The following is a 144,179-nucleotide window of genomic DNA, read 5'->3' on the forward strand; positions in this document are numbered from 1 at the left end:
CCCTTCCTGTTCCTGACTTCCACCCATACTGACTCAAAAGAGGATCCTGCTACATTACCCACCCTTTCTGCAGCTATAATAGTATCCCTGACCAGTAATGCCACCTCTCCTCCCCTTTCTCCCCTCTCTATCCCTTTTAAAACACTGAAATCCAGGAATATTGAGAATCCATTCCTGCCCTGGTGCCAGCCAAGTCTCCGTAATGGCCACTACATCATAATTCCATGTATGTATCCAAGCTCTCAGTTCATCACCTTTGTTCCTGATGCTTCTTGCATTGAAGTACACACACACTTTACACACACTTTAGCCCTTCTAGCTTACTACCTTTATTCTGCTGCTCTTCCCTCAAAGCCTCTCTATATGTTAGATCTGGCATTATTCCATGCAGTTCTTTCACTACTGTATTGCTCCGGGTCCCGTCCCCCTTGCAAATTAGTTTGCTAGCAAACCTACCAGCAAGGATATTGCTCCCCCTCAAGTTCAGGTGCAACCCATCCAGTCTGTACAGGTCCCACCTTCCCCAGAAGAGATCCCAATGGTCCAAAAATCTAAAATCCTGCCCCTTGCACCAACTCCTCAGCCACACATTGAAATGCCATCTCCTCCAGTTCTTACCATCACTATCACGTAGTACTGGCAGCAATCTTGAGAACGCCACCCTAAAGGTCCTGTTCTTCAGCCTTCTGCCTAGTTCCCAAAACTCACGCTTCAGGACCTCATCCCTCTTCCTGCCTATGTCGTTGGTCCCAACATGTATCACAACTTCTGGTTGCTGTCCCTCTCATACCAGGATGTCATGCACCCGGTCTGAGACATCCCGGACCCTGGCATCCAGGAGGCAACAAACCATGCAGGTTTCCTTCTCACATCCACAAAATCTCCTGTTTGCCTCACCAACAGCATCCAGGACGGTAAACTTATTATTCAGGGGAATGGCTACAGGAGTGCTCTGGACTACCTGTCTACTCTCCTTCGCTTTCCCCCCTCGGACTGTCACCCAATGACCTGCTTTCAGCAGCCTAGGTGTGACTACCTCCCTGTAGCTCTCATCTATGACTGCCTCATTCTCCCTTATGAGTCGAAGGTCATCCAGTCACTGCTCCAGATTCCTCACACGGTCTTCCAGATCACCCAGCCGTATGCACTTCTGGCAGATCTGACTCTGCTGGAGAGGGGAGTTCACAGGAGAGGCACATCTCACAGGAGAGGCACATCACAGTCTCAGGAGGCATTGTAAAGATTAACTGGGAACAAGCTCATCCTCCGCCTCTTCTCGTCAAAGCCTCAAATCTCCACTCCTTCACTGGCCGCTTTCCACAGGCCACTCTGCTTGAGGTGACCCTCTATTTATTTGTTTGAGCTTTTCAAACTGCTTGGTCACCTGACCTTGATTGCCCAATCAGCTGCTTTCTGCTGAGTCTGAGCTATTCAAATTTTGATTGTCTAATCAACAGCTTTCTGCTGAGTGATTCAAATCTTGATTGACTTGATTGCACAGTCCAACTGCCAAAACTGCCAGAATCTCTCAAAGCCATATGAAATAGATTATTTCTACCTTATATAGGCTTTTATGTGTTATTTGGTAGCTTCATAGCTTAAAGGTTACTGGAAAGAGTGCTTCAGCCGCGAGTGCTAGCGCCATGTGTTTTTGCCGTGAGTGCTGCCAGGAGTGTTTGTGTGAGATTTTTACTGCGTTGGGACAGTGCTGCAATAATTGCAGAAAAGTATTCCTACATTATATAGGCTGTGTATTTATGAGATCATTCCTGCTTTTACTATATGTTACTGTTATTTTAGGTTTTATGTGTTATTTGGCATGATTTGATAGGTTAGTTTTTGGGTCTGTGAACGCTCACAAATTTTTTCCATATAAATGGTAATTGCTTCTTCTCTTTACGACATTCTGGCTTACGAACCGTTTCATAGGAACACTGTACTTTCGAATAGTGGGGGAAACCTGTATTCCAACTGGTTAGCTATTTTCAGTAACTACACGGTTCAGCAACATTAAACTAACTTCAAAATAATTCTAGTTTGAAAATAAAACACAAATCTGTGTTTTATTGTGGTTCTGGAGGGAAGTGAATTGCTTTTCAGCTTGCTCAGTACAGGAATTCCAAGATTTTCAAGTTTTCGTGATTGACTATTTTAGGCACACATTTTAAAATCTGCACATCTGTTGATTAACCACCAACTAATTACAAGGATGATGCATTTGCCCAGCCTTTTGGATTTACAAAATTACACTTATTTTCCAGGGGAGCATTTTTTTGTAAATCAAGTGGTTCTGAGGTATAACATGCTCTTTATATTATGGAGCTTTTTGATAAACCTTTAAAAAAAAAGTTGAAGTATTCTTGGAAAGTGTCAGTATTTAATTTAAATTTAACTGAGAGCCTTAATATTGTATTTTTATAACCAAATCTACACATCAGTTCCATTTATACAGTGCTTGCAGTAGAATATTGAAGATTATATTCTTGATCTTAACTGTAATTACATAGGAAACTTCAAAATAGGCTTTGTCATTAACAATATCCAATGTGGAAAATGCCAGAATAGAAAACAGTTCAGTTCATAACAAAAGGCTTTGACAAGTTTTGAATCAAAGTACCATTTTTAGTCTTTCTTGTTTGTTACATTATTAATGTACTGCTGTTAGGGGGAAAATGATGACATCTCTTGTCACCTGTGGATGAACTTGCCCAACCATACAACAAGTATAAACCTGTAAGTGACTTGCCCAGGCAGAATGAAAAGCAACTTCAGTTGTTGAACAAGAGATTTGTTTACTGTAGGGAGTTGATCTTGTTTTTGTTGTCTATGGAAACCAGACTAGAAAATGTTATTTTGCTGCTGTCTTCTAACAAAATGGTTCTGCTTGTACCTTCTGCTGAAGAACTCCAATGCAAGTGAGTGCGTACATTTTTAATTAATTATCTGTAACATGAAACAAAACCAAATTTTACTGGATTATTATTAAAGTAAGACACCATTCCTGAGATGGTTGTGTAAACGTTCTGATTGTTGTGTTTTTAAAAGATGCGTAATGTAGTCTTAAGGGCACATAGACAGTGTATTAGGTGGCAGCAACACACAAAATGCTGGTGGAACTTAGCAGGCCAGGCAGCATCTATGGAATAGAGTATAGTCGATGTTTCGGGTTGAGAGTCTTTGTGAGGACTGGATAAAATAAGAGGTGAATCAGAGTTGGGTGGGAGGAGAAGAGGAAGAAATGCAAGGTGTTAGAGGGTGGGGGGAGGAGTAAAGCAAAGAAGTTGATTGGTGAAAGAGATACAGGGCTCGAGAAGGGGGTGTCATAGGAGAGGACAGAAGGCCATGGAAGAAAGAAAAGGGGGAAGAGCACCAGAGGGAGGTGATGAGGCAGGTAAGGAGATGAGGTGAATGATAGAAAAGGAAATGGGGAATGGTGAATGGGGGGGGGGGGTGCGTTACCAGAAGTTCCAGAAATTGATGTTCATGCCATCAGTTTGGAGGTTACCCAAATGAAATATAAGGTGTTGCTCCTCCAACCCGAGTGTGGCTTCATTACAACAGTAGAGGAGGTCATGAACTGGCATGTTGGAATGGGATGTGGAGTTAAAGTGGCTGGCCACTTAGAGATCCTGCTTTTTCTGGAGGATGAAGCCCTGTCTACATTGGGTCTCACTGATACACAGGAGGCCACACCAGGAGCACCCCAACAGACTCGCAGGTGAAGTGCCACCTTGCCCGGAGGGTCTGTTTGGGGCCCTGAATGGTAGTGAGTGAGGAGGTTTAGGGGCAAGTTTGGAACTTGTTCTGCCTGCAAGGATAAATGCCAGAAGGGAAATCAGTGGGGGGAGATGAATGGGCATGGGAGTTTTTCCTGATTCTGCTGAGTTCTTCCAGAATTTTGTGTGTGTAACTCCACATCCCATTCCAACATGCCAGTTCATGGATTTCCAGTATCTGCTGATTTTCCCTTGCTTGATATCAAATGGAAGATTTCTTTCCTCACATCAAACTTGATTGAAAAGCAGAGAAAAATAACATATCATCTTATTTCATAATGCTAATTATTTCTTTACAACTGCTACCATATTATTTATATATTTTTATTTCTGCTTACACTTCAATACTTTGCTTGCACCTGAGCTTTCTTCAAAACCTCTTAAAATTTGACTTTCATTTTCCTCGATTTTACTCTTTTCTAATTCTAAATAATTTTGGCCTGAATAATTTTAAGAATTAGAAAATAATAAAATCAGGGGAAATGACAGAAGTAAAGGATATTAAATGGCAAAATTGAAGGTGGTAATGGTGAGGGAAGAAAAGTCTGGAGGAGTAGATGTATATTGAGGCTGCAGAATTAGTAGATGAGAAAACTGCTGGAATGAAAGTGTTTGAAATTCGGAGTACCTGAAATTTGTTAATTATTGAATCACTGAAATCATTGCATTGGATAGCAACAAGCATAATGCTATCTAAAGGACACAGATATTATGGTCTTTAAAACACTGAGTTTAACAGATTTCAAGTACTCTGCATCTCTAGCATTTTCGTTTCACATATGGATGAAGAACAGAATTGACATCTAATAATTTATCCATCTCAAAAGATTTCTGTTATACTTCATTGCAACATTCACCTGCTATTGAGTTTTTTTTTTGTATTTGCTGTATTTGTAAGTCCACTGATCATTCATTGTGAAGTATTTCTTTGCATCTGTAATTTATCTTTTTCAATGTTGCATTACCTTACCCATTCACTTCCTATCCCTTAACAATCTTGTTCCCTTCTAAGTTAATTTTGCGACATATTCATCTCTTATGACTCAGCAGTTAGATTTGGATCAGGCTCTGAATGTGTTCTGTCTGCAGCATTTTTCATTATTTGAATATGTCATGTGACCAGTCATTTGTTCAAGTCTCTCAACTAAATATTGTCTAAATCAGAATCAGGTTTAATATCAATGCAATACATAATGCAGAAGAAAAACGGAATTACATTAAATATATATTAATAATAGTTAAATAATTACTGCAAAAAATAGAAATAAAAATGTAGTAAGGAAGTGTTCTTCGGTTCAATGTCCATTCTGAAATCGGATGACGAAGCTGTTCCTGAATTGTTGAGTGTGTGCCTCTGGGTTCTGGTTCTGGAGCTTCTTGATCAGAAGTGTAGGAATATTGGTGTTTTAATGCTGAGCTATAGTCAGTAAGTAGCAGCCTGACAAAGGTATTTGTATTGCCCAGGTGATCCAAAACCATGTGGAGAGCCAATGAGATTGTGTTTATCATAGATTTATTGTGGCAATAAAGGAAATTGCAGTGGATCCAGGTCCTTGCTGAGGCAGGAGTTGACCCTCGCCATAACCAACCTCTCAAAGCATTTTATCACTGTAGATGTGAGTGCTACTAGATGATAGTCATTAAGGTAGCTCACCCTGCTCGTCTTGGGAACTGGTACAATTGTTGCCCTTTTGAAGCAGGTGGGGGACTTCCATCTGGCAGTGAGATTAAAAACGTCTTTGAACACTCCTGCCAGTTGGTTGGCACAAGTTTTCAGAGCCTTTCCAGGTACTCCAGTGGAACCTGTCGCCTTGCAAGGGTAGAAACTCTTGAAAAAACAACCTGACATCGGCCTCCAAGAAAGATAGAAACATAGAAAATAGGTGCAGGAGTAGGCCCTTCGAAGTGCAGCCCTTCGAGCCTGCACCGCCATTCAGTATGATCATGGCTGATCATCCAACTCAGAACCCTGTACCCGCTTTCTCTCCATACCCCCGATCCCTTTAGCCACAAGGGCCATATCTAATTTCCTCTTAAATAGAGCCAGTGAACCGGCCTCAACTGTTTCCTGTGACAGAGAATTCCACAGATTCACCACTCTCTGTGAGAAGTTGTTTTTCCTCATCTTGGTCCTAAAAGGCTTCCCCTTTATGCTTAAACTGTGACCCCTCGTTCTGGACTTCCCCAACATCAGAAGCAATCTTCCTGCATCTAGCCTGTCCAATCTCTTTAGAATTTTATACGTTTCAATAAGATCCCCCCCTCAATCTTTTAAATTCCAGTGAGTATAAGCCTAGTCGATCCAGTCTTTCTTCATATAAAAGTCCTGCCATCCCAGGAATCAATCTGGTGAAGCTTCTGTGTACTCCCTCTATAGCAAGACTATCTTTCCTCAGATTAGGGGACCAAAACGGCACACAATATTCTAGGTGTGGCCTCACCAAGGCCTTGTACAACTGCAGTAGAACCTCTCTGCTCCTGTACTCAAATCCTTTTCCTATGAATGCTAACATACCATTTGTCTTTTTCACCGCCTGCTGTACCTGCATGCCCACCTTCAATGACTGGTGTACAATGACACCCAGGTCTCATTGCATCTCCCCTTTTCCTAATCGACCACCATTCAGATAATAATCTGTTTTCCTGTTCTTGCAACCAAAGTGGATAACCTCACATTTATCCACACTAAATTGCATCTGCCATGAATTTGCCCACTCGCCTAACCTATCCAAGTCACCCTGCATCCTCTTAGCATCCTCCTCGCAGCTAACACCGCTGCCCAGCTTCGTGTCATCTGCAAACTTGGAGATGCTGCATTTAATTCCCTCGTCTAAATCATTAATATATATTGTAAACAACTGGGGTCCCAGCACTGAGCCTTGCGGTATCCCACTAGTCACTGCTTGCCATTCTGAAAAGGTCCCGTTTACTCCCACTCTTTGCCTCCTGTCTGCCAACCAAGTCTCTATCCACATCAATACCATACCCCCAATACCGTGTGCTTTCAGTTTGCACACTAATCTCCTGTGTGGGACCTTGTCAAAAGCTTTTTGAAAATCTAAATACACCACATCCACAGGCTCTCCCCTATCCACTCTACTAGTTACATCTTCAAAAAATTCTATAAGATTCGTCAGACATGATTTTCTTTTCACAAATCCATGCTGACTTTGTCCGATGATTTCACCTCTTTCCAAATGTACTGTTATCCCATCTTTGATAACCCACTCTAGCATTTTCCCCACTAGCCGACTGGCCGGTCTATAATTCCCTGGTTTCTCTCTCCCTTTTTTAAAAAGTGGGGTTTCATTAACCACCCTCCAATCCTCAGGAACTAAACCAGAGCCTAGGGAGTTTTGAAAAATTATCACTAATGCATCCACTATTGCTTGGGCTACTTCCTTAAGCACTTTGGCCCTGGGGATTTGTCACCAGATGCGGCAGGGATTCTCACCGCTATAGTTCTGTTCTCCCTTTCAAAGCGAGCTTAAAAAGTATTAAGCTTATCTGGGAGTAAAGCATCACTGCCATTCATGATGTGTGCTGTATGCTGTACAATTAATAAAAACCTGTGGTAGTGATATCCTTGTAGTATCCATGGAAGTGAATTACTGAGTAAAGTTGAGCAAGAGTCATGACTTAATATTCATTTGAATTAACAGAAGACTTCCTTTTGAAAAATTCTGCTATTTTTGTCAGTGGCAAATGTTGGCAAACACGAAGGTGAATCGTTAAGAATTGTACTAAAGTCAGAAGCTGGACATAAAATTAGAGACCAGGAAACCTAAATAAAGGAAAATGTGATGGAATATTTTTGGAGAAGGGTGGCTAAATATGCTATTTGTAATTCCCTAATAGTTTTGCATCATGCATCCTCCTGAATGACTTGTGGGCAAGATCCCATTAATCCATTTTGACTCATTAGGGCGATTTCAAAAATATTGTATAACTGTAACCTGTTAAAAAGATCTAAAATGTTTTGGAAATAAAGTGTACCATCCAATATACTGAAAACTCTGTAAGTCTAGACCAGGGGTCAGCAACCTTTACCACTGAAAGAGCCACTTGGACCCGTTTCCCACAGAAAAGAAAACACTGGGAGCCGCAAAACCCGTTTGACATTTAAAATGAAATAACACTGCATACAACGTTTTTTTTGCCTTTATGCTATGTATAAACAAACTATAATGTGTTGCATTTATGAAATTGATGAACTCCTGCAGAGAAAACGAAATTACATTTCTGCATGCAACAAAAACATTTTGAACTCCGAAAAAAAGACGTTGGGTTGAAAGTTACTTTTAAGTAAAATATTCAATGTCTATTTGAGTCCTTCTTGTATTTATGAAAAACGCCGAACTTAAATTTTCCGCCAGCAGCAAACCAAAAATAACGTCAGCCAGCTGTCATCCTGAAAAATGAAAGGACTATTTCACTGAACAATGAAAAAATATGAATATAAGTAAAATAATAGGCAATTAAAATATTTATCATACTTGGTTAATGGGATTTCTGCTCCTGGACCTCAGCGCACAGCGTCTGCACATCAGGGCTGTATGATGTCACCTTCATCCTTACACAGGATCGCAAGCTGTCATCTGTGAGGTTTTCAATATCACTCCATTTGTGTTTCTGAGCAAGAACGGCCTTCTGACGGGCAACATCTTCAAGGTCTGCTGTCAAGCGTCTAAACTTGGACACCCATATGTCTTTGTCGGCTATGTCGGCCAGTTCCATCTCAAGATCAGGTTGACTCACACCTGCCAATGCAGTCGTATTCAGTAGGGAAGGATCGATGCTTAAGGGAGTGACCGGGAAGGATAATGTGTTTTTTTCCTCTCTGAACTCACAGAAGCGTTTTCCAAACGATGTTTGCATTGCGATGATTGCAGAATGTAAATACTCCGAAATTATCATGTCGTGACCTTGTTTGAACTCTCTCAAATTGGGGAAGTGAGACAAAGTGCCTTTCTGTAAATCTCTGGCAAGCACTGTCAACTTGCGCTCGAATGCCAAAACATCCTCCAACATGTGCAGGGCTGTACGTCCTTTCCCCTGAAGAGCTGTGTTCAGCGTGTTCAGGTGCGCTGTCATGTCTACCATGAAGTGTAGCTTTTCCAGCCACTCTGGCTGTTCCAGCTCAGGAAAGGTGAGCCCTTTGCTGCCCAGGAAAGTTTTCACTTCTTCCAGACACGCGACAAAGCGTTTCAGCACCTTCCGTCTGGACAGCCAGCGATAAAAACACGTTGTAGCGGTGTCAGTAAACTGCAGTCAAAGATAGCTTTATTCGAACTAAACAGCCTTGCTTTTCAGCTTCCCTCAACCCAGCCCCCATGGACGCAGATGCTGCAAAAGACGCGTACTCACAAACCCCCGTAGGCTATCTCCCTTAGCCGGAATGCTGGCTAATTGGGAGCCGTTTTATGATGTGGCAGGAAATGTGTCGCTACACTTAGGTTGTACAAGATCACCATAATTACATTTCAAAAGCTAACAAACTAACATAAAATACATCTTAATTAAATACTGACCAATTATTTCCCAAAGCCACAGGGAGCCGCAGCACAGAGGTGAAAGAGCCACAAATGGCTCGGGAGCCGCAGGTTGCCGACCCCCGGTCTAGACTATCATACTCCTGAGTATCACATTGGAGTTTCACTGTAATGGGTGCCCTAGGATATGTCAGTGTTACTAACCCTATGATGACAAGACACTAGAATGTGGTCTGTTCCCACAGTCTCTTTCTGGCTGGAACAAGATTCAATGTGCCCATCATTCACTTTTAGATCATTCCTTGCACTGAAGGGACAACATATTTTGCCTGGGCTAAAAACAGCCTAACAGTCCATAGTCTGTGGTCTAAAGACTGTCCAAATGGAACAGTCCATAGTGCAGAGTTCTTGGAATGAACATCCTGTGGAACCAATGCCTTCAAAGTGGCAAATATGTTGAAATATATTATTCTGTGCAAAGCATTTGTTATTGACTTATGGATGGAGTAGTGTTCTATTTTATGGTTCATTAAATATGGTTAGAATTGATGGTTTTGTGGTAAACGCATCAATGAACAGCTCCCATTATATAAAGTGATAATAATAGTGGGTATTGCCCAAGCAGAACAATGTGTCCACCGCCTAAATATGCGTAGTGCAAGATCTTGGAGACAAGAACAAGGCTGATTGAAGTTCAGGGATAAGTGTTTTACAGACAGACAGACATACTTTATTGATCCCGAGGGAAATTGGGTTTCGTTACAGCCACACCAAACAAGAATAGTGAAGAAATATAGCAATATAAAACCATAAATAATTAAATTAAAATAAGTTAATCATGTCAGGTGGAAATAAGTCCAGGACCAGCCTATTGGCTCAGGGTGTCTGACACTCTGAGGGAGGAGTTGTAAAGTTTGATGGCCACAGGTAGGAATGACTTCCTATGACGCTCAGTGTTAAGTAGTCAATAGTGGGGATGTAAAAGGAATTTAAGCATTTGGATTCTTGGCTCACTAGTGACTATATGAAGCGCTTATCTCTGATGAATCTCAGTTAGTCTTGTATACCTGATCGTTTGCTGTGATTCATAGGAATGAAAGTGGGCCATTCACTTGTGGAGTTACAACTGATATTTGACTTTAAAGCATTGATTAAAACCACACTTAGATTATTGTGAGCCATTTTTGGCCCTTGATCTTTGAAAGGACGTGCTAGCATTGAAGAGGGTCCAGAGGAGATTCAGGTGAATGAACCCAGGAATGAAAGGGTTAACATATGAAGAGCGTTTAATAGCTTGCGCCTGTTCTTTCTGGAATTTAGAAGAATGGGGGTGGGGGAGAGGGGATCCAATTGAAACATCTTCTTCTTCAGCTGTCCATCGATTTTGATGTTGACTGTGCTGAGAGTTTAGTGTCTGCAGGCACGTTTATGGGCCACAAGACCAGCATTGGATCAGCACCGTCTCCCACATCGGTTGCTTTTATGATTTAACTGGTCCAGCACTGAATGTCTGTGTTCATGACCTGCTTCATATTTCTTCTGCCTTTTCTCCTCGATAGCTGGGATTGACTTCTTGACAATGCAGAGCCAACTTCTTCTGTCCAAAGCATCTTTCCCCCAGGTGTTGACATTCATGTCAGTGTTCTTGATATGGCGCTTGAGCACATCTTTGTAGCGCAGCTTATGACCACCATGCTTCCTCTTTCCTTCATGTAGCTGGCCATAGAAAACAGCTTTGTGTAAACGATCATCACTCATTCTTGTGACATAACCAGTCCAATACAGCTGAGAAGCTGTGATGAGCGAATCTGCACTGACAATCTCAGCATATTTTAACACCTCCACATCTGGTACCCTCTTGCCACTTGATGTGTAATATTTGGCATAAATTCTTGAGTTGTGTCTTGGTCAATTTCTGATGTGCTTCCAATACAATGTATTCGTTGCAGTTGAATAAAGCAGAGATGGTAAAACAGCTGTATTATACACTTTGGCCTTGGTTGCCATTTTATTGTTGTGGTGAGACCACAGTCGCTTCTGCAAAGCACCGAAGACTTTTGTAGCTGATTGAATTCTCCTCTCAACTTACAGATCTGATGAGTTGGTGTTGGTCACAGCGCTTCCTAAGTATGAGAAAGAGTCAGAACATTTCAGCGCTACCCCATTGACTGATATGACTGGTGGGTGGGTCTCACTGGGACTACATGGAGGAGGCTGGTACAAAAGTTTGGTTTTGGAGACATTCTTAGGCCAAAAAGAGTGGCAGCAACTAAGAAGCGGTCTACAATTTCTTGAATCACATTTACATCAGTAGCAACCAGGGCTGAGGTGTCTGTATACAGAAGCTCTCTGACACAATCTCTCTTGATTTGGTTGAGGCTTTGAGTTTTGACAGGTTGAACAGTTTTCCATCTGAGCGAGTCCTGATGTACACACTTTTGTCTAAGTTATGGTCCATTGTTTCCAAAATTGCAGCAAGGTATAATGTGAACAATGTTGGAACAAGAACGCATGCATCCCTGTTTTACCCGTGGTTGATGGTGAAGACTTCACTGACATCTCCTCCGATAGATATTTTGCCAGACATGTTCTCTTGAAACCTATTGAATAGTGAAAGGAAATAGTGATAGAGTGAACATAGAGAGGTTGTTTCCTGTAGTGGGGCAGTCTAGGACCAGAGGGCACAGCATCAGAATTGAGAAATGTCCATTTAGAACAGAGATGAGGAATTTCTTTGGCCAGAGGGTGGTGAATCTGTGGACTTCAATGCCACAGGTGGCTATGGAAGCCAAGTTGTTGGATATATTTAAAATGGAGATTATTAGTTCTTGATTAGTAAGGGGGAGAAGGCAGTAGAATAGGGTTCAGAGGGCGAATAAATAAAATGATGGAGTGGTGGAGCAGATTTTATGGGCCAAATGGCATAATTCTGCTCTTATGTCTTATGGAGAGTGAAAGAAGATCAAATTGTGCTTGATCCCAACTATCAGCAGATTTTCTAGATAGATAGATACTTTATTCATCCCCAAGGGGAAATTCAACATTTTTCCAGTGTCCCATACATTTATTGTAGCAAAACTAATTACATACAGTATTTCTGATTCATTTTATAGTTTAATTCCATCTTTGCAAGAGATCAGTCTGATATCTTGAATGGTCAAAGTAGTGTCTTGTGATTCTTCTGAAAATCTGGCTGTATAATGTTAGCTCTAATTTCTGATCCCTCTTGTTCAGGATTCTTGCAGTTGGAGGAAAATGTTTCTTTATTTCCCCAATTAAATTTGGGGTTAAATCTTAACTGTCTTTTGATCTCTTAAGCTGAAAGTATAAATCAAGTTTATGCAATTTGTTATCTCATTAAATGTGTAAGTCTTGGGATCATTCTGGTGAATCTGCACAATACGTTCAGGCCAATGTATCTTTCATGAGCTTCAGTGTTTGAAACCAAATGCAAGCTAATACTTTGTGATTAGCTAAAACATCTCTTCACTTTCCTATCCCAATCCTGTTGAGATAAGTAATTCAAAGTGTGTGTGTGTGTGTTTGTATATATAGAATATTTTTAACAATATGCACTAGCTTATTGGTGATTTTCAGCTAGAATACAGAAAAGTAGAGAGAATAGGTATTTAACCCTCAGTAATTGTAGAGGCTCCATTGTTGCACCTTTATAAAGTGCCGTGGTGTAACACTGGGGACATTTTCATATTGGCTCTAGCGAGTGAAGGAAGAAAGAATTGGAAGAGAGGGTCTGGAAGTATAGTTTATTTTGTTTAACATATTACTGTAGGCCTTTTGGGCAAAAAAGTCTGTTACAATTAATTTACAAACTCCGAAACATTCATTCTGCTCCAGATTCATTGGAATTTAGATGCAATTTATGATTACTATGTTTGGTATGTTGTGCAATCTACTAAGGTGAAGTTGGAGACATGTTGCAAATATTTCGCTGGTTTTCGTCTCATTTATTTTAAGTAATTGTTTTCACTCACTGATCATGTTTATAAATTATTTATTAGCCCTTTTATTGCTTTCTCTATTAAATGATAATGGCTGGCAGTTTTGTTCTCCAGAGACTCCTCTGAAACTTGAACTCTTAGCTTTTTGAATTACTAACACTTATCTCTTAACATTATAGAGGGCTCTTCGTCACAGTTATTGTAATGTGTGCCAGCTTTGTTAGAAAAATTTCTATTTGATCAAAGCATTTGAGGTAAACAGATCACAATGGAATTTAATGAGTGCAATAAATTACTTTGAATTAAGTAAGCAGGGTTTCAGGCACTTCTTATTAATACTGTTTACTTGCTGCATTTTGATATATGTTCATTTGTAATACTGGCATTAGGTAGTGATAGGTACATCCATGCAAATTCTGTTCGGCCAATGATTTTGTGATATTTCAACTTCTTTTTGAGTTTACCAAACAACTTCTATTGTAGCATCCAGTTTTGCATGAGTCTTTACACATGGGAAATAGTTTTACACATTCTCCACATAATCACTTTTCATTAAATGAACTTCAATTGCTTGATAAAATGGGCCTCATTGAGAACAGCATGTTTACATTTTTGGTAGTTCACAGCAACGAGCCATGCAATGATTTTTTAATATAAAAGTTAAAAGCTACTTTTTTTAAAAAAAGAAAATCTTTTCTTTTGTAGGCGTCAGTTTTCTGGCAATGACTCCATTCTAGCCAATATACAATATTCCTGAGTGAAGGTTGCATTCCCCAGATAATTGGGATTTGCAGATTGAAAAGGGCAACCACAGAGTTATTGCCATTAGGTGAGTATGCTGTATCTAAATTTTGGCTTTCAAGTTTAAGATGTGTATATGACAATGTCAGCGTTACCAGAGATTTTTTTAAAAGTCTTCCAACCTTTCGTATAGTCTTTCGATCTTCCTTCTATCTCATGAAGACATTGACATCATACTAATTGATTAATAGTTACAGGGTATGATTTCTCTATTCTTACTAATATCATTGTCATTTGTGTTTGTATTTTATTAAGTGTTCAGACTTTCATTGTGAAAGTGTAGTTAGGATTGGTTAAGCCTCAGCCATTGTCTCTATACTCTAGCAAGTGCCAATGACTGCAGTCAACAGAATTTTATTTTGGATGTACGTCAAATACGGCGTGAAAATAGCTTCATGCATAGGTTCTGATATGGAATTATTGTCCCGATAAAGATGTCCCCCTCTATGGATGCTGCCTGACTTTCCTCCAGCATTTTGTGTGTTGTTTAGAATTGCTTAACATTATCTTTGAAGGCTGTTCCTTTACAATAGCTGGCACAGAAAATCAGCATGTTGTTACTCTTAATATGAATAGAACACATTTAAAACAAAAGTACGTTTATTATCAAAGTATTTGTGCGATATACAACCCTGAGATTCATCTTCCCACAGCCTCAAAACAATGAAACCGTATGGAATCCATTCAAAGAAAACATGAAACACCCAACATGCAAAAAAAGAATAAATTGCGTAAGCGGCAAAAAAGAGCTAAAAAGACACAATATAAATCATCAAATCACAGAGTCATTAAAACAGTCTAGGAATGTTCAGTTTGGTTCAATTTAGCACTGTTGCATGTTGACTGCATAGCCGGTGGACCACAATCAAAATTTCACAAAGTAGGAATTTAAAAAAACACAGATCTACAAATTAAACCTTGTTCAAAACTCTGGCACCATCCACCAGCAGCACTGAGGAACTGGGAGAGAGTGGTCAAAAGTAGGCGCCTTCCTATCACAGCAAGGAACGAGAGATAGAGAGAGAGCAGTCAAACGCAGGCAGATGGCATTGGACAACCGCTTGCCTTCCACTCACGCCTTCGTTGATTTCAATCTTGAACGCCACTGAGATTGGCAAGAAATGGGCTTGTGCCCCACTTCCAGGCCACACACTCCACTCCAAATCTCACCTAACTCCCTCGGAGATGGCAAAATACCAGAACGCTCAATTGGCACGAAAACAGACCATCAAAATGTAAATTGGAAGTTCCATTTGCACACAGCGTAGTAGCTGAATCATATTTGAAAGAAGGTGTTTTAAAAAAAAAAGTTTTGCGAACTGTCTGAAGGATATCGTCATTGCTCATGTTGTTTGCTGGCGCCATTTCAGAGATTTAATATTATTCAATGCATTAAAACATTGTTTTGAGACAGTTATGAGCAAGGATAAGATTGGCTCTTGCAGAAAGGTAAATGCAAGCAATCCTGCAGATGCTGGAAATCTAGAACAACACACACAAAGTGCTGCTGGAAGTTAGCAGATCAAGTAGTATCTATGGAAATAAGATCATATGACATAGCAGAATTAAGCCATTCGGCCCGTCAACTCAGCTCCGCCATTCAATCATGGCTGGTCCTCCCTCTTTAGCCCCATTCCCTGACTTTCTCCCCGTAACCTTTGATGCCAATCTCTGCCTTAAATACACAGAACAATGTAGCCTCCACAGCTGCCTGGGGTAACAAATACCACAAATTCACCATCCTCTGCCTATAGCAATTTTTCCACATCTCTGTTTTAAATGGATGCCCCTCTTCTGCCTAAAGAAATTTCTCCACATCTCTCTGAAGTGGACACCCCTCTATCCTGAGGCTGTGGCCTTTTGTCCTGGAGTCCCCCACTGTGGGAAACATCCTTTCCACATCTGCTTTTTCTAGGCCTTTCAACATTTGAAAGGTTTCAGTGAGATTCCCCCCTCATGCTTCTAAATTCCAGCGACTGCAGGTCCAGAGCCATTAAATGTTCTTCATGTGATGGCCCTTTTATTCTTGGAATCATCCTTGTGAACCTCCTCTGAACCTCTCCAATGCCAGCACATCTTTTCTCAGATAAGGAGCCCAGAACTGTTCACAAATCTCAAGGTGAGGCCTCACCAGTATCTTAAAGCCTCAGCATCACATCCCTGCCTTGTATTCTAGACCTCTTCAAATAAATGCTAACATTGCATATGCCTTTCTCACCATTGGGTCAGTCTGCAAGTTAACCTTTAGGGTGTGTTGCACAATGTCTCCCAAGTCCCTTTGCATCTCAGATTTTTGGATTTTCTCCCTATTTAGAAAATAGTCTGCACATTTATTTCTACTACCAAAGTGCATGTTCCAATATATGCATGTTCCATGTACCATACATGTTCCAATATTGTATTTAATTTGCCACTTGCCCTTTTTCCTAATCTGTCTGCCTTTCTGCAACCTGCCTGTTTCCTCAACACCACCAATCTTCATATCATCTGCAAACTTGAAAACAAAGCCATCTGTTCCATCATCTAAGTTGTTAATACACAGCATAAAAAGAAGCAATCCCAACAACGACCCCTATGGAACATCACCTATCACTGGCAGCCAATCAGAAAAGGATCTTTTATTCCCACTCACTGCCTCCTATGAGCAGCCTATGGTCTAACCATGCTACTAACTTTCCTGTAATACCATGGAGTCTTAACTTGGTAAGCAGACTCATGTGTGGCACCTTGTCAAAGGCCTTCTGAAAATCCAAATATACAACATCCACTGCATCCCCATTATCTGTCTATCCTACTTGTAATCTCCTCAAAGAATTCCGCCAAGTTCGTCAGTCAAGATTTTCCCTTAAGGAAGCCATGCTGACTCTGTCCTATCTTATCCTCTTTCACCAAGCACTCCATAACTTCATCCTTAACAACTGACTCCAACATCTTCCCAACCACTGAGGTTAGGCTAATTGTTCTGTAATTTCCTTTCTGCCACCTCCCTTCTTTCTTAAAGAGTGGAGTGACATTTGCAATTTTCCATTCCTCCGGAGCCATGCCAGAGTCCAGTGTTTCTTGAAAGATCATTACTGATGCCTCCACAATCGCTACCACTATCTCTTTCAAAACCCTAGGGTGCAATTAATCTGATCTGGGTGACTTGTGTATCTTTTAGATCTTTCAACTTTTTGAGCACCTTCTCCCTTGTAATTGTAACTTCTCTTCCCTCACACCCTTCACCATCTGGCACACTACTAGTGTCTTCTAGTGAAGAGTGATGCAAAATACTCACTTAGTTCATCTGTCTTCTTGTACCCTGTTATTATCTCACAGGCCTCATTTACTAGCAGACCTGTTTCCACTCTCATCTCTCTTTTAATTTTTATATATTTGAAAATCCACCTTGGTATCGTTTGCTAGCTTGCTTTCATATGTCATCTATCCCATAATGATTCTTTTAGTTGCCTTCTGTAGGTTTTTAAAAACTTCCCAATCCTCTTTCTTCCTCCTAATTTTTTCTTTGTTATATGCCCTCGTTTGCTTTTACATTAGATTTGACTCCCCTTGTCAGCCAAAGTTGTACTGCTTTACCTCTAGAGTATTTCTTTGTTTTGGAATATATCTACCCTGCACCTTCCCCATTTTTCCCAGAAACTCAAGCCATTTCTGCCAGTATCTCCTTCCAACTTATTTTGGCCAGCTCCTCTCTCATACCACTTTAATTTCCTTTACTCCACTGAAATACAGTTAGTCCCCGAGGTACGAACGTCCAAATTACAGACAATTCATACTTACGAACCGAGGAAGGAGAACGTCGTCCACCATTTTAAGTCGTTGCCATTGACACTGTATTGAGTGTTTAACTTTGTATTTAGCTTAAATTTTTCTTAGTAAGATTCACCCTGACCCCCACCCCTGTTCCGGTCGGCTGGTGGCGCAATGAGATCAGCGCCGGGCTTGAGAATGGAGGTTGCTGAGTTCAATTTAGTGACAGATCGCTCCTGTGCTGGGTTGATAGCGATCCAGTTACTCCCATACCATCCGTGCCAGGTTGATGTCGAGCTCGCAACTTGACCTTGTAAAAAAAAAACACTGCCACCTCCAGTTTAAATTCCCATGCGGAATATTGTGGAGGATCAAATACCCAAACCCAGCACAGCCCCCACTTATCCCGTTTAACCTGTCTCAGTGCGGTGGAGTTTAGGACACGGGGAATTCAGTGCAGTGGTCCTTGGGACCTAGCGGATCTCAAGAGCCGGTGCAGGTTGGGACCTGTTGCCTGCAGTGTTTCTGTTCCATTGACGGGAAGCGATAATGATTGGAAAATAAAGTGCAAATAATAAAGGGTTTGGAAAGAGGTGAAACACCATCGGTCATTGGAAAAGCATTAGGCTACAATTGGTCAACGATCGGAACAGTTTTAAAGAATAACAGATAAAGTGAGAATAATGGAGCATGTGAAGGGCCCTGCCTCGATGGAAGCTACAATTATTACTAAGCAATGCAGTGGTTTAATTATTGGAATACATACGTTTCTTAAGTGTTTTATATGCATAGAAAGGTAAAATATATACTATATACTAAGACAAATGTTTGACTAACTGACACTAAATAATACCGGATGTACTTGTTCCGACTTGCGTAGAAATCCGACTTAAAGACGGATTCAGGAACGGAACTCATACGTAACCCGAGGACTGCCTGTACTACCGTGTCCGACCTTACTTTCTCCCTATCTAATTTCAAGTTGAACTCAATCATATTGTGATCACTATCTCCTAAGGGTTCCTTTACCTTAACCTTGTCTATCAACTCCTGTTCATTTCATAACACACAGTCTGGTGTAGCTGATCCCCTAGTAACTCAACGACAAACTGCTCTAAAATGCCATCTTGTAGGTATTCAAGATTCAACACTAAAAGTGCAACAAGATCATTCACCTTATTTCTTATATTTGCTACCCTTTTTGATTCTGCATCCCTAATGCACTGATACTCACTCTGCTGGCTGCAATTTTGTCCTATCACCCGCCTGCCTTTCCTGACAGTCTGACTGCATGCTGTCTTTGCTTTTTTTCACCATCCATCTGTCCTGAGTCCCTTCACTCTGTTTCCTGACCCCCTGCCAAATTAGTTTAAACCCATCCCCAACAGTTCTAACAAATCTGCCCACAAAAATATTGGACCCCATTGGGGACCAATGAAATGAATAAGCAGTCGATGTTTTGGGCTGAGGTCCTTCATTAGGACTAGAAGGGAAGTGAGAAGAAGCCAGAATAAGAAGAGGACAAGCTATGTGATAGGTGAAGTCAGATGGGTGGAGGAGGGGGATAAGTAAGAACCTGGTAAGTGATCAGTGGAAAAGGAGGAACTTTTTCTCCAGGGTAGAAGTGACAAACACCAGTGGACATGGTTTTATGGTTGGGGAGGAACTTAAAGCTGATGTGTGAGGCGAGTTTATTACATAGATAATGGTAGGTGCCTGGATTAGGTTTCTAGGAATTGTAGTGGAAGCAGGCAGTTTGGAGGCGTTTAAGAGGCTTTTAGGTGGATGCATGACTATGAAGGGAACGGTGTGATTATAAATAGATCACGTGAGGAGGACATCCAGTATAAATTGGCATCACAATCAGTGTATCGTAGTGGGCTTAATGGCGGAATGTGGGTACTTCTTTAAAATCTTGATTTGAATGGAAATGGTGCTTTGATACTCTGATCCATTTGGTGTTAATAACACTGCATGACATTACCCACAAGATTCAGTGTAGGCCTCTGTTTGTCATATATATTAATAATTTAGACAAGAATATAAAATGACTCCGCTGTTGTGGTAGAATCTCAGATGGTGATGAGCAAGAGTAGCTGGTTGAGTTATTTTTTTCTCTCTTTGCAATAGTAAACTCGCACACATCAGCACTACCAAGGAACTAATTATGGACTTTAAGAAGGGGATGTCAGGAAAACACACATCAGTTCTCTTTCAGAGGTCAACAGTGGAAATAGTGAGCAGCTTCATGTTCCTGGGTGTCAGCATCTCATGGATCTCTTCTGGGTTCATCACATTGATGCAATCCCAAAGAAGGCATGCCTGAATTGCAGCTTCATTAGGAGTTTATAAAGATATGGTCTGTCACCAAAGATTATTAGAAATTTCTCTAAATGTGCAGTGGAGAGCATTCTGGTTATATCACAGCTTGGTATGGAGCCTACAATATGAAGGGTTGCAGAAGGTTATAGACTCAGCCAATTCTATTGATTTAGTAGCAGCTTCTACCCGTCTGTCATCAGATTTATGAATGTCCTATGAATACTGCCTTATTATTAACATTATTTGCTCCATTTATTTTCTGTAATTTATAAATTTTTATGCCTTTGCACTGTGTTACTATTGCAAATCAGCACATTTAACATTTTGTATCAGTGATAATTCTGATTCTGGGGTGGCACGATTAGTAAATTGGCAAGGGACATCAATTTGTCGGTATAGTGGACAGTGTCTGTAGTTACAAAATATATACAGTATGTTGTCTAAAGTTACAAAAGGATCTATATTAACTAGGAAGTTGGGTAAAGGAAAGGTAGATGGAAATTGAGTAACAAGTGCAAAGTAAATACATCTGAAAAGGAAAGATAGTGAATGACAGGAAACTAGGGAGTGTTGTAGAACAGCTTCTTGGGGGTAAAGCAGTGAATGACTAAATGCTTCAAGGAATTTCACTATCACTTCAAGAAATGTCAGGAAAAAAAAGCTCCCAAAATGGGAAAAGGGGACAGCAGGCAAACAGAAAGCGTATTTGAAACCAATCAGTATAATGTGAGGAAAATGAGTAACAATTTTATATCTGAAGCTTGATGCTTTAACTTTGAACAGTTTATTGTGTGGTGAAACTGGTTTCTGAAACAGTTAGCTAATAATTTAATGTGATGACAAAACAAACGTGTGTGCTAATTTCTTATGTTTATAGAATTAATTTTAGATTGTCATTGAAGTAACACAAAGTCAATAACTTAAAAGAAGAATTCCCAAGATGAAGGTTTTACCTTGTTTTACTTTATTTATTGCTTGACAAACTCACTTGTGAGCATAGCAAACCCAGGCTCCATTTTTTTACTATATCTCTTGACAGCTTAATCAATAAACCACAGTTTTGGATAATTGTCATTAACTCTTAGATTTCCAATTGCTTTCTGATGAGCATTAAGAAGAATGAAGCTATTATGTTTAGCTATCATCAAAAATATTTTCTTATAATGCCATCAACATTTTCAACCTCTTAAGACTGAATGAAACCAGCTACTAGTAGGGAGTATGTTCTTAACCCACTAGGCAAAGACGTGTTTTGTTTTCTTGTGCCTCAGCACTATCTTCATTCCAATTATGGATGTGTTGTTAAAAACCTTGATTTAATCAGATGCAGTGTGCAACCACCCTGGTACACCCAGAAACTTGTTAACGACAGAGCAGCCAACATCTGATGTACTAAGCGTAATCCGATTATTGCTACCAGTCTCATTGACCTACGATGCCCAGTGCATTCCATTTAGATTTCTTGGTAACGTTAAATCTTTTGATTATCATGCATTTCTCTTCAAGTTCTCTTGCCTTCAGACACAAGATTTTTTTTTCAAGACTTAAATCTGACTCCTTGTGTCCATGTGTTTTCTGTGTGGGGAGCCTATCCTCTGCTTGTTATGGATCTATTTGCCACTGGTCCAAGAACCTGCTTTGTCAAATCTCTTTTGGCCAGATTGTAACAACTACCCATGGTAAAGAAATCAAATGTGGGTGTCTTCTACTCGGCATAATTGGCATGGAAACAAGTCACCGCTGTCTTCAAGAGCAATGTAAGAAGAAACGTCCAGCAACAGATTGTGCAGAATGTGGTGTAATGCCACACCGAAGAATCATGACGAAAACCTATTTTTATGCTTACAGAAATTTGCTCCCCACGCAATAGACTTCTGTTCATGCCTGGAGTTGCATATTAAGATGGCTTTAATCAATCACCTTCTTTCCTTCCTATTGCCAGTGAGGGTGTACTTCGGCAGCATGACCTAGCTGTCCAGATTGTACAATTTGCATAATTATATGCTTATTATGTACTGCACAATTTTATACTTGCCTTAATGCAGCTGACTCTATATTTGTTGGAGTTAGAGGACAAACAAATGAACAGAATAATGCTGCTTGAAGCTTCATATTAATTGTGATTATGCAACTAGCAATAGTTTTTGTCCAAATTTTCGTTGTTGGAATTCCTAAAAATTAGAAATATTTGGTAACGGATGGCAAGTCTTTTTCCACAGAGTGGATGAGACATACACTAAGAGGCATAGATTTAGATAAGATGGATAAGATTTAAAAGTGAGCTGAGGGGCAACTTTTACACACACAGGATGGTGAGTACATGGACTAAGCTGTCGGAAGAAGTGGTTGATGCAGGTACATTAGCATCGTTTAAGAACACATGGATAGGTACATGTAGTGGTGGAGCTTAGAGGCCGAATGCTGAGTGAGCACTGTGGTTGGCATACTCTTTGGGCTGAAAGGCCCATATCTATGACACTGACCATATATCTCACGACAATATCTAATTAAATATAGCTAGTTCAGAAATGAAACAAATGCAGGGTTTGACTAATGTATTCCTGAAACTCAAAGCCTGGATAATGAACAATGAAGTTTGAGAGTAGACTGTAAACAAATAATTACAAGCATTAAGCAACCTGATGATTAAATTTGCAACAGTAATTTTCCCTAACATTTACCTATGCTAATCAATTATTTACTGATATCTTAAACATCTCACTTTGGCAGTCAGGTACTCAACTACTTATATCAGGTTTCAATCATACCGGTAACGCAGAAGAACGTGGAACAATGCCTAAATAACTATTGTCCAGTAGCACATGCTGTACATCCATTGTAATGAGGTGCTTTGAGAGGTTGGTCATGAAATCCATCAACTCCTCCTGAGGAATGACTTGGATCCAATCCAGTTTGCTTACCTTCACAACAGGTCAACAGCAAATGCCACTTCATTGGCTCTCTACTCAAATTAGGAACATCTGGACAGTGAAAATGCATACCTCAGCAAACTCTTCATTGACTACAGCTCTGCATTGAACATGATCATCCCTCAAAACTAATCAGTAAGCTCCAGGACCTAGGCCTCGTGTATCTTGATCCTCTATTTCTTCACTTGCAAACCCCAGAAGGTACAGGTTGATAGCAACATCTCAACAATCACCATCACCACAGGTACACCACAAGGCTGTGTGCTTATCCTCCTATTTGCTGTACACTTATGACTCTGAGGTCAAGTGCAGCCCAAACACCATATTTAAGTTTACTGACAAAACCACTGATTTTGGCTGAATTATAGGTAGTGACAATTTGGCATATTGGAGGGAGATTGGAAATTTGGTTGAGTGGTGCCACCACAACTTCTCACTTGACGTCAACAAAACCAAGGAGCTGATTATTGACTTCAGGAGGAAGAAATTGGGGGTCCATGAGCCAGTGCTCATTAGTGCATCAGAGATGGAGAGGCTTAATAACTTTAAATTCCTTGGCATAATCATGTCAGAGCATCTGTCTTGGGACCAGGAGGTAAATGCCATTTCAAAGAAAGCTGTTAGAAGTTTGTCCAAGTTTGGCACCATCTGGAAGTTTGATAGACTTCTGTGGATGCACAGTGGAGAGTTTCCTGACTGATGTTGCATCACGGAAGGTTATGGAATCACCAGTGCCAAGGAACAGAAAAACCAACAAAAAGTAGTGGCTACAGCCTGGTTCATCACTAAGCACATCTACACAGAGTGCTGCCCCAAGAAAGCAGCATCAATCATCAAGGACTCTCATCATCCAGGACATTTTCCCTTCCTGCTGCTACTGTCAAGGTGGTGGTCTAGGAACCTTGGATTCCATTCCACCCAAGGAACAGATATTACCCTTCAACTGCCGGGCTCCTGATCCAGCATGGATTTCTTCCCTCACCAAAACACTGCACCGAACTTGGAATGCAACCTCTCACTCGCTTTCAAGGACTCTAAATCTCATGTTCTCAGTTATTTATTGTTTTTTTTTGTATTTACAGTTTGTCAGTCAGTGTAGTTTCTCATTGATTTTATTGTACTTTTTTGTTCTACTGTGAATGCTTATTGAAAAATGACAGATGGAATTTAATGCAGGTAAACGCCAAGTGTTGCACTTTAGGAGGAAACTGAGTAGTAGGGCACTGAAGAGTGGGGTAGATCAGAGGGATCTGGAAATACTGATCAATAATTCCTTGAAGGTGGTGTCACAGGTAGAGAGGGTTGTAAAGAAAGCTTTAGGCACACTGGTCTTCATTGGGGAAGGGGGTCAGTTTGGCATCACTTTTCACATTATACCAATGACTCAGATGACGGATTGATGGTTTTGTGGCTAAGTTTGTGGATGATAAGAAGGTAGGTGGAGGGGTAGGCAACATGAAAGAAGCAGGGAGTCTGCAGATGGACTTGGACAGATTAGAAGAATGGACAAAGAATTGGCAGATGGAATATAGTGTAGAGAAATGTAAGGTCATGCACTTGGTAGAAGGAATAAAAGCATTGACTATTTTCTAATTGGGGGAAAATTCAAAAATCAGAGGTGCAAGGTGCCTTGGTCCTCGTGCAGGATTCCCTGAAGGTTAACTTTTGGTTTGAATTGGTGGTAAGGAAGGCAAATGCAATGTTAGCGTTCATTTCGAGATGACTAGAATGTAAGAGCAAGGATGTGATGTTGAGGCTTTAAGGCATTGGTCAGGTCACACTGGGAGGATTGGGAGAGGTTTTGTATTCTTATCTAAGAAGTAATGTGCTGCCTTTGGAGAGAGTCCAGAGGAAGTTCAGGAGAAAGATTCTAGGAATGAAAGAGTTAATGTATGAGGAACGTTTAATGGCTGAGAGTTACACACGCTGGAGTTTAGAAGAATGGGGGGGGGGGGGGGAGAGGAGTCACATTGAAACTTATCAAATGCCAGACAGCCTAGATCAAGTGGATTTGGAGAGAATGTTTCCTATAGTGGGTGAGTTTAGAACTGGGGCCATACCCTCAGAATAGAGAGATGTCTTTAGAACAGAGATGAGGGAGAATTCCTTTAGGCAGAGTGTAGTGAATCTGTGGAATTCATTGCCAAGAATAGCCATGGGGGCTAAGTCATAGAGTATATAAAGTGGAGATTGATAGGTTTTTGGTTCGTCAGTGCATCCAAAAGTCATGGGGAGAAGGCAGGAGAATGGGATCAAGGGGATAATAAATCAGTCGTGCTGCAATGGCAGAGCAGATCCAATGGGCTGGAAGACCTAAGTACAGTCTTTTAAATGAAAGTAATGAGTGCAGGAGTTTGGATGTTATGTTGAATTTGTGTATGATATTAATGAGGCCTAATTTGGTGTAGATTGTGCAATTTTTGTCACCTACTTGCAGGAAAGACGTCAATACGATTGAAAAAGTACAGAAAAAAATTACAAGGATGTTGCCAGTGGGACTTGAGAACTGAGTTATAGAGAATGTTTGAATAGGTTTAGACTTTATTCCGTAGAGTTCTGGTGAATGAGGAGAGATTTGACAGAGGTATACAGAATTGAGATGTACAGATTGGGCAAATGCAAGCAGGCTTTCTCCACTGAGGTTGGATGAAACTAGACCTAGAGGTCATGGGATAGGATGAAAAATGAAATATTTAAGGGGATCATGAGGGGAAACTATTTCACTCAGAGGGTGGTGGCAGTGTGGGATGAGTTGCCAACGCAAGTGGAGGATGCAGGGTCACCTTCACCATTTAAGAGAAATTTTAGATGGGTAAATGGATAGGAAAGGTATGGAAGATCGATGGGACTTGACAAATTAATAGCTTGGTACAGACCAGATAGGCTGAAGGTCTAGTTTCTATGCTGCTGTGTTCTACAAGTTAACCTCAGTAGTATTTGGTGACATATATGTACTTCGATATTTTACTTTGAACTCTTGATAAAGTGCGGTCATAACTATGAAATATAGTGGATTCTGGCTAATAGGTCCAATGGTTAATCAGGGCAAGCACTTATTTTGGACAACTCAGAGCAAGTGCTAATGAGAATATAGTTCGGATTCCCTTTGTTTATTTGGGACACTAAACAACTTAATTGGGACAGGAGACTTTTGAAATAATTTCTAACATGCTGCAAGTGTGTGTACTTGTGTGCCCGTCAGACACTACAGCATGCTTATAGTGAACACATTTTAAATTGCATCAGCTGTGTGTGCTTTGTTCAAAAAGCAGTGATTTTTGCACTGATACGAAGTAAGACAGTCCAAAACTGTTTTACTCATCTCGAAGCATTCAAGCGTAGAGATGCCAAAAACGGCTGGGAGTGAAAATTAAATGATTTCACTACTTCACCAAGTTGGGAACTATGAAGAATTCGAAGATACCAGCATTCATCTGGATAGCATTGTATGAAAGCAATCCATTATCTGTACTAATTTTGTTCATTTATGATCAGTGAAAAGAAACATGGTGGTATATTTGTTGTCCACCCTATCCAAAGATGACAACAAAACCTGTGTGGAAAGATTTTAAAGTGGAAAAGCTGTGCACTGAAACAGTTTGCTCTCTCATTTTCAAGTCTGGGTCTTGTGTACAAGTAGCCTTCACAAACTGGGGTCTTCCTTGGTTGCAGCAGATAGCCATGACTACTGCTGTGCCTTGTCATGCCCTTTGCTCTCCATGAAGTGTTGTAGAATCACCCTCTTGTCCATTTGATCTCATTTTCGAAATCATCTGCTTAGTCCTCCAGAGCTGACTTCACATGCTACGACAGGCATGCCCTACGCTGAGAGCTGAGTGAACGGTGCAGAACAAACGTGAATGTGCTGCCCTAGAATGGACATGGCAAGTCCCTTCACTGGAGATGTTACCCTCCCAGAACACTCAATACATGGCAGCATTCACTGGATAAATTCCTCCCTCAATAACTGTTAGGAACTAATACAGTTCTATAGTACTGTAGTAGCATTGGTAATGTTCTAATTTGTTCAGTATTTCATTTAAATACATAATTTGTTACTCAGTTAAAGGCTGGTTTGTTATTTTTATATCTTTTTAATTATTCCCATGAAACTTCAATTAGTTGGGGACAGGCACTTAGTTGGGCCAAATGTTCTGGTCCCGTGTGTCCCAGTTGACCAGAATCCACTGAATTGTGTCACTGTAGAATAGAAAGCTATGTACATAATCCACTGTGTTGAGAAGCTATAGATCTAGTTAATCAGTTCTGTATTTTCCATATTCCTATCACAACATAGGGTCATTAATAGATTCCTTAACTCAGGATAGATGAAGAGAGGTAAGTCTGCCAGTCCAGTTAGCACTGCAAATCTAGAGAAAGGATACATAAAGATGATTCACCTTTGATTGAATTGAAAATGACAAAGCACTTTTAGATTAACTGACATGAAGGTATTACCATTGAAGTTTTGTCTTGCATCTTTTATTAGGTTTTTAGTTGTATTATCTAGCTTTGATTTATATGGGATCAAACTAATGTGTCAAGCTGAAGTGCGTTGTTTGCGTCAATGACCAACACAGTCTGAGGATATACTGTACTTGGAGCAGCCTGCAATTATCACCATGCTTTTGGTGACAGCATTTCTTTGCCACAGCTTACTAACCTGTTTACTTTTAGAAATCCTAACAGTCATGGGGAGAACATGCAAATTCCTAACAGACAGTGGCAAAAATTAAATCTGTGTGTCTGGCACTGTAAAAGGTTACATTAACTGCTACACTACCACGCCCCCTGCATGTTAAAATGGAATAATACTGCATGTTATTGAGAGCAAAATTAGGAGTGGAGAATTGGTTAACCAAGATGAAAGTTGAAAAACATAACCTAATTAAGTACTTGAGAATTTTTATATTGGCAGTCCAGAAATATCTGGCACATTTTTTAGCATCAAGAGGTTTTTTTTTTAGCAGTAACTGTGGTTTAGTGCACCCTTAAAATCTGTTTTATTGTCAACCATGAAGAAAGGTAGATTCAAATTCTGTTGAATGTAGACTGGAAGTGATTGTATTGATATAGAAAAAGATTCGAAGGGGAAATGATGGGTAGAAATTGAGGTATTTCCTATTGTGCATTCTCTACCTAAGTTTGTAGGAAATTGAGGCCTGGGGCAAATCAGCTATGATCATATTGAATATCAGAGGAGAATTGAGAGGGCTGATAATTTACTATGTCCTTGAGATTTCACCACAATATTTGGGAATGATGAAATTCCTGCCTTTAATTTGCTGAGGCTGAGCTTGATTTGCCAAGATATTCCAGTATTCTTGGTGCCTCTGTGAGAACCCTGATCCTGAATCTGGGTATGTATGGAACTTAGTTGTTGGATGGGAGAGGGAATAAAGTACATCTTCAAAATTTGCAGTAATGTTTGAATAATGACATAAATGTTCAGTAAATATAATCTGTTTCAAATTACAAGATAATTATGTGAGGAATAAGAGCATGGCAATATAACAAGTATACTTTTCTGAAATTGTTATAAACAAAACCTCATGTAATTGCCTGTATTTTTCAGCTATCAAAACAAAAATCTAAAGCAATATGTTGCAATATTTCTACTACAATTTTCCTTTTAATTTGTTTGGTTCTTTTTGTGCTGACTTGTTATTCAGATTACATACAGCCAAGTGAAACAAAATGCTGTGTTCAATATCCTGGTAGTTATAATAGAATATTTATTCAAAACATCTCAGATCATAATTTTTCCTTGGGCATTACCTTAGGGTTGAAGATGACTGACTCCTGCTTTGTTTATTGAGAGTTCTATGTGTTAATCAAATAGTGAACAATAGGATGGGTAGGTGAGTAGTTAGATGCTATGCTTCATTTCCACCTACACAGGGATTCTGAATGAATGGTCTTAGCTACTAAATGCTGTCCTAATTGTTCCTCCTCACATAACAGTGGACCAGAGATTCACTGGAGTTTGGGAATGTTGCATTCTCAGAGGTCCTGAGCACAATCTTATTTTTTTTCTCTGGTCCATCTGGTAATTTCTTCTAGGAACAGATACTCTTTTCTGAGCACATTTTCAGGATCATAGTGCCAGACAAGTGAACAACATGGACTACCCAATGCAGTTAACTAACTACAACTAGGGCCTCAATGCTGAAGATACTAGCCAAGGACAAAATGTTGGCATTGGTTTATTTGCCCGGCTGCTAGTGAATTTTGATTTTGCAGCTATGGCTTTGGGTACCTGTCTGTTATATGTGTGGATCTCGGAACATCTCAGCCATATGAACTACTGCCATCTGGAAGACCATGAAATTTGTGCTAGGGTGATGTCAGTGATCTTCAGGAACCCTTCTCAAGTGAGAGTAGCTCTTGTCTGGAATTGCTGTTGCAGATCAGCTGTCATAGGCATCGATCCAGTGGCAAATGGGCCTAAGCTAATTGGAGACCAATTCTGCTGCATAGCTGTTTGCACGGTCACAGCTGTGAACTTGTGTGTAAAGTGCTAACCAGTAGATGTATGTACACTGTGTGTGTGTGTGTGTGTGTGTGTGTCTCACATAAGATGAGAAAACTTTTGTCCGCTGCTTCCCGTCTAGATTCACGTCAATGTCTTTACTTGACCTGTTCCCAGCTCTTGCTCTGAGCTGCATACTGGATACCATTTCCCATCAAGGATTACAAACCACATAAGTAACAGTGCCTCCAGGCCCCACTGTGTTCTATGTTCCAGCCTCTGGCTTTTGCTGCACATCTAATGTCACACTGATCTCCTGACCAATCTGCACTTTCAACTAAGGTTCATACAAGAAGGGGGTTTTAGTTGCATCAATTTTTTTGAAGTTAGACTCCCTAGGTCACAAAATAGACCACAGTTAACTATGATAAAAGACTGCAGCACAATGGCTCCCATCTCTGCAAATTTATTAGAAGTCACAGCAGCAACTTGGGTGTGATGTCAACGTATAGTCAATACATTGTTGGCCTTTAAGTGAGAAAGAAGCCTAAAGGGCACTTTGTCAACACTAAGTTATGGGTGACTCTAAAACATGCAACACACACATTTTTTAAAATTATATCTAACTTTAAATGAAAGGCTGATTTTTAAAAAATTATTTTAGCTCCAGTCTATCTCCGTGTACTTAAAGTAATATGACAAAGAACCTGAAACATCAAATGAAATGTAGAAAAACTTAGAACACATTACAGGCCCTTAGGCCCACAATGGTCTGCCAAACATGTACTTACTTTAGAAATTACCTTGTGTTACCCATAGCCCTCTATTTTTCTAAACTTCATGTACCTATCCAGGAGTCTCATAAAAGACCCTATTGTATCCACCTCCACCACTGTCACTGTCTGCCCATTCCACATACTCACCACTGTCTGTGTTTTAAAAAAAACTTACCCCTGACATTTCTTCTGTACCAACTTCCAAGCACCTTAAAACTGTGCCCTCTCGTGCTAGTCATTTCAACCCTGGGAAAAAGCCTCTGACTACCCACACAATCAATGCCTCTCATCAGCGTATACACCTCTATCAGGTCACCTCTCATCCTTCATCACTCCAAGGAGAAAAGGTCAAGTTCACTCAACCTATTCTCATAAGGCATTCTCCCCAATCCAGGCAACATCCTTGTAAATCTCCTCTGCACTCTTTCTATAGTTTCCACATCCATGTAGTGAGGTGACCAGAACTGAGCATAGTACTCCAAGTGGGGTCTGACCAGGGTCCTATATAGCTGTAACATTACCTCTCGGCTCTTGAACTCAATCCCACGGTCCATGAAGGCCAATACACCATATGTCTTCCTAACCACACAGTCAACCTACACAGCAGCTTATACTTTTGTGGTATTAGCAAGTAATTCAAGTTCTGCATGTAATAATGTTACCAAATGTCAGTTGTTATTGCGTAATTAAGTCTCTGAATAAACCGCAATAATACATTGATTGGTAATTCAGCTCTTAATTTAAAACAATCAAATTTTCTAAAAATGGAATGAATTTTGTTATTATTATATAAAACATGCATCTGTCTGTATCTGGCTGTAAGTGGTAAAGGACGGAACGTTAAACTCTGCTAATCTTTCTCATATTGCGAGCAAATAAAGAGTAGCATTAAAAATTACAAGGTTTTGTTAATTGAGGTAGAGAATTTCCAAAGGTTTAAATAGAACTGTGGCAAGAAATTGCTCGACAGTTTTAAAAAATCCTTAATGTTAAATATTTTTTTTAATAATTTGGGTAATGTTGGTGATAAATGCCCACAAACTGATCTAGAGTGTTGGTAGTAATGCTTGTACTTACTACAGGCTGGTGCATTGAATTGTTGTGGGTGTTAGTTACCAGCAGACTGAGGTCAAATTGAAAAGCAATTTTGAAAGATGTATTTTTTTAATACTGATTTTTTTTTTAGAAGACCTAAAGACTATGACCTTTGTTATGAACCCCGTAACTGGGTAACTTACCAGCAAAAATAGAGAGGTCCGTTGAAGTCTGATGGTACTATTTTTAACAGTATTTATTGATAAAGGGGCACAAAAATAAGATCAATGCAAACATACAGATAATTTACGTCGTCAATACTAAATCTAAAAGCGCGGGTATAATAATAATCAATAAGAAATAGCTGTATTGTTGTCTAGGGGTTAATGTACTGTCCGATGGAAATATAAGAGTCACTGTTAGTTCGTTCAAGCTGCAGTATTTTGGGGTTGAGAGAGAGAGACGGGTTAAACTTGCCCAGTTCTTTGATGATGCCAAACCTTCGAGTCTTTTGGGAGTTGGTTTCCCCGTTGTTAGCGAAAAGCCAGTCTCCTGTGGTAAAAGCCACCGGTTCCGGGGCAAATGGAACCGAACGCACGTGGCCTTCTCCCTACTGGCTTCCGCTATTACGGGATCGCTAACGTTTCTTCTGATGCGTCTGAGGGGCTGTTTCCACAGACCCTCTTTTATCCTGACTCACAGGGTCTCAGATGTCAATCATGTTGGGGTGAGGCAATCCCTCCCTCAACCAGCCTACTTTGCCTGAGGGCTTCCACGTAGCACAGTATTGCAATACACGTTCGTTTCCAAGAGACAATGGCCGTTTCCCGTAGCTTTATATCGCCGGGGGGGGGGGGGGGGGAAAGCAAGACATTCCGCACGTCTCTCTCTCATTTCCTGGGTCTCCTGACCCAAGTCAATAGTGATCTTGCAATTCTCACAAAGGAGGGGGCTACCCCGCAACCTTCGGCCCCTCAGAGCTGTGGTACATTCATAACACCTTGTACATGAATACACATATATGCTCTGTAGATTGGGTAGTATAGTGGTTCCAGTTAACTGGGCCATTGATTAATCATTACAGCCACTTATTTGGGGCAACTATTTTTATAAAAAAAACACCAAAACAAATTGAGAAAATTGCTGGAAATCCCTGCATTTATTTGGGACACTATATGCTTAATTTTGGCAAGAGAATTGCCAAACAGATACTAACTACCATCAGTGTGTGCACTTCTGTGGCCATTAGACACTACATAATGCTTAAAGTGAACAGTTCTTAAATAACATCAGTTGCACACATTTGTGTTCAAAAAGCAGTGATTTTTGTTACTGATAGTTGGCGAGAAATAAGCTGTAAGACTATTCCAAACTTTTGCTCACTGGTGGTTTCAAGTATTCATTACTTCAAGTAAAGAACTATAAATTTGAAGCTATTGTTACGAACCCCGTAACTGGGTCACTTACCAGCAAAGATAGAGAGGTCCGTTGAAGTCTGATGATACTATTTTTAAAAGTATTTATTAGTAAAAATACACAAAAATAATATCAATGCAAATATACAGATAATATAAGTTGTCAATACTAAATCTAAAAGTGTGGGTATAATAATAATCAAAAAGAAATAAGCTCTATCGTTGTCTAGGGGATAATGTATTGTCTGATGGAAATATAAAGTTCACTCAGTTCATGCAGGCTGCAGCCTTTGGGGACCGCTGGGTTTGCAATGGTTGGAGAGAGAGAGAGTTTTGGGAGAAAAACTTGCCGGCTTTCCTTTTATGATCTCGATCCATCGAAGTCTCGTTGGTGTGGCCATTCACCTGTGGCCTCTTCTTTAGTTAAGCCGTTCTTCCGTGGTGAGCCTGCCAATCCCAGGCAAGGGAAGGACGCAAAAGAGCCCCCCACCAGCTGTCGCTATTAAACGCTGTCACGGGATTTCTAGCGTTTCTCCTGGTGCGTCTGAAGGGGTTGTTCCCCAGACCCTCTTTTATCCTTACTCAGATGTCAATCAGGTTGGGATGATGCAATCCCTCAACCAGCCCACTCTGGTTGTCCCTGAGGGGCTTCAATGAATAGTACAGTACTCAATACACAATTCCGTCTCCAAGAGACAATAGCCGTTATCAATGGTTTTGTTTCGCTGAGGCCAGGACACATTCCAAACCTTGTGGATTCTGCGTGTCTCTCTCTCATTTCCTGGGTCCCAGACCCGAATTAATAGCGATCCTCAAAAAGGAGGGGGCGACTTTGTACCCTTTGGCCCCTCAGAGTTGCGGCACATTCGTAACACTATCAACAGTCATCTTGAATATTACAATGAATGTGAAGATTTGGAGGATGCATTCCTTGGTAGCATTATATGAAGGCAGCCCATTATCTGCACTAGGTGTCAACACTGATTTTGCTCATTGTGTATACTGGATGAATTCCTCTGATAATTATTAGGGACTTGTACAGTTTTATAATACTATAGTACTATTGGTAGTGTTCAAGTTTGTTCTGTATTTCATTTAAATACATAATTTGTTACTCAATTTGTCCTTGTTATACCTATTTTTAGCTATTTCCTTGATATTTCGGCTAATTGGTGCAACCACTTAATTAGGCCAATACGCACTGGTCTCAATGTGTCCCGAATAATCAGAATCCACTGTATTTGTCGATGGAACAGTGCTAACATTTTGACTTCATCACCTTTTTATCTGGTCTCATCTTGAAATATTTTTTCTCTTCCTATAGAAGCTGACTGACTTTGTATATCTCTGGAATTACAGTGAATTTTTTTTGTAATTCTGTCAAGCATCTTCAGTCAAGGGCTTGTTGATTGATGAACATTGCAATTATTTTGTACAGGAAGCTACTGCACATTGGGTCATACTTTATTGCCTCAGGTTACTCCAGCGGTACAATGATGAACACTGTGCTGTTAGTGCACCAGCCGAATGCTGGCCAAAACCTTGCTATGCCAATTCAAGGAGGACATCAGTACAGCTTTCATTATCACTTGTAGAGAAGGTTTTCAAAATTATAATAGTGTTTTCTGGTGTGATTTTTCATGTGAGATTGAACAGTAATTGTTTCATCACCTTAATAAATAAGGCTTCCTTAATTTGCAGAGTTCAGCCTCTTTGCACTTGATTCTGTTACCACTTTGGTGCTGTGTACGCCGTGGTGAGAGAGATTGCAGTTTCTACTGTTAAATCTTATTTTTTTTAAATACATGGTTAATTAGTATTTCTCAAACACATAAACTTAAACATCTTAATGGTTTTAAGAGATGTGTCATTTTGCATTTGAGAAAGCAAACCAATGTGAAAAGCATTAAAGGATATCACTCTGGGAGCATCCTATGTGCAAGCAAAAAAGGCTTTCTTGCTATACAAGGACCTGAACAAAACTGAAGTATAGAAATGCTGTAAAAACTAGCCAGTCAAGCAGCATTTGTGAAAGAAGGAAACAGGCAATGTTTTAGGTGAGTTACCCCTTCCCCAGAATGGCAAAGAGTGGAGCATTTACCATTTTCAAAGCAGGACTGGTGGAAGGAATGAGTTGTCAAATAAAGTACTGAATTTGCTTCATGGAAGTTACTATAAATAGGTAGGTTAAGTTAGGTTATTTGTTTTGGTGTCATATCTGGTTACCAACTCCTTATTGGATTCTGCACCTCACATTCTGTCGTCGTAATAATTTTAGTTCTTTAATCAGTCTATTTTATCATCACTTTTTAATGCGGATGTGCAAATCAAAATGAACCTATGTTTTGGAAAGCCTTATTGTTTAGACTAAAACTACAGAAATGGGCATGTGCCAATGATTTTTTCGTCAGTCATTTGTATATTAAAGATACCATTGTTAACAAAATTGTTAGTTAACAATAAATCACTCTTTTATCAGACTACCCCCACCCCCATTAATCTGCGTGAAACCCACTAAATAACTTTACAATGCACAGGGGATGTGGGCCTGAGAGGATATATCAATGTGAAAATGCTTGACTCATTGTCCTGTATTCTATTTCTGCAGCACTGAACATTATGGATATTATAAGCGGAATTGAAAGAGCAGTATATTTTATGTAGTTGTCTATGTGCGTGAAAACTAATGCACATGATTTTTTTCAGTAAATGCAAATTCTAGCATTTGGAATTATCTAAGAGATTTAGTTGTTCAATTGCTTTTGATTTTATTTTACTTGATTTTGTACCACACAATAAGTGTATTTCGAGGTTAATAATTTAATTCTGTTTCATTGTAGGAGAAGGCCTGAAATTTGCTGTGGCGTAAAGGTTCAAAACGGTGGACAAGCTGGCAATGTCAAGGGTGCCAACACCCCCTCCGCCTGGAGAAATGTCTAGTGGACCTGTGGCAGAGAGTTGGTGTTACACCCAGGTACAGTACACCCCAGAAGTTCTGTGACTGATTATAAAGTCATGACAGTGGAACCGAGATTTTCGGTGGAAAAGAAGAACAGCAAATTTAAGTGTTGTGACATTCACCTGACTTTAAATTGGAACTGTTTTTCCTCATAGTTAGGCATGAACAGTGGACAACTTTGTGAACAAATGTATGCTCTACAGTGCAATCAAGGATTCCCAAATGGACACAAGTAAATATAGTTTGTTTGGTGGTTACATACTACTTGAGGCATACACTCCTGATTCATTGTAAATGTAGTGCATTATCTGTTGGAAAAGCAGGTGATCCCTACAGGCAAAATGCAGGACGAAAGTGAAAGAAATGATTAAGGACTGACTGGAGTTTGCTGAAGGAAGAACTGAGCTGTTTCACTTTTTAGTTTTCTATTCTGTCTTCAGGCAGCCTTTTATTTTGGCATTAATTCTTAACATAGAATAATACAGCACATTACAGGCCCTTCGGCCCACAATGTTGTGCCGTTCCTCAAACCCTGCCTCCCATATAACCCCCCACCTTAAATTCTTCCATATACCTGTCTAGTAGTCTCTTAAACTTCATTAGTGCCTCCACCACTGACTCAGGCAGTGCATTCCACGCACCAACCACTCTGAGTGAGAAACCTTCCTCTCATATCCCCCTTGAACTTCCCTCCCCTGTACTGAGCGGTGGTGCCCTGGCGAAGAGGCGCTGGCTGTCCGCTCTGTCTATTCCTCTTAAAATCTTGTACACCTCTATTACGTCTCCTCTCATCCTCCTTCTCTTCAAAGAGTAAAGCCCTAGCTCCCTTAATCTCTGATCATAATCCATACTCTCTAAACCAGGCAGCATCCTGATAAATCTCCACTGTACCCTTTTTAAAAGGGTATTTTTAAATTTTATTTTATTTTTATTATATTTTATTTTTATTTTTTAAACAATCCAAGATTGTTGTATTGATATTTCACATAATCTTGGTGCTTTTCATTTTTGTTTCTGATTATATCATTTCATATTGAATTTTCTGTTACTCAAGCTTTTCATTTTATTGAATTTTACATGCTTTATTACTGGGAATTTCATAAAGTTTAATCTCTGATTAATCAAACTAGGCAACAGAACTGAAATGAGTAATCTCTATCAGGTTGTTAAATCTTTTTTAAACTATCTATTTGAAGTCTGTAGGCTGGATTAGAAGAGCAGACAACATGGCTGTGCCAGATAGACATCGAAGGAGCAGAGTTATGATTGTAAAATAAGAGCAAATTATTGTTTTTGCAGAAGGGATTAATATAGTTCAGCATTTAATTACTTGTTCAATTAGATCAACATTATGTCTTGTCCAAAGGGCCTGTTATATATTCCAAAACGAACAGATGGTTCTGAACCCTCTTGCAGTCTAGGTACAAACGATCCCAGGACACTAGGTGGGAAAATAGCTGAGAGATTTATTGTCTGATCAATATTACTAAAGTAAATAATTTGGTCATTATTGAATTATCTGTGCCATTTCCTGTTTTATAATAGTGACACAGCTCAAAGCATTTTATTGATTCTAAAGTGCCCTGGGATGTCCTTGCATTTATACACTATGTTTTCTGAAATGTTATATTTTTTAAAAATCATGTTGAAGTTTATATTTAGCCAGGGAGTGTTACAGTGCCCATTTCCCCGTGAAGGATTTTGAATCGTGGCATTGGTTGAGCCCTAAATAAGCATTAGTGCTTGTAATTAATGAATAAGTGATACCAAAGCACCTATCAAGACAAGTGCAGCTAATTGGATGGTTTTGGTTTTACTTGGTTTGTCGAGATATGTTATTCTCAAGCAAATTTCACCCACAGTCAATGTCAGTGCTGGAATTTTACCGGGATAACTTGGTTAGAAGAGTAACTTCAATTCAATACTTTTAATAATGGATGACAGGTGATTTTGAAATAAGGGCCTGGGAAGGACTGAAACAATGAGCAGCAATTAGTGTACCCTCATGTAGGCACCCAAATGTGTTGGATCAGATGTATGACAGGTGGTTTCCTTAATCAGTTTGTTCAGAAACAATGAGGGAACAAGCAATTTTAGATCTAGTATTGTGTACTGAGAAAGCTTTTATGAATACACATATATAAAAAGACAAAGATGAATGTGCTTCCCCTGTAGACTGAGACAGGTGAAAGTATGTAGTGTAATAAAGAAATGGCATAGAAATTAAATAGATATTTTATTTTTGACTTGAAAAGAACACTAAACTCCCCTGTACTGAATTGTGTATCTAGAGTAAATGAGTTCAAATAAATTCACATTTGGGGAAAAGTGGAGAAAATTAATAGGTCTGAAAGAAACCCCTTAACCTACAGGCCGGCATCTTAAGATTTAAAGGAAATGATAATGAATATAGAACATAATACCAGATATTTTCAAAATTCCAGGTTCTGGAACTGATTTTGTAGTTTGGAAGCTAGAACGAAGGATGTTTTGGAGTATTTGGATAATAAATTAGTTGTAGGTGACTGGAAATATGAAAAGGAATGAGCATTTGATAAATCTGTTATTGAGAGCAAGTCATTTGAGTTATTTAGATTTCCGGGAGGCCTGAAAGGAGCAGAATTAGACCATTTCGCCCATCGAGTCTGCTCCACCATTCCATCATGGTTAATTTATTATCTCTCAACCCTAATCTCCCCATAACCTTTGACACCTTGACTAATCAAGAAACTGTCAACCTTTGCTTTACGTATGTTCAATGACTTGGTCTTCTCAGCCATTCGTGGCAAGGAATTCCACAGATTCACCTCCCTTGAGTGAAAGAAATTCCTCCTTATCTCTGTGCTAAATGATTGTTCCTCTATTCTGAGACTATGCCATATAATCTTAAGACTCCCCACCCCCATAGAAAACAACTTCTCCATATCCACTCTTCCATTCTATCTAGGCCTTTCAATATTTGATAGGTTTCAATGAGAACCCCTCCCATTTTTCTAATCTCCAGTGAGTACTACAGGCCCAGAGCCATCAAATTTTCTGCATACGTTAACCCTTTCATTCCTGGGATAATCTTAGACAATTGATAATAGGTGCAGCAGAAGGCCATTCGGCTGAGCCAGCACCACCATTCAATGTGATCATGGCTGATCATCCACAATCAGTAACCCATTCCTGCCTTCTCCCCATAGCCCTTGGCTCCGCTATCTTTAAGAGGTCTATCAAACTTTTTCTTGAAAGCATCTAGAGAATTGGCCTCCACTGCCTTCTGAGGCAGAGCATTCCATAGATCCACAACTCTCTGGGTGGAAAAAGTTTTTCCTCAACTTTGTTCTAAATGGCCTACCCCTTATTCTTAAACTGTGTCCTCTGTTTCTGGACTCCCCCAGCATCGGGAACATGATTCTTGCCTCTAACGTGTCCAATCCCTTAATAATCTTATATGTTTCAATCAGATCTTTTCTCATCCTTCTAAATTCCAGTGTTCAAGCTAAGTCGCTCCAATCTTTCAACATATGACAGTCCCGCCATCCCGGGAATCAACCTCATGAACCTACGCTGCACTCCCTCAATAGTAAGAATGTCCTTTCTCAAATTTAGAGACCAAAACTGAACACAATACTCCAGGGCCCTGTACAACTGCAGAAGGACCTTTTTGCTCCTATACTCAACTCCCCTTGTTATGAAGGCCAACATGCCATTAGCTTTCTTCACTGCCTGCTGTACCTGCATGCTTACTTTAAGTGACTGATGAACAAGGACACCTAGATCTCGTTGTACTTCCCCTTTTCCTAACTTGACACCATTCAGATAGTAATCTGCCTTCCTGTTCTTGCCACCGAAGTGGATAACCTCACATTTATCCACATTAAACTGCATCTGCCCATCCACCCAACCTGTCCAAGTTACCCTGCATTCTCCTAACATCCTCATATTTCGTACTGCCATCCAGCTTTGTGTCATCTGCAAATTTGCTAACGTTACTTTTAATCCCTTAAATTACCTTTAATCCCATTTTCATGAACCTCCTCTGGATTATCACCAATGACAACACATCTTGTATGAAGGGCCAAGAATTGATCAGAATACTCCAAGTGTGGTCTGATGAATGCCTTATAAAGGCTCAGCATTACATCTTCCCTTTAATATTCTAGACTTCTCAAAATGAATGCTAACATTACATTTGCTTTTCTTTCCATCGACTCAACCTGCAGGTTAACCTTCAGGAACTCTCAAATGCCTTCTACCTTTTTGATTTTTGAATTTTCTCCCTGTTTAGAACATAATCTACTGTATATTCCAGAGTATAAGCCAACCTCCGCCCCCCCTCCCTATTTTCAAGGTTAAAAAAGTGACTTTTTCTTTTTACCATTGTATAAGCTGACCCCTTTTCTAGAGGTTTTTGATTTAACCAGAAAAGATCACAAGATCTCACATGCTGGTACTCAGCTTTGCCGGATCCGGAACTGGGAAATTTTGTGAACCAGTACCTGCTAAGAAAACAGGCCTAGCCATTGTAGAGCGTTATAAGCAAATTCTTAATAAATAAATCAGGGAGGGAAATTTTGGATTAGGTCTCCAATGGCAAAGGATCCTCTGAAATGTAACCCCCGTGAAACCATTTAGCACCTATCATAATCTCGTTAAAACATAACATGGGGCGGCAGGATCAATACGTCTATTCAGTATTGAGTTTGTGACTGTCATGTGCAAAAGATTAAAATGAATGCGATATGATGCTGGCTTCAAGCTGAAGGTTGTTGATTTTGCTAAAGGAACAAATAATTCTGCAGCCGCTAAGAAGTTCAGTGTAAATGAGAAGCAAGTGAGAGAGTGGAGAAAGGCAGAGGACACGCTGAGAGAAATGCCAAAGATGAAATGTGCAAACTGTGGGAAAACATGCCAGTGGCCAGAACTAATTTAATATCTATTCCCCTTGAAATAAATGACAACATTGCGTTTGCCTTCTTTACCACAGACTCAACCTGCAAATTAACTTTCTGGGAGTCTTGCAGAAGGACTCTTTAGTCTCTCTGCACCTCTGATGTTTAAACCTTCTCCACATTTAGATAATAGCCTGCACAATAGTTTTCCAAAATGCTTTCTATTACACTTCGCAACACTTCCATCTGCCACTTTATTCACTGCCCTGGCAGTGTTACAGGTGTCCCCCTCTTTCCAAACGTATGATTTACGCAACTTTGCTTTTATGAAGGATTTAAATTAGTAGCTGTTTTCGCTAACCGGAAGAGGATTTTCGCTTTTACGGAAAAAAACGCCTGCTTTAAACTTGTGTTTACCACGAGAAAGAATAAAGGGGAATAGATACTAAATCAAAGGTATAATGCTGAGGTTTTAAAAGACAGTAGTTAAGCCACACTTGAAATATTGTCAACAGTTTTGGGTTCCATATCTCAGAAAGGATGTATTACCATTGGACAGAGTCCAGAAGAGGTTCACAAGGATAAATAGCATGGGAGGAGTGTTTGGCAGCTTTGGGCCACTGGAATTTGGAAGAATGCTGGGGGATCTCATTGAAACATAGCAAATGTTGAAAAGATTGGATAAGGTAGATGTGGAGAGGATGTTTCCTATGGTGAGAGTAACCAAAACTAGAGGGCACAGCTCAAAATTGAGGGGCAACCTTTTAGAACAGACGTAAGGAGGAATTTATTTAGCCAGAGTGTGGTTAATCTGTCAGAGACTGTATTGGAGGCCAAGTCCATGGGTATATTTAAGGCAGAAGTTGATAGTTTCTTGATCGGTCAGGGCATCAAAGGATATAGCGAGAAGGTAGGCATTTGGGGTTGAGTGGGATCTGTGATCAGCCTTGATGGCATGGCGGAGCAGACTCGATGGGCTGAAAGGCCTGATTCTGCACGTATGTCTTATGGTCTTCTACCACAGGTAGAAGAATTTAGAATTGGGGGTAGAAGTATTCTCATGCCTGCTCCACAATTTATCAAGGTGACAGTTGATGTACCCCATCCCATTTTTCCCATATTAACATTTTCCTTGATTTTCTTAATCTATAAAAATCTAACAATCTCTTCCTGAAATATCAGAATCAGTTGAGATTCTGCAGGCCTTTTGAGTAGAAAATTGTGAAGATTCAGAACTCTCTGAATAAAGTCTCTGAAGAAATTTCAGAAGGTGGCTGGTGATGAGAGATAATAGAGGCACTTGCAATTTTTGTATATTTCCATATTCTAGAGTGTTTCCCACTGATTGGAAGGTATCAAAAGTAATCCCAATATTTAGGAAAGGGAAGAGAAAAAATAAGAACTACATCTGTAAGAACTACATCAGCCTAACATCTGTAGCAGGGAAATCCTAGAACACATTTTCTCAACCTTTTTTACTCTGGCAGAACCCCTGAAATAATTTTCAGGTCTCGGGGAACCCCTGTGTAAAAATAATTTATTAAACCTACAGTTCACGATACGTTAACAATTTGCAGATATAATAACACAAAATTAATTGTCAATGCTCTTTTGAGTAGAGAATGAATTTTTAGCCGATCTTTCTAGAAAGAAGCAGGTAGTTAAGCTTAGCTTAACTTTCTTGAAGTTGATCTCTTTCTTTCCCTTTCATAAATTTTAAAAACTCATAAGGAAAATATAATAAATTTCTGTTAAATAACTGGCTTAAGCCAAATGGGACTTAATTTTTCTAAAGGTAAGTTCAGTAGATTTAATTTAAATATGTTACGTATTCAGGCAACAATAAATATGAGTTCGGCAAGGGTTTTTTTTATAACAAACAACACGTTTATTAAACACAGAAAACAAACCCCCCAAAAGTAAACAAACACTAACGCAACCGGAAACAGCTGGTGAGCGGCAGCCCAAACAGTTCTTAAAGTGATATTGCAAAAACAGTTCTTAAAAGTGGCATTGCCAAAAACAGTTCTTTAAAGTGATATTGCCAAAATCAGTTCTGTAAAGTGGTATTGCCAATTGTTCGATATGCTCACGGTCCATTTTAAAAGGAGAGACTTTATAGACGACTTAAATTCTCTTTCACGTCGCTTGCTTTCGATCCCTGACGTCGAACTTCCCACGAAGAATTCATGAAACAGAACGGCTTAAAGGCACAGACCTATCCTTCTCCACTACCTTCAATCCTTTCTAGTTAAACCTAGGGATTAACGCGAAGATAGTCAACGAAATCCTTCCAAATAAGGATCAAGCAAAAGTCGCCCCCGTTTCACCGTAGAAAGCGATTCTCCTGATCTTTAACTTCCGAACTTCCAATCTTCACTCTCCACTAATTTTCTCGAACTAGCAGAATCGTAAAGAACCTGCTGGCAATGACCTTTTAAACTTTAGGCATTAAATAAAAACTTCATCCTTCAACTAAACTGCGTCATCACTTAAAACATACAGTGGCATGAAGTCAACCTGGCAAATCCAGCCACGAACTGCCCCTCCTCACAGAGTGGGGTCTACCTTTTATAACCTATAAAAAAAACCGTCACATGATCTCTACTGGCGGGAAAATGACGTCATTCCACCATCACAAGACCATCACCTCATGTCCAGTACAGCTTCAACCCCAGTCACATGACAAGGGCTCCACTGTCATGTGACACGAGTACGTAACAAATAAAGGTTGCAAAATGATTTTAATGTTATTTACAACATGCAAATTAATTGACATGGTTGAACAGTAGTTATTAAAAACCTTAATCCAAAGCAATATGAATAAAAATATAAGCTAAGACACAATTTTAATCAAGGCTTTGAAAAAACGTTTTCTTACTAAGTGACATAAGGCTCAAATATAGGCCTATCATGTGAAACCTGTGCCTTTTTGCTGCACAAGTATTCAGCTCTGAGTTGAACTTAAGGTCAGCACACATGGGTTTCATCTTCAACTGAAATGAAATGCTCTTGGTGCTTGTTAAACAAGAAAAAGCTTGCTCCCACATGTAAGAAGTTAAAAACTGCAGCATCATGTGCAGGATACTCTTTCACAGAAATCCTGAACTTATCCACTGGCAGGGTTTGTAAATCTCATCTTAAGTGTACAATCTCAAAGTTGCTCTTCTTCTCTCAAAGTGAAGTTCTCAGGCTGAGCAGAAGATTCAGAGAAAGGGTCCCTCCCCAGTTATACATTTGTGTTAAAAGGGAGGAAAAATACTGTTCAATTTTGTTCTGCAGTTTTTTCAGGTGGTTTTGAAAACTTTATGATATCCTTTCTCACTCTCAAGCCCAAGCAGCAGTGCAAAAGTTTCAAGATTTCCTTTCTGCAACAAAATTTTTCCAAAGGTTCAGTTTCCCTTTAAATCTAAAAATCTTATCACTTAATTCAAAACATTTTCTGCAAAAACTTGTTCAACTGGTTCATATGATGAAAAATGTCTGTTAAGTAGGCTAGTTTTTGCAGCCATTCTTCATCTTCAAAGCACCCAGCAAAATCTGGCCTCCTATTTTTTTTGAAAGTACTCCTTCAATTCACCTTTCAGCTCAAACACCCTGTTGAGAACTCTTCCTCAGCTGAGCCCCTGGATTTCTGTATGTAGTAAGAGATTGGTATGCTCTTTGTCCAGGTGTTGACACAGTTTCTTTAAACATTCTCGAGTGAACTGGTCTTTGTTTAATAAAGTTAACCTTTTTTGTAGCATCATCCAAAACTTTTTTATTTCATCTCCAAGCGTTTTTGACATCACACCTCTGTGAAGAAAGCAGGGTGTTGTGACAATGTCAAGATTTTTTTATAACAAGACAAGCAGAATCTCTCATGGAGGCAATCATCGATAGGGCACCATCAGAACAGATGGCAACACAGTTCCTCCAAGACAGACCTTTTGTTTCCAGATACAAAGACAAACCATTAAATATAAGTTGGCCTTTGCTTGCTTTGGGCAGCTCATCGCAACAGAAAAAGTGTTCTTGTATTGTGTGTTTGTTGTTGCACCAGTGCAGTGAAATGACTCCAGCTGTAATTCTTCATCATTTACCTATCAGAATTGTTCGTAGGCCTAGGCCTAGAATCCTCCTCTTCCATCTCACATCTCCTCTTCAAAAATTGCCATATCGTGCTGACTTTAGACTGAAAATTTCCCTTCGATTTTCTACTGCACCTGTAGTTTGTTTGTTCCCATAACAAACAATGTGGTGCATAAGGGGAGGTTGAGGGAAGTTGTTTGGGGAGTAGAGGCTGACGTCAGCACAAGTTGGGCAAGTCCATTCAATGCTTGGAAAAAGCACTTCATGCTTCTCATCAGCTTACCATCCTCCGCTCCGAGCAATACAGTGATCACCTCCCCTATCTTACATCAAAAACTGAGAATGGACTCAACCAAATAAACCCGGTCCTGCTGTGCAGTGCCATGCTGGACTGAGACCTCTAACGAGATTGCTAACGAAGCTGCTCAGTCACTGCCCACTACTGCGAGCACTGGCATCGCACGTCATGCGAAATTCAGAAACTGTAGTTACACGGGAGGTTGGTGTGGTCACACCTATTGTGTAGGATTTCAGTCTCCTTTCATTAAAGCAAACTGATATTCTTGCACAGAGTGTAGGGAAGATTTACTAGACTGCTTTCAGTGATTGTGAGCTTGCCATTGAATAGACAAAGGAGTATTCTCCAGACTTCAGATCTCATTAAAGCGTAAGACCCAATAGACTGCATGTATGGAGGATGTTTCCCCAGGCTGAGTCGTCGCCATTACAGAATGAGTGGTAGGAAATTTAATGACTAGGCTGAGAAGTATCTTAACACAGAAGAGAGTTGAAATTTTGTACCCTGAAGTGCAGAGGGAGCATGGGAACAAAGGCTTTGACAAAAGGGAACACAGGGAACATCATCTCGGTCCCATACCAAACTACTGGGGTTTCTGAGTGGTTGGAGAGTGGATTATCAAAATGTTACTGAGGACAGTACGGAAAATGGTGTTGATGTATAAGGTCATGTTGATCTTGATATTGAGGAGCAGAGAGGATTTTACAGACCAAATGGTTCATGTCTCCTGTTTTTTTATGTTGAATGTAACTTGGAGGATTGCATTACTTAAAGAGTGTGACTATAGGAATAAGTGACTAATGAATGTTTGAAGTGCATTTTTTTCCCTTTCAATGTATATCACTTAATTCTTTAGCTGTTTGGCCTTTGACCTGAGCTACTTCTAGGATCTTCTGTTATCATTTAGGGTTTGCTGTTGCCATATCCCACCATAGTAAGTTGTGGGAATTGCCCAAATTTGTTTGTCCAGAGACCAGTAAATCTTCCACTAATCTGGAGGCAGTTCTAAGGACAGTAAATTTCCTTTCCCAAAGGGTGTTGAAGAGCCAAGTAGCTGCAGCTGATATTGTTATTTCTAACTGCTGTGTATTGATACTGTTATACATAATAGAAATATACAGTCACCAGAGTGCAGTACACAAAAGCATTGCAAAAGCTGTAAGGCTTTGCTCAAACAATTATAACTTCCAAGGGAAGAACAGATGTGCATTATAGTTGCCCAAACAAGAGAAAATCTGCAGATGCTGGAAATCTGAGCCACACACGCAAAATGCTGGAGGAACTCAGCAGGGCAGGCAGCATCTAAGATAGCATTCAGGCCGTAACGTCAGCTGTACTTTTTTTCATAGGCTGCCTGGCCTGCTGAGTTCCTCCAGCATTTTGTGTGTGTTGCTCTGATTCTGTGCCACCTGTGTACTTTGCACTGGCTTGCTGACCAGCCAGATCTACAATTATTATAAGACATAAATTGCAAAGAAATATAATCAATGTTTTTAGATTCTGTCTAGTTTTGTGAAGATTAAGCTATGAAATAAAAGCAGGATATTCCAATGTCTGGGATCCACAAATGCTGATTTCATTGTCTTCAGATGCTGCCCATTTATCTGTAACTAAGCTTCCTTTGATAGTGTGACACCTCAAAGAATTGCAAATTCATTGCCTGCTATGTGTAAAATAGCTACATCGAAAGCTTACTTTAGTAGTCATACATACATGGAACAACTTGTTATCCTGTTATGCACTAGAAAATGCAAAATATTTTCAGCAATATTTTTTAAACAAGAAGCACATTGAAGTGTTTTTGGATGATGCAAAATTTGACATTTTTTAATAAACAGTTCATTGACTGTGAGACACTGGGATACGTGTAAGAGTGAAAAACTTTTTAGGTTCTGACCAAATTCAACATATCGCATGCCTAGCCGCTATGTTGTATAGTGCTGTACAAATTTTTTTTTCAGTATTCATTCTGTGGAATGATGGGTTGTTGCAAAGCCCAGCATATTCTTCTTTTGAAGAAGATGTTGTGAGCTTTGAAGATATTACCACAATGTTGTAAGGTAGAGGAATCGGGCATTTGGACCAGTAATGAAGAGCAATCCTTGCAAGTTTCCCCTTTGTTGTTTTGCTGACTATGATGTCCTTCTATAACTTCTTGACCAAAGCTTAATAACGCCTTTTGTTTAATCCTGTTCCGCATCAGAGGAAGTTTTACTTAACGTAAATTCCGGACTATAAGCCGCTACTTTTCTCCCACGCTTTGAACACTGCAGCAACACTGCGGCCTATACTACGGTGCGGCTAATGCATGTTTTTTTTCATGCCGCCAAAAACATTTTGCCTCGTAACAGTAGACTGTTATGAATCCCGTAACTGGAGAACTTACCAGCAAAGATAGAGAGGTCCGTTGAAGTCTGATGTCACTATTTTCAAACGTTTTATTTATAAAGGGACACAAAAGTAGGGTTAATACATACATTCAGATAGTGCACCTCGTCAACACTCAATCTAAAGCGCGGGTATAGTAATACTCATCATTGAGCTCTGCTGTTGTCTAGGGGTTAATAGATTGTCCGTTGGAAATATAAAAGTCACTCAGAAAGTCTGCCGGCCTCAGCCCGTTGGAAATCGCTGGGTTTCACGTGGGGCGACCGAGAGAGAGAGATTGGGGGAGAAGAGGAAGAACTTGCCGAGTCTTGATGAATCTTCCGTGAAACCGGGGGAGCGTTGGTTTCCTCTCCCCGATGTTAGTTAAAAGAGGTTTCCTGTGATTCCAGCCACAAATTCCAATCCCGGAATCTAACGCACGTGGCTTCCTTCAGAATGGCTTCCCGCTGCTGCGGGACCACCCTCTCGTGTCTTCTTGGTGCATCTTGAGGGCTGTCCCCCTGAGACTCTCCTTTATACTTCCTCACGGGGTCGCAGGAGTCAATCAGGTTGGGATGATGCAGTCTCTCTCTCAACCAGCCCACCTTGCCCGAGGGCTTTTCCCGTGGTCTCCATGAGACAATAGTCTCTGTCGCCTTATTCTGTATCCCGGGTGGAACGTGCAATTTGTATTGTTATGATCCCAGCCCCCTCCTTTGTGAGAATCGCAAGAGCACCCGCCGAAAGGTGTGGGGGGGGGGTCAGTAGACCCAGTCGGGGAGAGAGAGAGAGAGAGAGAGAAATGTGTCAAATTGCAGGTCCCACCAGGGATACAGAATAACAACAGCGACTATTGTCTCTGAATGTTTGTATTAACCCTACTTTTGTGTCCCTTTATAAATAAAACGTTTGAAAATAGTGACATCAGACTTCAACGGACCTCTCTATCTTTGCTGGTAAGTTCTCCAGTTACGGGATTCGTAACAGCACGTTTCTCTCTCTCTCTCTCTCTGACTGGGTCTACTGACCTCCCCCCCCCCCCCTCGACAGGTGCTCTTGCGATTCTCACAAAGGAGGGGGCTGGGATCATAGCAAGACCAATAAAATTGATGAGTAGTTCACAGAGGTCCAATGAAATTGTACGATAAATCAAGCGCACTTTCACAATTAAATTATTGTAAATCAGTCATTTGTACTCGCCCCCATCAACATGGAAAACACTCGAAGAAAAGCATATGATGCAGCTTTTAAGTTAAAGGCGATCAATAACTTTTCCTGGTAGACTGCAGTATATATATTTTTTTACCAGTCGTTAGGAGATATTGGAATGTTGTTCGTGCACTGTTCAGTAAAAAAGTATATGCAACGTAATTTGTGTGTTACCGATACGTAGGTATATTTAAAAGTAGCTGTGTTACAGGCACTGTTCGAAAAAAAAGCATTTGCAATATGTATTTGTTTATGTTACCATACGGATTTAATTAAAAGTAAAAAAATCCTCACGTGTAATATCTTTCTGTGTAAATATCTCATATTACAACGTGGGACACCTGCGGCTTAAAATCCGGTGCGGCTTGTACAAGTACAAAATTGATTTTCTTTCTAAAATTAGAGCGTGCGGCTTTTAATCAGGTGCGCTCTGTAGTCCGGAATCTACGGTACATATTTGTGTGTGTGTGTGAGGAGAGAGAAGTATGCTTGCTGGAAAGCTAACAAATCATGTGAGATGTCTTGATTCCACTTGTGAATGAGATTATCACCGTTCAATGCTTGGCAATCTACTTAACCATTTTATTTTTATTGTTGCTTTCAAATGCTTTCTTTTGATTAATATTTAGGTAAAAGTGGTGAAGTTCTCCTACATGTGGACCATCAATAACTTTAGCTTTTGTCGAGAGGAAATGGGTGAAGTGTTAAAGAGCTCAACTTTCTCATCCGGCCCAAATGATAAAATGAAGTGGTAAGTTTTATTTCTATCTATTGAAACAGTGTAAAACACATGTACTCTGGTCATCTTAATCAAAGAAAATTATATGAATGGAATATAGGTAATAATTCAATAGTGCTGACTAAATTTACATTTGACTGTACTCTGAGCAGATGTAATCTGGACACCTAGTAATGGCTTCAAAGACTCCATTATTTGAAAGCTATATATACTTTTGGCAGCAAGTAAAATTATTTGTAAATCACTGTAAAGTAGCTGATTTTATTTCTCAACACTCTCCAGATAGAATTACAAATATTGTGTTTAACTGTATGCAAATTTAATGTGCTGATTTGGGTAGAAAGGATAGTGTTGAAAAATCCTGATGTGTAGTATTTGTGATTGGTTCTGTTCTCACTTTGGAGAGCAGATTGACCTACTCCTGACTGCCACATCATCTTATTTATTTGGGATCCATAATAATATGCATTTGATATGCAATTCTCTCTTCTCCACCTGTTCTTTTATATGTAATACATGGTCGGCTTGCAACAAAACTTTTTTTTGCTTTCAATGAATTTTGGTGAGTGATGGTTCATTGTGTATTTGGTGATAACAGCTTTTTAGGATAGAAAAATACATAGCATTCAACTGCTTCAAATTTGGGCTATTTTGTAAGCTGCAGCCAAATCAGTTGCTTTTTTTCTGGATATGGCCATATAGCAGGAAGTAATTTTGGGAATGATTATACTGTAGGCAGTGAGAAGAGTTTATTGGCTGTCAATGCTTTTAAGGTTCAAGGTCCATTTATTATCAAAGTATGCATGTAATATACAACTCCAAGATGCATCTTCTCTGGACAGCCAAGAAACAAAGAAAACCATGGAAGCCATTCAGAAGAAAAACATCAAACATCAAACCCCCATGCACAAAAAAGACAAATCCTGCAAACAACAAGAACATCATTTAAAGTAAAATTGAATAGGTGTATGGACAGGAAAGGATTGGAGGGTTATGGGCTGAGTGCAGGTCGGTGGGACTAGGTGAGAGTAAGCATTCGGCATGGACTGAAGGGCTGAGATGGCCTGTTTCCGTGCTGTAATTGTTGTATGGTTATATCAAAGCCCCTCACTGCATGCGCAAAAAAACAACAAATGTTTTTAAGATTATCCAGATGAATTCCTATGATTCTTTAACAAGTTCTAATTCACTGACTTCACCAGGATGAGTGCTTGTGAAATATTTTATACAAAATAATTTTAAAATTTTTTTCAAACTGTAAGAATCCAAGCTTGATGTTCTAATAGTTCTTAGAAAAAGTAAGTAACCAACATACAACTAATAGATGTTTATTTTTATTTTCCCAAACATACTGTTGTTGCATGAACAAAATCACCGGAGAGAGTTACTGGTAGATACAAAGCAGCTTCTTTATTCACCAAAACGAGGTACAGCAGGCATCATGCAGAAATTCTTTTGATGAAAATGTCTGCTAGCCCAACGTGGGGCTCAATATTTATTTGCTAAACGCAAAGGACAATTCCATATTTACAAAGTGTAGCCAATGCTTTTGAAGCTACATACAAACTTTTCCCTTTCTCACTCGCATCTATCCCACAGGCAACCAGCAGTGTCTGGACTGGGATCCACAGCTTTTAGAAAATGCATTGTTCCAAATTAAATCCACAATACATTATCAAGGACAGAAGACCAGTAGCCAAAGCCATTTGCTAAATGTAAATGACCTAAACCCAAAATTCACTCTTAATTTGTGGCTTTGCATGTTGAAAATTATACCTACATAAACTCGCTGTGGATTTTGCATAAATTTATGCCTAGCTTAGTCATTGTTCTAATATATACAGAACATTGTATGAGGTCATTTTTAAAATTCTTTTACAACATACCTAGAAGAAGATGGTGCTGGTGAGACACAGCGATGCCTTGCAGGCATTTAACCAAAGTACTAACAATTCTACTAAATATGCTTTGTCAGGACTGATCATTGCAATCTGCAGCCTGTAATTTCCTGTTGGGAGGTGTGCTTTTGAGCCATCTGTACAACCTGGTGTTTTGTGCAATTTTTGTGAGGGCACAGGGAGGGTTAATGCTTTGGGTCAAAACATTGCATTAAGAAGACTGCCAGTATGTAGAATCAAGTGGGAGGGGTGGGACTCAAGCAGGTAAGTAATTGGTAGAATTGAAACTGGGAGAGGGGAGTAGAAGGGGAGGGAGGAGTGTTGAGACAAAGGTGAGTCGGTGATAGGTGGAAATATAAATGAAAAAGAGTAGTCAGATGGAGCCAAATGGGAGCTGGAAGGGGTAAAGGTAGAGATTGGTTGATAGGTTATAGGTAGAACCAGATAAGAGAAGGGTGATAGATAGATGGGGCCAGGTTGTTAGGGGTGGTGGTGGAGAAAGAACCAAGGGGGAATAAACACAGGTAGGTTGGGGTGTGGATTATAGGCAGATGGTAGGCAAATTACTCAGTTCCTTTAAAGCAAAAAATCAGAATTTAAGCCACGGTGTTAAGATGCCATCATTCTTTAAATTGTTTTGATAAGATGTAATCCAACTTGTGTTTTGATGATCTGATGATGGTGAAGGTAGATGGTTTCAAAATACTCTCTTGAAATTTCAAAATTACTGGTGGTAGTGATTGAATAGGTAACTGGTTCTATTTTGATTTGGGTGAACTTGAAGGAGACTTTATTGCTTATTGCAGTACTCCTTTTGTTATGTTGTATGGAGGATGTACAATCAATGTTTTAAAAAAATACTGTAAACAATTTTGTAAATACATACTCCAGGTCTACTGTACCAGGAATAGAGTGAATGATGGTCATTGGATAAATAATTCTCCAGTGTGACTTTCTTGAAATCAAGTTTAATGTCATCTCACTGTACATATGTAGAACCAAATCAAACAAAGTTCCTCCAGACCACACTGCACCTGCACAATATGCATCATCCACAGCATATAAACCAAAATATTAGACTGCAAATAAGTTAATAAAATGTAATTCAAAATGCATGTAGTAAAACGCAGCTCAGGTGAACTACAGCAAAGAGCTTGCTGCCCTAGTAACGAGACCTCTGTGGTGGCAGGTTATTCATTAGTCTCATAGCTTTAGGGGAAAAAGCTGTTACCCTGTCTGGCAGTCGTAGTCCTGATGCTTCTGTACCTCCTTTCTGACAGTAGTGGGTCAAAGAGGTTGTGAAATACAAAGCTTTGGGCCCTTCCTCTCCAATGCTCCCAGTAAATGTCACAAATAGGGGGGTGGAGAGACCCTGATTACCCTCTCAGTGGTTTTCCCTGTCCTCTTTAGGATCTTGAGGTCTGATGCTTTGCAGCACACAATGATGCAGCCAGACAGGACACTCTCAATGGTATTTCTGTAGATAGTTGTTAGAATGTATGCAGGGAGAAATTGCACATCTCAATCTCTTCAAAGTGTAGAGGCTGCTGTACCTTCCTATTAAAGAGGTAATACTGGCCTAGGTTAGCTTGTCCATTATGTGTACACCAAAGAACTTTGTGGTTTTCACTCTCTCCATGGTAGAGCCATTAACATGCAGTGGAGACTGGTCGACCTGTGCCTTCCTGAAGTCCAGAGTCAACTCTTGTCTTGACCATGTTGAGACTCGGGTTGTCATTCTTGCACTATTTGACAAGCCTCTCTACTTCCTCTCTGTATGCCAACTTATTGCTGATGAGGCCAACCACTGAGGTACCATCAGTGAACCTGGTGATGCAGTTTGAGCTGAATCTGGCAGAATAGTCATGTGCCAGCAGCGGGCTAAGTACGCCGCCCTGGAGGGTACAAACGCTCAGTGTGAAGAGTTTGAGATGTTGCTCCTAACCCAAACTAACTGGAGTCTTTCTGTAAAGAAGTCCAAGACCCAGTTACAGAGAGGGGTGTTGAGTCCCAATGAAGACAGTTTACCATGAGCCTTTGCGAGATGATCATGTTAGGCACCAAGCTGAAGTCAATGAACAACATCCTGATGTACGAGGCATCATTTCTTAGGTGGGACAGGATGGAATAAAGGGCTGAGGCTTTGGCATCATCAGTGAATCTGTTTGTGCAGTAGGCAAACTGAGAAGGGTCCAATGTAGCTGGAAGGTGGTATTTTATACGATTCATTACCAGCCACACAAAACACTTCATGTTTGTTGAAGTCAGTGCCACTGGATAGTAATCATTTAAGCCAGTTACCATTGCTCTTAGGCATTGGAATGATGCTGGCTGCCTTGAAGTCTGCAGGGACGGGGGACTGTTTCAGAGAGGTGTTAATCTGTTAGTGAGCTGCATAGTCCCTCAGCACCTGACCAGGTATGTTGTTTGGCAGCTACCTGCTCCTCAGGAAGAGAAGAGGCTTTCCTCAATCTCACATTTAATTGATTCAAATCATACATAAAAAATATTCAGCCTATCAGGAAGGGAGGCACCGCAGACGCCGATGAAGTAGGGTGTACTTGTAACTGGTGGCAAAGTAGACGGACCATAGCATGTGCTGCCTGTCCCTGTTGGCACAAGGGAGCGCGGCTCCTGTTGATCTGAGAGTTGTCTTCTTTCCTGATCTCTAAGCAGTTCCACTGGTAACCCTGTCACCAGGCTCATATGAAAACTCTGCAAGCAGCCATGTGACTCAGAGGTGAGAAGGCCACCTTTCATAAACAATATGCATCAAAGGTTGATAGGATTTAGGGTTCAACCAAACAGGAGCGTCATGATGTTCTAATTAAAAAAACCTTGAGTTGAGCGATTGCTGTGTAAGTACAGCCCATACACAATTATCAATCAGCAAGAAATAACAGATCGTACACAGCATAAAATTATAAGGAAATTGTATTTACCAAATTCAGCTTTATTTAAAAAAAACGAAAAAGAGCTCATTACAGTTAAAGCAGTCTAAATGTGCACATGACCATTGGAACTGGTCTCCTCCAAAGCTGGGTACAACTGTTACTCGCAGTGCTGAACCCATGGTCTGCGTGAAAGCAGCAGCCACAGTCCGAACTTCCCTTGAAATCTCTCTCGAGCAAACTAGCTCTCTCTTGGAAGTATCGGCCCTCCTCCTTGGAGCTATTCATCTGCACAAAGCACTTCTTGCATCGAGGACTCTGCCTCCCACAGTATTCTGCAGCATCTTCTCTCTGTCCCGCTCTGCAGCTCCCACCAACAAGACACCAAAGCGGACTACTGTCTGCCGCAAATCTCTCTCCACCCCACTCTCTGGAACCATCTCCAGATCGCACCATCCTGATTGACTGACACAACATTCCTAAGTTGAACAAAAGGGCAACAGAATAATATTCTACTTGCAGGACACATTGCTTTTGCAGAAAATTGCTAAAATGAAATCCCTGCTGCATTATAATAGAGATTGGAACCATTGGGGCGAGTGACTTTGAGGTTGCAGATTGCGCCATAAAACTCCTGCAGCGCAGCACTTCCCCTGCAATAGCGTGGGTGGGAGGGACAGTAAACAGCAATAAACACAATTGCAGTCAGCTCCCTCAGTAAGTGGAAAGGCCTGTATTTCATTAAAAATTCTGTGGTGAGCAGTGGGCCATTACTACCTAGGCGTTCACATTTCATTTCTTATTGAGGTAGACACAGACCTCTTCCATGGGCCTTGCTAGAGTTCACCACATTTCTGTATGCCTGAAAAGAGATTAGGCATCCTAACTGAATGGCTGTGTCTGGAATGGTGTATTGAAGTCATGTTTCCAGATTGATTGTTGTATTGCAGCTCTTGTGCAAACAAATTGTGTGTCTGCATGCCTTTGCCCTGCTGTTGAAATTACTGTTATGGCCAAGTTAATTCAGCTTTTGGCTAGAACAATGGAGGGCTTGGACACCATCAAAAACAGCTTAGAGTTGGTTGTTACATATTGGCTTAATTATCTGATATTCTAAAATAATTGTTGTTGAGGTCGTAATGCAGCTGACATGGGATATATTAGCATGAGAATCGTGGGGGGAGAAAAGAGCTGGATTAGTGAGCCAAGTCCTGGGCTTGTGATGGAGGAATGGCCAAAGATAATTCAATTGAGGATAATTCTGAGTTATTCTGAACCACGTCCTGACACCAGAAATAAACAATGATATCCATTTTCCTTTGTCAAGTATATCTTTAGACCTGTACGGGCATCTCTTTTATTTGGGACACGATGTCGCTCTTACATTGAATGCTACTTTGATGCAAGAGGGTACTGTTCTCTACTGTTGTTCTGCTCTTGTTTCAATGTCTGAATCAATGAAAGTAACTGCCATGGAACAGTAACACAGCATGCGGGGGTGGTGGCATCCGTCGGTCTCGAGAGACCATGGATCTACTTCTGGAGTTTCCAGGGTGCAGGCCTGGGCAGGGTTGTATGGGAGACCAGCAGTTGCCCAAGCTACAGGCCTTCCCCTCTCCACGCCACCAATCTTGTCCAAGGGAAGGGCACTAGGATCCATGCAGTTTGGCACCGATGACGTCGCAGAGCAATGTGTTGTTAAGTGCCTTGCTCAAGGACACAAACACGCTGCCTCAGCTGAGGCTTGAACCAGTGACCTTCAGGTTACTAGTCTGATGCCTTGCCCACTAGGCCACGTGCCAACACTAACAGCATGCGGTTGCTCATTGTCAATTAGTTGGTCTTATATTTATTGATAAGAGTCTGATGATGCCGAGACTTGATTTGATCTGTTTCTTGTAAATTAAATATGCCTAGCTGTTTTCCACATTGAAGGATAGCTGCGATTGAAAGCTTAGCTAAAGGAGCAGCCAGTATTTAACACCCACTTGGATTATTGCAGGGTACAAATTTTCCTTTAATGTATTTAATTGTAACCTCAAGCCTCTGAGTTCACCCAGGGAAGATGGACATTGAGATTGAGACATTGGGAGGATGCTACTTACTGCCCGATATAGCAGTAGTAGTTCTGTATTACTATACAGAGACCATATGTGACAAGCTATTGACAGTTTTTAAGGTGCTGAAGATGCTATGCAAATAGCTGTTGTCCTAAAAGATTTGACTTTGGAACTGATTGGTTAACTTCTTTAATGGTAGATTGTCACTTCTGATATCCTTCCTCCTGCCATGGTTCAAGGTAGTCCCTTGATGAACAACACACTGCTGTGGCCAAAATCAAGACCTGATTTATAGCTATGGGAATAATCATGTTCCTAGAAGTTCTGCATAGCAGAAATATTAAATGGACTGTTAACTATTTACTCACAATGACAGGTTTCTGTCTCTTACAGGTTTTAGGTGTTCAGTTCTGGAAAACAAGGTCCTTATGCACAGAGCTCGGAATATTTTAACCAATATATGAGTACTAACAGTTATTCTTAAAGATTTGTGTTACACTTAATAAGGAAAGTACTTAATTGTTTCTGTTAATTGATACTTTTCAATGCATATGTTACAGGTGCCTCAGAGTAAACCCAAAGGGTTTAGATGAAGAAAGCAAAGACTACCTTTCCTTATATTTGCTTTTAGTTAGTTGTCCAAAAAGTGAAGTTCGAGCAAAATTTAAATTTTCTTTATTGAATGCAAAAAGAGAAGAAACAAAAGCTATGGGTAAGTGTTTGCACGAATGTTACACTAATTTTTATTCAAAGATCATTTCCAGTGATTGTTTTTGCCTTATTGGAGGTTGGAATTTAAACATTCATGGGCAAGGACATTCCTCCTCTTGGGTAATCAGAATGTCATGAGCTCAATTCCCATTATGGACACCTGAACAGTAAGAATTTTAGAACTGAAACTTCCCTTCACTGTTGAAACAGCTATATTTCATTACTAATAACTGTCCTCAGTGTGGCCATAGAATGTATCAAAACATTATTTAAATTGGAAAACATTTTCCATTATTGCTTCTGACATATAATCCTCAACATGTCAACAGCTGGTTGGCTTTATTATTATGTACAGTTGCCATCGTTTCCCTCCTTTATTACGATACTTGAATTGTGAAGATTGACATATCAATGCATGTCGATTGTCAATTTATATTTAGTACCAATTTCAACAATTTACCAATGATAAATTTGATAATTTGTGGGAATATATTTTTACTTATATATTCCTAAACTGGCGTGCATTCTGAGTTTAGCCCAGTATTTTTGAAAACTTGAAACTTTAACTCTATTGAGCTAACTGCAATGAATCATAACAATTTGAATTTATACAAGTCTTTTAATGTGGAGTAATGTATCAGCAAACAGAACTGTAAGCAGAGTGAAATATTTCCTCCTTTTTCACGTTCTTCCCTGATTTTATTTTTAAATGGATAAATTTGCATTATAATGTTGCTTTTATAACATCAGGATACCTCAGAGCTTCAATGCAAGGAAATCTGGCTGTCCTTTAGTAATGCAGTTGACAAACTGTGGCAAGGTACATATACGAGGAAATCTGCAGATGCTGGAAATTCAAACAGCGCACACAAAATGCTGGGGGAAGGGTCCTAACAAAGGGTCTCGGCCCAAAACGTCGACAGTGCTTCTTATAGATGCTGCCTGACCTGCTGTATTCCACCAGCTTTTTGTGTGTATTTGCAAGGTACATATAAGGCTTACATGAGGTACATAACAAACATGGAGAATTAAGTGCAGAAGATAACACGATGGTTTGCATCACTTCTTTGAGATCTGTTTTCATCTGAGGGTAGGAATGAATTAAATGTCAGCTTATACAACAATTATAACAGTCATTATAACAGGGTTTTCAAGCATGAATGAGGTCATGGATCCCTGTCTTATCTAAGAACAAAGTTGAAAGACCTCGGTCTGAATGTTATGCAACACAACATAGCTGCTTTTGCACCTTGTCTGATTACTGTGTACAATTCAGCATTATTGTCAGGGCAATGAACTTGCTTTACAGTATTATCAAATGTTTGTATGTGTGCTGAGTTCTGACAGTCAATGGTCCCAGGAAATCTTTTCAATTGAGAAGTGGTTTTACTCTAATTTCTCAACTGCACCTCAAATGCTGGTAACCCTCCTTTGATTTGCTCTACTATCTTTCTATAGCCTTCATAATTATATAGCCTTCCAGTATGAATCTACTTTTTTTTTAGCTCAACTTTGCTTTTTTTTGTTTTAGGATCCTGTATTTTAGTACTAGCTAGTTTTTATGGTTCAGTTCTTTTGACTGGAACTTCCCGCCGGTGCTTCCTAATATTTTAATGACTTATTCCTGATATTATTTCTTCAGATTAAGACACAAGCATCATCGTTGTAGAAATAGTGCTTAATAATCCAGATTCAAGGAATGACTCTATAACTCTATACATTGCTAGAGACCTGCTAAGGTTATTCTCTTTGTGTGCTTTAATTCAAATAATTTAACAGTATAAGAACATTTTATTGCCTTGTTCATCGTTTATTTTCCATCGAATACTGAATGAATCTTCTGTGCATTAGCTGGTCACAATTATTTGTTTTGGTCATTTTCTGTTTTTCAGTAAAAATATGGTAACAATTTTGGAATGACTATAGAATTTAACAGCCATGTGATTCCCAAAAAAGCCGTAACATTAATATTCAGTCCATTGTCTGCACCTCCTAGGTATTGTCACTAGGATTCAAGCGCCTACCTCTTGCTGGTTCATAATCAACACATGCTGGACCTGGCAATCGGGTTCCCCTATGTTGCAGAAATAAGATTTAAGAATCAGGTTTAATTTCATTGGCATATGTGGTGAAATTTATTGTTTTGTGGTAGCAGTACATAGTAATAAAAACAACAAATTACAATAAGAAGGATATGTAAAAAAAAATTAAGTTGTGCAAAAAGTGAGGAAAATATATTGAGGGTTCATGGGTTCATCATGCATTCAGAAATTATATGATGCACCATGAGGCAGGAATTGTCAGTGAGAGTAATCTAAAGGCTCTCTCAGTAATGGTGAAGCAGAATATGGTATAAATCAGAGGATTAGAGGTGTGTGTCACAATGATAATGTTGTATAATGATCATGGGGGACATTAATCTACCTATAGACTGGGCAAACAATGAGCCGTAATATACAGAGGATGAATTTGTGGTGTGTAAACAAGAGTTTCCTACACCTTTATGTAAGGAATCAACTTAAACAGCTTTAGCTAGATTTAGTAAAAGCTAATTAATATAGCCTGCAACCTTATGGCATGAACATCAATTTCTCTAACTTCGAGATAATGCCCTATTCCTCTGCCTACACCTGGTATACAACCTGTGGATGGTGTAAGCATTCATCTTTTTCAATTCCTGCATCGACTAACTATTCACTCCTACCCTTGCTTATTTTGTTTTAATTTCTCATCCTATTATCTAACCTCAAGCCACATCTTTAGCAGCCAAATGGCCTCCTTCCTCTATTTCTTATATGCTCCTAAGTTTGCATATTTTCAAGCACAGTCTTTGTGGAAGTGGTGCCCAATCTCACTTCTATAGGTGAGCCCCACTGGTGCAGTGCTTGGTGGCTGATGCTGCAGGTTACATTGCAAGCAGTAGCCATCTGCTGCTGCTGCTACAGTGGATCCTCTAATTGTTGTCACTCCAGGTCAGCTTTCTTCCATGGTGGTGTCAGAGTGAGCGTATGTTGCAACAATCATTGCTTGTCGTGTCACTCATCAGTCCATCAATTTAAACAATTTAATAAGAATGTGTAACTCCTGTGCTTGAGAATTGACAATAACACTAAAGGGCACTATTCGCTTTAATTTCTCAGGTTGATGGTGTTCAGTATTCTGTCTCTTTGCTGGTATCCTTGTTTTCCCTCTCAGTCAAAGCAGCCTCTGTTCAGAGCTACCAAACTGATGGCTCAAAATTGCTGGAAAACATTTTCCACTGTACCTGCATTTCCCTCTAAGAGTTGGTGGCCTTCTCCAGCTTTAAAATATTTTAAGAATTTTTACATGTTACTCTTTAAAAGTTGAAATTTATTTGAACAGCTTTTAGGTCATCCTTAATGATCAAAAGCATTTCAAATCCAGTTTCAGATGTTTTGTGATGGCAGTTAAGTGTCAAGGTTATCAGGTATTTCAATCGTTGGTCTCCAGGATCCTTACCTAAAGTCTTTCTACAGAAAATACTCCTGGATTAGATCTCATGTATAAAGTCTCAGCTTGACTGGCCATTCATCCAGAATATGTTAGTGCAGGCAGACAGTGTGGATGGTGAATCCAAGGCAATTCTGCACAGTGGGAATGTGCTAGATTCCAGTTCTGTCCAGTACTCCGACCAGAATACATACAAAGAGCTTTTAACTTAAGCCATCCACCATCAGATCAAACGTTACAAAGTAGTGCAGAGTTCATTGTTCTGAGCACTAGTGTCAAGAGCAGTAAATATAGTGGATTCCTGGTAATTTGGCCATCAGTTAATCAGAGTACCCGCTTATTTGAGGTAATTGCTAAAGAACAAAACTAATTGAGAAAATAGCTGGGATTCCCTGCTCACTGCGGTTTCAAACATTCAGGCTTGGAGATTCAGGAAACGGTTGAGAATGAAATTAAAACAATTTCACTACTTTGGCAATTTAGGGACTACAAAGAAGTTGAAGGTATTGACATCTTGAATGTTACAGTGAAATGAAGAATTGGAGGGTGCAATCATTAAAAGCATTGTATGAAGGAAGTCCATTCAGTGCTGTTCTGCTTTTGCTCATTTATGCTCTGTCAATAGAACACAGCAGCATATGTACACTGGATGAATTCCTCTGTTGAAAACCATTAGGAACTAGTACACAGTGTTGCCTTTAAGTTCTGTATTTAATTTAAATATATCATTTGTTACTCATTAAAATGAGTTTGTGTTTTTATACCCTTTTAACTATTTCCATGAAACTTTGGGCTAAAATGAACTGTTTCCAATGTGTCCCAATTAATTGGAATCCACTACATTATAGTGTCATGCAATCTTTTCTTGAGAGTTAATTCAGTGTTAATTCTATCAATTATAAAGAGAGAACATATTATAATTATGATTAAACTAATCTGTCTTAAGAATTAGACCAACAAAGCATGTCATAGGTCTATTTTTCGTAGAATGAATGAAATTGAATTTTCTCTGTACAAAAGGAGATAAGATTTCCTCTTCATTATTTTCATTAAAAATAGCTTTTGTCAGAAATAATGAAATTCTGATACTTGTCTAATATAGTCATTTGATTGCTGCATATATGTACTTGTTTTATTAAATGCCCCTTTCTCAATTTATTTCTAATAGAAAGTCAAAGGGCATATCGATTTGTCCAAGGCAAGGACTGGGGTTTCAAAAAGTTTATCCGTAGAGACTTCCTTCTAGATGAAGCGAATGGTCTTCTTCCAGATGATAAACTTACACTGTTTTGTGAAGTAGGTGAATGTTTTAAATCACAAATGGTTGGGTAAATGTATTTTAATGTAGTGTTTATTTTAATGTATCAGTTTTATTTAAGACATCCACTCCAAGTTTACTTGACCATTGTAAGTCTTGAACTTGTTCAATTTTTGCTTTGTGCATTATCCACTCAGAAGTTATAAGGCCTAAGTGGAAATTTTTGACATCATTCCTGCCAAATGATAGTACATAATACTTTGTTATTCACTCTCCTATTGTTCACAAACGCTGATGGTTCAGTATCTCGCTCACGATGATCTATTTCCTGTACTCTTTTTAAGCTAAGCAGGACGCAGGTTCTCTGTGCTCACCAGACCTTGTTTCTCTTGTTCCTGTTAAAAATACTAAGGCTCTGTACTTGCATTCCTGTTGAACATACAAAATGCTTTACTGTGATTGGTGTATTACTAAAAATAATTTCCAGTCATCCAGGAAATCTACCTGTCCAGTGTACAATGGTCATGAAGTTGCTGGATTATTGGGACTTTACTTTACTTTACTTTAGCAATATCTATCGTCATTCAAAGTTCATTTCTTGCAGGTTTTTCTTGTTCTCCTTTTCTCCTATTTGTTTTGAGACTTCCCATTTTAATATGAAAAATTTATATTCTTTTTAAACCTCATTCAACTTGCAGTGCACTAACTTTAGAATTGTTTTGTGAAATTAGTAGTTGTTATTTATAAAATAAAAGGGAAATCACTTGTGAAGGTAATCCTCAAAATTTCACTTAATCTGTTTAACTGGCTTTGTGGATGGCAATCTGAAATGAAAACTCTTGACACTTGGGTTCCAAATGCGCACACTCTTCTGAATACATTTATCCTCCAACTAGTTCTAGATTTGAATTATAGGCTAGTTTTAGTGTCAAACTAGTATTGTGTTCACTAGTTTCTATATACTTAATGTGAACCTCCAAGCGCCCTTCAGAAAGTATTTATTTAGTCAATAGCTTACTTCTATGAGCTAGCTTAACGCATACTTAAAATGTTACATATTTACATTAGCAGACATGGTGAGATAACATATCTACAGGTAAAGTGAAATTGTTTGAACACAGTTGTCATCAATACGGTGTGTTGAACCTCTATGCTGCGAAGATTAGAATTATAATATAGATAGATTGTCAGGTTATTACTGAAACAGCTGACTGATTAGCAGGTTTCAAGATTGACAGATCATTGCATCATTTCAATTTGATTCCGGTATTTACAGTTTATGTGAGAAACTTCATTGTCAAGTTGCTTAATAATGTCATGTTACTTTGCGAAAAGAATCATTGAAATGTGGTATATGGGAGTATTTACAGTGACTCTAATGTATCTTATTTTCCCTTGGTCAGGTTTAATATATAATACATATTTGCTATAAATATAATTTGGCTGATAAAGATTACAAGAAGTGTCAGGAGATTGGCTAAATGTCATCTGTTGCTATTTTTTTAGATGATTGTAACTTTTTAGAGGAAAGGAATTTTAATTTTACTAATGTACATTTCTGGATGTATTGTGATCCATGAAGTTAAAGTCATCATTACACTGTTAAAAATCATGGTGCGCATAGACATTTCCACCTAGGTTCTAGTTTTTGAATATTTATTTGTTTTATAAATCTCTTAAATCCTACTGCATTCTTTCAACTAACAATCTAGTCATTCGTTCAGATGGCTGTTAAAACAAATGACAGTGGGTGCAAAACCATTCAGCTGGTAAACAAGATCAAGTGAAGCACATTATTGTTAATAATAACAGTTAATGCATTCTTTTCCCAATTAAAATTTAAAAAAAATGTGGAAAAATATGCAACTCAGTTGTCATTGGGAGAGACCAACCTTATTGTGTTACTTTTACAGAATAGTTGAAGGAGGGCTATTCAGCTTATCACGTTCCTACCAGCTCCATCAGAATCACTCAATAATTCCACCAGTCACCAGCCACCCCCAATCCCTTGGCTTCTTCTCTGAATCCTGGTGAATGTTTGATCACTATGTATGTGTTAAAGTTCCCTTTTGAAGGCCACAGTGTGCCTACATCACACCTGCAAACAGGGTATTTCATATCCCAGTTACACATTATGCTTTTTTTTAAAGAAAAAGATTTTTCTTCATGTCAGTCTTAATTCTGTTATTTCACACCTTTGACAACTGATCCTTGACACAATTTACCAAAGAGAAGAGCTTCCTTTTAATTCATTCTCTTCAAAAATTCATTACCTTGTATACTTCTGTCAAATCTCCCCTCAACCTTCTCCTCAAACAAAGTAATCCCAACCCCTCTAATCTATCCATCCATCAACCATCCCTCATCCCTGCAGCCATATGGAGAACACTGAACATAAAACACTTTAACACTGTACAGGCCTTTTGGCCCACAATGTTGTGCTGCCTGTTTAACCTACTCATAAGATTAATCAAACCCTTCCCTCTTACGTAGCCCTCCTGTTTTTCTATCATGGTGTGCCTATTTAAGATTTTCTTAAATGCCCCTAACGTACTTGCCTTCACTACCACCCTTGGTAGGGTGTTTAACACACTTGAACTCTTTTTTAAAAAAGCTTCCCTGACATCCATTCCCCACACCCCAATACTTTCCTCCAATCATTTTAATATTATGTTGCCTATTATTAGTCATCTCCACAACATTATCTCGCGGCTCTTGAATTCAATCCTTGGCTAATGAAGGCCAACATTACCATACACCTTCTTAACAGCTCTATCAATTTGAACAGCAACTTTAAGGAATCTGTTGATGAGGACTCCAAAATTGCTCTGTTCTTCCACACTGCAAAGAATCATATTCAAACTTCAAATTCAGCTTTTCAAAGTGAAACAATTCACACTTCTCTGGGTTGAACATCTGCCACTTAGCCCAGCTCTGTATCCTGTCAATGTTCCATTATAACCTATCACAACCTTCTACAGATTCTGCAGGTCCACCAACCTTCGTGTCATTGAAAACTTACGCAGCTTTCCAATTCTTCATCCTAGTCTTTTATAAAAATCATGAAGAGCAGGGATCCCAGAACAGATCCCTGTGGAACAGCACTGGTCACAGACCTTCAAGCAGAATATGCTTCATTTCCAACTAACCTCTGCCTTCTATGAACAAGCCATGATTCCCTGGATCCTATGCTTCCTGACTCTCTAAGTGAGCCTACCAGCTGGAACCTTATCAAGCAACCTACTGCTCTACCTTCATCATAGTACTTTTATCTCGTCCTCAAAGCATTTGATCAGGCTCGTGAGGCATGCCTTTGTCCCTGAAGAAAGCTATGCTGACTATCCCTAATCAAAAAATGTTTCTCCAAGTTCTCAAATCTTTACCTCTAAATCTTCTCCAATAATTTTTCCACCACTGAAGTAAGACTCACCGGGGTATAATTCTCAGTATTATTCCTACTCCCTTGCTTAAACAAAAGGAATAACACTCCAATTATCTGGCACTTCTATGGCCAGTAAGGATGCACAGATTAGCACCAAGGGCACAGAAATCTTTCCACACCTCCCATTGTAACCTGAGGTATATCCCATCTAGCTCTCGGGACTTAATGACCCTAATGTTTTCTTAAATCTTAAGTGAACTTCTTTCTTCCACTTGACAAGGTGTTCCACATCTCCTGTCAACCATGATTCCTCCATCCTACCATACTTCCCTTGGCTCGATGAAACAGACCTATCTGGAACCCCGTGCAAATGCTCCTTAATCAATGTCCGTCTTTCCATTGTTCATTTCCTTGAGTGTTTTGGTTGCTGTCTCCCAATACCCAAATGTCTTGCCACCTAGATCGTAAGACATTTAAGGCTATTGTTATCCTAAATATAATCTGAAAGGCAAATAAGTAATTCCCTAGCAGCTATTTATTAATATTTATTTCAGCTGAATTAATTACAATTTTTTTTAAACCTAATGTTTATTGGTTTTGAAACTTGTGTTCTTTCTGCTCTGGTTTAGGTGAGTGTAGTTCAAGATTCTGTTAATATATCCGGCCAATCAAATATGAATACATTAAAAGTTCCAGAATGTCGTCTAGCAGATGATTTGGGGAATCTATTGGAAAGTTCTAGATTCACAGATTGCTCCCTTTATGTAGGAGGGCAAGAATTTAAAGCTCACAAATCAATTTTAGCAGGTAGGTAAGCTTGGATGTCAAGTTACGTGTATTTTATTAGCAAAAAGAAATCCTGATTTTTTAATACTCTTTTTCCTTTCCATTTGACAGCTCGTTCTCCTGTTTTTAATGCTATGTTTGAACATGAAATGAAAGAAAGTAAGAGGGTAAGAATCCTATGTACTTGTTATTTTCAAGTTTAAGTCCTGATTATGAAATTGGTTTTACAGTTTGATTCTAGTTTTGACGATAATGTGACTAAGTGTATCTTCATAAAAATAATTATTGTAGGAGAAATGCAATTGCTACATTGATGGAATATTAACGAAGCTATCTAGTTTTAAACTCTGTTCATGTATACTCATTTATTTTTCTTTTCAATTTTTCCCAACAGAATAGAGTAGAAATTAATGATGTAGATCCAGAAGTTTTTAAAGAAATGATGAGATTTATCTACACAGGAAAAGCACCAAATCTTGATAAAATGGCTGACAACCTGTTAGCAGCTGCAGACAAAGTAAGTAATGAGTATTCTGAAGCAGGTGTCCAGAAAATGTAGATATAATGTGCATCTCAAGTCATCTAGATGCCTGGAAGTACTTATGACAATGACATAAATGTCATGCAAGAATATTTTTGAAGGCAAATGACTGTTGTTTTGCATATGACAAATTGCCATAGCAAATGAGATTGGATTATCTAGATTTTAAAGTGTTGGGATAAGAAATTTCACTAAAAATATTGTACAGTTTGAGCTCGTCAGAAACCATAAAATATTCAATGTTCTGTTGAATGCAGAAGCATGCCTTGGTTGAATGATCTAACGCCCATCATGTTCAAGTGTGCATCATTCCCTCAAATTGCTCAGACATGTTGCTAATGATTAGCTCCCCTCCTCGTTTTGTCTCCTTGCAGTACACATACTCTCCAAATTTCTCCATCAGCATTCTCCCATTACCGTACATTCCTCATGATGTTGTATTACCCCTAAAATATCACTTGAAGCACTTTGGATTGTACCAAAGCAAATGAGGTGATCCATTTGGCACTTCCGTGCGCAACTGTTGGGAATTTGAGCCATAAAATAAGTAGCTAAAATAATCTTTGAAATTGGTAAGATATTGGGTTTTTTTTAGTGTGTTTTTTGTGAATTTAAAGTTCTGGTTTGTATATTGATGTTTTATTGCATTTATAGAAGATTTTTTGAAAGGGACTTATTTGAGCTGCTTTGGAAAAATGGAAGCTGCTTTTTTGATCTAGATTAAATCTTCGGTTAGTAAATTGCATTTCTAGTTGTCATTTCCCATCATGGTCGGGTAATGGATTTTTTTCTCTATCTCCTTACAGTATGCACTAGATCGACTAAAGGTCATGTGTGAAGAAACTTTGTGTAGTAACCTCTCAGTTGAAAATGTTGCAGAAATTCTCATTCTTGCAGATTTGCACAGCGCAGAGCAACTGAAAGCACAAGCAATAGACTTCATTAACAGGCAAGTGTCATTGCTTTCTGTCTTGTGTTATCTAGATTGCCAAATATTTATCTTAAATGTCTGATGTTATTTATTCTTTTCCTTACGGTTTTTCCTAATAGGTGCAGTGTTCTCCGACAACTTGGGTGTAAGGATGGGAAAAACTGGAGTAACAAGTCAGTAATGTGATGGAATATTTAATTTTGGGTTTATCACTGTGCATCATTTGTGACTTTTTTTGCACCAAAGTAGTCCATTTTTGATTTTGGACCTTTTTATCCATTTTTGATTTAACATAGAAGAGCACCTACAATGTAGTCAAGAAAACATTCCACAAAAAGCTATCCAAAGAATAAAATGAAACTTGAAAGGTTTGCCATCTCAGACTAGAAAGTTTTAAAACATTTTGTGAAATACTGTGAAGAAATTTTTATGGGCTTTATCTATTTCACCAATGCCTTTTTATGATTTGCTTGGGAATTTGGTAATAGAATCAGGTCTTTCTAATGTAACAATTTGTTCTTATCTGAAAATTGTTAACAATCAAACTTGCTGGTAAGGTAGTGAGAGTCAATTTGTAACTATCTCTTGAATTTAAAGACATTCTTAAAAGCTTGAAGATTTGCATAGCACAGAGCAACTGAAATTCTTTTAAAGTCCTTTTGTAAATTGAGAAAAGTACAGGTCTTACAAAAACAAAATAAAATATCCCTATTGTGAAATGGCCCTTTTTAGCTATATTCCATTTCCTGACAGCATATGAGAGTGCAATGGCCTAAATCGGAGCTTCCCAACGTGGGGTCCACAGACCCTCCAGGTAATGGTTGGGGGCTATGGGAATAAAAAAGGTTGAGTACCCCTGGCCTAAATGTGTGAAGTTGGGTAAAGTACAACTGTCAGTTTGTTCATTTTTTTTTAATTCAGCATTTAAGAGGAAGAGCTGAATTTCAGTTAGAGTAGAGGGAAGTCAAAAGGTGGAATGGAAGAGAGCACAAAGTGGTACAGCAAAGGGGTGAGGAATAAAATGAGTGAGTAAGAAGGGAGAACTAAAAAGGAAAGATTTGCAAAGCAAAAGTATCTTTCCCCATCAGCAGCTAGTTGGATCAGTCCAGTGAAACCTGATTTTATCCTCCAGGGAAGATCAGATTCAGGTTTGTTACTACTGATGTATGTCATGAAATGTATTGTTTTGCGGCAGCAGTACAGTGCAAGTTTTTTTTAAACTAAGTTATAAGATGGTGAAAATAATAATGTGGTAGTGTTTGTGGGTTCATGTACTGTTCAGAGATCTGGTGGTGGAGGAGAAGAAGCTGTTCTTCAAACATTAAGTGTGGGTCTTCAGGCCCATGTACCTTCTTCCCCATGATAGTAACATGAAGAGGGCATGTCCTGCCTGGATGGTGTGGGTCTTTAATGATGGATGTTGACTTCTTGAACCACCATCTCCTGAAGATAACATTGATGCTAAGGAGGGTTGTGCCCATGGAACTGGCTGAGTCTGCAAACCACTTCAACCTATTGAGATCCTGTGCAATGGAAGTTCCATATCAGGCTGATGCAACTAGTCAGAAGGCTCTTCACTGTAGATTCAATAGGAATTTGCAAGAGTTCCTAATATGCAGTAATTTGGTAAAGAAAGCTTCATTGTCTAAAGCAAATCCCTCATTAATAAAACATTATTCTCCAGATCTTTAAACACCAGCTAATAATTGTGTGCTAATTATTTACAAATACTGTGCTGATTTTCTGATAGCTTTTTACCAATTTTTCTCAATTACAGCCATGCCACTGACGTAATGGAGACAGAAGGCTGGAAATCGATGATCCACTCCCACCCTCATTTAGTTGCAGAGGCCTTCCGAGCACTAGCAACGGCACAGTGCCCTACTTTTGGTATTCCACGCAAACGATTAAAACAGTCGTAATTGTGCTAGAGGACTTTAGGTACTGATCTTGCTACTGACTTTGTGTAGAGGTATTTCTACCTTGCACCCACCCATGCAGGATGAAGACTTCGTCAGTTGCATACACAGGACACAACCTGAACTTTAACCGTCTTTTAATTGCTCTGCTGAAGGATGTGTTCAAGTATGGTCTTCAGCTTTAAATTAGTTTACATGCTTTTCTCTCAGCCACTTAAACAGCCTTAAATATTTTTCATCCTTCTAGTTCAGTTTAAATATTTTTTATGTTTCCTTATTTTTTAAATTAATGTGTGCCTTGTCAAAAGACTAGGCTATGCAGAATTGCATCAGAAACCAAAATGCAGAACCATCCATTGAATAGTTGAAAAAGGCAAATGTACCTTCTAACACTTTTCTAAGTGTTTGCTCTTTCACATGAAAGTATAATTAATAATTAACTTCCCTGCAAATCTGTCTATTAACCTTAATTAGCCAACAATTGGAGCAGTTAGCTATAACCACTCACCTTTCAATATTAGTTTTCAATTGTGATTTTCCTCAATACACATTTGCATTATGGATACTGTTAAAATTCTGCATGACAGCCTGAAAGGGATGTACCATTCAATAGCACATGTCCTTATTGGGCCAGTGGTATATGAAGTACGTGGTTGGTTTGTGAACCACCATTTTCTTTTCAGTGTTTGTAAACTTTGTTTACAGTTTGGAATTTCTACTGTACAGATTTTTTTTTGAAGATTAAATTCACAATTTTGGCAGAAATGTTAAAGACCTTTGTTACAATTGTGTGAAAATGGTTTGTAATGTTCAGCAACCTTCTAGAACTTGAGATTGCAACATAACTGAAGTAGAAACACTATAATTTGTGATACTGATGTACCAAAACATTGGAATGATTCAATTAAATATATTTAACTTGAATAACAAAAGAGCATTTCTGAAGACTATCCCTTTAAAATTCCCAAAACAATGTTAAGACACTGAAGATCACCTGATCAAATTAATTTTTCCAGAATATGTTTACGATATTTCTATCCCTTTAACTTCACAAGAATTTTCTGTTCACCTTACTTTCCTTGAGGTGCTGATTCTTTTGGATCTAGATCCATGGGTGCTGGCCGCCCACCACCATCCAGTATCTCACCCAAGTGGCTGTGGCTCAAGTGTGACTTTCATATGGCTATTTTAACCACTGGGGGACAGTCAAGCATATTGCAGTACTCACCCAACATGCAGCTTGGATGGCAATCAGAAGTGAGAACCCTGGATAATTTCCCATTTTACCCAAGTGGGTTTATAGCCCACTAGAGCAGCTCTGCTGCTAGTTCAGCTAAACCATCTAGCTCAGCACAGCTTAGCATTTGAAACAGATTTTCCTGGTACATGTGGCTCAGTGACTCACTGGATAAACTTACTGAGCCACTGAGGAGAATTCCATTTTTAGATTGAACAGGTATTGTAATCAAGTCATTTGTCTGAGACACTGCTAAGGTAACACTGTAAATTTTGTAGAAAACTCCACATTTCAGAACAATGATTTTTGCAATGCCTCAAATTGACGTTACATGGCAATTGATTTGCTTATGTTTTGCTATTTTATTTATTATGCATCAATATATTTCATAAAAAAGACTTGTGTTAGGTTAAAGAAACTTTGTAAAACTTTATAAATGCAATTGAATGCACTAATTTGTATCAGCAGTAGGCTAATTTGTTCATTCTGTAGGCTATTGTTTCGTGAAAATCATTTTTTGTTAGAGTGCTCAAATATTTTTTAAAAATTGGAAGTTCAAGAAGCCAATGGGTTTAATTTGTCAATGTATCTGTTTACTGTCATATCACAAATTCAAAGTATGGTTGCATGAACTACACACCATGAAAATTTGAATAAAACATCTTAAAAATGAGTATTGAAATGCTTGTTCAAAAATAATGCTTAGTACTTCTACTGAGGAGTTTGAATATGAATAGTTTTTAATTTTAATAATTTTATTTATTTGTGAATTGGTTATTTTAGCCAGGGCAGTGCCATCTTGTATAATTTTATTCATTTAATCATTTCCTCTTCCCAAAATTAGGGAAGATAAGAATATGCATTAGCCTTTGGTCGACAGTGAAATATCATAGTCAGAAAGAAGTCATCTCTGTCTTTTTCTTTTGAATTTCTTTTGTCCTTTTTATATTATAATTTCTCTGCTTCTGATTCAGTTTCTTATTCATAGTCCAAATAGGATATGCTCTGTGTGATTGAGAAGAGGGGTGACAAATACCTTTGAGCATATTTCAGTGTAATTTGAAACGGGATCCTTTGTTTTAAAAGTGGGCAGTTTGAAAAGAGTAGACTTGTTGAACTTAAAAACCAGATTTCACTTATCTAATTAGGTTTCGCTTAATAATGAGAAGAACAGGAGTAGGCAGTTTTCCCTTTGAATATTTAGTGAGATGGCTGATACATAGTCTAATTTCATATTTATTTATCCTAATATCCTGTAATGCTTTTGGTTAATAATAACCTATTATTCTAGATATATAAGCCAAGTTGTTGATAATGATGCAGAAGAGTTCCAAATTTCTATCAGCAGCCAGATGTAGAAGTATCTCCCAACCACTACATATACAGTACTGGCCTTTCAGCCCATGATGTTGTGCTGGCTTTATAACCCCTCCTACATAGCCCACTATTTTACTATCATTATTTTGCCTATCTAAGAGTTTATGAAATGTCCCTAAAGTACCACTGTCCCTGGCAGAGTGTGCCATGCATGCACCATTTAGTAAAGAATTTACTCTTGACATCCTTCCCCACCCACCCCAATACTTACCTCCAATCATAAGACATAGGAGCAGAATTAGGTCACATGGCATATCGAATCTTCTTCATTATTTCATCATGGCTGATTTATTATCCTTGTCACCCCATTCTTCTGCCTTTTCCCCATAACTTTCCATGCCCTGACTAACCAAGAAACTATCAACCTCTGCTTTAAATGTACTTAATGACTTAGCCTTCATAGCCGTCTGTGGCAATGATCCACCATCCTCTGGCTGAAGAAATTCCTTCTCAGTTTTGTCCCACTGTTCTGAGGCTATGCCCTCTAGTCCTAGACTCACCCACTATGGGGAAACATCTTCTCCACATCCAGTCTGTCCAGGCATTTCGATAGTCAATAGGTCAATAGTCAACCCCCCCCCCCCCCCCCCACCATTCTTCTAAACTCCAGTGAGTACAGGCTCAAAGCCATTAAACCTCATGAACCTCCTTTGAACTATCTCCAATGTCAGCACATCTTTAGATGAAGAGCCCAGAACTGCTCACAAGTGTCTGACCAATGCCTTATAAAGCCTCAGCATCACTTCCTAACTTTTATATTTTAGTCCCTCAACGAATGTTAACATTACATCTGCCCTCCTTACCACTGACTCAACCTGCAAATTAACCTTAAGAGAATTGTACACAAGTACTCCCAAGTAAAAAGCAATGTGGCGTACAGGATCACCTGCAGAGACTGCAGCAAGAACTACGTAGACCAGACAGGATGTAAATGCTCGACTCATTTACGGGAACATAAATGGGCAGTACGAAGACACGATCCATTGTTGCTGATATCAGTACATGAATATCAAGAAGGACACAATGGAAGTTCTGGCACAGACAAAAGTAAAAAATTTTAGAAGCATGGCTGTCTTCTGAAAACTCTACACAAACATATTGAAATCAATGTCTCTACAAGCCTTTAAGAGCCAATGGAATTCAAAGGACAACTGAAGGGTTAGCCAATCAGGACTGGAGCAAGAGAATGGGGAGGGCACTGTATAAATGTGGGCACTCCCAGAGAGAAGCACTAACAACTACGCACTTGAAGATCTCACCTTGACTAGTGATGAAACATCCACAAGCTTGGCAAACCCTGCAACATACTGTTATGATTTTTAAATTTTCTATGCATTTACAAAAAAGTCTTTGCCTTTATTCCTTCTACTGAAGTGCATGATCATACACTTCCTGAAAAAATACCTGCCCCTCCACCTATCTTTGTGTCATCTGCAAACCTGGCCACAAACCGTTAATTTCATCATCCAAATCATTGTCCTATAATATGAAAAGAAACAGTCCCAATGCTGGCAGAACACCACTTTGTCACCAGCTGCCAACCAGAATAGGCCACCCCCCCTTATTCAGACACTTTACCTCCTGCCCATCTTCTATCCATGCTAGTATTATTCCTATAACACCATGGGTATTTGTTAAGCAGCTTCATGTTCAGCACCTTGTCAAAGGCCTTCTGAAAAATCTAAGTAAATAATAGCCACTGTCTTACATTTTCCCTTAAGGAAACCATGCTAACTTTGGTATACTTTATCATATACCTTCAAGTAGCCCAAAATCTCATCTTCAATATTGGACTCCAACACCTTCCCAACCACTGAAGTGGGGCTAACTATCCTTTCTTCTGCCTCCCACCCTTAGAGTGGAGTGACAGTTGCAATTTTCCAGTTCTCTAGAAGTATTTCTGAATCTCCTTAATAATAGCAACTACCCTCACTTCTGCCCACTGACATTCTTGAGTTCATCTGCCATTTTTTCTCCATTACTACCTTTCCAGTGTCATTTTCCAGGGGTTCACTATCCATTTTTGCTGTCTTTTACTCTTTATATATCTGAAAAAACTTTCGGTATCCTCTGGTATATTTGGCTAGCTTACTTTTTGTCTCCTTATGATTTTTTTAGTTGCCTTCCATTGGGTTTTAAAAACTTCCCAATTCTCTAACTTCCCATTAATTCTTACTATATGCCCTCTCTTGCTTTTATGCTGCCTTTGACTTCCTTGTCACCTGCGGTTGCATCATTCTCCCTTTAGAATACTACTTCATCTTTGGGATGTATCTATCCTGCACCTTCTGAATTGCCCCCAGAAGCTCCAGCAGTTGCTGTTCTGCTATCACCTCCCCCGCTAGTGTCCCCTTCCAATCAACTTCGCCCAGCTCTTCTCTCATGCCTCTAATTCCATCAACTCCACTGTAATATTGATACATCTGACTTATCTTCTCCTAAGATGCAAAGTGAATTCTATCATATTATGATCACTTCATCCCAAGGGTTCCTTTATCTTCATCTGCTTAATCAAATTTGCAACTGGCTTCTGATGCAACTTGTTGCAACTGCTTCTGATGGGCCCTGATAGGTCATTTCCCATCCCCACCATAGTATCAAAGAGGTAGACTTGTTGCGATCACTTTCAAACTATACTCCCTTCTGGCCGGAAGTCTGGCTATATTTCTAACAATGCTTCTTGTATACCTGCATATCAGGTCGCCTCTTATCCTCATTGCTCCAAGCAGAAAAGCCTCATCTCACTCAACCTGTCTTCATAAGATATGCCCTTTAGTTTAGGCATCATTCTGGTAAATCTCTGCACCCTCTCTAAAGCTTCCACATTATTATTATTATAATGAGGCAACCAGAACTACTTGCAATATTCCAAGTTTGGTCGAACAGGATTTTATAAGTCTGGAATGAGCAAAGAGACCAGAACAGATCCCTGTAGAACACAACTGCTCATTGACCTACAGACAAAACACTCCAATTACTTATCACCACCCCCAACATTTTCTGCCTTCTGCAGGGACCACTCTTTCTGTGGTTCCCTGGTTCACTCATCCCTTTCCATCCTCAACACTTTCCCCTGCATCCATTGCACCCCATTCTGCTTTGCCCACTGCATTTAGTGTTTGTGATAATCACCTTCTCTACATCGATGAGACCAGGTGTAAAATCTGTGACTGCTTGGCTGCACACATGCACTCTTATCTACAGTGGCCATCTCAGGCTCCCAGTTGCATGCCATTTTAGTTTCCCACTCCAAAATGACCTGCCTCCCCTGCCAGGATGTGGCACTACAGTTTATATTCCACTCGAGTAGCCTGCGAACCAATGTTAAGAAGTAGCTCATCATTCCTTTCATGTCAGGTTCTGTTTATCACCTTCCTTATTTGATTCCAGAATCTGCAACCCTTCGTCTCCACCTTGCAGATTTTCATTTTCTGTCTTTTACCCTCTCCGCCCCTCTCCCCCTCTCTCTCACCCCCCCCCTCCTCTGTCCCTACCCCCTCCACCTTCATCCCTGTGTAAATGTCATGGTGTATTTTCTTCGTGTTAGGCACAAGATGTACAGGAAGTGTAATTTGTCTAATTTACTTTAGGTCTCTAAGTGTTCATCTATTTCCTAGATCACTAATCTTTAAAATATTACAGCAGCATTTCCCTGCCTTTGAATTATTGAAGCTCCCTCTGTAAGCACATTCATAAAAATGGCCTTGTGCTTAGAACCCCAAACTGGAAAGAATTAAATTTAATTTCCACATACCGTTCTCTCTTGAAGTAGAGAGCTAGGATTTCCTGCACTAGATTTTGACCCTATGCTTTCCTTTGATTAGGTTTCTAGTGCTCTTTTGTTGGTGTTCTGGTCTGCAAATACTTGTATGTGATTAGCTTTTTCTCTTTTTTTTACAATGGGAGCTTGTCCTGTAATTACTAATTGCATTTAAACCTATAAGCTATTCTCCCTGTCTTGTGCATTATCAAAAGATGTGCAAGATGAATAATAACATTTAAATGCAGTGGATTCTGGTTAATGGAGACTTATCAGGACCAGTACATTTTGGTCCAATTAAGCAGCTGTCCCAATTAGCTGAAGTTTCATGGAAATGGAGGTAGATATATATAAATTTGAAAATATAACTACAGTACTAGAAAACTGTAAGAACTCCTAACAGTTATCGACGGAGGAATTCATCCAGTGTACGCAATGAAGAAAATCAGCACAGGCTTCTAGTGTAGATAATAGGCTGTCTTCTTACAGCGCTATCGACATTGCATCCTCCAAATCTTAATTTTTGTTGTAACATTCAAGATGATTGTTGATACCTTCAAACTCCTCCAAGTTGAAGTAGTTAATTACACTCCCAGCTGTTTTTGGCATCACCAAGTCTGAATGCTGAGCAAAACCGTTTATTTCTTGCCAACTATCAGAAAATTTACTGCTTTTTTAAACACAATCATGCACAACTGATGTTATGGGTCTGCTCTAGACATGGTGTAGCGTCTAATGGCCACACAAGTGCGCCTGACTGATTCTAGTTAGAACCTGTTCAAGTCTCCTACTCCAATTATGCAGCATAGTGTCCCAAATAAATGAAAGGAATACCGGCAATTTTCTTGATTAGATTTTGTTCTTTAAGAGTTGTCCCAAATAACCAGCTGCCCTAATTAACTGATTGTCTAATTAAGCAGAACCCACTGTACTTCTGGTCTTGTATTAAAACAACCCTGATTGCCAATCAGCAATTTCTTCCCTCTTTTTATTTTAAGCAGAGAATTTTTACTTTGGGAAGGGATAAAGTGTTTGTAGTTAAAAAGAGTTGTCTATTTGTCTCTTTCTGTGTCTTTGAAGTAAATACAAAAACTCTGGTACAAAATTAGTTTTCGAGAAGAAAGATATGCAATTAAAATGATTTTGAGGATAATGTTGCTGTTAATGGAATTTTATGTCTTCCTTTGATGTAAATGATTTAACTTAATTCATCATGCCTCAAAAGTTTCTAATGTTGCTACTGGCAAAACATCTTCTGGGATATGACTGAAGCCTTTTGATGCAAAAGGGAAAACACCCAATAATAGTTCCTTGCAGCTATGTCTGAGGAGCGTGTCAGATTGAAACCAAGTGGAAGCAATTTGTTTTCATGATTATGAAGAAATAAAAAGTATTTAAAGTTGAAGTAATTTATGCTGACTAAACATTCTACTAAAATATTTCCTTGTGCAAAGAAAGGGATTCAGAAGGAGAAACTGAATCATGCAGTTTCTAGTATCACAGGATCTTTCCTTTTCTTGTGTGTGTGTGTGTACACAGTATGAATGATATAGTGCTTGAACTTTTCAATTCACAGAATCACAAATCTTCAACTCAAAAGAAGACTATTTGGCTCATATCAATACTTGGTTCAATGATGATGAGGGTTTCCATCTCTACCACTCCTCTGCACAATGGGTTCCTGTCCCTATCCTTATTGATTTACATATCTCCCCACTAATCCTTTTACCAAAAACTGTGTCCACTGGTTTTTGATCTCCCTATTATTGGATGGAAGAGTGTAAGAAGTCTTTCCTATTTACTTTATCCAGCCCCTCCATTGATCTTCCCTTCTGCTCCTTAGGTAACATAATCAGTGTTTCCTCAAAGGTATTATTTTGACAAGTTTCCTGTAAATCACTTCTTAAGCCATCCAAATCAGTCACATCTATCCTGTTGTATGGTGATCAGAACAATATGCAATATACAAGCCATAGCCCATTGGTGTTTACTTTTCTAGTAGAATCTCACTACTGTATCTACTCAGTTAAGAAAGAACAGCATTGTCTGTTTTTAAACTTCCTTATTGACCTGCCCTGCTACCCTAAGGATTTGTGTACACACATTTAAAGATTCTTCTGTAACTGCATACCATTTTGTATCCTCCCATTTATTGTATGCTCAGTGACACTTTATTAGCTTGTTAATCCAAATAATTAATTAGTCATGTGGCAGCATAAAAGCATGCAGACATTGTCAAGAGGTTCAGTTGTTCAGACCAAACATCAGAATGGGGAAGAAATGTGAACTAAGGGACTATGTTTTTTGGTGTCAGATGGGGTGGTTGGAGTATCTTAGAAACTGCCAATTAGAAACATGCACAACAGCCTCTAGAGTTTACAGATAATGGTGCAAAAAGCAAAAAAATAACTCAGTGAGTGGCAGTTCTCTGGGTGAAAATGCCTGTGAGAGGTCAGAGGAGAATTGCCTGACTCTTCAAGCTGACAGGAAGGCAGAAGAGAATCTCTGAATGCACATCACATTGAACGTTGAAGTGGATGAGCTACAGCAAAAGACAAGCACTAATATGCATTCAGTAGCCATTTATTAGGTACAGCAGCCATTGAGGGTATATTCCTTTTACGATGCATCTTCCTGATTGTGTAACCTCATGTTTCTATTTGCTGTCTAGCTGATCATGCTATCATCAGTATGTTCCTGCAATCTAATAAAATTATCATTAGCCAAACTATGTGTCATCAACAAACATTAAATCAAGCACCAAAACTTTTGATCTTATAATTTCTTACTTTCTTGATTATTTCTTACAAGACGAAACCTAACATGAGTGTCTTTAAGAGGGAAGCTAACATGAAATCTAATATGAGTGTCTTAAAGGGAAACTGAAAATACACCTGTGCGAATCCCTGCAGACCCTGCAATCTCTGTCTTGGAGGTTGACATCAGAACACCTTTCAAGTTTGTGATTCCCATAAGGCATCATGCTCTAATGGTGTACCTGGTAGGGAACTGTGGATCTCTGGCAATCAACTGACAGGAGTGTTGAAGGTCACCTTCAATCTTGCACCACAGTTGGAGGTGCCCACCAGCTTCAAAAGGACAACAATCATGGCAGTACCCAAGATGAGCTGCCTCAATGACAAATGTGATGAAGTGCTTTGAGAGGTTGGTCATGGCCAGAATCATTTCCTGCCTAAGCAAGGACTGGACCTGCTGTAAAGTGCCTATCACCACAATGGGTCTACAATGGATGAATCTCACTGGCTCTCCATTCGGCCTTGGACCGACTAGGCAATAGCAGTACCTATGCGTGGCTGCTGTTTATTGATTTCAGCTCAGTGTTCAATGCCATCATATCCTCAGTACTAATCACCAAGCTCCAAAACCGGGGCCTCTGTACCTCCCTCCAACCAGATCCTTGATTTCCTTGTTGAGTCCTGAGTCAGTGCAGCTCGGAAATAACATCTCCTCCTGGCTGACAACACAGGTGCACCTCAAACATGCATGCTTAGCCCACTGCTCTACTTTCTCTGTACACATGACTGTGTGGCTAGGCACAGTTCAATTGCCACCCATAAATTTGCAGATGACACAAATATTGTTGGCAGAATTAAAGATGGTGACATGCTCAGGAGTGAATAGATTAGTTTGTTGAGTGGTGTTGCAAAAACAACTTTCCATTCAATGTCATTGATTGTGGATGTCAGGAAGAGAAAGTCAAGGGAACAGATGCCAGTGATTGAGGGACCAGCAGTGGATAGGGTAGTTGTTTCAAGCTCCAAGATGTCTGAACATCAAACCTGGGCCCAACATATTCATCCAATACAATGAAGGCATGACAGCAACTATAATTATTTATGAGTGTGAGGAAATTTGGTATGTCACCAAAGACTTGCAAATTTCTACAGAAGTATGTACAGTGGAGAGCATTCTAACTAGCTACATCACTTTCTGATATGGAGAGGCCCCTGCACAGATTCGAAAAAAGCTGCAGAAAGGCACAAGCAGCCAGCTCCATCAGCTTCCCCAGCATCGGGGACAACTTCAAAATACAATGCCTCAATAAAGTAGGCATCCATCATTCAGGGTATGCTTTCCTTTCATTGCTACCATCAAAGAGGTGGTACAGGAGCCTGAAGATATATACATTTTAGAAATAGCTACTTCTCCTCCATCAGATTTCAGAATGGACAATGAACTCATAGACTGCCTCACTTTTATTTGCTCTCTCTTTACACTAATTTAATTGTATATATTTTATATTGTACTTTGTAGTTTTTTTATTACGTATAGCACAGTACTGCCACAAAACAACTAATTTCATGACATATGCCTGTGCTACTAAACTTGGTTCTTTTTAAAATTCTGTCTTGATTATTAGCATAATAAAACCAAAGGCTGAATCCTGTGAAGCCCCTCTGGCAATAGCCTTTCAGCTACAAAAATATCACTGTTATTTCTTTGCTTTCTGAAATGTAGACAGTTTAATTTCCAATGGCAGACGGCATTTAATCCAGTTTATTGTGCAGTGCTACACTTTGGTAAGGAGACAGTATGCTATTAGGGGGAAGACCCTCAACTGTATTGATGAATAGAGGGATCTTGGGGGTCCAAGTTCAGAGCTTCTTGAAAGTGACTATGCAGGTTGATAGGGTGGTTAAGAAGGCATATGGCATTTAACCATAACCCCCTCCCCGAGAACTACGAACTATTGCTGTTGCCATGCTGCTATTGAGAGAGAGAGATAAATCCCAGGCAAGAACATCTGCTACAGATAAGAGGGGGAGAGAAACTGTTGATTTATGATATTTTGACTCTTCCTGGATTATTTACCTTCCACTACAAGGACTTTACTTTGCTTGTTAACATTCCTCAGGAGATAGCAGGAGTGGCCTGATTTGATGGACACGGTCATTCAGAGTTGATGGATAGCTGAGACCCCATGAGTGGGGATAAAAAGACAGGTCTGGAGAGACACCCTTCAGACACACCAGTGGACAGTGGACTGAGTGTTGGGAACCCACAGAAAGGTCGGGGCTTCGGAGACCAAACCAGGAGACCGGTCAGTAAAGCTCACAGTGTTACAGCAGGGTCGGTGGGGACTTGTGTGTGTGTCCAGTCACGCCAGAGTGACGAGTCCACCGCAGAAGAACGGTCTAGCTGAAGACCAGAGGGGTCATAACTGAATGACCACAACGATACGACGGATTAAAAAAGCCACAAAAGGTTTGCCTGCCGCAGCTGTTGCTGTTACATCTCGCTTGCTCTCTCTCTCTCTCTCTCCAACGATTTCAATACAACAACCATAACCACCTCAGCATTTATGGACTGATCTCTACTTTCCTATGACAATTCATTTACCCCTAGACATCGATAGAGCTTGTTTATTCTTTATTATTATTCCTACACTTTTAGGTTTATTACTGCTAACTTGTTTTATATGTATATTTGCACTTTTAATATTGTATTGTGTAGTTTACTAATAAACACCTTTAGTTTGGTACCACCAGACTCCAACGGATTCTTCTTTCTCTGCTGGTCAGACAGCCAGTTACGGGGTACGTAACACTCTATAATAAATTTTGTCAGCCATCCAGATGAGGAGAATTTGATAAAATCAAATGATAATTAGATTCAAGCCACCACTGCAACCAAGACCATTCTGAAATAAATATTGCAGAAGTAGATAAGATTATTTGATCCTACTAGTGGAATTGTTGATCTATGGGTGATAAAGCAAGACTATTTATGTACTACACTGGTGACAGGATTGATTTTACTCAAAGGCAGATTTGATGTGCAAAAGACATTTTTGTTGATTGAACTGGGATATCAGCTTCTGAAGAGAAGTGGGAACAACAAAATAAAATCTTCTAGTATTGCTGGATAGGCTTTTTCCTCATATAGGCATGAAGATATTCCAGTATCTTATGGCACCTATACAGCAGTAAACCACAATGTTGTAAATTCTGACATAAGAACAGTCAGCACAAATGTGATATTCACAATACCTAAACTTGAAAATAACTGCCATAGATTTATCCTTTAGGTCTTCAATACAAAGCACATGTGTAATGGTGAAATATTCAAACAATTAGACAATAGACAATAGGTGCAGAAGTAGACCATTCGGCCCTTTGAGCCTGCACCGCCATTTTGAGATCATGGCAGATCAACTACTATCAATACCCGGTTCCTGCCTTGTCCCCATATCCCTTGATTCCCCAATCCATAAGATACCTATCTAGCTCCTTCTTGAAAGCATCCAGAGAATTGGCCTCCACTGCCTTCCGAGGCAGTGCATTCCAGACCCTCACAACTCTCTGGGAGAAGAAGTTTTTCCTTAACTCTGTCCTAAATGACCTACCCCTTATTCTCAAACCATGCCCTCTGGTGCTGGACTCTCCCAGCATCTGGAACATATTTCCTGCCTCTATCTTGTCCAATCCCTTAATAATCTTATATGTTGCAATCAGAGCCCCTCTCAATCTCCTTAATTCCAGCGTGTACAATCCCAGTCTCTCTAACCTCTCTGCGTAAGACAGTCCTGACATCCCAGGAATTAACTTCGTGAATCTACGCTGCACCTCCTCTATAGCCAAGATGTCCTTCCTTAACCCTGGAGACCAAAACTGTACACAATACTCCAGGTGTGGTCTCACCAGGGCCCTGTAGAAATGCAAAAGAATTTCCTTGCTCTTGTACTCAATTCCCTTTGTAATAAAGGCCAATATTCCATTAACCTTCTTCACTGCCTGCTGCACTTGCTCATTAACCTTCAGTGACTGATGAACAAGTACTCCTAGATCTCTTTGTATTTCTCCCTCACCTAACTCTACACCGTTCAGATAGTAATCTGCCAATTGTGGCGTTCCAAGTAAAAGAAGAATAGCCCTTAACTCAGCAGTGGAGTTATCGGGGCACAGTCTTTTGACAGTATTTCCATAGCAAGCTATTCTTGTTTTTACGAGGCTGAGTTGCTAGCTCGACACTGAACCCGACTTGGATTCGAACTCGGGAACCTTCGCTCTGGAGTTTGGTGCTGATATTATTGCGCAACCAAGCAGAACAATTCCAATGAAAGATGGACTACATTTTGCATTTCTTTTTGTAGGAGTGTTTGGTAGTTTTAGGCCATTGGAAGCTTAATTACTTGGATATTTATGTAAATATTTTACTGTTGAGTCAATCAATCGAGTCTCTTGTGTATTTAGAGTGTCTTTAACTTTTTCTACTGTTGGTAAACACAGCGCAGATCCCATAATTGCTTTCAGGAAAAGATGTAAAAAGATGGTCTGCACATCTGACTGACGATAAAATTTTAGAATATTGTACCATTTTATAAAAAATGAATTTCTGTAGTAGACACAAATAAAATGGAATCCAGCAAGAAAATATATACAAAATACTGTTTTATCAGCTATAATATTTATAAGGGCAAACAAGAAAAACTTGCAGATGCTAGAAATCCAATCAACAGACACACACAATGCTGGAGGAATTCAGCAGGCCAGTCACCCCCTATGGAAAAGAGTCAACAGTCGACGTTTTGGATCAAGACTCTTCATCAGAACAGTTCATTTGTCAGTGCTAATAAATTCTACCCCTCCATTCAGAATGTTCCCGAGATGACAACTTTGCACCACTGGTATGGAACTTTAGATTTTGAAGTTACAAAAAGTGGAAGAGTAGATGAAGAGAGAAACAGCAAATATTTCAATTACCCTCAGAACAAGCAGAGGAGAAACTGAGTCATTTAATTGCAGAGGTGGAGGGATGGAGTGAACAAAGGGAATGTCTGATGATTAGGAAACCAAGAACATTTGTTAATTGGAGTGGATCAGTCTAGAGCACAGTAAACATAGGAAGATGAATGAGGCTGCAGAGAAGGAAAAATACAATGCAGAGCTGTGCGATCGAAATACATTAGCTGTGGAAATCTATAACTTAAAAAAAGAAACCTGTAAGTTCTTCCCAAATTAGATAGTAACTGGAAAGAGGAAGAATTGATTATTGAATTTAACTAAAATTATATTCTCCAAAAAGGTCACCCGATCTGCATTTGTTTTTTTTTAAACAATGTAGATCATGTTAAAAAGAAATAAAAAAAATATTTACTGCCTTATTTGGAAGTACTGCTCAGGCTTCTGTAGGGTAAAAAGGGAAAAGGTGTAAGGACTGGTATTGTATCTTTTTCGGCTGCATCAGTAAAGTGCTGTGGGTAAAGAGAAGGTGAGTGGAGATGGAACAGGGAAGCAGGAATCCCTGGAGGGGGCTGTGTCTTGAGTGTGAGAAGTGGAGGAGAAGGTGCATTTAATGGTGAAATCTGATCAAAGCTGTTGAAATTACAAAGCAGCCTCCACAGACAATGAAAGATGCTATTCTTGCTCTAAGTGGAGTAGGGAGAGTGAGGGAGAGTACAGGAAATAATGGTAAGTTGGCTTATTATTGTAATGTATCCTAAATGACAGATCTATTCAACAGTGCATTCAGGTAGTATAAGGTAGAACAGTAACAGAATATAGGACAAAGTGTTACAGAGAAAGTGCACTGCATGTAGACAAGGTGCAAGGTCATTGCAAGGTAGACTGACCAAGAGTCTATCTTATTGCACTAGGGAGCCATACAACAATCTTATAACAGTGGGTTAAAAGCTGTCCTTCAGCCTGATGCAGCATGCTCTCAGCATCTTGTACCTTCTGCTCAATGAGATGGTGGGGGTGGGGGGGGACAAAAGTATGAATATCTGGGTGGATGGATTCTTTGATTATGTTGGGGCTGCTTTGCTGAGGCAACAAAAAGTTTCTGGAGAGAAGGCTGGCTTTTGTGATGTGCTGCATTGGGTCCACAGCTTTGCAGTTTCTCGTAGTCATTAGCAGAGTTAGCTGCTATGTGAAGCCGCAGTGCATTCTGATTGGATGCTTTCAATGGTGCATCAATAAAAATTGGTAAGGGTTGACGGTACAAGCCAGAATTTTTTCGCCTCCTGAGGAAGTAGGAGTGTTGATGAGCATTCTTGGCTGAGGCATCAATGTGGCTGGACCAGGATGGGCCATTGGTGATGTTCACACCTAGGAAACTAAAGCTCTCAACCCTTTTGATATCAACACCATAGATACAAATGGGTATGAGTACTGCACCACTTCCTGAAGACAATGATCTGCTTTTTTGTTGACATGGATGTTGTCCTGATATCCTGTCCCTAGGTCTGTCTGCTTCCTGTACTGCAACTCATCATTATTTGAAATAAAGCACCTACAAACTTGGAGTGGAGCAGAATCTGGCCGTGCAGTTATCAATGTACAGAGAGTGGTGCTGAGGGCTGAGGATGCAACTTTGTGGGGCACCAGTGTCAAGAATACTTTGTGGCAAAGGTGTTGCTGCCTAACCTTACTGATTGTGGTCTGTTCAGGAAGCTGAGGGTCCTATTGCAAGTTGAGTCCCAGGTCTAAGAATCTGGTGATGAGTTTGCTTGGAATTATAGGATTAAAGGTGGATCAATAGTCTAATGTGGACTTTTACTGTCTAGATGCTCCAGAGATGAGAATAGGGTCAGGAAGAAGGGTATTTGCCCTAGACCTGTTTGAGCAATAAGTGAATTGTGATGGGTCATGGTTGTCTGGGAAACGGGAGTGAATGTACACCTCTCTCCCCTTTCTTAGCCATTTATCACACCTCTCTTCCTTTTCTCGATCTCCGTCTCCATCACTGGAGACAAACTACCTACCGATATCTTTTATAAACCTACCAGTTCCCATGACTATGTTGACTATACCTTTTCCTACCATCTCCTGTAAAAAATTACATTCCTTTTTCCCTGTTTCTTTGTCTCCACCACATCTGTTCCCAGGATAAGGCTTTCCTTTCCAGGAAAACAGAGATCCCTTCCTCCATCATTGATGCTACACTCACCCTAATCTCCTCCATTTCCTGGACATTCACACTCACCCCATCTTCCTGCCATCTTAACACGGATAGACCTCCTCTTGTACTTATCTACCACCCCATGAGACTCTCCATCCAACACATCGTTCTCCGCAACTTCCACCATCTTCAACAAGACCTTACCGCAAACACGACTGCCTTTCCCACACTCTCCGTCTTCCACATGGATTGCTCCCTGTAAGGTTCCTTTGACCATTCGTCCCACACCACTAATCTCCTACCGGCATTTATCGCTGCAAGTGGCCCGAGTGCTACACCTGTCCGTACACCCCCTCCCTCACCTCCATTCAGGGACCAAAACAGTCCTTCCAGGTGAGGCAACACTTCACATGCAAATATGTTGCAATCATCCACTGTATCCAGATCTCCTGGTGCGGTCCCATCTTCATTGGTGAGACCCAGTGTAGATTGGGGGACCACTTTATTGAGCACCCCAACTCTGTAGCTCAATGGTTCAATCTGCAAAAAGTTGAATTTCCTGCTGGCCAAATATTCCAATTCCTATCACCATTCCCATTCCAAAAATCCATGGCCTTCTCTTCTGCTACATTGAAGCTATTCTCAGGTTGGAGTGGAATACCTCACATTTGTTAAAGTAGTCTCCAACCTGAAGACATGAATATTGATTTCTTCAACTTCTAGTAATTTGTTTCCTTCCCCCTTCCATTTCCTTCATTTCCTAACTCTGACTTCCTATCTCTTCTCCAAGCCTGCCCATTGCCTCTCTCTGGCACCCGTCTTCCCTTTGTCCCATGACCCATTTTCCTATTTCTCCTTCTTCAACCCTTTTTCCATTTAGACCATAAGATATAGGAGCAGAATTTGGCCATTTGGCCCATCAAGTCTGCTCTGTCATTTCATCATAGTTAGTCCATTTTTTCTGTCAGCCCCATTCTCCTGCCTTCTCTCCAACCCCTCGACCCCATATCATATGCCTTCATGTCCTGACCAATCAAGAATGTATCAAACTCTGCCTTAAATATACATAAAGACTTAGCCTCTACAGCTGCCCATGGTAACAAATTCACAGATTCACCACTCTCTGTTCCAAAAGCATGCCCCTCTATTCTGAGGCTGTGTCCTCTGGTTTAGACTTTCCCACCATAGGAAACACCCTCACCATATCTACTCTTCTCCAGGCCTTCCACCATTCAATATGTTTCAATTAGGTTCTCCCTCATTCTTCTGAGTTCATCTATCACCACCCAGCTTCTTACTTCACCTCCCTCCTCCACCACCTCCTTATTCTGGCATCTTCCCCTTTCCTTTCCAGTCTTTATAGACAATAGACAATAGGTGCAGAAGTAGACCATTTGGCCCTTCGAGCCTGCACCACCATTTTGAGATCATAGCTGATCATCTACTATCAATAACTGGTTCCTGCCTTGTCCCCATATCCCCTGATACCCCTATCCATAAGATACCTATCTAGCTCCTTCTTGAAAGCATCCAGAGAATTGGCCTCCACTACCTTCAGAGGCAGTGCATTTCAGACCCCCACAACTCTCTGGGAGAAGTTTTTCCTTAACTCTGTCCTAAATGACCTACCCCTTATTCTTAAACCATGCCTTCTGGTACTGGACTCTCCCAGCATCTGGAACATATTTCCTGCCTCTATCTTGTCCAATCCCTTAATAATCTTATATGTTTCAATCAGATCCCCTCTCAATCTCCTTAATTCCAGCGTGTACAAGCCCAGTCTCTCTAACCCCTCTGCGTAAGACAGTCCAGACATCCCAGGAATTAACCTCATGAATCTACGCTGCACTTCCTCTACAGCCAGGATGTCCTTCCTTAACCCTAGAGACCAAAACTGTACACAATACTCCAAGTGTGGTCTCATCAGGGCTCTGTACAAATGCAAGAGGATTTCCTTGCTCTTGTACTCAATTCCCTTTGTAATAAAGGCCAATATTCCATTAACCTTCTTCACTGCCTGCTGCACTTGCTCACTCACCTTCAGTGACTGATGAACAAGGACACCTAGATCTCTTTGTATTTCTCCCTTACCGTTCAGATAATAATCTGCCTTCCTGTTCTTATTCCCAAAGTGGATAACCTCACACTTATTCACATTAAATGTCATCTGCCAAGTATCTGCCCACTCACCCAGCCTATCCAAGTCACCCTGAATTCTCCTAACATCCTCATCACATGTCACACTGCCACCCAGCTTAGTATCATCAGCAAATTTGCTGATGTTATTCTCAATGCCTTTATGAAGGGCCTCAGCCCAAAACATCAGCTAGTTATTCATTTCCATAGATGCTACCTGACCTGCTGAGTTCTACCAGGATTTTGAGTTAATATGTGCCATGACCAGCCTCTCAAAGCACTTGATGATGATCAATGTCTGAGCCACTGTGTGATGCACTCTAAGGCATGTTACCTTGTTTTTCATTTGTACTGGTATGAAAATGCTTATCTTAAAGCATGTGGGAATTTCAGATTTATGCAGGGAGAGGTTGAAAAATGTTTGTGAACACGCCTGACAGATGATCTGCACAGGATCTGCTGACATGGTGAGGGACAGCATCCAGGCCTGATGCTTTGCTGTTTCATTTTCCAAAAGACTGATCTTGCATTTGTGTGGGTAATAGAAGAAATGGTTGACCAGAAATTGGGGAGCTACATTATAAAATAACTGAACTGATTGAAAAGCTGAAATTTATGAAAGAACTGAAGCTATTGAGTTCAAAAGTCAAGAAGTTATTATGCAGCTTTATAAAATCTAGTTAGGCCACATCTAGAGTATTGCATACAGTTCTGGTTGCCCCATTACAGGAAGGATGTTGAAGCTTTGGAGAGGGTGCAGAAGAGGTTTACCTAGATGCTGCCTGATTTAGAGGGCATGTGCTATCATGAGAGGTTGGATAAACTTAGGCTTTTTTTTTGGAGTGGCAGAGTCTGAGTGGAGATCTGATCGAGGTTTATAAGATTAAGAGAGGCATAGACAGAGTAGACAGGGAGTATCTTTTTCCCCAGGGTAGAAATGCCTAATACCAGAGGGCATGCATGAAGGTGAGACAGGATAGGTTCAAGGGGGTGTGAAAGCTAATTTTTTTACTGAGATGTCTGGAATGCACTACCTGTTATGGTGGTAGAGCCAAATACATTAGAGGATTTTAAAAGATATTTAGATATGCAAGTAAGTACGAGGAAGATGAAGGGATGTGGACATTGTGTAGGTAGGAGGGATTAGTTTTAGGGTGTATTTTATTTACTTTTTAGCTGGTTCGTCACAACATTGGACTGAACAGCCTGCTCCTGAGATGTACTCTTCAATGATCTATGTTCCAAGCACTGGTACTGGGAAAATTACAGGGAAATTTTATGGGAAGCAGGAATTTATGGGGGAATCACTTTTCAACATTACTCTTTCCACTACCAATAGAAGATGTGAGACTTTTTGTTGACTAAATAAGCATCTATCTGAATGCATATCAGAACTCCATCTTCCCGTCGCCTAACAGGGATAGGGTTCCTCTTGTCCTCGCCTACCACCCCATGAGCCTCCGCTTCCATCATCATTCTCCTCAACATCTCCTCAGGATCCTACCACCAAACATACCTTTATCCTCCCCCCCCCCCACAAAGATTGCTCCTTCCATGATTCCCTTGGGTGACTGCTTTGTCAAACACATCCACTCCATCTGCCAAAACTGGAATTTCCCAGTAGCCAGTCATTCTAATTCCTATCCCCATTCCCATTACAACGTATCGATCCATGGCATCCCCTTGTGTCAAGATGAGGCCACCCTCAAGATGGAGCAGCAACACCTTGTATTCCTTCTGGGAACCCGCCAACCTGATGGCATGAATATTGAATTCACCTTCCTGTAAACAACTTCCATTCCACCCCTCTGTCTCATTTCCTTTACTCCCAACTCTGTCCTTTTACTTCTTCTCGCCTGCCTATAACCTTCTCCTGGGTCCTCTCCTCCTTCCCTTTCTCCTGTGGCCCACGGTCCTCTCCTATCAGATTCCTTTGGCAGTCCTTGACCTTTTGCATCCACCTGGCTTCACCTATCACCTTTCCCTGCCTGCACCATTTTTATTCTGGCATCATCCCCCTTCCTTCTCAGTCCTGAAGAAGGGTCTAAGCTTAAAGCGTCAACTATCTATTCACTTCCGTAGGTGTTGCCTGCCCTGAGTTCCTCCGGCGGTTTGTATGTGTTGCTCTGGCAATTATTCTGCCCTTATTGCAACTGCATAGACCTGTAGAATTATGGACACATCTCGGCACATCACGGAAAGCAACCTCTCCCTCTATGGACTCTGGTTATACTTCTCACTGCATCCGTAAAGCAGCTGGTATATTCAAAGGCTCCAACCGTCCCAGACATTCTCACCTCTCCTCTCTTCCAGTGACCAGAAGATATAAAAGCCTGAAGCACATACCACCAGGCTCAAGGACAGCTTTTAATCTGTTGTTATAAGGCTACTATGTGATTCCCTAGTATAATAAGATGAACTCAAAATCTACCTCTTTATGACCTTTGAACCTTAATCTGCTCTGCACTTTCTCTGTAGCTGTTACAGTTTATTCTGCATTGCTGTTGCTTTACCTTGTTCTTTTTCAATGCACTGTGTAATGATTTGATCTGTGTGAACATTATGCAATACAAGTTTTTATGGTATCTTGATACATGTGAATCTAAAACCAATTCTAGTTCTAATCTGGAGTATATCAAGTCTCCTGCTGTATCTTTTAGTACTGCAGAATATTCCTTTTCAATTTTATACCCAGTTCACATTAAAATTATTACTGAACATGTTTCTATTTTCCTCAGTCATAACTGGCCCGTCTCCGTAATCTTCAGTTCTTTATTTCTTACGGTAACCAATTCTTCACTTCTTTTATGCCTCTACTGGAATCCATAATTCAAATTTTAAAAGTCTTGTTGATTTTTCAGATGTTGTTTAAAATCTGACTTTGTCCAAATGTTTGTTCACTTGTTTTCCTTTAATTTCATGGATGTTTGCCCAGTTGGGGAGCAGATTGGAATCTCGTGCTGCGTTAAAGCCACCATGCGTTGAAGATGCAGAGTCTTGAACATCCCTGTATGTGGAATGACTTTTATCCTTTAAAACAGTGAAGCAAAGCACCGTTTCTAATGAGTTTGGTCTGACGGCAAGTGAAATTGACGTAACTAAAACAACTTATGATTAATGTTGTCTCCTGCTTGATGCTAGTGATCTTGAAGAAACAAACCAACTATGAACAAATGAAATGCCAGAATGAAAGATTGTTGTAGCTTATTACCAACTGATTAAGCAATAAACTATTACATGCAGTTTGCTATCCCACAGGCATTCACTTCAGACTCAGCCTAGAGAATAGGCTTTGGTTTATTGTAACCTATTCTCTCATTTTATTTTATTGAGATATGCTGCAGAATAGGATCTTCTGCTCTTCAAGCCAATCTGCTTAGCAATCCCCCGATTCAATCCTAGCTTAATCAAGGGACAATTTACAATGACCAGTTAACCTACCAAGTGGTACATCTTTAGGACTGTGGGAGGAAACCAGAGGAGCAGAGTTAACCACACGGTCAAGGAGAGAACATACAAATGCCTTGCAGCAGCAGGAATTGAACCAAGGTCACCTGTACTGTAAAGTGTTGCATGGACCACTACATTACCATGCCACCCTTGGCATTACAGGAGCTGCAAAGAGAAGAACCATCAGCACCATCACAGAGGCTGCTAGGCAAGTCTCCAGATGACTATGGATTAAGAGGTGTTGACCCATGGACCAGTGCTACTGGGACATAAGCTGGGGCCTCATCAACCCTGGCTGGGTCACCTGCAGTAGGATGTCTGATGTTGAAAGACTTGAAACACTCAATGACCCCAGGTTACATCAGTGATGATGTGTGCCGGTGCATCCTGGGATGTATCTTGGCATCATAAACAGATGCAGTCAGATTGGCTAAGCAGCAGTATGTACAAATGTAACAAGGGATATTGTGTAGAAGGGAAGAGTTTGACATCCATGTTGAATCTGTTAAATTGACATGTTCATCTGTAGGAAGCCTTATTGATCCAGTCCATTTTACTACCCTGTCTCAGGTCCATACTCCATCTGCCCCTCCCCAACTTTCAGTAGAGTTTTCTATTTCCAAAGTAGTAGTCTAGTTGTCTTTTTAAAAACAATCAATCTATTGATACAGTGACATACTGTGTTAGCAGGGTCTGCATTTTAAACACACAATCCAGCAATATTATTTCCCAATGAAGCAAATTAAGGGCCAACCTATTTGAACAGATGTAAGGAGGAATTTATTTCACCAGAGAGTGGTAAATCTGTCACAGACTGCATTGGAGGCCAAGTCCATGGGTATATTTAGGGTAGAAGTTGATAGTTTTCTGATCGGTCAGGGCATCAAAAGATTTGGCAAGAAGGTAGTCGTTTGGATTTGAGTGGGATCTGGGATCAGCCTTGATGGAATGGTGGAGCAGACTCGATGGGCTGAATGGCCTAACTCTGCACCTACATCTTATGGTCTTATGAAGCAAATTGCTTAGTTCTTCAAAAGCTGCATGAGCGAAAGGGGGCGGGCTATGAACTATATTAATATACCTTGTCACAATACAGTTGGCCCTCCTTATCCGCAGGGGATTGGTTCCGGGACCCCTCGCGGATACCAAAATTTGCGGATGCTCAAGTCCCTTATTCAAACTGTCTCCACGCAATGAACCTTAGGACCCAGCGGAACCCCAGACCTTATTTAACCTGTCTCAGTGATGTGGACATTCGGATCCGGCGTCAGAGTTCGGAATCCGCAGTGTTTCTGTTTGCAAAAATAATCACGATCACGATTGAAAATAAAGTGGAAATAATAAAGCGATCGGAAAGAGGTGAAACGCCATCGGTCGTTGGAAAAGCGTTAGGCTACGTTGGACAAAGACTGGAACAATTTTAAAGGATAAAGTGAGAAAGCCCCGATGAAAGCTACAATTATTACTAAGCAACGCAATGGTTTAATTATTGGGTTTTGGGGTTTTGAGTTTTTGATCCTCCACATCAACCCGGCATGGTGGAGAGCGCACTAGATGAGAATAATGGAGCATGTGAAAGACCCTGATCCTCTACATCAACCCGGCATGGTGGAGAGCACACTAGCTGAGAATAATGGAGCATGTGAAAGACCCTGATCCTCTACATCAACCCAGCATGGTGGAGAGCACACTAGCTGAGAATAATGGAGCATGTGAAAGACCCTGATCCTCTACATCAACCCAGCATGGTGGAGAGCACCCTAGCTGAGAATAATGGAGCATGTGAAAAACCCTGATCCTCTACATCAACCCAGCATGGTGGTGAGAGCTCTCAGGAGCGATCTGTCACTGGATCGAACTCCCGAACCCGGCGCTGAAACACACGTTCTTAAGTGTTTTATATGCATAGAAAAGTAAAATATATACTATATACTGAGACAAACGTTTGACTAACTGATGCTAAATAATACCAGATGTACCTGTTCTGACTTACTTAGTAAAAGAACTTCTGATTTTTTCGATCCCGATTCACGATAACCCACGCACATCCTCCCGTCTACTTTAAATCATCTCTAGATTACTTATAATGCCTGATACAATGTAAATGCTATGTAAAATAGTTGTTTTACTGCATTGTTTAGGGAATAATGACAAGAAAAAATCTGTACATGCTCAAACAACAAATGCTGAAAGAGCACTTCCGGGTTCTTGCGATTTGCGGTTGGTTGAATTCGCGGATAAGGAGGGCCAACTGTACTCCATTTGAAGCCAAGACAGAGGTCTTCAGGATCCAGGAAATACTGGAAGTTAGCTCTGGAAGCATCTGTGAAAGTGAAACCGTTGTCAGTTTGGGTTATTTCCTCTCCATAAAAGCTACCAAAACTGTCTGACCTACTGGATGTTTCCAGCATGCAACACTTTTCTTTCAAATTTCCAGTAGCAGCATTTGTATCTGCTTATTGTAATATCCTTGTTTTATTTTTATATAAAACAGACTATACTTTTCTGTGCTGCTTGATTCTACAGTCCCCATCCTTTCTTAACAATAGTTCTCAGCTTGATTTTCAACAACACGTTCTGCTTTCAGTACGTTTAATTACCTGGCTGTCTGTAATCATTTTTGAACAGTTCTATTTACCTGTCTATAAAGCAATTCTAAATTTCCATATGAATTTACTTTCAACAGTTTAAAACACCCACCATAGCTCATAATATACAGTATCGCTTCTTGACACTCATCTAAATGTAATCTGGCTATCAAGATGCATCAGATAAAAACTACTCTAGGCATTTGGCATTTGCTGTAATGATGCCAATTGAAAACAAGATTGTTACACACATGCTTTGCAGTCCATTTGTTTCTGAACAATTGAAAGCACATCTAGGCTCATCGGTCATTTCTTCCTCTGTTTTCTGTGTCATTTGCTTGGTATTGGTTTATTATGGTCATATGTACCAAGATACAGTGAAAAGCTTGTCTTGTATATTGTTTATACAGATCAACTCATTACACAGCTCATTGAGCTACAATAAGATAAAACAGTACCAAAGCAGAATAAACTGTAAAAGCTGCTGAAAAGGCGTATTGCAGGGAAAGGATAAAGTGCAAGATTGTGATGAGGTAGATAGTAAGGCCAAGAGTCCATCTTAATTCAAGAGTTTGATAACAGTGGGATGGAAATGGCCTGGAGTCTGGTGGAATGTGCTTTTAGACTTTTGCGTCTTCTGCCTGATGGGAGAGCGGAGAAGAGTCAATGTCTGAGATTGGTGGGGGTCTTCGACTTACTGAGGCAGCACGATGAAGAATCAGAGTCCATAGCAGGGAGGCTGGTTCCTGTGATGTGCTGAGCTGTGTTCAGAACCCTAGGAAAATCACACATTTGGAAACAACTCTGCCATCCGTAAAGGGTTCATTTTAACCATGGGATAACCAAGGATTTTTTAAACCAGAGATATCTTTGTATATCTTTCCACTTAAAAACTTTTTATTTTAAAGAATTGAACAAGGATATACTGCTTATTATCCAGAAAGAAAACTGTTAAATTGAAGATTGTTTTTACATTAATAATGATAGATTTTACGGAATTCTAAGAAGGGAGCACATTGTGCCTACAAATGTCTTTAAGACTTTTTTTTAATGCAGACACCTTTTGTCAGTTTACAGTGCAGCAGAATGATCTGCACACCCTTCTACATGACATCCAACAGGCATGTGACGATGAGCACCAAAACCAATGTTCTTCACACTGAAGTATCTGGCTGTGGCATGTAGAATCAAAAGTGAAAACTACACAACATAAATAAAGATTAGTAACAGGTTTGAAAGGAGGATAAAGCAACTGGCCAAAAATAAATGTTTTAAATTCCCAAATGCTACATTTCAAATGAAAATATTCGTAAACAGAATAAATTTTCAAAGCTAGATAATGGTTTGAAAAAAAAATCACTTGTACATGAGCACAGCTGCCCTCATTCTTTTCGGCTGTGTTTAATGAATAACCGGTGAGCAACTATGCAACTTTCATGATTTTGCGTTTATTTCAACAATCCTGGATCCATCAGCAGGCTACTATTACAGTGCAGGAGTTTGTCTTTTCATCCTTTGCTTTTTCTGCGTTCATATTCAAGTAATTCCTCTCCAATTTAAAAATAACTAGTTGCAATATGCCTCATTGCTTACCCTCAGTAAAGTTTAAGCCATTATTATAATATTGCTTCCAAACTAAATCTGTTTGTATATCTACAGAGGCTGCACTTGAAACATTAATGGCCAGGACGTATCACTACTTTTAAACCTGAAGCAATTGTGTTCTCAAAGTCCAAGCATTTTCCACAAACCTTCACAGATCTCTGGATTATTTAAATAGTCTTTCACAAATATTATATTTATTGTGTTCTCCATAATTATGTGTGTGTGAATTGGCTGCCAAATGTCTCCGCTCCTTAATCAGTAATGATGCTATGAGATTGATTTAGGACATCTTGTGGTTCTGAACTAAACAAATAAAATGAAGATCTCTAATAATGAACTGATTAGCTAATGAATGGTTTATGTTATTGCTGCTGTAACTAACACATGATGTCAAATAAACCCATGCTATAAATTGCTTTGGAACTATTCTATCAGCTTATTAATTATTCTTGCAAGCAATATGCAGATGCCAACTTTGAAATGGACTTTCTGAACTCAGTACAATTGAAGTTATAAGCAGTTGCAAGAAAAGACCCATGCAGAATCTAACTCAAATGTTTTTGATAATGAACACAGAGTGTTAAGAGTTTGATTCTGAGCACCAGGATGATCATTTGCCTTAACCTTTCCTGGATCTTAAAACTCTTTGAAAACGATAAATGGTGTTCTCCACAGACACCTTCTGTCAGAGAGTCTCTTGCTTGGATCTTTCTGATGAACAGCATATTCATAGGCTGAGTTTTTCCAAGGCTCGCATCAGTGAGATATGTCATATACTCTCATAAATAGGCTGATCTCAAAGTCACCCATGCCTCCTTCTATGTGAAAGGAAGTTTTCAAGTGGCAAGTCACAATGTACTACTTGCTACATTATCAGAGAGGCCAGTGTATTCATAAAGTTATTATTCCCCTGACGTTGATTTCAGAGATGATGAAACAACAGCCTGGACTCTTGTAGCTAGTTGGCTCCCCCTAACAGCAGGCAGACATCGGCTGAACTCATGTTCAAGAAGGACTTCCTTGAAGGACCTAGACTATTATTCTTCATCAGGAACAAATTTCACTATTCAATAATGTACAGCACAATATGGATCGCTGCTAGAATTTCCTGATGACAAATGCCTCACTTTCAGGAAGCACATAGGACATCTCTGCTGACTGGAGTGACATTTCATCAAGAGTCATACTTGTGTCACTTTGGGATAAATACATCTTAGAAATCTAATTTCTAGGTAAATAAGACTGTAATAATCTCTGGCGTATCGGAGTATTATTAATTAACAGTGGAAATTACTTTGTACTTGGTAATTTATTAGGGTGCAGGCTGTTGAGAATTATTTTCCTTTTTTAAAACTAAGCTGAAAACTGCAGGCAATGTGTGCCAGACCAAAGATCTCATGTTTTCTTGTGGCATAGAAGATGGCCTTTTGGCCCATCAAATCTATGCTAGCTTATAGGGCAACCCAATCAATCTCATTACCCTACATATTTGTAATCCCAATAACTTTGCCATCTTTCACATGTTCATTCCTCATTTCCCCCAGCACCCACCCATGCCAGTGGCAATTTAGAGAAGACAGCTCACCCAACAACTAACACATTTTGGGGATATAGTAGGAAACTGGAGCACCAGAAGAAATGCATATATTTGCATGGAGAGCATGCAAACACTATGCAGACCTCACCAGATGTCAGAATTGAACTTGGACTTCTAGAAGTGTGGGATAGTTTCACTGCCGCAGAGTCATTTTACTGCCCCACTGCTGTTTATCCATCTATTTCCATACAATAAATCCAGAGCAGTTGAAACTAGTTCACAGCAGTATTATACACACTTTAGACCTTATAATTGAATTTTACAGTCCAATTGTCAAACATTTCTGAATGCTGTCTTCTTGGGTGGTGATCAGTCTCAACCCAGCACGTCATATGCTCAAGTAAGTAAATAGCATGAGAATGGTTGTTTTAATATTAGCATAAGGGCTCCATTAAAACTAAAGGCAGTTGTAATTATGCAATGGTCATTTACATGGAATTACCAGAGATTCTGAAATGACTATTAGTTGTCGTACATTTTAAGGTATTCTATTTGATTTCCACGTACAACATTTTCTACAAAAGTCATTGCAGTTTTAATGCAGACGCGGGAAGCATGGCTTAATGTCAAGAAATGCCACTTCAAGATTCGCTGAAGAATTCGCTGACTGCCTTATCAAAATAGGTCAAAGGCAAACCCTTTTCAATGTAAGAAACGGAAGCAGCAATCGGGGTTCTATTCCTGTCGCTGTCTGTAAATGAGTTTGTACACTTTCCCCTGTGACCCCGTATGATTCCTCCAGGTGCCCTGCTTTCCTTCTCCCTTTGATAGGCATCTGGGTTAGGGAGAGTAAATTTTGGGCAATGCTAGGTCGGTGTCGGAAGCATGGCAACAGTTGCAGGTTGTCCCTAACACATCCTCGGACAGTGCTGGTCTTTGATATAACCAATTCTACCGAATGTTTCCATGTTTCAATGCACATGTGACAAATAAAGCTAATCTTTATCTTACAACCTTTATAAAGATTAGCAAGTGAACCCAGTGTGGTTGGTAAAGGTAATTTAAGTAAAAGTTTTAAAATCTGGACATATGTGACTATATACAGTACATGAACATTGGGGAAATAGCAAAGGGTATTTATATAGAGTATGCTTCCACTGTTATTTTACAGCACTGTTTCATAGTCTTATTGACCAGTCTACTTGCAGCCTCGGAAAGTTGGCTTTATTATCATCTGTTGCTCCGGTCTACAATGATACACATGCGCTTATCAATTTGTATCCATGCTTCCCATTTGTAGAAGAGTCTCTGATTTACTCATTGTCTTTATTAACCACCTTAGAACTCACAAAATCAAAGTAGAAGTAAGCCATTGTTTGATCCTGTTATTGGTCCTCAGGAGGAGAAACTTCTTTTACAGGTAGTATTTGAAAAGAATAGTACAGACGCATTTAAGGAAGGTTAGATAAGGGAAAAGGGGTTAGAATATCTCGATCATATGTTAGAAGTGGCTGGAGGAGGCTCATGTAGAGCATGAACTCTGGAATAGTATACTTGGGCTAAATGTTGTTCCTGTATGTTCTGTGTAGTTCTAGTACCGGAAATAGCACTATTGTAGACCAAAACCTGCATCAAAATCCTGATGATAAACATTGACTAAAATTGGCCAAAGCTTGTATCCCAGCAAGCTTTGAGGCGGCATGTGGTTAGCACAAAGCTTTACAATACTAGTCACCCGGTTCACTTCCCAGCGCTGTCTGAAAAGAGTTTGTACATCCTCCCTGTGACTCGATGAGTTTCATCTGGGCGTTGGTTTCCTCTGACAATATAAAGATACACTGGTTGGTTGGTTAATTGGTCATTGTAAACTGTCCTGTGATTAGGCTACGATTAAATTGGGAGTTGATGGGCAGTGCAAATTGAAAGGGAGAAAGGGTATCTGAACAAATAAATAAATAAATAAATAACCTGGAACTTATTGAAGAAACTTTTAAAACTAAGAATTGAAAACTTTCTGGGAGTCATACTTACTGAGACATAAACAAGGTTAAACTAAGGACTCAAGTTCCTTCCCTGCTTTCTCGGAACTGCTGTGATATGTCTTCTCAGGATTTACAAAATTTTCACTAGAGTAAGAACTCTTCAAATCACTAACTTCAGAGTTCTATATCCACAAATAACTTGTTTTGAGGGATGACTAAGTAAGTGAAGAAATTCATGGGCATACATGGTACTATTTGTCTCTATCAGTTTTCACTAAAAAGTTTTTTTGTATTAATGAAAGTTATGTTTGGGGTGTAAATAGCATCTTGCAGTTTCTTGCCTGTATTTAAGAAGGAAGATGGAACATACGAAATCGAAACAACCAAAACACACACACACACACAAACATCTATGGAAAAGAGTACAGTCAACATTTCAGGCCGAGATCCTTCAGCAGCTGAGTAGATTTAAAAGGATGGGAGAGAGAAACACAAGATGATAGTTGAAACCTGAAGGGGGAGGGATGAAGTAAAGAGATGGGAAGTTGATTGGTGAAAGAGACAGAGGGCTGGAGAAGTGGGAGTCTGATAGAAGAGGACAGAAGGTCATGGATGAAGGAAAAATGTGGAGGAGCACCAGAGGAAGGCAATAGGCAGGCAAGGAGATAAGGTAAGAGAGGGAAAAGGGATGGGGAATGGTGAAGGGGGGGGGGCATTACCGGAAGTTTGAAAAATTGATGTTCATTCCACCAAGTTGAAATATAAGGTGTTGTCCCTCTAACCTGAGTATGGCCTCATCAGGGCAGTGGGGGAGACCATGGACAGATATATCAGAATGGGACTTGGAAGTGGAATTGATCAGTCTTGCTTGTCTCAATTTCTGAAGTTCATAGCCTTCTGCATAATGGAGATATGAGCAAATTGAGTCAGTGATCGAGTTACAAAAAGGGACAACAGATCTTTGCTGTTCACAATTTACAGTAACTATTTAATCTTTGGAATCATAAGCATAATTTTTTAAATTTTTAGATAGCACTGTGCATGTATTGCTTAGTTAATTAAGTATCCATATTTAAGAAGGGTGAGAATTTTGTGTGTCTGTAACAAGCCTGCATTACTGGCATGTAACCAGCAAACAAATTTAAATACACAAGAAAAACATACAGAAAAGTATGTTTTGGGTGTGCAAAAACCCTGCAAGAGCAGGATTTATTTTCATTTGAAAAGAAGCAACCGAGTAATCTGTTACTGAACTTTTACAGGGATTTGATAGACTGGACATCCAAAATGTTCTCGTAAGAATACCGCCAACGCAGTCCAGTGAGAAACCTCATTACCCAGGGAGGTGTGAGTGTGGAAATGGCTATTCCATCAGACACCACACATCCATTCTGTAGAAGAATCGCTGATTCCCAAAATGCCTTATTAGCCATCTCAGAATCAACAAAATTGAAGTGGAAATCCAGCAGATGCGTGTAAGGAGAAAAAGCAGATGCTGTAGTTAATAGTTGAAAACAATGCTAAAGATGTACTTAAGGGAGCTTAGATAAGTAAGGAAAGAGGGAATAGCTTATGTTGTGATCATCTGATATATGAAATGATAGGAGGAGGCACAAACTGGGCATAAACTCTGGCATAGACTAAATGTTATTACAGTGCATATTTTATGTAATTTTATATTGCCTTTGATTTGTGTAGAAAATAGATCAGTTTGAATTGAACAAAAATTTCCAGGTTCTATATACATTCAACCAATCATGGAAATCCAGAAGTTGCTCTCAAAGATAATTTGTTCATCTTCAGGATTATCTGTTGTCCTGCTCACAAATAAAATTGGTGACAAAGTCAGTTTTCTTCCTGAATTTTGTAGTATGAAATGGGTTTAATCACTAACTAGTTACGTTCCAATCTTTTTCAGGAGTTTAATTCCCTGAAAGAAAAAAAATATATATTTATTTAATTAAAACACTTTTATTACTCTTTCAACTTGCCACTTCTACCCTTTCTAGCTCTATCATGGCACTAATCACCCACCATCGAGGACATCTTCAAAAGGTAGTGCCTCAAGACACTGACATCCATCACTAAGGACCCTCACCACTGGGACTTGCACTCTTTTTATTACCACCCTCAGGAAGGTGTAGAGGAGCCTAAAGATAATATTTTAGGAACAGCCACCAGGTTTCTGAATGGCCCATGAACACTACCTCACTAACTTCACTATACTGCTCTCTTTTCCTGCTGTTTATTTATTTGTTTGTTTGTTTGTTTATTTATTTATTTCCTATTATAGCCTATTTTATATTATAGCGTTGTTTTGCATGGTACTGGTGCAGCAAAACAAATCTCACCACACACTGTATGTCAGTGATAATAAACATGATTCTGATTTGCTTTTCATGCTTTCTTGATTTTCCAGACTGTTTTGCTTCCTATATTTCCTGTTACACTTTCTGTCTCTAGTCTGGCTTGAGGTCTTGTCTTTCCTATCTTGGTCAGAGACACTGCGGATTTCCCCTGGACCATTCCCTGTGACAGTAGAGGGCCGGCGGGTTGCTAACCTGCTACCATCCATGCTGGACCCATTTCAAGGTGATTTTATTGAGATATGGCACAGAGTAGACTCTTCTTGCCCTTTGAGCCCAGCAATCCCCTGATTTAACCCTAGCTTAATCACGGGATAATTTACAACAACCAATTAACCTGCCAACCAGTATGTCTTCGGACTCTGGGAGGAAACTGGAGCACCTGGAGGAAATCTACGTGGACACAGGGAGAACGTCCAAACTCCTTACAGGCAGCAGCAGGAATATGTATGCCGAACTTCTAAAATGCGCATTGATATTCCTGTTGAGCAAATCTTCTTTTATTTGTTTTTTGCACTATTATTCCTAAATTTAACTATCTTTTTCTATATTTATCATGTATTGCCCTGTACTGCTGCCGCTAGGTTAACAAATTTCATGATATTAAACATGATTCTGATCTCCAGACTGAAGTCTGTGAGGGACTATAAAACTAAACAATAATCCTGGCCATGCTTTCATTATAACAACCGATGTTGTCATCTGCTGTCTTGACAGTTCTGTTCCTTTGGCATTTATATTTCTGCGATATAAATGGATGTATGGACTCATCAGGGTACTGCATTTGATTTCTAATTAATCATCGAAGGTCAGAATCACTATGGATTTGTTTAATGGCCAGTGCTATTAATCATCATTGTCTTCATAAATATCATCAAACATATTGTGTTTGGCTGCCTTATTTAATAAGAATAATGTATGTGGTAATTTGTATGTATTCTGCAAAGCCTACTCCTGATGAAAAATCTTGTGGTAATTAAAAATACAAGATTTTAATCAAGCATGAGCCCAACCTTCATTTGTATTAGACCTTTTGCTCCATGAACACTTTACTTATTGCTGCTCTGTCTCACAGAATAATAAAGTGGTGCACATTAACGGGTCTGAAACTTATTAAATCAAGATATTCTGCTTTCTTCTTGAATTTTGAACAATCAACTTATGGTAGACTTAACCCTGCAAGTTGCAAATTGTGTTGCATTTTAAATAATCTTAAGTGTGCAGGGAAAACTGAGCTTCTCATAAACCATATGCAAATGTACCTTTTGGTCATAATTATAAAGTAAGATAATTTATAATTCTGCATACTTAGGGAATAAAGTGGCAAATTGCTAAACTTACTCTGAGTAACGACAATACACTTGGTGTATAGAATGAAATGTTAGAATGATCTGATTTATTTATTTTCTTTTCTTATTTTAATCCTTTATTCTCTTTGTAAAATTATGTAGGTGCATATCAAGTCCTATGCTGAAAATGCTGTTAATGTTGTATTGATAGTAAGTATTGAAACTTGTGTTAATTAAGACTTGACCGCGAGGCCAAGTCAATCTTTTAGGCTATGGGCTTAATATTTCAAAATCAAAGTCAGATTTAATAATACTGGCATATGTCATGAAATTTGTTGTGTGGTAGCAGTACATTGTAATACATAATAAAAGCTGTTAAATGCAGTAAGATATATATATATATATTTAAAAAGTTAAATTAAGTAAGTAGTGCAAAAAGAGAAAAAAAGGTGGCGAGGTAGTGTTCATGTGTTCAATGTCCATTCAAAGATCTGATAACAGAGAGGAAGAAGTTCTTCCTGAATTGTTGAGTGTATGCCTTTAGGTTCCTGCACCTCTTCTCTGATGGTAGCATGTCCTAGGTAATGAGGGTCCTTAATGATGATTGCTATCTTTTTGAAGCATCACTCCTTGGAGATGTCCTGGATGCTGGGGAGGCTAGTGCCCATGATGGAGCTAAGTTCACAATTTTCTGCAGTTTATTTCAATCCTGCGTAGTGGTCCCCTCTTACTAGACAATGATAATGTTCTCCATGGTACATCTGTAGAAATTTGTCAGTGTATTTTGTGTTATACCAAATCTCCTCAAACTCCTAATTAAATATAGCTGCAGTCATGCCTTCTTTTTAACTGCATCGATATTTTGGGCTCAGGATAGATCCTCAGAGATGTTGACACCCAGGAATTTGAAACTGATCACCCTTTCCACTTCTGATCCCTCGATGATGATTGGTATGTATGCCCTCATCTTACCCTTTCTGAAGTCCACTATCAATTCTTTGGTCTTACTGACACTGAGCGTGAGGTTGATGCTGCGACATCACTTGGCCTCCTAATTGATCTTGCTCCTGAATGCCTTCTCATCACCATCTGAAATTCTGCTGTTGGCAGCAAATTTACAGATGGCATTTGAGCTGTGCGTAGCCATGCAATCATGGGCTTAACAGTGCATTACTGAAATTTTCCTCCCATTGACTGATACTCACGTTGCTCTTTGAAAGAACTCTTGTGCTCAATGCTGATTGTAGTATCTGCGATTGGACTTATGTATCACAATTAAACAATATTAGGAGGAAATTGGCATAGATTGCTGGGTGTTAGTTTACTGGTTGATTCTCATGTGTTGAAGCATTTGTGAATTTTGATCCAGCTGAAGCTGAAAGTGACTCATTTGGCTTCATATTGATTGGAATTGAATGGCATTGTTATCTTTATCAGTTTGTGACCACACGTTGATGGCAAATATTTAGCAGCAGGTATGCTGAGTAGATGTTGAAGGATAGAGACTTCAGTCAGGGAAAATGCAAAAATAGAGTTTGTACTTATAGCATTTACTCCTGGATTGTGAAATTTGTATGTGCTGCTATTATTTTTACTACATCTCAATAGTGATATCTCCAACAATAACACTTTGAATACTTCTGTATAACCAACATGACCTCGTCAGATTTCTCCCTTAAGGCTGCAAACAGGAATTTAGATCTGTTGGCTTCTGGTTTAATGGAGCAAGAGTGTATGTGCATGCATTCACAACCTAAAGTTTTACTTGATGCTTTTGGATAATTATGAACCTACACTCTCCAAGGTGGTGATTTGAAAACAGATAGTCAGAATAAGAAACAGTGACATATGTTATCACTGACGTGTATTATATCCTGTATGTAGCAGGATTTATTCATGGCAATGGCACTGAACTTTTGCTGCCTTCTTCAGCTGAACCGAGTACACTGTTCTGCCCATTGTTAATCAATTTTGCACTCAACCAAAAATCATTGCATGTCTGCCTGAATAAGACTTGTACTATTGAAATATACAACTTCAACAAATACAATTGCTTCAAGTAAATGTGAATGAGTGACTTATCATGAACCAAGCGAATACACAAATTTGATGTCACTACTCAAACACCTTTTTGCCATAAATTAGTTTAGCATTCTAAAGGGGAGAATGAGCAGCCAGAAGTCATGCTGCACAATGGTGTCAATGACATAGTTAGAAGAGGGAGGAGGTGCTGAAGAACGAATTTAGTGAGTTGGACAAAAAGCTGAAAAGCAGGACTTCAAGGATAGTAATCTCTGGATTCAAAGGCAACACAAGTGAATCTGCAGATGTTGGAAATAAATAAAAACACAAAATGCTGGCAGAACTCAGCCGGTCAGACAGCATCTATGGGAGGAGGTAATGATGACGTTTCTGGCCGAAACCCTTCATCAGGAGTGAAGTAACATGGGATGGTCAAGGAGGGATAAGAAGTGGGGGGAGGGATGAAGTAGAGAGCTGGGAAGTGATAGGCTGGAGGGAAATGGGCTAGGGGGAAGGTGGAGAATTATGGGAAATAAAAGAGAAAGAAAGGTAGGGCTGGGGAGAGATTATAGTGAGGGGGGAAAAAAGAGAGAGAAAGAGAACCAGACTAAAATAATAGATAGTGATGGGGGTAAGGGGGGGCAGGGGTATCAACAGAGGTCTGTGAGTTGGATGTTCATGCCAGCAGGAAGGAGGCTACCTAGGCGGGAGATAAGGTATTGCTCCATCGACCTGCATGTGGCCTCATCTTGATGGTAGAGGAGGCCATGGACAGACATGTCGGAGTGGGAGTGGTCTGTGGAATTGAAGTGTGTGGCCACAGGGAGATCCCGCCACGGCTGGAGGACTGAGCGCCGGTGTTCGGTGAAACGGTCTCCCAGTCTGCGGCGGGTATCCCCAATGTATAAATGACCGCATCGGGAGCACCCCAGTTGACTTGCAGGTGAAATGGTGCCTCACCTGAAAGGACTGTCTGGGGCCTAGGATAGTGGTGAGGGAAGAAGTGTGGGGGAAGGTGTAGCACTTCTTCTGTTTGCAGGGATGACTGCCCAGAGGGAGGTCGGTGGGAAGGGTTGGGGGGGATGAATGGACAAGGGAGTCGCGTAGGGAGCGATCCCTGCAGAAAGCCAAGAGTGGGGGGGAGTGGAAGATGTGACTGGTGATGGGATCATGTAGGAGGTGGTGGAAGTTGGATTATACGTTGGATCTGTAGGCTGGTAGGGTGATAGGTGAGGACCAGGGGGACTCTATCCCTGGTGGGCTGGCGGGGGGATGGGGTGAGGGCAGAGGTGCGTGAAATACAGGAGACGCGATGGAGGACAGAGTTGATAGTGGACGAAGGGAAGCCCCCTTCTTTAAAAAAGGAAGACATCTCCTTTGTCCTAGAATGAAAGGCCTCATCCTGAGAGCAGATAGACAATAGACAATAGGTGCAGAAGTAGACCATTCGGCCCTTCGAGCCTGCACCGCCATTTTGAGATCATGGCTGATCATCTACTATCAATACCCAGTTCCTGCCTTGTCCCCATATCCCTTGATTCCCCTACCCATAAGATACCTATCTAGCTCCTTCTTGAAAGTATCCAGAGAATTGGCCTCCACTGCCTTCTGAGGCAGTGCATTCCAGACCCCCACAACTCTCTGGGAGAAGAAGTTTTTCCTTAACTCTGTCCTAAATGACCTACCCCGATTCTCAAACCATGCCCTCTGGTACTGGACTCTCCCAGCATCTGGAACATATTTCCTGCCTCTATCTTGTCCAATCCCTTAATAATCTTATACGTTTCAATCAGATCCCCTCTCAATCTCCTTAATTCCAGTGTGTACAAGCCCAGTATCTCTAACCTCTCTGCGTAAGACAGTCTGGACATCCCAGGAATTAACCTCATGAATCTACGCTGCACTTCCCCTATAGCCAGGATGTCCTTCCTTAACCCTGGAGACCAAAACTGTACACAATACTCCAGGTGTGGTCTCACCAGGGCTCTGTACAAATGCAAGAGGATTTCCTTGCTCTTGTACTCAATTCCCTTTGTAATAAAGGCCAACATTCCATTAGCCTTCTTCACTGCCTGCTGCGCTTGCTCATTCACCTTCAGTGACTGATGAACATGGACTCCTAGATCTCTTTGTATTTCTCCCTTACCTAACTCCACACCGTTCAGATAATAATCTGCCTTCCTGTTCTTACTCCCAAAGTGGATAACCTCACACTTATTCACATTAAATGTCATCTGCCAAGTATCTGCCCACTCACCCAGCCTATCCAAGTCACCCTGAATTCTCCTAACATCCTCATCACATGTCACACTGCCACCCAGCTTAGTATCATCAGCAAATTTGCTGATGTTATTCTCAATGCCTTCATCTAAATTGTTGATGTCAATTGTGAACAGCTGTGGTCCCAATACTGAGCACTGTGGCACCCCACTAGTCACCACCTGCCATTCCAAGAAACACCCATTCACCGCTACCCTTTGCTTTCTATCTGCCAACCAGTTTTCTATCCATGTCAATGTCTTCCCCCCGATGCCCTGAGCTTTGATTTTACCCACCAATCTCCTATGTTGGACCTTATCAAATGCCTTCTGAAAATCGAGGTACACTACATCCACTGGATCTCCCTCGTCTAACTTCCTGGTTACATCCTTGAAAAACTCCAACAGATTGGTCAAGCATGATTTACTCTTGGTAAATCCATGCTGGCTCGGCCCAATCCTATCACTGCTATCTAGATATGCCACTATTTCATGCTTAATAATGGACTCTAGCATCTTCCCCACCACCGATGTCAGGCTGACAGGTTGATAGTTCTCTGTTTTCTTCTTCTCTCCTTTCTTAAAAAGTGGGATAACATTAGCCATTCTCCAATCCTCAGGAACTGATCCTGAATCTAAGGAACATTGGAAAATGATTAGCAATGCATCCTCAATTTCCAGAGCCAACTCCTTTAGTACCCTAGGATGCAGACCATCTAGACCTGGGGATTTGTCAGCCTTCAGTCCCATCAGTCCACTCAACACCGTTTCCTTCCTAATGTCAATCTGTTTCATTTCCTCTGTTACCCTATGTCCTTGGCCCATCCATACATCTGGGAGATTGCTTGTGTCTTCCTTAGTGAAAACAGATCTAAAGTACTCATTAAATTCTTCTGCCATTTCTCTGTTTCCCATAACAATTTCACCCAATTCATTCTTCAAGGGCCCAACATTGTTCTTAACTATCTTCTTTCTCTTCACATACCTAAAAAAGCTTTTGCTATCTTCCTTTATATTCCTGGTTAGCTTGCGTTCGTACCTCATTTTTTTCCCCCCGTATTGCCTTAAAGTAAAGTTCTGTAGTTCCTTAAAAACTTCCCAATCATCTGTCCTCCCACTCACCTTAGCTCTGTCATACTTCCTTTTTTTTTAATGCTATGCAATCTCTGACTTCCTTTTTTCAACCACTGTGGCCCCCTTTCCCCCCTGTGAATCCTTCCTTCTCTGGGGGATGAACTGATTTTGCACTTTGTGCATTATTCCCAAGAATACCTGCCGTTGCTGTTCCATTGTCCTTTCTGCTAGGCTATCCGTCCAGTCAACTTTGGCCAGCTCCTCCCTCATGGCTCCATAGTTTCCCCTGTTCATCTGCAACACTGACACCTCCGAGCTGCCCTTGTCCTTCTCAAATTGCAGATAAAAGCTGCGGCGGAGGCGGAGGAATTGAGAGAAGGGGATGGCATTTTTGCAGGAGACCGGTTGGGAGGAGGAATAGTCTAGGTAGCTGTGGGAGTCTGTAGGTTTGTAGTAGACATCGGTGGATAGGCTGTCTCCAAAGATAGAAACAGAAAGATCTAGAAAGGGGAGGGAGGTGTCGGAAATAGACCAGGTGAATTTGAGGGTGGGGTGAAAGTTGGAGGCGAAGTTAATGAAGTCGACGAGCTCAGCATGTGTGCAGGAAGCAGCGCCGATGCAGTCGTCGATATAACGTAAGAAAAGAGGAGGACAGATACCAATGTAGGCTTGGAACATAGATTGCTCCACATGGCCGACAAAAAGACAGGTATAGCTAGGAACCATGTGGGTGCCCATGGCTATACCTTTAGTTTGGAGGAAGTGGGAGGAGCCAAAGGAGAAATTGTTAAGGGTGAGGACTAATTCCGCGAGGCGGAGAAGAGTGGTGGTAGAAGGTGACTGGCTGGGTCTGGAATCTCTGGATTGTTGCCTTTGTCATGCACCAGTGAGGGTAATAGGATGATTTAGCAGGCAAATGCATGGCTGAGGAATTGGTCCAGGTGGTAAGGTTTCAGATTTTTGGATCATCGGGATCTCTTCTGTGGAAGGTATGACCTGTACAAAGATGGTGAATTATACCTGAACTCGAGGGGCACTAATATCATTGTGGGCAGGTTTGCTAGAGCTAATTTTGAAAGGGGATAGGAACTGAGTGATAGGGCTGAGGATGAGGAGTTGGTATACAAGTAAATGTAGTGAGAATGTGAGGAAGGACAGGCAAATGATAGGACAGTGGGATGAGTTGAAAAGGGTGATGAAAAGAGGACTGAAGGGGTTATATTCGAATGCAGACAGTATACAGAATAAAGTAGATGACCTTGGAGCATAACTAGAGATTGGCAGGTATGACTTTGTGGGCATAACTGCGTTGTGGCTGAAAGAAAATCACCGTTGGAAGCTGTGTCCAAGGATACATATTGTATTAAATGGACAGACAGGTAGGCAGAGGGGGTGGGGTGGCTCTGTTAGTAAAAATTAGATCAAATCCTTAGAAAAGTACAGAATCCTTGTGTGTAGTATTAAGAAACTGCAAGGGTAAAAATATCTTGATGGGAATTATATACAGGCCTCTGAACAGTAACCAGGATGTGGATTACAAATTACAACAGAATATAGAAAAGGCATGTAAAAAGTGCAATGTTACAATAGTCATGGGGATTTCAATATGCAGGTGGTTTGGGTAAATCAGGTTACTGCTAGAACTGAGAGGAGGGGATTTGTAGAGCAGCTTGTGTTTGGGTCCTCTAGGGAAAATGCAATTTTGGGTTGGGTGTTGTGTAACAAACAAGATTTGATTAGGGAGATCAAGATAAAGGAACCCTTTGAAGGAATTGATCATAGTGTGACAGAATTCACCCAGCAGCTTGAGAGGGAGAAGCTTTAACTGGACCTATCATTATTACAGTGGAGCTAATGGAATTACAGAGGCATGAGAGAGGAATTGGCCAAACTTGATTGGAAGGGAATGGCGGCAGAAAAGCAATGGCTGGAGTTTCTGGAAGCAAAGATGAAAGGAAGATGACACAGCTGTGACTGACAAAAAAAGTCAAAAGCAGCACAAAAGCAAAAGCGAGAACATATAGTAAAAATTAGTGAGAAGTTAGAGGATTGTGAAGCTTTTAAAAACCTAAAGAATCCAAATAAAATAAAACCATTAGGGGTGAAAAGATTAATTGTGAAGAAAAACTAGCCAAAAATATAAAAGAAGATAGCTTTTTTTCAGATATATAAAGAGTAAAAGAGAGGCAAGAGTGGATATTGAACAGCTGTAAAATGACATTGTAGAAGTAGTAGTGGGGCAAGGAAATGGCCGACAAACTTAATAAGTATTTTGCATCACAGTGGAAGACATTAGCAGTGTGACAGAAGTAAGTGTAGTTGTTATTACCAAGGAGAAGGTACCTGGGGAGCTGAAAGGTCTGAAGGTAGATAAGTCACCTGGACAAGATGGATGATACCCCAGTGTTCTGACAGAGGTAGCTGAAGAGATTGTAAAGGCATTAGTAATGATCTTTCAAGCATCACTAGATTCTGGAATGGTTCCAGAGAACTGGAAAATGGCAAATGTCACTCAACTCTTTAAGAAGGGAGGGAGGCAAAATAAAGGAAATTATAGGCCAGTTAGTCTGATTTCAGAGGTTTGGAAGATTTTGGAGTCCATTAATAAGGATGGGGTTTCAAAGTACTTGGAGGCATGTCATAAAATGGATGGATGTCATCATTGTTTCCTTCAGGGGAAATCTTCCCTGACAGAACTGTTGGAATACTTGGAGGAATTAACATGTGAGATGAACAATGTGAAGTCAGTGCATCTTGTTTAATGTTATGTTTTATAACTTCAAAACATTAAACTAATTCAAAGGAAGACACGGGAATCCGAAAATACAGATTTATCTTTGTGTTTACTGTAATCGAGGCATGCACATATCAGGTGGTAGTGTGATGATGTAACTACTGCTTAACATAACAGAAACTTTCTCAGATCTGTTGCCTTCAAAAACTGCTGTAGTTGGAACACTACTTTCGACATTTTGTGATTTCTTTGAGCAGCATAGTCTTTCCTCGGTCCAATATGCTTTGCAACCAGAGGGTCAGAGGTTGGCACCAACACCTGCTTATCCTCTATTTGGCAATGGTTCCTGGTGTTCAGAATAGAAACAGTTATAGCATCATGCAATATTTTTCTTAATTTGCTTTCAGTTGGCTTCATTTCAGGGGATCTGACATGCAAATTGTGGATGGATCTCTTGTTTCAGTCACTCATCTCCTCACAATGCTGGCCCTCCTGTTTTTTCCAGATGCAAGCTCAATGTGGCTTGCTGGTTGTTTTATTATACTCTTACAGATTTCATTCCCATAGAAATGATCTTTTCTCCTGTATACATTCTTAGTTGGATATCTGCAGGCTTTAATATAGTATCTTTGAAATGCCATTCAAATTCATTTTGTGGAATGATTGAAACAGCTGAACCAGTGTCTAATTCCATTTTAATTAATTTGGCGGTCACTTCTATCGTAAATCATATTGCTTGTGTATTGTTAATTTTCACACTGTAAATAAACTGAAGACTACCCACTCCCATGTCACTCTCAGTATTACCAGATTTTTCATGAACAGCATGCAGATTAGTGGTCTTTTTGAAACTGCAACTTAACTGTTAATCTTTTTCTCTTCCTTGAGCAGTCCATTTATTTTTGTCTGCCCAACATACTCTTTGTATGTGTCCTACTTTGTTGCATTTTCTGCAAGTTTCACCTTTAAATCTGCATTTGTTTGGTGTATGTGAGCCCCTGCCACAATGGTAACACAATTTGTTTAGCCAGACCATTTGCTGTTTAGACATTGCAATTTTGTTTACATTCACCCAAGTTCTTCTGCAATCAGCAGTGGCTTTGGTTCTAAATATTGCTGCATTACTTTGACAATATCTGCAAAGCTTATTTCTGCTGCTCTGGTTAGAGGATTCAAACACTGAAACAAGCTGTATGCCTTTAAAGCCAATGAACTCAGTAAAATTGCTACTCGTTTCTCATTAGCTATTTTATTTGCTTAAAAATACTGTTGAATTAGCTCAGTATACACAAACCTGTTATCCACTGAGCAATCAAATGTGTTAATCTTTCTGACGTAGATAACTATTTCTGCTCTTTTTATTTATGATTATTATCTTCCAACACTCACACTTCATAAACCTACAAATTCTTCCATTTTATGACTTTAGAAAACTCAATCGTATTTTCAGTTCTGAAGAACAAGTACTCCGTTTTTTTTTAAAAGGCATCAGTCTCTGCATGTGCTGGGTTGTTTTTTTAAATACGACCGTTCCTCACTTTTTTTTTAGTTCAAACATCTTGCTGTGTTTCAACAGGTCAGAAGTAGTTTCGTGTTCGTTTTAAAAATACCTCATCACCAATGCTACATTTTGCAACTTTAAAACATTAAACTACTTCCAAGGAAGAGACGGAAAATGCAGGTCTAACTTTGAGTTTAAGTGAGGCGTAGTCAAGTGGTAGAGATACATATAACCTATAATGAATTAATTAATTGAACACAAATGCTTCATCAACCTATACATATATATATAAGATTACTCAAATATTATTGAAATATAAAATACACAACAATTTACTTGGATTTTCAGAAGGCCTTTGGTGAAGTGCCATACATGAGCTGCTTAACAAGATAAGAGACCATGGCATTATGGGAAAGTTACTAGCATGCATAGAAGACTAGCTGATTGGTAGGATGCAGAGTGGGAATAAAGTGAGTCTTTTCTGACTGGCTTTTGGTGAATAGAGGTGTTCCAGAGGAGTTGGTTTTGGGTCCACTTTTTCATATTATATGTTAATGATTTGGATGACAGAATTGATGGCTTTGTGAACAATACAGAGATAGCTGGAGGGGCAAGTAGTGTTTAGAAAGCAGGGAGTCTGCAGAAGGACATAGACAGATTGAAAGAATGGACAAATAAGTGGCAGATAGATAGAGTGCAGAGAAGTGTATGGTCATGCACTTTGGTAGGAGTGAAGGGATAGACTATTTTCTAAATTGGGAGAAAGTTCAAAGATCAGAGGTGCAAAGAGTCCTAATTCTGGATTCCCTAAAGGTTACCTTGCAGTTGAGTCAGTGGTAAGGAAGGAAAATGCAATGTTAGAATTAATTTTGAGAGGACTAGGATACAAAGTAAAGATGTAATGCTGAGGACTTATAAGCCATTAGAGCACACTTAGAGTATTGTGAATAGTTTTGGCCTCTTTATCTAGGAAAAGATATGCTGGCATTGGAGAGGATCCAAAGGAGGTGCATGAGAATGATTCCAGGAATGAATGGGTTAACATGAGATGTACTTGATGGCTCTGGGCCTGTACAGCTGGATTTCGGGGCGGGGGGGGATCTCACTGAAGTCTATTGAAGGTTGAAAGGCTAAGAACGAGTACATGTGGAGAGGATGTAACAGGGACATACATTTAGTACAGAAATGAGGAGAAATTCCTTTAGCCATAGCATGATGAATCCATGGAATTCATTGCCACAGGCAGCTTGAAGGTCAAGTCACTAGTTATATTTAAAGTGGAGGTTGACAGTTCCTTTATTAATCAGGGTGCCAAATAGGGGGCGAATGCAGGAAGATGGGGCTGAGAAGGATAATAAATCAGCCAAGATTCAAACTCAATGGGACAATGGAGTAATTTTGCTCCTATGCCTTTTGGTCTTATGATTATACATAACTAATATAGCTTTCAGGTTCCATAAGGTTGTTATAGTTGGGGGTGATAATGGGGACAAGCTCCCACTACCTAGTAAATACTCCCAAAGGCATGCACCTCAAATACCCTCTGACCACTAGGTCCAGCTCCTGGCCTTCACATGTGGGTTAGCTCCTAAGCCTGGCGGAATCATTTCTACTAATGGGAGAAGGGGCAAAGGTAAGTTACTGGCACCTTAAAACCAGTTGATTTGGGTAGATGGGGCTGTGGTTGGCAGCTCATCTAGGAGAAGGAAAATTCTGATCTCAAACCTCTGCTGCCTTGCGGCTATACCCAAATCTGGGGAAGGTTTTGGGAGTAAACCCTGAGGGAAAAATCTAGAGCTGGTGTCCCTAAGGCTGTCCTGTGTTGAGTTCAGTGCTGACTGGCAACTCCTGCAGTGCTGATGGAGCCAAATTGTATTGGTTTCTGCATTCCTTTGGGTTCATCAGATGCATGAAGAGGGGGAGCTTGCTACTTGGGCAACAGCTTGCTCTCCATATCATACTGCCCAGGCTTACATGTTTAGATAGCTAGGATAAGAACATCCATGGTCAACTCTGACTGACAGAGGCCTCAACTGCTATGATTCCAGCCCCATCCTTTGTGAGAATCGCAAGAGTACCCGTCGGGGGTGGGGGGGGGGGGTCAGTAGACCCAGGAAGAGAGAGAGAGAGAGAGAGAGAAATGTGCCGAATCCACCCGGGATGCAAAATAAGACGACAGTGACTATTGTCTCATGGAGACCACGTGAAAAGCCCTCGGGCAAGGTGGGCTGGTTGAGAGAGAGATTGCATCATCCCAACCTGATTGACACCTGCGACCCCGTGAGGAAGTATAAAGGAGAGTCTCAGGGGGACAGCCCCCTCAGACGCACCAAGAAGACACGAGAGTGTTCCTGCAGCAGCGGGAAGCCATTCTGAAGGAAGCCACGTGCGTTAGATTCCGGGATTGGAATTTGTGGCTGGAATCACGGAAAACCGCTTTTAACTAACATCGGGGGAGAGGGAACCAACGCTCCCCCGATTTCACGGAAGCTTCATAAAGACCTGGCAAGTTTTTTCTCTTCTCCCCCAATCTCTCTCTCTCGGTCGCCCCACGTGAAACCCAGCGATTTGAAGCCTGCAGACTTCTGAGTGACTTTTATATTTCCAACGGACAATATATTATCCCCTAGACAACAGTCGAGATTACTTCTTAATGATGATCATTACTATACCCGCGCTTTAGATTGAGTATTGACGACATGCATTATCTGAATGTTTGTGTTAACCTTACTTTTGTGCCCCTTTTCAAATAAAAACGTTTGAAAATAGTGACATCAGACTTCAACGGACCTCTCTATCTTTGCTGGTAAGTTATCCAGTTACGGGATACGTAACAACTTGGGTTTCTCATCTCGGGATTTGACACCAAATTGGGAGGCCAGTGAATCGGGATTGTAAGTCCAAAATTTGGATCTGGTTACGCGGGTAGCCAGAGGGGAAACCAGCAAAGATGGACGTGGGTGAATTTATGAAAAACCCGACTGTGGGGGTGCTAGAGGCGGCCACCAAATCAGACTTGTTAAATTTAGCGAAGGGGTTGAACCTCGCAGAAGTGAGGTCGTCCATGAAAAAGCGGGAGGTGCGAAGGGCCATAACTCAGTATTACATTGGGAAGAAGGTGTTTGAAGCTGAGGTATTGGACAATATCCCTGAAAAGGTACCATCAAGTGGGATGGTTTCAGTTAGAGGTGGAGAAATTAAGGTTGGAACATGAAATTAAGTTAAAAGAGCTGGAAGCGGCTGAGAGGCAAAGACGGCATGAAATTCAGCTAAAGGAGCTAGAAGCAGTCGTGAAAGAGAAAGAACTGGCCAAGAAAGAGAAAGAATGGGCCGAGAAAGAGAAACAGAGGCAACATGACTGGAAAATTGAGAAGATGAGGAACGAGCAAAGAGATCCAGGGTTAGACCGAGCGGAGCGGTTTAATGTTAGTAGGGAGTTGAGATTGGTGCCCCCGTTCGAGGAGACAGATGTCGATAGTTATTTCTTGCTTTTTGAAAAGGTGGCAGTAAATCAGAAGTGGCCAAAAGAGCAGTGGGTGGCGTTGTTACAAAGTGTGTTAAAGGGGAAGGCCCAACGAGCATATGCGGCGTTGTCCCTGGGGGAGGGAGACACGGAGAATTATGCTGAAATAAAGGAGGCCATTCGCCGGATTTACGAATTGGTACCTGAGGCCTATAGACAAAAGTTTAGAAATTTAAGGAAAGGGTGCAATCAAACATATACCGAACTAGCCCATGAGAAGTGGGTGCTCTTGGACCATTGGTGCACCGCGGAAAGGGTGGACGAGGATTATGGGCGTCTCAGGGAGTTACTTTTGATTGAGGAATTTAAAAGTTGTGTTCCGGAGGAGATCCAGATGTATTTAAATGAGAAGCCGGATAAGTCCATTTCAGAATTTGCCAGGTTTGCGGATGAATATGTCGTAACCCACAAGACAAAGACTTCCTCGAATAAAGGTCCCCAGAGAGACCGTGGGAACGATCGAGAAGGTCCGACGAGTGGGGCAGAGGTCCCACCGGGAGCTAGCGGTATGGTTGAGGGGGAAAGGCAAGACGGCCAGAGGTTTCCGGGTTTGACCTGTTTTATTTGTGGAAAGGAGGGGCATATTGCATCTCGATGCTTTGCTCCAAGAAAAGAGATAGGAAGAGGGAAAGCTGCAGTCCCTATCGGGTGTGCTGTGGTAATCAGCAAATCGACCCGAGAGCCGAGGGTAGACAGAGTACGAGAAGGCTCTGGGAGCTGTCTGTCACACGGAACCGTGTCTGTGACGGAGGGAGACACACCAGTTCCCGTACGAATCTGGAGAGACACGGGAGCTGAACTGTTTCTGATTAGCCGTAAGGTACTAGAATTTGGTCGGAAAACGGGCATGGTAAAGGTGGAAGGAATAAATAAACGGATAGAAATGGTGCCCTTATATAAGGTCATTCTGGATTGTGAGCTGGTGTATGGATCAGTTGAAATAGGGGTGCCATCAGAATTCCCGAGATCTGACGTGGACATCCAGCTGGGAAATGACTTAGCAGGGGGTAAGGTTTGGTCAGCCATGCTGCCGACCTGGCGACCGGTGAGTAGGGTGGCCCTGTCCCTAGCGCCCAAGGACCATCCCGCAGGCGCGGTCACTCGCAGCCTGTCGAGAGAGGCAGCTGAGAACGAGAGCAGTTTAAATCTGGCCAGTTTTGATTTGGCCGAGACGTCTTTGCTGACCCTGTGCCATGAGGGTTTAGAGGGTGGTAAGACGAAGAGTAGTAAAGTGAAAGGGTGTAAGGGAAAGGAGATAGATCTGCCTTTAGCGAAGAGAAAAGTCCTAAAGGTAGGAAATAAAGATGAGAAACAGATAAAGCTGTTAAAAGGTCCAGAGTTGGACATGGATGATCTGTCTGGTTTGGCAGAATTGTTTGAAGAACTTGAGAGTTCTAAAGGTGTTCCCGATAACGAGAGGAGGGCAGTCCTAGATGGAAAGGATACCCTTGCCTCGAAGGAGTCTGCTGAAAGGGCCGAGGAGTTTGTTTCAGCTCGCAGGGTTGTGCCTTCCCCGGGTGGGAGTTGCCCAGGGAGTAACTGGGAGGATCGGGGGAAGTTAGAATTTGAAAAAGGTACGGGTGTTGAAAGCCTGGAAGAGGCCAATGTCCCGTTTGAGTGTGTCCAAGATGGGGATGTACGAGGTGCTGAACCTGGTATCGGAGCTCAGAAGTCTGAGGTATCTGATTCAGTGGAACGGGGCGGCTGTCCTTGTGGGTCAGATGGACTTAGTTCAGTGGGAAAAGGGTTAACCTTGGTAACCGGGGGAAGTGTAAGTTCCCCGGTGTTTGTACTCGAAGGTGGGCTCAAAGTTAACGCAGAATTTAAGAATGGGGGGATGAGGATTGTTGTTGAAGGAAACGGAAAGTCTGTAGTTTCCAAATCGAAGGAAGAAATCTTAAACCTGGCAGATCGCTCACAGAGTGAGCCGGGGAATAGCGGGGCCCCCCACTCTATTGTTATGCCAGGGTGGGGTGTGAAAAGGCTGCCTTCGACAGGCTACTTGAGCGAAGAGTTCCAATCAAACACCAATAGCCTGAAGGGGACTGATAAAAGGGCCAGCCACCTGTGTAAAATCAAAGAATTGGGTGGAAATGGTCTAAGTTTGGGGCATGGTGTTGCTAAAATAACCCCGATGAACGAGGCGGGCGGGAGTTCACCACGAAAAATTACTCAAGTTCCCCACGGCGGGGGTGGGGGGGGGGGGATCTCTGAAAAAGAGGCGACGGTTAATGGGGATGCCATTGTTAAACAGCCAAGCAGGTTGAACAGGTTTGCGCCAAAGCCTGTGAATAATAAAGACAGCCCCTTTGGAGACCTGCCGGTTAAGTTAAACAACTGAAATGATTAAACTTTTGTAAATGCACCTAAGCTAAGGTCACACCTCCTTAGTTTTGTTGCTTTAAAATTGGTGGTTATTGATGCTACAAGACTTTAGTACGGTTCGCAATGTTAAGATATTAAAGAAAGGGACACTGTAATCGTTAACTATTTAGATACTGACTTGAATGTATAACGGTAGTACTCTGTGAAAAGAAAAACTTGTGTATTGTGTTAGATTCAAAACTCCTGTAAGACTGTGTACCAATCTGTTTTAACCGCTGGTAAAAACGTTTTAAGAGGGGAGGTGTTATGATCCCAGCCCCCTCCTTTGTGAAAATTGCAAGAGCACCCGTCGGGGGGGGGGGGGGGGTCAGTAGATCCAGGGAGTGAGAGAGAGAGAGAAATGTGCCGAATTGCACGTTCCACCCGGGATGCAAAATAAGATGACAGTGACTATTGTCCCATGGAGACCACATGTAAAGCCCTCGGGCAAGGTGGGCTGGTTGAGAGAGAGATTGCATCATCCCAACCTGATTGACACCTGCGACCCCGTGAGGAAGTATAAAGGAGAGTCTCAGGGGTCAGCCCCTTCAGACGCACCAAGAAGACACGAGAGTGATCCCGTCGTAGCGGGAAGCCATTTTGAAGGAAGCCACGTCCGTTAGATTCCGGGATTGGAATTTGTGGCTGGAATCACGGAAAACCGCTTTTAACTAACTTCGGGGAGAGGGAACCAATGCTCCCCCGATTTCATGGAAGCTTCATAAAGACCTGGCAAGTTTTTTCTCTTCTCCCCCAATCTCTCTCTCTCGGTCGCCCCACGTGAAACCCAGCGATTTGAAGTCTGCAGACTTCTGAGTGACTTTTATATTTCCAACGGACAAATCTATTAACCCCTAGACAACAGTCGAGATTACTTCTTAATGATGATCATTACTATACCCGCGCTTTAGATTGAGTATTGATGAAGTGCATTATCTGAATGTTTGTATTAACCTTACTTTTGTGCCCCTTTATAAATAAAAACATTTGAAAATAGTGACATCAGACTTCAACGGACCTCTCTATCTTTGCTGGTAAGTTATCCAGTTACGGGATACGTAACACAACAAATATAGATTTCAACAATTCTTTCCAATATGCCATAGCATTGGAATTAGACCAAAACTAATATGTGACTGCTTTTTCACTACGGGAGTGCATTTTTGCATTAGTTGTATATTGTGTGAAACGTTCTCATGCAGTTTTTTAGTTTAATTTCTAACATAATTGGTTACCCAAGATCCTGATGTACTTCCCTGGGTGCAGGCAGGCATTGATCTTATTATCCACTAAGTTTCCCCTAACCAATCTTTTTATTCCTTGAGTAACACAACAAATTCATATTTCCCATGTTTATTCTGTTTGCCATTACTTACAAAAGAAAATCTATTAGCACATTCCTAATGGCATAATTTGATCAGTGATTGTTGTCACAATTCTTGTATATTTCTGAATTAGATACATTGAAGTTTGCTTTCTATGACAAAATGGTAGGGTCTATACAGTTTATGTGAACTGGTAGAGTCAAGAGATTAAAGAATCGTCTGTTCTCAAAAAAGTTAAAGAAAATCTAGAGACGAAAACTGAAGAAGAAATTTGTTAAATTTGAACTGCATACTTCACATCAGGTTATCTGGATAATATTTTTAAGAACAGAACCATCCAGTTAACTTAAATCCTCAAATTTGAAGATTAAAACTGGAGCCTATTTTACTTAACCTTCATTTCAAAATGGGGCATTGAAAAATTTCACTTAATGATAAGCTACACAAAACAAAAGCAAAGTGGCCTTGCAGCCAAAGGGAGGAGTTTCTGAGAGAAACCACAATACAAATCTATGGTTCAGTTTGCTGCAAGCATTACTTCTGATGATTCATATTGGAAAGCAATGTTATTTCTGTCTGAGAGGAAAGATGTTCTGTAATTTTTTTTTAAACAGACAACATTGTGAAAGCAGTTTCACTGATCAAACAGTGGTGAAATAAAGGGAAAGAAGTACAGATGGTAATAAGCCTCTGCATATTGTTTTTCTGTCCTAAATTTCCTCAGTTAAATTAAGTAAGTGACTCCTCTTGATCTATAGCTGACGCATCAATAGCAAAGCACAAGTTGCTCAATTGCTTCTTTGTCTGTTGTATGATTTTGCATTTCGGATGTTCAATATTTCAATGGTTCTGTTTAATATTAGAGAATGTACAGTATGTAGTATACAACCTGCAATTCTTATTCTTCGCAGGCATCCACAAAAACCAAGAAGAACCCCAAGGAATGAATGAAAAATGCTAGAACCCCAAAGCACCCCTCTCCCCCCTCCCCTGCATCAGCATCAATCCTCCTCCTCCCCTTCCCCCAATTATTTCAGCAGCAAACATCAACGCCCACCACCCACCACCCCCCAAGCAACAGCAAAGCCCTCAAAGAGAAACCATGATTGGCAGTCCAGCAAAAACTATTGTTTACCTGACAATTTGGCACGCCTCAAGCTCTCTCTCTCTTTCACTAAAAGGAACAGAAAGGTGCCACTCTTTCACAGTGGGAGGGGAGACCAACAAAACAAAACAGTTTGTTGATTATGACGTTACTGTCTGCAGCATAACTTTTACTCTGAGTTCCTTTGACTCAAGAATTGGCAGCAAACTCTCCCCCACCATATAAAGAGAGAGAAAGAGGGGGGAGAGAGAGAGATCGATCACCTGAGTACAGAGGCCTCCGACAGCCTCATCTGCTGTTGCAGAGTGATGTTCCGTTCTTCTGCGGCGCCTCAGTCAGTGACACCAGCATGGAATCAGTTTGTCCTCAGGGCTGCAAGGTCTCACCCCAAAGATGGCCGTATCCTGGGGATACTGCTCTGCAAGTGGCAACCATTGCCTTAAAGAACCACAGTTCGAGTGCAGTTGCAGATCACGGACTCCGACAGAACCCCATCCACCTTGAAAAGCAAACAAGAGACATTAAAGAGGAAGCTGTTTCGCAGATGAGCTTGAAGAAGCCACCCTCTGTGAACCATCTCAAAAAGGATGTGTAATTCTCTAAGAGAATTACTCTGAAAGAATTGGGCAATATGGTCAGCATGTACAATTTGGGCAAAGGATTGTCGTATCCATAAAAGCTGAGAGCTAAAACGTTGAAGGAGCTACATGCTAGTTATTTAGGTGTTGTCAGAATGAAAGCATTGGCTCAAAGTGTTGTCTGGTGGCCCGAGATAGAGCAATAGATTGAATAGCTTTCCATGCACTGTTTGGGAATTAATGCAGACTCTCTGAGTACACAAGTATTTCAGCTATTGATTGATTATACCTGTGACCATGTTTGATGTGCTAAGTGACAAATCAAGTCCCTCAGGATCTATCCTTGATCTCTACCAGAGTGATGTAAATAACTTAGCTCTGGTTCCCTAGTTTGATTAACATAGTCCCAGTGTTTCTCTTGATCAAACATGGTCCTGCAAAACCTCGCTGCTTGTTAAAAACAACTCTGCCCCTTTGGTAATGTCATGCTGCTGTGCCTGCAAGCTGAGGTTAGCGATAAGGCTGTCAGGCCCAAAAAAGTGAAAACCCTTCACACCATACTTTGCCCATGCTCAATCTCTTTGTCTCTGATAATAGATTCCAACAACAATGTACATTCCAGTAACTCCCCTTAATCTTGAAAACCGTTAGATAATCTTCCCATTGTTCTCTTGAGAGCAGCAAAACCAAATGCATGATTTTCAATTACACTGCACAATTAAATTCTCATGTTATTGGTACCACTGTAATGCTCCTTCTCCAGGGTCATAAATGTTGATGCTTTATGTTGACCATAACACCATTGGTCTTGTATTCCATTCATCTCTTTATGGAGCTGAAGATTTTATTTTTTATGATCTTCTTAATTAGCAAGGCCACCTTGAAATATTTCTATTTTTATGGCCCAAGATCAAAATGTCATTCTTCCATCATTTCTTCTTGGACTAAATTTCATTTTCTTAGTTTATTGCTGTTTTCATCATTTTCAGACTTTATTGTTGTGATGGCATATTAATTACATGAAGTAAATATATACATGTATAGAAATTGATGCAGTTCAAATATGGAAGAGACCCATGGGGTTGAATGACATATTTCTGTACATATTCAATTAGTAACAAAATAATAACCAGCAGACAGTGGTCAATACAAACAGTGGAGACCCAAGAGATTCTACAGATATTGAAAGTCTTGAGCAACACACACAAAATGCTGGAGGAAGTCAATTGGTCAAACAATATCTATGGAGGGAAATGAACAGTCAACGTTTTGGGCTGTGACCCTTCATCAGGGCTCCTAGATAGGCTAGTTTGGACAAAAATACTAAAAGTTTCCCGGACCCAGGGAAGTACATCAGGATCTTGAGTAACCAGTTATGTGAAAAATTAAACTAAAAAACTGCATGAGAACATTTCACACAATTTGCAACTAATGCAAAAATGCACCTCCTGTAGTGAAAAAGCAGTCACATATTAGTTTTGGTCTAATTCCAATGCTATGGCATATTGGAAAGCAATTTGTCATGATTTTGAAGAACATCTGAGCCTTCTGAATGAGTAAACCAAAATGGACAAATAAATTCAAGCAGGAAAATCTCAAGGTTGTATAATATCTACATTCTTTGATAATAAATGTACTTGGATCTTGAATCTTGATTCCTTATACTTATGTATTTTTATTACAATGATCATTGTAATAATTTTTACACTGATCAGTGTAAAAAGAATTGGTAATTCTCTAAGTATGAAAAGATAAGTAGATTAAGAGACACAAATGCTGGATAGCATTTTGTGTGTTGCTCTGGATTTCTAGCATCTGCAGAATTTCTTGTGTTTACTATAAGCAGATCGTTTCTCCAGATATCAACATTGGTAGTCTCTTACATCTCAACTATAACTTGTCATTGTCACTGAAGAGCCACCTAGAGGGAAAAAATCCTCATCTTTAGTCTTTACTTGAATTGAGTGATAAATGTCAATGCAGGATTCCTGTTAGTGTCCAAGTGCCCACTACATTCTGGTTTGAAAATTAACTTCTTTTCAGCCAGTTTTCAAGCATTAGTGGCTTGTCTTACTACTTTTTAACATAGTACCTGAAGATAAAGTTGGATATGTATATATATCCAACAGAGCAGTTTTATATATATATACACACACAAAACTTTGGCTAACTTGGGAAGCCACTTTTTTGCAGTGGATTCTGGTTTACTTGGGACATATTGTTGCCTAATTAAGCAGCTACCCAATTAGCCAAAGTTTCATGAAAAAAAGGTAAACCATCATCTGACTGTTTAACAACTTATGTATTTAAATGAAATGCAGAACAAATTAGAACACCACCAATACCTCTATAGCACTATAAAACTGTGTATTAGTTCCTAATATTTATTGACAGAGGAATTCCTCAGCCAGGTTCTGATGAATGACTGTAAATGAAGAAAATCAGTGTGGACAGCTAATGTAGACAATGGACTACCTTCTTACAATGTATTGGAGAACTGCATCCTCCAGATCTTCCTTTTCATTGTAACATACAAGATGATTGTCAGTACCTTCATAATTCTTCACTTGAAGTAGTAAAATCATTTCACTTTCTCTTCTGGCCATTCTGGCATCTCCAAGTCAGAATGCTTCAAACTCCAGTGAGTAAAACAGTTCTGAATTCTCTTACTGCTTATTTTTCACCAACTAGCAGTAACAAAAATCACTACTTTTTGAACACAAACAACACAAATGACACTATTTAAAAATTGATCGTTCTAAGCACAGAAAAGTGTCTAACAGCAAAACAAGTCTATAGGACTGCCATTAAGTTAGAAACTGTTCAACAATATTCTCTTGCCCCAATTTTTATATCTATATATAAAACTTATTTATGTCTTAGATATAATTATAAGTAATCATCCAGTAAGCCACATTCTTCTATGGGCGAGAAGAGTTATCTTTGGTGGTGGTTTGGATGCTTTGTTGGTTGGATCGTTTGATTTCACACTATTTGTTCCAAGTCAGCAAAATCATTATCGATTGAGGAATTTTGAATAAATTCATTCAGATTTGATGCAATATTTTGTTTTGCTATGCTTTGAATTATATTGATAGATACTGGTTTCATTGACAAACCTAGCCCTGCCCTCAAGTTGAATGAATCACCGTGTTTCAAAAATTTCAAAGGTACATTTGATGCCAGAGAAATGTATACAATACACATCCTGAAATGCTTTTTCTTTGCAACCATCCACAAAAACAGAGGAGTGGCCCAAAGAATGAACGACAGTAATGTGGTGAACTACATATACCTGTCTGGACACGCCCCCCCCCGCTGACTGCTCCTGTGGCTCCTCCCACAGACCCTGGTATAAAGGCGATTGAGGCCTGAGCCCTGCCCTCAGTCTCCAGGATGTAGTATGGTGGTCAATTACTGCTTGTTCTTTCTTCCAGTCAATAAAAGCCAATATCTCACCTCACGTCTCGGAGAGTTATTGATGGTGCATCAAGTTAAATATTAGAACCCCAAAGTCCCCCCACCCCAGCTCCTCTCTCTCCTGCGCATATGCGGCAGCAAGCAATGATCTCCCCCCCCCACCGGCAAAAAAAACATTGGCACCCAACACTGAGCACTCAAGTATGCAGCAAAAGCAACAGCAAAGACACAGACTTGCAGTACTCCAAAGGGGAGACATAACAAACAACATGCTGCTTTACGATGTTAAAAGTCCATTGCATCGCTTTTTACAAACTCTTTGCCCAAATATCTTAGATCTCTGGGCACAGAGCCAAAGATCTTCCAGCTCCCAAGACACATCGGTCCAGGACACCAACCTGTGATCCGCCCAACTCTAGAGCCCTAAGGCCATGCCCTTGGTGTGTCAGATAACACCAGTCATGACAGCCTGACAGTGGGACCCATACCTGCAAAGAACCGGTCAGCGTGTAACTTCAGGTCACGGACTTCAAAAGAACCCTGAAAGGGAAAAATAGAGATATTAAAGATGGAGATCGAGCTGCTTCTAAAGATGCAAGCAAATGAGTCACCGTCTAGCGCCGTTGGGCTTCTGACATTTGTATTTTGCTGTGAATTTTAAGGAAGCTGCAAAACTACAGAGGATTTCATTTATTTTTGGTCCAATTTATTAGTCGGTCACTTTAAAAGGCTTTTAAATACAAAATATTTGGATTACTTAGCAAAGAAACTATTAAATCACTCAACACAGCTTTTGAAAGACTTATAAATCAGGCTTGTATGGTGGGTTAGACATAAACTAACATTACCAGAATATCATAAGATATTGGAGCAAAATTAGGCCATTCAGCCAAAAGAGTCTTCTCTACCATTCAAATGTGGCTGTTTTATTTTTCTTTTTTCTACATCATTCTTTTGCCTTCTGTCCCCCTCACCCAAAAAGAACCTCCCCATCTCTGTCATAAATACTCCCAATGTCTTGGTCTCCACAACATCCTGTTGCATCAAATTTCACAGCTTGACTGCCCTTTTCCTAATGAACTTCCTGCATATCTCATTTCTAAAGGGACATCCCTTTATTCTGAGGCTATGTCCTCAGATCATTGGCTTTCCTAATTAGAGAAATATTCTCTCTACATCTACTCTATATAGGCCTTTCTGTATCAGGTAGGCTTCAATGATATTCTTCCCATCACTCCCCCTCATGCTTCTGAAGTCCTTCATGTATAGGCCCAGAGGCATCAAATGCTCCCTATAAGTTGACCCTTTCATTCCTGGGGTAATTCTTGTGAACCTACTCTGGGCCCTCTTCAGGGCCAGCAAATATTTCCTGAGATTCAGGACCTGAAGTTCTTTAAGATATTCCACATGCGGTCTGAACAATGCCTTACAAAACCTCAGCATTATTTCCTTTGTTTTATATTAGAGCACTCTTAAACCCTAACATTGCATATGGCTTCCTTACTACTGACACAACCTGCAAGTTAACTTTAAGGAAGTTATTAAGAGGAATAGATAGAGTGGACAGCCAGTGCTTCTTCCCCAGGGCACCACTGCTCAGTACAAGAGGACATGGCTTTTGGGTAAGGGGTGGGAAGTTCAAGGGGGATATTAGAGGAAGGTTTTTTACTTAGAGTGGTTGGTACGTGGAATGCACTGCCTGAGTCAGTGGTGGAGGCAGATGCACTAGTGAAATTTAAGAGATGACTAGACAGGTATATGGAGAAATTTAAGATGGGGGGGTTATATGGTAGGCAGGGTTTAAGGGTCAGCACAACATTGTGGGCCAAAGGGCCTATAGTGTGCTGTACTATATGTTCTATGTTCTAAATCTCTTGCACTTTATAATGAGCATCTTTCAGCTGTATTAATAGATCTGTATAACGTTCCAACACTTCAGTATATTGTGGATCTTTTTCAATCCAAAGTACTGTTCTGTGTTGATAAAATAAAACTTTATACTCAGTTATAACTTAATGCTTGAATGGAAACTTATTGAAATTTTAATTAAGACCAAGATGATTTGTAATCTCACTGCAATAGAAGCAAGATCTCTGCCCCACTCTAATGTTGGAATATAGAGAACTATTCCATAAAATGTCATTTATGAAGAAAAGTAAATAAAATTAGGTATAACTGCACTGTAATGTTGCCACTGTAGCTTTTAAATTTCAAATTTCTTGAGTAACTTGGAGGTAACTTTAGGAATCAGAAACTTCACTGTCTTACATGATGTGAAATGTGTCATTTTGTGAGAGCAGCACAGAGCAAAATCACTAGAAATAATAAAATAAATACATAGTGCAAAAAAAAGAATAATGAGGTATTGTTCATGGGCTGTTCAGAAATCTGATGGTGGAAGGAAGGTACTGTTCCTGATTCACTGAGTGTGGGTCTTCAGGTTCCTGTACTTCTTCCCCAGCTTTAGTAATGAGAAGAGGACATGTCCCATTTAGGTATTTATCCTTATAAATCTACGAGGAATTAGTTTCAGAAAAAGAACTTTCTCACAATTGGATCTTGGCACAATCTTTGTGATGTAAAACAATGCCTTGTGTCCTTTTAAGGTGGCACCATTGACTTGATAAGTAGATACCAACAAATTCATTTAAAAACTTGCCTTTATTTGTTGGAATGTTAGCTTGGAGCTGAAAAGATATTATGCCTCTGGAATTTTTGTGAATACAAATTTTCCAAATAATTTTTAAGTACCTACTTTTATCATATATTTTTAACCAACTTAGAAACTTGCTCTGCCTGTGACCGGATTAAACTGCAGCAAGTTGTTGACACAGCTGAGCACATCACAGAAAATAAGTCTGTCTGCATTCCTTACAGCCTCAGTAAAGCAGACAGTATAATTAAGGTCTACGCTGATCCTGGACATTCTTTCTTCTTCCCTCTCACACCAGGCAGAATATACTTAAACACAAAGTACACTGCAGATGCTGTGGTCAAATCAAGATGTTCATCCAGAATATACTTGAAGGCATGTCCCACCAAGCTCAAGGACAGATTTACCTCTGAATGATTCCTTAGAATGATAAGACAATAGACAATAGACAACAGGTGCAGAAGTAGACCATTCGGCCCTTTGAGCCTGCACCGCCATTTTGAGATCATGGCTGATCATCTACTATCAATACCCGGTTCCTGCCTTGTCCCCATATCCCTTGATTCCCCTATCCATAAGATACCTATCTAGCTCCTTCTTGAAAGCATCCAGAGAATTGGCCTCCACTGCCTTCCGAGGCAGTGCATTCCACACCTCCACAACTCTCTGGGAGAAGAAGTTTTTCCTTAACTCTGTCCTAAATGACCTACCCCTGATTCTCAAACCATGCCCTCTGGTACTGGACTCTCCCAGCATCTGGAACATATTTCCTGCCTCTATCTTGTCCAATCCCTTAATAATCTTATACGTTTCAATCAGTTCCCCTCTCAATCTCCTTAATTCCAACGTGTACAAGCCCAGTCTCTCTAACCTCTCTGCGTAAGACAGTCCGGACATCCCAGGAATTAACCTTGTGAATCTACGCTGCACTTCCCCTATAGCCAGGATGTCCTTCCTTAACCCTGGAGACCAAAACTGTACAGAATACTCCAGGTGTGGTCTCACCAGGGCTCTGTACAAATGCAAGAGGATTTCCTTGCTCTTGTACTCAATTCCCTTTGTAATAAAGGCCAACATTCCATTAGCCTTCTTCAGTGCCTGCTGCACTTGCTTATTCACCTTCAGTGACTGATGAACACGGACTCCTAGATCTCTTTGTATTTCTCCCTTACCTAACTCTACACCGTTCAGATAATAATCTGCCTTCCTGTTCTTATTCCCAAAGTGGATAACCTCACACTTATTCACATTAAATGTCATCTGCCAAGTATCTGCCCACTCACCCAGCCTATCCAAGTCACCCTGAATTCTCCTAACATCCTCATCACATGTCACACTGCCACCCAGCTTAGTATCATCAGCAAATAAAGTAGACTCTTGACCTTGCAGTCTACTTCATAATGATCTTGCATCTTATTGCCCACCTGCACTGCACTTTATCTGCAGCTATTACACTTTATTCTGCATTCTGTTATTGTTTGACCTTGTTCTACCTCAATGTGCAGTATAATGATCTGATTTGCATGAACAGCATGCAATACAAGCTCATCACTGTATCTTGGTACATGTGTAAATATTATTCCATTTCTAATTGTGTTACTGTCTGAGACAGCTGATTACATGTTGGATAACAACATGTGAGCACACATTAGATTGTATATTGTTTGTTTTCTCTGTCAGTGGAGAGCTAGTGTTCTTATACAAAGATAATATAGGCCACCCATCAGGGGGATTAAGATGCAGATAAATAATTTCAGAAATATTATCAGTAGTCTTTTGATATATAGTACTGTGAAAAAGTCTTAGGATCCTATATATGGCTGGGTGCCTAAGACTTTTACACTGTACTGTAGTAATTTTATGTATTGTACTGTACTGCTGCCACAAAGAAACCTAATTTCATGATATATATGTGGGCAACAATAAACCTGATTGTGATACGGGTCTCTTTTGTGGACTGAGAGTGGGAAAGGGGCAGGGAGAAGGGGAATCATGGTTGGGAAAGGGGAAGGGAGAGGTGAGGGAGTGGGAAGGACCAGAGAGGTATTCTGTAATGATCATTAAACCAATTGTTTGGAATCAAAAGGCCTTGGCCTGCACACCTCCTCTGCCACCACACCCCTCCAGAATGCAGTCCATCCTTGCTACTCCCAAAATCCTTTTCTGTCCCAGATTTACAAACTCACTGTCTGCTCCATGTTGACAAGTACAGTACTGAGCAGGGCTCTTGGGCATGTGGGACTACAACTTTTGCACAGTACTGTATCTTCCTCTTCCGGCTACCCATCCCAAAGGATGATGATGGTTCCCTTCAGTCAGTTAGTGGGGTTTGATATTTGCGTCCTGGAGTGGCTGTACAGGCCGATCCTTGACAGGCACTGCTTGCCACATACTTGGCAGGTGAGGCCTGGAGGGGCAGAAGCTCTGTTGTGACGCTTCCTGTGCCTTTCCTCTGATGCCTCGTTGAGCTTGTTCTCAGCAGCGTCCACACATTTTCTGATGGCGTCCCTCCACTGTGAGCGATCTTGAGCCAGATCCTCCCATGTTGATGGGGCAATGTCAGGCTCCTGTGCAGAACATCCTTGTACCATAGTCGCTGACCTCCTCATTTTCGGGTACCACTGGACAGTTGACCATACGGGATGTCCTTGGGCAGTCTTCCGTCAGACATTCTGAAAACATAGCTAATTAATAGAGTGACATAGTTAACTCAGAAACAAAGGTTCTGACTTTAAAGAAGGGGAACTTTGAAGGTATGAGACGTGAATTAGCTAAGACAGACTGGCAAATGATACTTAAAGGGTTGACGGTGGGTATGCAATGGCAAGCATTTAAAGATCGCATGGATGAACTACAACAATTGTTCATCCTAGTTTGGCAAAAGAATAAATCAGGCTGACAAGGGAAATTAGGGATAGTATGAAGTCCAAAGATGAAACACATAAATTAGCAAAAAAAAAGTGGCACACCTGAGGACTGGGAGAAATTCGGAGACCAGGAGAGGAGGACAAAGGGCTTAATTAGGAAAGAGAAAAAAGATTATGAGAGAAAGCTGGCAGGGAACATAAAAACTGACTGTAAAAGCTTTTATAGATACGTGAAAAGAAAAAGATTGGTCAAGACAAATGTAGGTCCTTTACAGTCAGAAACAGGTGAATTGATCATAGGGAACAAAGACATGGCAGACCAATTGAATAACTACTTTGGTTCTGTCTTCACTAAGGAGGAGATAAATAATCTTCCGGAAATAGTAAGGGACCGAGGGTCTAGTGAGATGGAGGAACTGAGGGAAATGCATGTTAGTAGGGAAGTGGTGTCAGGTAAATTGAAGGGAATAAAGGCAGATAAATCCCCAGGGCCAGATGGTCTGCATTTCAGATTGCGTAAGGAAGTAGCCCAAGAAATAGTGGATGCATTAGTGATAATTTTTCAAAACTCCTTAGGTTCTGGATTACTTCCTGAGGATTGGAGGGTGGCTAATGTAACCCCACTTTTTAAAAAAGGAGGGAGAGAGAAACTGGGGAATTATAGACCAGTTAATCTGACATCGGTGGTGGGGAAAATGCTAGAGTGGGTTATCAAAGATGTGATAACAGCACATTTGGAAAGAGGTGAAATCATTGGACAAAGTCAGCATGAATTTGTGAAAGGAAAATCATGTCTGACGAATCTTATAGAATTTTTTGAAGATGTAACTAGTAGAGTGGATGGAGAGAGCCAGTGGATGTGGTATATTTAGATTTTTAAAAGGCTTTTGACAAGGTCCCACACAGGAGATTAGTGTGCAAACTTAAAACACACGGTATTGGGGGTATGGTATTGATGTGGATAGAGAATTGGTTGGCAGACAGGAAGCAAAGAGTGGGAGTAAACGGGACCTTTTCAGAATGGCAGGCAGTGACTAGTGGGGTACCGCAAGGTTCAGAACTGGGACCCCAGTTGTTTACAATATATAATAATGATTTAGACGAGTGAATTAAATGCAGCATCACCAAGCTTGCGGATGACACGTAGCTGGGCGGCGGTGTTAGCTGTGAGGAGGATGCTAAGAGGATGCAGGGTGACTTGGATAGGTTAGGCAAGTGGGCAAATTCATGGCAGATGCAATTTAATGTGGATAAATGTGAGGTTATCCACTTTGGTGGCAAGAACAGGAAAACAGAATATTATCTGAATGGCGGCCGATTAGGAAAAGGGGAGGTGCAACGAGACCTGGGTGTCATTGTACACCAGTCATTGAAGGTGGGCATGCAGGTACAGCAGACGGTGAAAATGGCAAATGGTATGTTGGCATTCATAGCCAAATGATTTGAGTACAGGAGCAGGGAGGTTCTACTGCAGTTGTACAAGGCCTTGGTGGGACCACACCTAGAATATTGTGTGCAGTTTTGGTCCCCTAATCTGAGGAAAGACATTCTTGCCATAGAGGGAGTACAGAGAAGGTTCACCAGATTGATTCCTGGGATTGCAGGACTTTCATATGAAGAAAGTTGGATCGACTAGGCTTATACTCACTGGAATTTAGAAGATTGACGGGGGGAGGGGGGGGGATCGCATTGAAATGTATAACATTCTAAAGGGATTGGACAGGCTAGATTCAGGAAGATTGTTTCCAATGTTGGGGAAGTCCGGAATGAGGGGTCACAGTTTAAGCATAAAGGGGAAGCATTTTAGGACCGAGATGAGGAAAAACTTCTTCACACAGAGAGTGGTGAATCTGTGGAATTCTCTGCCACAGGAAACAGTTGAGGCCGGTTCATTGGCTATTTTTAAGAGGAAGTTAAATATGGCCCTTGTGGCTAAAGGGATCAGGGGTATGGAGAGAAAGCAGGTACAGGGTCCTGAGTTGGATGATCAGCCATGATCATACTGAATGGCAGTGCAGGCTCGACTCCTGCACCTATTTTCTATGTTTCTATATTTCTAACATGCCCTGCCCAGCGCAGTTGGGCTGACATCACCAAGGTTGCTGGCATTCCGGGTCGAGAGAGGACCTCGGTACAGGAGACCTTGTCTTGCCAGGTGATCTTCATCAGAGAACGTAGGTGACGCTGCTGCAGTTGGTCAAGCTGGCGTAAGTGACTCTGATATGGGCACCACATCTCACATCCGTATAGCAAGGCTGATACGATAACAGCCCTGTATACCTTGCACTTGGTGGCTAACTTGATGTTCTATGACCAAACTCGATCTTCCAGCTGACCAAAGGCAAAGCAGGCTTTTCTGGTTCTTGACTCAATTTTTACATCCAGAGAAGCTGAGGATGTTATTATGCTGCCCAGGTAGCAAAACTTGTTGACAGCATTGAGATGAGTGTCATCAATGAGGACAGTTGGTTCTTCGTAGCTTGAGCCGGTTGGTACAAAGCTTCTGTCTTTTTCAGGCTGATTGTCAGTCCGAAGCTTTTGGTTGCACTGGCAAAGTGACTGGTGATCTCCTGTAAGTCTTCGAGAGAGTGGGCATCCAGTGCACCTTCATCAGCAAACTGTAGCTCATGCTGCACGATGTCCCTGACTTTTGTTTATGCTCTCAGTCTTGCGAGGTTGAGGAGCCGCCATCAACCCTTGTTTGTAGGAAGACCCCTGGCTTCAGGTCTGATGTGGCATCCTGAAGAACAGCAGTACTGTATAATACCTTGCTGGATCATTCTCCTTCCACCCTTTATTCGAACACTGATTACAAGACTTTTGGCAGCCCTCACAGTGAGGCTTAATGGGAAACATACTTTAGGACTAATCTCATAATCCTTTACGAGTGATCGATCTTAACTCAATGTGATTTGGACGTGCCACGGCCAGAGAAAGTGATGAACCACTCAGAACTTGAGGTTTGTTGCATTGAACTACAGGATTCATTATTCTGCCTTGATAGTAGCTCGGACCCTCAATTCAAAATTAGTTGGGGACTTTGTCCATTGTGGGAGCTACAGGATTGTCCTCAAGGAAAGTTAGTAAGTAATGCCTAATTTTGGAAGCATAATGATAATCTTCGCAGATACAATTGCCAGATTTTGCAGGTGGATCTGCAAATGTTTAATGTTTAGACCAGCAGTTAAAATTGAGCACAAACCTGATAATAATGGGATATGACTCCTATTTAAATGGATACCTGCACACCTTTTAGAGATTTAAAAAAAAATTCTGGATTCAGATAAATAAAAGTAGATTAGGTTTGGAGGGAAGATGACAAAAAGGTCCTATCAAAGTTATTCCCAGCGCCACAACTAGAGAAAGCTTCAAGTGTTGGAACCCTGTTTAGCACAAAAGAAGTCGGCGGTAGCCAATAATCTCAGTGAAAGAACTGTACTCCTCAATAAACATTCCCGATCAAGTTTATCTTCAGAGTCAGAATCAGGTTTAATATCTCTGGCATATGTCGTGAAATTTGTTAGCCTTACGGCAGCAGTACAATAAAATACATGATAAACTTAGACAAAAAATCTGAATTATAGTAAGAATGTAATTAATTCAGAAATCTGATTTACATAATGATCTCAATGTATGTCCTTTAACTGGTTTAAGTTAAAAGAAATAGCGCAAACATAAACAAATAAAAAAGTAGTGAGGTAGTGTTCACGGATTCAATGTCCATTAGGAATCAGATGACAGAAGGGAAGAAGCTGTTCCTGAATCGCTCTGTGTGTGCCTTTAGGTTTCTGTTCCTCCTTCCCGACAGTAACAATGAGAAGAGTTCTTTTTGAGATCCGAGTTTTTTTGAGAAAAGACATTGTAGCTATTTACTTGAAACTCAAACTTATCGCCTTTTTCCACAGATTCTGCTGACCTGTTAGAAGTTTACAGGGTTTCATTTTGATGTCTGACATATGCAGATAATTCAGATTTTCATTTATATGTTTAGTACAATATCAGCAATTTGAATAGAAGCCCAATTTTTTTTAAAGTTACATTTACATAATATCTTCAAATCAAAAGGAACACTCATGACAGTGCTGTCCAAAGTAAGACATTGTTTCATAAAAGTTGTCCAAATCTTTGATTAAACATGAGTAATTTAGAGCAGGGAGAGTAGTGAATATTTCAATGTTCGGTTGAACTTTGAGAGATATTAATTGCAGATTTCATAAAGGCATAATGTTTCTCTTCTAAAATCTTAAACTCTGTCTTCTACATTAATTGTAAATTAAGCAGCTTAATCTTTATTCATCTTTGTAGTTATTTCATTTCAATGGCATTCTAAATTACTAACCTCAATTTCATGATTTTACAGCACATGTAACAATTCAGGCAATTGTGTACCAAGGATGTAAATCCTCTCTTTCCACAACAGTAATTAAGGTGAATTTAAAGCAGTCAGCAGCAATCACTACTGTGGTCTTCATCAGATACTGTGCATCATTTAGGTAGATTTCACATTAACAGCATTTTTATTGCTTTGCAATGGTTAAGTCTAGTGGGACCACACATTCTAAAATTTTCTCCATCAAAGAATTGTGAAATTCATTATTTTCTCTTCAACCCTTTATCATGTTACATGGAAGCAATAGGTTACCAGATGCAAGTGATAAAGCTAATTAAAATACCTAGTTTTAAGACCTGCCTCTAGAGAAAAGTTGAATTTTAGCACCAGAGAACCTTGATACTTTTATCTTGTACTTTTGTTCAATGTGGTGACACAGTATTGTTGTTGTCTCACAACTCCAGGCAGCCAACACTGAGCCCCCTGAAGCGACCTCCACCCTGGCCATCTCTGAGGCTGAAATACTCAGGTGTTTCTAAGGAGAGGACAGTCGCAAGACTGCAGGACCAGACATCTCAGGGCGGGTACTCAGAGAGCGAGCGGCACAACTGGCTGGTGTGTTTGCAGACATTTTTAATCTCTCTCTCTCCCCCAGTGTAAAGTGCTTTCCTGCTTCAAAACATCCACCACTGTTCAGTACCTATAAAGACCAACGTAACAGGTCCGAACTGCTGGAGTCCTGTCGATTTCACATCAACAATAAGCAAATGCTTTGAGAGGCTGGCCAAGGATTACATCTGCATCATGCTGCCACCCAAACTGGACCCCCTACAATTCGCCTACGGACACAGCCAATTGACAGATGACGCAATAGCCGCGGCTCTACACACCGTCCTTTACACATCTGGAGAAGAAGGATACTTATGTGAGAATGCTGTTCTTGGACTACAGTTCAGCATTCAACACCATAGTTCCATCCAGGCTCAACAAGAAGCGAAGAGACCTCGGCCTTCTTGCCAGATTGCCAGCAGGTGGTAAGAGTGGGCTCCCTCACCCCTGCTCCTCTGCCCCTCAATACAGGAGTCCCCAGGGCTGTGTCCTATGCCCCCTCCTTTACTCTCTGTATATCCATGACTATGTTGCCACCCACAGCTCCAAGCTGCTGATTAAATTTGCTGATGATTCTACATTGTTTGGCCTTATCTCAAATAATAATGAGGCAGCCTACAGAGAAGTCATCACCCTTACTCAGTGGTGTCAAGAAAACAACCTCACCCTCAATGTCACAGAAACAAAGGAGCTGGTTGTGGTTTACAGGAGGAATGGAGGCAGGCTAAAGCCTATTGACATCAATGGATCTGTGGTTGAGAGGGTGAACAGCTTCAAGTTCCTCGGTATCCACATCACCAAGTACCTCACTTGGTCTGTACATACTGGCTATGTGCTGAAAAGCACAACAGTGTCTCGTTCACCTTAGATGGTTGAGGAAGTTTGGTATGAGTGCCCAGATACTCAGGACTTTCTACAGGGGCACAATTGAGAGCATCCTGACTGGCTGTATCACTGCTTGGTATGGGAATTGCATTTCCCTCAATCGCAGGACTCTGCAGAGTGCATCTGTGGATGTGAACTTCCCACTATTCAGGACATTTACAGATACAGGTGCATAAAAAGGGCCCGAAGGATCATTGGGGACCCAAGTTACCCCAAACACAAACTTTTCCAGCTGCTACCACCCAGGAAACAGTACTGCAGCATAAAAGCCTGGATCAACCACCTTCCACCAGGGCACCAGACTGATTAATTCACACTGACACAATTGTATTTCTAAGCTACATTGACTGTCTTGTTGTATATCTTACTGTACATACTATTTATTACAAATTACCATAATTTGCACATTGCAAATTCAGATGGAGATGTAACGGAAAGATTTTTACTCCTCATGTATGTGCAGGATGTAAAGTCAATTCAATTCAATTCACTCGATCTCTCCCTCTGAAACTCACATTCTGCATGGGTTTCTGACTTCACCCTCATTCCCCAAAAAAACTGTTCCAACAGGTTTATTCACCACTGTACCTTCCCTTAAGTCTGCATCAGTTGTCAAAGGGGTGCTGATGAGCACGTCAGAGAGATTGTTACAGGGAAATGCGAGGAGGGAAGGAGCTTTTTTTTTGCTAATGTTTTGTTGCTTGTTGTGATCTGTTTTGTTCTGTTCAGTGCTGTTCTGCCAAACCCTGAGGGCATCCGAGCTGACGCTGGAATGGTTAAAGCTGAACATAAATTTATTATGAAGTATGTACAAAGCTGAGATTAATTTTTTTGCAGGCATCCGCAGGAAAATAAAGAAACACAATAGAATCCATGAAGGACTCATAATGAAGTCCGACAAGCCTCCAATGTGCAAAGGAGAACAAATTGTACAAGTAATAAAATCTGAACAAATAATACCCTGAAAATGAACTGTGGAGTCCCCGAATGTGAGGCCATAGGAGACAGACTCGGTTCAGCGCTCAGGCAAGTGAGACTGGTCCAGGAGCCTGATGTCTGTGGGGCAACATGTGACTCCTGCTTCTCTTGCCCACTGGTAGCTGCACGAAGAGGGAGTTGGGTCAAACACAGGAAGAACAGCTGGAGATCTTGGCTGTTATGGAGTATGGTGACTGAACACTGGTTCGTTCTCCACTCTCAGGCCTCGACGCATTAATCTGGCTTGAAGTCTATCCCTGCCATCTCGACACTTTCGGGTTGACCCATCCTTAAGTTTCATTATTTACAGTTAATGTCAGAGAAATGTATACGATATGCATCCTTAAATTCTTTTTCTTCGCAAATATCCATGAAAACAGAGGAGTGCCCCAAAGAATAAATGGAATAAATGACTGTTAAATGTTAGAACCCCAAAGTCCCCCTAGATTCCCCCACATATAAACAGCAGCAAAACAACGAACCCTCCTCCCTCTCCCACGAGCACTCAAGCGGCAGCAAAGCATCAATAAGGACACAGACTTGCAGTACCCCAAAGATTATCTGTTCATCCGGTATTCGACATACCACAGGCTCTCTCTCTCTCTCTCCCTAATAAGGGAACAAGAGTGTCCCTGTTTCACAGCGAGAGGGGAGACATAACAAACAACTCACTGATTCACAACATTCAAAGTCTGTTGCATTGCCTTTTCCAAGCTCTGTGCCCAAAGAACTTGGGTCTCTGGGCAAACATCCAGCTCGCTGCTTACGATCTCCCATCTCCAATGACACATCAGGGAGTGGCACCAGCCTTGAATCTGCCAGCCTCCAGAGCCATGAAAATCCGACACCCTAAAGGTGCGCTGGTCTGCCAGGCCACATCCTTGGCAGATTGAAAAGTGACCAGTCATGAGGCCCTGAGAGTGGGTTCCATTTCCACAAAGAACTGAAGTCAGCATGTAACTCCAAGTCAGGGTCGTCGAAAGAATCTTGAAAAGGAAAATAAAAGAGTTATCAAAGATAGAAACAGAGCTCTTTAAAAAGATGCAGTCAGAGTAAAGGAGTCATCATTAGGCACCATCGTCCTTTAAGCTCCACCAAGTTATGTTGCTTGTTCATGCAAACCTCGCAGTGCACGAACCTGGGAAGATGCTGTAAATCCAAAGCAGCACACATAAAATGCTGGAGGAAGTCAGCAGTCCAGGCAGCATCTACGGAAAAGAGTAAACAGTTGATGTTCGGGGCTGAGACACTTCATCAGGACTGGAAAGGAAGGGGAGAAGTCAGAGTAAGAAGACGGGGGGAAGGGAGGAAAAAGTACAAGGTGACAGGTAATCGGTGACACCGGGAGGGGAGGGGCTGAAGTAAAGAGCTGGGAAGTTGATTGGTGAAAGAGATACAGAGCTGCAGGAGGGGAATCTGATAGGAGAGGGTAGAAGACCATGGAAGAAAGGGAAGGGGGAGAAGCACCAAAGGGAGCTAAAGAGGAGAAGGTGTGAGAGGGAAACAGGAATGGCAAATGCTGAAGGGGGGGGGGGGCAGAAATTGCTAAAAGTTCGAGAAATCAATGCTTATGCCACCAGATTGGAGACTGTTGCTCCTCCAGCCTGAGTGCTGCTTCATTGTGGCTGTAGAGGAGGCCATGGACTGACATTTTGGAATTGAAATGGGTGTCCACCATGAGATCTCATTTCTTGTGGCAGACAGAGCGAAGGTCCTTGGTCTCCCAATCAGGTCTCTCCAATATACAGGAGGCCACGCCGGGAGCACCGGACACAATATATGACCCCAACAGACTCATAGGTGAAGTGTTGCTTCATCTGGAATGACAGTTTAGGATCCTGAATGGCAGTGAGGGAGGAGGTGTAGGGGCAGGTGTAGCACTTGAGTGCCGGGAGGGAGATCTGGACAGGAGCCACTTAGGGATCGCTGCCAAAAAGCAGGAACTGCTGGGTAGGGAAAGATGAGCTTGGTGATGGAATCCCATTGTGGATGGTGGAAGATACGAAGGATTATGTGTTGGAGACAGAAGCTAGAGGGGTGGTAGGTGAGGACAGGAAGAACCCTATCCCTGGTTTGGCAGTGGGAGGATGGGGTGAGGGCAGATGTGCATGAAATGTAAGAGATGCGGGTGGGGACAGCATTAACGGTGGAAGAAGGGAAGCTGAGCTTGTCGATTTCACCAACTTTGCCTCCAACTTCCACCCTGCCCTCAAATCTACTTGGTCCATTTCTGACACCTCCCTCCCCTTTCTCGATCTCTCTGGCTATATCACAGGGGCAGTCTAACTACTGATATCTTTCATAAACACAGACTCTCAAAGCTATCTGGACTATACCTCTTCCAAGCCTGTAAAAGTGCCATCCTTTCTCTCAATTCCTCTGGCTCCCACCACATCTGCTCTCAGGATGAGGCTTTTCATTCCAGAACAATTGAGATGTTTCCCTTTTTCCACCATCAACACCTCCCTCACCTGCATCTTTTCCATTTTGCGCACATCTGCCCTCACCCCATCCTTCGCTGACACACCCGGGTTAGGGATCCTCTTGTCCTCACCTACCACCCCACTAGCCTCTGTGTCCAGCAAATAATTCTCCATAAGTTCTGCCATCTCGAGTTGGATTCCACCACCAAGCACACTTTCCCTCCCCCCCCCACTTTCCACTTCCAAGCTGTCTATGTGATACACAAGACCGGACAGTACAGTATGGGGAGCGAACTGTTGCCCCACATAGCAGGTTCCCTCTCTCCCAGCAGCTGATGAAACCAAACGAACAGCAAAGAATCAATACAGTTTGGCACCAGTGTCATGGCAGGAGTTGCCAGTCGGCATTAAGCTTAATGTAGATGCCTTAGGGACTTTAGCTATGGAGTTTTCCAAAGACTTCCCCATGTGTAGGTGCAGCCGCAAGGCAGTCGAGGTTCGGGTAGGGAGTTTCCCTTCTCCTAGGTATGCAGCCAACCATAGATGCCAATCCCCATTTCCCCAAAGCAACTGGTTTTAAGGTAGCAGTAACCCTCCTTTGCCTCTTCTGTCAGTAGAAATGTTCCACCTGGCTTAGTAGCTAAGCCTCTTGTGAAGGCCAAGTGCTGGACTTGGTTGTCAGATTGAGACACATGCTATTGGAGTATTTAATAGATAGTGGCAAGCTTATCTCCACTACCTCCCCCTGCTATAACAACCTGGGGGAGGCACTGCATATTATTATATTAGAATACATTAGGATATTAGAATACATCTTAACAAACTGTATGTTATACATTTGTCCAGGTTGTTTGATTTACAGGGATGGGCCCATGCTTAATTTTGTTTAAAATTAACTTTGCCCATTTTATCCCATTCCACTGTCACTAGAAATGCACCATGGAAATGTGAAGGTTGCTTAGAGAACATTTGCATGGGGTTCTGTATAGGTTTGTCTCATTGAGGCAGGGAAAGGATGTTAGGTCGTAGGAACCATAGTTGACAAGAGATGTGAAACATCTATTCAAGAGGAAGAAAGAAGGATACTTAAGGTTTAGAAAGCAGGCTTCTTGAGATTTACATAGTTGTCAGGAAGGAACTGAGGAAGGGACATAGGAGTTAGAGGAGACATGAAAAAGCTTTGGCGAGTGGGATTAAGGAAAACCCCATGCGTTCTACATGTGCATGAAGAATAGAAGGATGACTAAAGTGAGGGTAGGACTAATCAGAGATAGAAGTGGAAACTCATCCGTGGAGTTGACGGAGGTATAGCAAGTCCTTCATGAATACTATGCTTCAGTGTGCACCAGTGAGGGGGACCTTGAAGAATGTGAGGACAGCATAAAAGATGATGATGCATTTTACCAGGCTGTGGACCATGATGTGGAGGATATTGTGTAGTGTGTGGAGAAAGGATGGATTTGTTTCTCAAAGGAGAGCTGGTAAATAACTTACATGAACCAGAAGCATCCTGTCCAGCGTGAGAACTGGAGTCAGCTTCTCAGTTCTGGGCTGAAACATGCTCAAACTTCTACCATTGCCAGCTCCTCCAAGAGGACCAATGACCTTATCATCGGGTTTGGTAGCTTGTGTATCTTAAAGTCCCTGAGAGCTATGTTGGCTGGAGTCATGTCCCTGTGCTTTGTCTCTTGGTAGGGTCAAACAGGTCAAAGGGCAGAGGCCAGTGGTCCACTGGTCCTTCAGGTTTGGAGTTACAGCTCAGGAGTAACAACCCTGACTGGTCAAAAAAAGTATTGTTACAGAAACAGCAATGAAAAACCTTTCTACAACTGTGTGCGATGGTATTCCTGTGTCTGCACTCGGGACTTACATGACTGACAGTAGTGAAAACTGACAGATAGCTACTAGCATGAAGGAAGCCCTGAACACTGACAATGATGGATGACTTTCACTGCAGCCCTAAGTGCCAGTGGCATAATGGGCAGTAATTACCATCACAAAATACACCACCAGTACACCAACAATATCCAGAGAGTCACCATTAACCCAGTTCAATCATGCTAGTAGGGCAAAGCTAGATAAATAGGCAGAGCTACAGTCAAATAATAGCAGTCTGACATGTGTATCTCTACAAACCAGACGTACTGGAGATGCTTGGATTGGTGGTAGGTTATTTGCAGATGTTTCAAGTTCTCTGGGAGGCTGGAGTGGATCTGTATTATAACCAGCCTCCCAAAGGATGTCATGATGCCAGAGTCACCCGACAGTAGTCACTGAGGCACATTACTGTATTCTCCAGGATACTAGTGGTCTTCATAAAACAGGTTAGAACCTTGGGTTAGAGGAGGGAGATGTTCTAGGTTATAATAAGAAACTAAAGTTAGGTGGATAATATTCATTTTGTATGCCAATGTCAGATCAAAATAGTTGTACATTACTAGAATAGCAAACTGTTATCTGCTTATTTGTATAAATGGTGCAATCATTTTCCTTGCCACTTTTCTACTAATGCCATGAGACACCATTGCATCTAGAGACATCACTGAGGAATACAAGAGTTAATCCTTTCCCCCTGTTGATTCTAGCTTCCCATGATGACTTTATTGTCAGGAGCCCTGATAGTGTTTTTCTTATACTAAGTACAGAAAACCTGAAAATTGTTAAAGGGAAGGTCCTTGCATTTGAGTGATCTCACTCACTCTTGATGGTGTTGGCAGATGGTGCCAGAGCAAGGTTTAATTGACGTGGATTGTAGAGTTGGACTCTAATTCAGTTTTTTCTGATGCGTTCTAGCTTCTGGTTCTGGTTGCTTCATTTGGTTACTACCTCTGGGTGAGTTTTGAACTGTGACAGCCTGCAGATAATAAACTCTGAGCTGAACGGTAATGAAATCTGCCTTTACATTTTGTGCCTTATATTCTGTGCTTTCAGTTTTTTGTTGTTGTCGTTTGCGTGATTTCATTTGCACCTGGTGAAAGGGGGTGGTTTTATGTTTTTCTTTGAACAGGTTGATTCCATGGTTCTTCATTGTTTTGTGATTGTCTGTGAGGAAGTTAAATTTCAGGGCTGTGTATTGCATGCATGCTTTAATAATAAGTGTACTTCAGATCTTTGATTGTTTTGAATTCTGGGAGAATATTGAAATTGAACCAAAATTAAAAGTTTGTTCCTATCATAAAAGGCTTGCAGTAGATACATTAGGAATCAACTCCTTCTGCAGGTTAAAGGTTCATCTACTCATCAGCTTGTCCCATGACAATTAAACCTTCCCAGCAAGTTAGATTTAATCTTCAGTTGTTCTTGACATGCTCAGAATTCTGCTCCGAGGACAGGTTTAATTGAAAAGCAGCCAACAATCAATGATTCTTAATTGGGTTAAATTAAATCAACCTGTTCAATGCAAAAAAAAACACTTGTAGTTCAAAACATTAAAATTCCACGTGCTTTTGCTAGATCACCATCAAACAGCAGAGACAGAAACAAAAATTGCTTCCAGCTGCAGACTTAGAGAAAGGTCACAACACAAGGTTCTTTATTCCTAAGGCTACAACATTTGTTTTTTGTCTTGTTTGTACAAAATTCAGCCATTTTTATATCAACTTTGATGCTAGCACCAACATGACTCAGATTATACATTCGCAGAATGACTGCACATTCTGAACAACTTACTGACTATAATATAAGTAATCATAGTGACATCTTCGTATTCAATGAACATACTGTGGAACATAATACTGTGTAGAGTCTTAGGGAACCATGACACAGAAACAGGGCCTTTGATCCATCTAATACACACAAAACTATTACTCAGCCTAGTCCCATCGGCCTACATTGTGCATAGCCCTCCCTCCATACCCTGTATTCAAACTTGCCTCAAATGTTGAAATAGAATCCACATGCATTATTTCTGCTGGAAACCTGTTCTACATTCACACCATCCTCTGAGTGAACAAGTTCTCTTTTATGTTCCCATTAAACATTTAAGCTTTCACTCTTAACCCATATCCTCTAGTTTTTGTCTCATCCAGCATCAGTGGAAAAAGCCTGCTAGCTTTTAGTCTATTCTATACCATTCATAATTTTGTACAACTCTCAAATCTCCCCTTAATCTCCTGTGTTCCAGGCAATAAAATCCAAATCTACTGATCCTTCCCCTATAATTGTAGTTGCATTACATTTCCATTGCATTTCATTTATCTTTAAGTAATTGGTAGATTTATATGTATTAGACCTTCAGGAAAATTTATTTAGTTTTTATAATGCTGAGTTAAGAGTAGCAGGAACTTCATTCAGGATTTTTTCTGGCATTCCTTGGAATATACTGAATTACATGCCGGTTAATGACGAACACTGAACAAAAAAAAAGGTACTGAAAAGCCAGCCTACCAACTTGATAATATATCTGGTTTAACAGCCTACTATAGACAAGATAATTGCTTTTGAAGACTTAAAGGGCAGAATTCACTATACCCACAAAATTGCACATCTGCCCCATATGTCTCTAACTCAATCACTTCCATTCTTGTTCCCAATTGTAGATACATTCTGTCCCTTTTGAAAGACTGAATAATTGGTATTTCATGAAGAGCTCCATCTATTTGCTACAATGTGGGTTTGAAACAGGACCCCTGCCTTTCAGGCTTGCTTTGTGTGTGTTCAATTCTGAACAAGTATCAGAGCAAGGATTATCAAAGAGTATGTGATTTTTTTGTAGTGAATGCCATGTTTTAGATCCAGTGATGATTAAAACGTACTTTGAATGTCATTGCAATTAGATTTAGATGGTAGTTTAATCCTGATGAAGTTAACATCAAAACGTCTGTTTCGAGAGAAGAAATTAAACACAAGAGGGCATGTGTCAAAGGGAGAGTTATAGCAAAATTATCTCCTTAAAGTTTCATTGTAAAGAAAATTAAGGAGGACACCAATTTAAATAATCTATGTTACGAATGCAGCAGCAATGAATACGAAACTGCGACAGGGTTTAAAACAAATCCCGAGATTTATTAACCTCTGCTCAAAACTTAGAAAAGTAAACAAATGAATAACTTAACTGGAAGTTAACAGTTAGGCAGCAGTATCGAACAAACAGTCAAACCTAGAGACTGTTCTTAATGAGTTCTCATCCAAGCACAGACTTAAAGTGATAATTTCAAAAGTCCATGTGATTTATACAGTCATTAAGGAGAGACTTCCCCACAACAACAATTCCTTCGAAATAACGACAAATCTTCCAACCC

At 40.4% G+C, this 144,179-nt stretch overlaps 2 protein-coding genes across 4 annotated transcripts; one reads left to right on the plus strand and one right to left on the minus strand.

Annotated features, from left to right (window-relative positions):
- The first annotated feature begins 2,871 nt into the window (after positions 1 to 2,871).
- Positions 2,872 to 77,037, plus strand: spopla (speckle type BTB/POZ protein like a). 3 transcript variants are annotated; one of them, XM_059970241.1, is made up of 12 exons: positions 2,876 to 2,915; positions 13,933 to 14,056; positions 35,569 to 35,702; positions 49,142 to 49,263; positions 56,661 to 56,812; positions 61,451 to 61,578; positions 65,552 to 65,729; positions 65,820 to 65,875; positions 66,103 to 66,225; positions 67,056 to 67,198; positions 67,300 to 67,353; positions 68,958 to 77,036. In XM_059970241.1, the coding sequence occupies exons 3-12, from the start codon at positions 35,625 to 35,627 to the stop codon at positions 69,100 to 69,102; spliced, it is 1,179 nt and encodes a 392-aa protein (XP_059826224.1). In that variant the 5' UTR covers positions 2,876 to 2,915; positions 13,933 to 14,056; positions 35,569 to 35,624; the 3' UTR covers positions 69,103 to 77,036. The 3 variants fall into 3 exon arrangements, with proteins under 3 accessions (XP_059826226.1, XP_059826224.1, XP_059826225.1); XM_059970243.1 differs by lacking the exon at positions 67,300 to 67,353 and having other exon boundaries at positions 2,872 to 2,915; positions 68,958 to 77,037; XM_059970242.1 differs by lacking the exon at positions 13,933 to 14,056 and having other exon boundaries at positions 2,897 to 2,915.
- Positions 7,852 to 9,159, minus strand: LOC132393726 (general transcription factor II-I repeat domain-containing protein 2-like). Its single transcript, XM_059969130.1, has 2 exons — positions 8,273 to 9,159; positions 7,852 to 8,187 (listed from the first exon to the last, which is right to left on the minus strand). Exon 1 carries the CDS (start codon positions 8,877 to 8,879, stop codon positions 8,277 to 8,279), a length of 603 nt encoding a protein of 200 aa, XP_059825113.1. The 5' UTR covers positions 8,880 to 9,159; the 3' UTR covers positions 7,852 to 8,187; positions 8,273 to 8,276.
- Positions 77,038 to 144,179: the final 67,142 nt, after the last annotated feature.

This window comes from Hypanus sabinus, chromosome 5 (assembly GCF_030144855.1).
Source record: "Hypanus sabinus isolate sHypSab1 chromosome 5, sHypSab1.hap1, whole genome shotgun sequence".
In the NCBI taxonomy this organism is placed as follows: Eukaryota; Metazoa; Chordata; class Chondrichthyes; order Myliobatiformes; family Dasyatidae; genus Hypanus; species Hypanus sabinus.

Excerpts from the sequence above, each read along its gene's own strand:
- LOC132393726 (XM_059969130.1), bottom strand. The coding sequence starts at position 8,879 with ATGGTAGACATGACAGCGCACCTGAACACGCTGAACACAGCTCTTCAG.
- spopla (XM_059970241.1), top strand. The coding sequence starts at position 35,625 with ATGTCAAGGGTGCCAACACCCCCTCCGCCTGGAGAAATGTCTAGTGGA. Across the intron at positions 65,730-65,819 it reads TCACAAATCAATTTTAGCAG|CTCGTTCTCCTGTTTTTAAT; the intron begins GTAGGTAAGCTT and ends TCCATTTGACAG. Across the intron at positions 65,876-66,102 it reads AAATGAAAGAAAGTAAGAGG|AATAGAGTAGAAATTAATGA; the intron begins GTAAGAATCCTA and ends TTTTCCCAACAG.